The sequence below is a fragment of the Cryptomeria japonica genome, chromosome 1, assembly GCF_030272615.1.
Source record: "Cryptomeria japonica chromosome 1, Sugi_1.0, whole genome shotgun sequence".
In the NCBI taxonomy this organism is placed as follows: Eukaryota; Viridiplantae; Streptophyta; class Pinopsida; order Cupressales; family Cupressaceae; genus Cryptomeria; species Cryptomeria japonica.
Window position 1 is genome coordinate 151,884,560 of NC_081405.1, and position 144,179 is coordinate 152,028,738.

The 144,179-nt window shown below is 37.3% G+C and overlaps 1 protein-coding gene across 2 annotated transcripts; it reads right to left on the reverse strand.

Moving 5' to 3' along the window:
• Positions 1–3,390: 3,390 nt before the first annotated feature.
• Positions 3,391–96,438, reverse strand: LOC131079719 (uncharacterized). 2 transcript variants are annotated; one of them, XM_058017742.2, is made up of 2 exons: positions 96,048–96,438; positions 3,391–5,061 (listed from the first exon to the last, which is right to left on the reverse strand). In XM_058017742.2, exon 2 carries the CDS (start codon positions 5,032–5,034, stop codon positions 3,922–3,924), a length of 1,113 nt encoding a protein of 370 aa, XP_057873725.2. In that variant the 5' UTR covers positions 5,035–5,061; positions 96,048–96,438; the 3' UTR covers positions 3,391–3,921. The 2 variants fall into 2 exon arrangements, with proteins under 2 accessions (XP_057873725.2, XP_057873724.2); XM_058017741.2 differs by lacking the exon at positions 96,048–96,438 and adding an exon at positions 95,398–95,524.
• Between the last annotated feature and the right edge of the window lie 47,741 nt (positions 96,439–144,179).

Below are 144,179 nucleotides of genomic sequence, written 5' to 3' on the forward strand. Positions count from 1 at the left end.
ATATGATCATCAAAGCTCATCACAAATTGAAATTCGTATTTCTATTGATTGCATATCATTCACATCCAATTTACAACAATCCATACTCCAATTCACACATGCACACTTCCATTTATACAAGATTATACATTGAAACCCTCAACTAGGTCGGCCACAAACAAAATATACATGAATTACATACAGTCAGCCACCTAGACCAAAATATACAAAGCAGTCCACTCTACAAGATAAACGGGAACCCAAATACATCATAACACCTCTTTCTAAGACGGTTCCAACAAACTGTACACACTAACACTTCCTCCAAAATCAACATAAAATGTAATATGTAGGAAAGCAATGAAACATGTTAACCAGTCGGCCCAAAAACATTGCTCAATGCAAAATACTCAATGCAGATCTACATATGCCACAATGAGACCCATATCAACATTCTAACTCAACCTCCAAAGCAAACCTGGACCAAAATGGCATGATCCAAATAAGATAAATCAACTTAGTCAGCTATACACCAATACAATTGACAACATTGAACACATAACAATATAACTTCACTTGCCGATCAAACCAACACTAGAATTTTGAACAAGAACATTGTATGAACCTTATGAACATGTCCACCAAGCTGCAACACTTGAATCAACACAATAGAGCAATGCAAAGCATTCTCCCAACTAGTCCTAACAAACAACCTCACTGTCAACAAACCACCACAACCAACTACACCATCTGAGCAACTAAAGATAACATGATAGTGCAACACCCACAGGACATAGACATTATATCCAAAATCATAGGCCAACGTCATCAAGAACTAGAGGAATGCAAAGCATTCCATAAAGACATTAAATACTCTTTCCTACATATTGTGACTTCCACTACTGTAGCCTTCTAGAAACACTTCATACCTACTTAATATCAACACCAGACATCATAACAACATTTGAATGCTCATTTCCAGACCATCTGCAACATCAACACAACAAAACAACTGCAACTTCCACACATTGTGACATCAATGGCAACACCAAACAGGTTGACATCAATGACTACATAAGCAACAACTCAAGTTTCCAACAGGGTCTAATACCAATTGTAAAAGAATAACATGCATGCACATTCAATACCATATGATTTATTTAAAAAAAAACTTGATACAAGTGCAAAAAAAATATGTTTTATTAAACAAAAATTGGACACTTCGATTTCTTGCATTAACCTGTCACCAACAAACCCAAAAACCCTTAGCAAAAACTTGACCTCCAAAGCCTCAAACTAATGTATCATTTGGTAACAAATAGTCAAAGTACAATATTAGGTTCAAAACTTTAACATGGAGACTAATATCCTAATCCTCTAGAAGTACTTAATAACATAACTTTATAAACTGCATTCATCATGCATCCATGTCAAGGCCTCAATATATAAGATTCAAGGAGGCTCATAAACCCACCACAAGGATTACTGTAGACCCAAATGAGGTCTCAAAATACTATGGTAAGAATATTTATGACCAAAAATCCATTTTAAATTCTTAGCTTTTTTAGAAAAATTATTCTATAGCACGCCATTAAATGAGGCACGAGTGGGTCAAGATTCCTAATCAACTTTTTAACTCTTCAATCATATTCTTCACATGCCTCATAAAATCTTACACATTGACAATGTCATGAATATTCTTATACTTCTTATATAACATTATGTTCATATGCATTTCTACACAAAATTGTCATTAAAAACATAACATATGCTATAAAGGCCAAGTCATAATTGAAATGCTCTTTTTATATATCAACATAGTAAAATAATTAGATAATTCAAACACTAAGACTTGGAATATGTATGACATCTAATCCCAATAATTTAGATAAAAAATTTTGAACCCTAACAACTCTTTGAGAAAAATGTCTTTTTATAAAAACTACTAAAATGAATAATCTATCAATTATTAATCTAAAACTTATTTTGAAAACATATCATGCCCTAATTATAATTACTTCTCATTTTGCTTTATAGAGCATATAATGAAAGATATTTCATAACTTTTTTCTACTTTTTCTCCTTCTCATAGCCTTAATCACATATAACAATTTTTGTTATTAATTATATATAACTTTTTTCCTTCTTAATTATTATATATAACAATTTTTGCTATTAACAAATATACTTGTACACTTCATAACTTTAAAAATCTAAAAACAACTATACGCAAAGACAAATGCAACTTATAGAAAACCCTTTTAATAACACTAAGTAAATGATAAGACTTCCCTCAGACACACTTGACTAACTTAACATGATGGTAAGACCTAGGAGACATGACAATACATGAAGATCAACCAATAAAATCCCTTATTAGAATGTCATTCGAATGCCTTACCAATTGGATAATGAAATCATCACATTGTATACCATGAAGTCCAACTGCTATTGGCTCAAAAAATTGAACCACCACTAATATCACATATCCCTTCTTTGAACCATGACAATATATTAAATGGCGATTCTATCTAGAAAGCTCATAAATGGTGAAACTTTATACCCCAATATCACTAGAAACCCAAATTAAAAAAAAAATACGTGAAAAATATAACCTTCAATTGCCCTTCAATAGAGCAATTAGGTGCTAACCTTATTCTAACAACACTTCTATTTCCGTCAAGGATTTAGTACTAGCTCCTTCAAGTATACGCTAACTCTTGAGGATAAAATGACATGTTTTAGATAAGTTAATCTTAACCTCTTTGTCCTGGAAGCTCTGCAAAATTATTTTAGCTGATATAGGCAAATTAAAATCTAATATATAAATAGACGTTAGATGTTGTGAAAAAGAACAAAATAGAAAATCATGTGAAACAAAAACTAATGATTAGTATAATTTTAGCCATTACAACTAAATTGCAACAGGAATGGAACAAAAAAAAGAAAAAAATTGAAAGGCTGCTAGTATTAGTAATAACATTGACCTCTATACAATATTTTTTCCTGATTACTATAATTGTGTCTTTCAAAAAAATGGCCAAATGTTTTTGCTAATGGGTTATGGTTGTTGAATATTGGGTAGAATCGAAGATACAGATTTTGTTATATCAGATCAAATCCAGCATTGCACAGAGGCAGCTATTAATAATCTATGGTCCAACATTATTTGCAGGAAGATCAGAATCCCAGTTTTCTGCTATCAATCATTTGATATCATGAGATAGGTAATTTCATTTTAGATAAACGTAAGTAGATCTTGAAGCAAGTAGGAGAAATGAGGCAGAAAATGTACCTAAAACACTGTAAACAGGATAACAGAGAATCCCGAAAGGAGTAATATGGATAAAAAACTAAAGATACATTAACTACATTATAATCAGATTAAGTCTGAAGAGAAACAACATACCATACAAAAACCAAGAGCTTTAATTTCTTAGCAATTTGACGTTATGCTCCCATGCAGTATACCTTCCTGAGCTCAAGGAGACTTCTGGATACAATGCTTTGATACAACCAGGGAATACCTGACTCGAATGAATTTTATACTATTAAATGTCATCTAACTCCGAACCTACCCTCAAAATTGGGGTGATGCACAAGTGCATACAAAATTCATCAACCATAGAAAAATCACAACAGTAATTAGGACAGATCATAATAAGCTCCATCACTGATTGTCATTGCATGATTCATCTGTGATAGGCAAAATCATTCTGTATCATCGATGCTGTTGCACAGAAGGATGAGAATCCCATTGGCAGGATAACTATTTGAATTTCTCTTAAAGCCCCAAAATAGCATGCACGAGGAGCAAAACAGATGCAGTACAAAAGCATAGATAATTCTCTAACAGATCATGTCTACAGTTGACGAAGTCTGCATTATGTCAACAAATCCTTCATCGATAACCATGTCAACTTTCCATTTCCTGTCCACTAGTTAGCCAGGCCATCGCAGGCAGCTCCCAGGAAGAAAGAACCTGAACTTGTCAGCATTCTTGATCAAATAAGATGGCAGGTGCACCGCAGAAAATGAGCGAGGTATATTTCCCATCTTGTTGAATATTTCTCGAAAGGAATATCCTTCTGGTAACATATCAAATAGATCTTCTCCATGACAAATGACACGCTGAATTCTTGAAGATTTTAGGAAGTAAGAAGACTTCACCCGATCTACATGGCTGTAGGCTTTCATTTTAAATATGAATTCACTTATGTGCCGAAAGCAGAAGCTGCAATGCCAGCCTGCATCTGTGAAGAGCTCATCAGTTCGACGGGAATGAGCATAGCGTGTATAATACTGATAAAGGTGGATTGATGCACGCCAACTGTTATAGTCAACAGGAAACTCAAAGGAGTACAAATAATTTCGCAACTGCAGATGCATGACTGGTGGTATATTATCACACCACCTTAGAAGATTTATTGTGTGTGAACTTGGAATTTCATCTACATCTGACATGATAAGCATGTCATCATAACGGATGCCTGACTCTCTTATAAGTCGGTCCATTGCCGCTCTGTTTTCTGTTTCTTGTACAAAGGGATTCTCCCCATCTAAAAGGGACCGACCTGGAAACATGCCATACACAACATTGGGTTCAGCAAATTCAAACCTTTCCCTGTTATTTGCGAAATACAATGGTTTTCCATATCCAGTAAAAGTTGTATTGGATTCAAGGATTATAAACTTTGTTACTAGAGGAAGCAATTCCTGCCATCTGATCTCCAGTAGGTCCAGCTCATTGCTAAACAATACAGCATCATAAACACGACGAGGTATCTCCCGGACTCGCCAACCATGAAGGTAACAAAGATGCTCCATTGAAACATTTTCAGCATAATAATGAAAAATATGATGAAATGGCTTTGGTGGAGTGTCCCATATGGGACGCAACATGTAGGATATCTTCTGCCCGTTCATGTATATGCTTAGAATACAAATAGGAACAGTTACAAACAAAAGAAGCAGTGCCTTGATACATGATCTCCTTAAAGTGCAGCACTGGACAGACTTCTTCGGCATATTTTTCCTGCCTACTTTTGTCACCATCAGATTCAGTAAGATTCTCTGGCACTTCTGCATGGAGAAATATACAACTTGTCAAATTGAGAAATCTAAGGATGTTAAATATTTCATGATGTGCTTAAGACTTTGAGAAAATGCATGTTTCTCCATTCGTGCTTCATTAATATTGGCATAAAAATAATGATTTGGACTTGCTAAACATAAAACTTTATATATCCATCTGTGTACTAAGTGTATGCTATTTAGGATCGGAGAGATCTTGTTTAGCCAAAAATAATTTCAATTTGCATTAACTGGTTTTGCCAAAGGAAAGAGCGGTCTCATCTCTTTCCTTTGGTAAAACACTTAAAGAATATGTTAAATAAACAATTATGTACACGAGTGAAATATGTAGAATGAAGTCTGAAGGTCCAATTCCAATGAGAGTGTAAACTGCTATGGATTGGAGTTCAGGGATGATCAGGAGAGTGTACTTAGGGAGGGGATATTCTAACAGACTGACTGATATAAGGAAAAATTGGAGTGAAGGTGGGATGGCATGATGGGAGAGGAAAGTTCGAAATTCCAAGAAAGAATAAAGGGAAGCGGGGGTGAGTGGAAAGGTATGCTTGGTATGAAAACTCCAGCAACTCTGACAATCTGCACAAACTTAAACATTTTTACCAACAACCTAAATACTTAAATCACTTTTTGAAAATTTGACAACTGCAACACATTATAGGCACATGGGGGATAGGATAAGACCACACTCAAGTGAATTCAAGTTTTAACTACTCAGGACCCACACAATTTCTCAAACCAGTTATAAGTATTGAGCTAGAAATAAGATTAGACACACAAAAGGGAAAAATTGACATTACAAGTTTGAGTCCCAACAAAAGGGGCATACTTCAAACAATGTTGATCACTTTGATGTGGTGAAGACTTTGGCACATTTGCAAAGGTATTTGTTTTTGTCAGACATGCAAAATGATATTGCAAAGTTCATGAGGGGTTGTACATTGTTGAATAACAAGGCTGGCAATAAAATTTGAGATCATATACACTATAACTGATTCCTTCTACACCATAGGAGAGCATTTCCATGGATTTTGTAAGAGATTTTTTATTTTTCTAATCAAAGAAAAGGTAGAATTATATGTTTGTTGTTGTAATCTGGTATAGCAGAATACATGCTTTCATTCAATGCAGGAAAACTCTTCAAGAAAATGATATAGCAGATGTATTTTTCAGTAATGTTTGGTTTAACTTTGACTGTAGAGTGCCTACTATCATTTCAAGACATAATCAGCATAGACTTCAGCCAAAGATTTCCAAGATGGGGACAAGGTGTGGCTTTGCAAAAACAAAGGAAGACTGCAAGATAAAGCTAAGAACCGAAAACCACTTAAGTATGGCCCAGCTAAATTATTGAACACGTGGGCAATAATATGTTTATATTAAACCTACTTCTATAAAAACTTTTGTCTATTTGAGCCTTCTATGCTAAATGAATGACATTTGCTACCTTCTATTGAATAAGGTGTAACTAATGCTTAAGAAGAATTGAATGAGGAAGTTGTTTAACAAAAGAAGATGAGAACATCAAGAAGAGGAGAGCATGAGAGCTAGCAAGGAGAAATGAAAGGGCAATTTCTGACAAAGTGTTGTGAGGTATTCACACATCGCCCTATTGTAAATGGGGACCCCCACTTTTTCGCTTTCCAGGTTAGTTGTCTTAGCTTAGTTAGTTCTTGTCAAGTCTTTGCTATTAACCTTTTGTTTGTAGTTGCTCAAGAGCTGACCAAGTCTTTCTCTTTGAGATGAAGTGAGGTTTAACATTCTCTTTGCCCAGCCAAAACATAATCCCTTCCACTTCTTCCAATCCTGTCAATGGGTGCCCAAACCCAATCACTCCCATTTCCATTTCCTTCCATTTCCACCTCCCCTAACACTCTTCACTTCCATTTACCATACCTTCTAACTCACCTACCTTCCTATCCTCTATCCTCCATCCACCTTTCATACTTTCATACCTTAACCTCCTTCACATCTCTACATAACCTACCACTTCCATGTCCCTTACCTTACATCCCATCTTCTAACCTATACCTTTACCTACCTAACCGTCTCCCATCCTAATATACTCATCCACTACCCTTCATCTACATTTTACACCTACCTTTGCCCCCCCATCCTAACTATTCACATTTCCCACCTTTATCTCTAATTACCATTTCCCTACCCTTCCATCTTACACCCTCACCTCCCTTCACTAACTTCCTTTCCACCTTACCCCTACCCCTACCCCTACCCCTATTCTATCCTAACATCTCCCTTCCCCTCATACCTTCTATCTCACACTCCCTTTAACCTACCATCCACACTACCTACCCCTTTACCCCTTTATTCCCCTAAAATCACCTATTCTAACCCACATCCCATAAGTCTTACTTCCTTTATTTCCTTAAGCTTACCTCTACCACACACCTATTAACCTACCCTTTCCACCCTACCATCTACCCTCATCCTAGCCTACCCCTATCCTATCCCTATCCCAACCCCCTTAAATCTCACACCCCTTACCCTTTTCACTACCGCTTATACCTCCCGTTCCACTTTACTCCCCATATCCTAACTCCTACCTCCCACCGCAGCACTTCTTATAACCCCGTATCCACTTTCAATTACCCCTTCCTCACGTGGCATTTCCCTTACCATTCTTCCCCACAACACTTCACATTTCTTCATCAATCCCTGCCTCATCACATCTTGGGCTCCACACACTCTAAAATGGAGAATTAAATAAATTCTTTGGGCCCCATATAATCTAAAATGGAGAATTAAATAAATTCTTTCAAGGACTCTCCTGCTGGGCCCCACAGGATCTGAAATGGAGATTTGGAAAGCTTGTTTCAAGACATAATATTTCCTTTGATTTCCTTTACCACGTAGCTTTGATTTGGCCCCACCAAAATTTTGAAATAAAAGAAAAGTTTTTAAAAGAATCCTCAAAAAAAAAAGTATCCACCTCATCAGTCTTTGCAAGGTGTGGTAACACAAAATAAGGAGCTGGCTCTTAATGAAGATGTGTCACTTTAGTGAAGATAGAAGAAAACAGACCCTTTAACATCCACCGGCTATATAAGAAGACACTCATCCTCATTCTAAGGCATCGATCAAAGCAATTTATACAATCTGCTCTGGATAAAATGATTGATCATTTCATTGATAACATACGTTGACAAGGAGAATTGGAACAAATTTGAGTTTAAGACAAGTTGCAGCAGACAGAGAGGCAGAGCTACAAATTTGAGGATCAAAATTCAGATCAGAACTGATTGTTATTTCCCAGATTTGAATTAATGATGCATTAAGGGTGTGAAGAATTGTTTTGTTTGCATGTTTCTTGATTCATTATATGTCTTTCAGGTTTTGATAGGAGGATCGGAAGCTGATAAAGAGATGGTTTCAGACTACACTCAGGCAAATTGAATTCAAGGACTCACACATCAATATCCACATTTGAAAAGGGACAATATCAAAATTCGATCACATGAAGAAGATGGATCAGACCATTACTATGCACTTACAGAGCTGAATGCAGGATATTCAACACCTTAAACAGAATTGGAGTTTGATACAAAGGCAAAGGGGCAGATTTCAAAGGAATTCCAGATCATTTTCCAAGGTTCTGATTTGATGTTTGATATCAGGATAGAAGAAAAGAGAAAAATGAGCACCCAAAGAAGCATGGAGGACAAGTCACGACAACATCAATCTGGAAGATAATTATTCAGAAATAACTTCCTCCACCATTCAAGAGATCTGATTACACTTACATTGAGAAGCAGGTTGAAAGGAAGTGCTCCCTGGTTGGAGTAAAATCTGCTTCCATTGCTCATAGTTGGGGGCGATGTAGGCACTTGAATGGATGAAATGAAAGGAGTGGGCAAAGGATGTATTAAATTGTAAGTTTAAATTTCAACTTCACTTGAACACGAGTGAATTTCCTAATTCGCTCCTGTACCTTCTAAAGGGACAGGAGCGAAGTTATTCAAGCTCATGTACCTTGCTAAGATCAAGAAGACAGGATTGGAGAAAGAATGGACAAAGAGAAGGAATTGGCTTATACATGCCCTTGGGAATGAATTCAAACCAAGTTGAATGACACAAAGTGAGGAATTTGTGCAAGTTTGCCTAATTCGCTCCTGTCCCTTCCAAAGGTACAGGAGCGAATTTCCCAGTGGATCCCGTACCTCTCTAAGGTACATAAGCGAAATTGTTAAGATTTGCCTTTGATCCAACATTTTGAACAAGGGGACCCCTTAAGGTGATTCGCTAGCATGTTCTAAGGCCAAGGCAACGTGGATGGAGGTGAGAAGAGAACGTTTAATAGACATCCCAGCCTAATACCTCTAATTCGCTCCTGACCCTTAGGGTACAGGAGCGAAATTCTTGAAAAGACCTCCTGTCTCACCCAAACCATTAAATGGATCCCATCTGTAGCAAAATTGAAGGCAAATCAACTTGATTGTGGTGAAGGAAGGATTTAAAAGTTGAGTCTAAGGCAAGAGAAAAGAAAAGAAGTACGAATTGAGAAAATTCGCTCATGTACCTCTCTAAGGTACAAGAGCGAAATTTTCTTGAAGAGGAGCGATTTGCTAATAAGGAAACTTTGAAGGTTTTGGTGAAGATGATTCTAATGCTCAAACATTCTAAACCTCCCTAAGATCACAAGGACAAAGCATGCCTTCCTCAAATAGTGATAAAACTTCAGCATCTCCTAGTTCGCTCATGTCCCTCTCTACGGTACGGGAGCGACCTTGTGATAGAGGCATGCACCTCTTGAAGGTACAAGAGCGAAATCATGACGAGCGAAAAGAATTGGAGAGAAGGCTAAATGCAAGTCGGCATTGATGCATTAACACAACTAATTGCACTTTTGGCACCAAAACAAATTTCAAATTTCAATGACTAAGTCGGCCAACCTAAAGGGAAATGCAATTAATTTTATTCATTAGAACAAGTCGGCTTTGTAATCAAAAGGTGCAAACCCCTATGCGGGCGCCTATATAAAGGATGATCCTTAAAGCATTCATCATTCATTCAAACAAATCCTTCTCCAAAGTAAACTTAAGAGCAAATTTGAGAAGCGAATTCCAGCAATTAGAAGGCGAATTTCAGGATTGACAAGTCCAAAACCAGAATCTCCAAAGGGCGAAATCAAAAAGGAGAGCGAACAGCAGCAGCTGAACTCATCAAGACGAATTTCAAAGGCAGATTTCATTGGGCGGATTGGTGATTGAGAAGGCGAAAGACCGATCATATAAAGGTAGGTCAAGGCAGATTCAACACTTTAATCTCAGGCTTGATTCTCTTAAGGACAAACTTGAAGATTAGCGATCCTCCAAAGGTGAATTTGGTATACTTAAGATCAACAAGACCAAGTTGAAAGAAGATCACGCGAGGACAAGAATGATTTCTTCAAGCTTCATCATCATCAAGGACACTTCAAATGCATGGAAGAAAGACTTAGACTTCCCAACACCACTACTTTGAGCGAGCTAGATAATGTTAAGTATCAAGAGATATCCCTCGACATCACAATGGTGACAAGTCAATTCTACAAGTACAAGTTGAAGCAACGTCCTAGTCATCATCCTAGTCACCACTCACCAATCAGGGAAGGTCTACCTCTGCATGTCTTGATTCAATGTACCTAACTCATTGGGGATGGCACAAACTCCGAAGTACCTACCCTTGGCATCTATTGGTTCACAAATATTGAATGTAATTATTTCATTGGCTAGAGGAGTTTGTTGTAACAAACCTTGATTAGGGTTTTCATCTTGAAATCCTAGCCATTGATTGTAAATTAATCAGAGCCATTGAATTGTAAAGAGCTATCTATATAAAGTCGTGGCTCTTCATTTGTAAGGGTTAATAGTTGGTCAATAGTGGTTAGAATAGTGAATAGTTTGTGAATAGAAGCTTAGATAGCAATTAGAATAGAGTAGGAAGAGAAGACAAGAAATTGTTGCCTTGGTTGTAAAAGACTCCATTTTCATTGAAGATATGGTGAAATGTGTTGTTTTCTTGCAATATGCATGGTTTTCTTGTTGAATCTTCATATTAGACGGTAGATAATTAGATTGAATGGAGAAAATTGTTGAATGCACTCATGTGGAATCCGCCTAGTCCATACCACTAGCCTCTTGCTGATTGTAAGTGTGCCCTGTGTGGTCAACTGGCATTAGAGAGCTTAATTTCAAATTGTTATACGTCCATTGTTCATGCATTAACTTGGATGGTGATCAGTGTTTGATGGAAATGATTTGAACATCTTCAAAATTCCCTTAGAAGATTGCACTGAGCTGGTGTTGAATTGTTCAGTTTGATGGTGAGACCTAGCCTAGTAGGACTCCACCTAGTCGTTCATCCATCTTCTTACATTCTAGGTCTTAGAGTGGACTTTCTGAACCCTTTACCGTTTGCTATTTCTTTATTATCCTTGTTAGTAGGTAGGACTTAAGTTCTAGCATATCAAAGCGTTCAGGCAATCAAACGTAAGTCCCCTTGTGATTCCAGCATAATCACATCACACCAACAGAGCTTATCCACACGTAGAGAACCTACATATAAGAACCTTGGAGTTATTTCGATTGATCCTTAGGCAAATCTTCAGCATTCGAATAACTTTGTTCAAGAGAGGATAAGAAACTTAAGGTATTTTATTATGTGTTTGCATGTGCATGAAAAACACATCAACACAAAGCAAAGACATTTTCTAAAGAGAAAATGTGGGAATTCTTCCATCTTCCCAAATCCTTATGCCTTTGGGGACTAAAAGCCCGAATGGGGAGGTGTTATCCAAATTGGCTCATGAAAGTAATTTGATTTTAGTTCAGCTAGAACAATAATCTCATTTACTTAATAAAATTACTAAGTAATGCAACTGGAAAGATTTCCAACTCCTAGCAAGACAGTTCAACAAATATATACAGTTAGCAAAAGACTTGGGAGCATAAAGGTTCAAAGGTCATCTGGACACCCATCGGCCAATTAAATTGTGGTTTCAAGTTTCAACATCCCTAATAGGTTAAACTTGTCAGATACGTTATTCAGCCAAACTGTTAGCTATATAAATGCGTTGTTTGGCTGCTATTCTCCTACAGCCGGGCACAAGAAAGCAGCTTTTTTTTAAGCTGAGCACTAGACTCTTCTAGCTTTTCATATGATTAGAGGGATTTCAAATTCACAAGGATAAGTTTTTTTGTTTCTAGAACAAAGCATGTTATCTTATGTTTTATTTAGCATTTTTGGTTTTAGTTTTTGTGAAGCCCAAAAGATTATCTTAGTCAATAAAAGAGATCTTGGGCACATAACTTAGCAGAAGCGAAAAATAAATAAAGAATACAAAAGAAAAACATTTCAGTGTCATTAAATTTCGGTTTACTAAATGAAAATCTTTTTAAGTGTTTGTTGGTTGAAGTTTCAGCAATGTGTATTTTCAGGTTATTTCATACCTAAGTCTATTGTTTTGAGTCCAAAATCTACTAGTACTTACCATGCACTGAAATTTAACATGGTATTAGACCACAGTAATTCAAAACTTTGAAGTTCGTGAATGAAATGTGTTACTACCTGTGAGAGTGAGTAGATGGAAGATTTCAATGATTTATTAATTAAGTAATTTTGACCTTTGTGAGGCTGTAGAGTGTGAAACTTTAATTGTTCTAGTGATCGGAGTGTCGATTTGCACCTATGATAGGCTGCTGACTAATCTATTTTCAGCTAATTTGTTTAGCTTCAGCATGTTCCAGCAGCTTTAAACATGACTAATCTTTGTCTCAAAGAGTGTGACCCTCTAGAGTGCGCTTCCAAATTCACACATTCAAAGGGCATATTGCAAATGCAACTAGAAGAAGTTGATCTTTGGGTCTATGGGGACACCGTGGTTCCACCTCCTGCTAATCCTATTCAGCTAGATGAACATAACAAAAAGTTAGCCAAGGCAAAGTAAATCATCTTAGATTCAGAGAAGGCTCATTTTATCATTTACAATGCAAAGAAGAGGACAATGAATGAGATGTACGATGCCTTAATAACTCTATATAAGAGTGTGAATATCTCTCATAAGATAATGTTGAAGAACAAACTCAATGCCACATGTATGAGTTGCAAAAACACTAACTTTGTAATCAACTTGTTGCAATCAACTATCAAGGTAAAGGTGGAGGATGAAGAGTTGGTGCCCATAGCTCTAAATGGGTTCTCTTCATATTGGGATTCTCTTGTTCGAGGTGTCTATGCTCATGAGAAGCTTCCCACTTTTAAGAAGCATTGGGATGATTTCATCTAGGAAAAAACAAAAATTGAATCTAATTCAGTCAGAATGGAAGATGGTAAGAATCATAGTTCGCAAACCCAGTGAGTACTCACCGAGTTACTGAGTACTCACAGGTTTTCCCCTGAGCAAGTTTTCATTGTGTTAACTCGTCAATTCTCTAAGTCAGTTTTTGGACGAAAACTTAATAAGTTTTTTGGCAAGTATTCATCAAAACATGGTGAGTTCAACCTATTCACTCGTCGCCATAAGATAAGAAGGCACCAAAATGGGTAAAACATGCCAATCTCACCATTTTGAGGCTGCAAAACCTTATTTTTGGCCCTGCATTACATGCACATCAGAAAGCACGAATTGAAGAGCATATTGGGAAGATTTTTTAGGTGATTTGAAGGAGAAATTTCCAAAATTTTGGATTTGCAAAAAGTTAGATCCATTTTTTTTTTCTTTTTTTCTAAGCATTTAAATTTGTAAATGTTTTCTAATATGCTAGAGGAGTCAGTGGATTGGATGACATTAATATGGTAGAGGAGTCATTGCCATCTAGAAGCAGTGTAAAGACACAAGCACAGTCTTTTAGGCCAAGTAGGGAGCCGCAATCTAGTGCAAGGACCTCTAGCTCCCAATTTTTCACTAGATTCGGGAAGAGGAAATTATAAAAACTTGTAATTTTTTACTTGCTTATATATGAAATATATGATGATGGAGCCACAATCTAGTGCAAGGACATCTAGCTCCCAATTTTTCACTAGATTGGGGAAGAGGAAATTATAAAAACTTGTAATTTTTACATAACAATGAAAATCATCATAAGTTCACAGTAGTTATCAGTTAGCGGCCAGCTATTTTATCCACTATCCGGCTGCTCATGATGATGCAATTTTATAATCCATATATATTCAAGAATCAAATTTAAAAGAAAACACTTCCTAGTGGTTTTTTAGACTTGTTTGTTACATTTTGTAATTCAGTGTTGCAAAAAAATTGTGTTTTTTAATATAGTATTTTTTAAGTTGTTGAGTTTTTGGTGAGTTGAAAATTTGGCTTTGCTGAGTATTGTTTGAGCTTGAGTTTGTGAACTACGGTCAGTGTAAATGTTATTCGATTTTCAATTTCCAAAATGCAATTTATATTCAAGATCAGTTATCTTCTTCGATGCATATGTTATTTCTTAAATAATGGATCTGATTATTATCTGGTATGATGCAGATAGAGGAGGAACATTTATCGATTTCAATGTCCTTCTCACAAATGCTGATTGATATATATATGTATGCAAGGGAGATCAAGCAATACCTTGACCGGTCATGTCTATTAGACATGACCGATCAAGATATTACTTGATCGCACCTTTCAATTATCATTGTATTTACCGATCGGTGTATTTAACAAGTCACCCGATACTAATCGGCGTGTATACCATAAGCAAATCACCCGATACTAATTGGCGTGTATACCATAAGTAAGTCGCCCGATACTAATCGGTGCGTATACTATAAGCAAGTCAACCGATAACAATCGGTGTATATAGTTATAAACTAAACCAATAACAATCGGTGTTAATACGATTCAATGTGAACCGATACCAATCGGTATTCTGTGTTATGATATTTATAACTGATAATTATCGGCAGTTTAAGTATTGATTAAGAAACCAATATCGATCGGAATTTGCAAGTAGGATTGAATGTATATAAATTGAAGAAGAATCATCAAATGAAGGAACGATAGCTTGAAGTCTTCATCATAGTCTATCGATAGGATAGATGATTGAATGAGAGACTTCATTTATCTCTCATTCAATCATTTATCTTACCGAGGCTATCATGCATTAACACTCCCTCTTAGCTAGGTAAGATAAATGAAAAACAACATATCAAGCATCACAATTCAAATGATGGTCAGTATTCCTTACATAATCTGACTCCTCAAAAAATCATATCACCTAATCACATGGCATGAAATATCACCTAAACACGTGATACAAACGTTCAACACATCAACTTGTGATGACAAGATATCACCTAAGCACGTGATATCAGTATTGCCTAAACATGCAATACTTAAGGATAAACATATGAGGATGATTAAATTCTCATCTTATCCAAGTTGTGGTATGTGCACTAACATCTTATACAAATGTTTTACCACAACACAGTCATGGCACATCCATGACATACCAGAGATCCGACATGATAACTGGTTTGAACATCATAAAATCGTCACCTTATAATGTCTACATACAAGTGTTCATTATCTTGAGAGATCGTCACCTCTTAGATATGAACCCAGGGGATAAAATCCAAAATGTCCTAACATGACAAAGAAGTTTACACATTAAACATCTTATTGATATGTAAATACAGATTTCAAAGAAAATTACCTTTCTATCATACCTAAACCTTTTCTGAAGTGATCAACCTTCACTCACTCTGGAAAGTGGTTTGGTCAGAATATCTGCAGTCTGATCTCCTGTACAAACATATTCTAATTGGATCACATTCCTGTCTACCATATCTCACACATAGTGGTATGGAATCTCAATATGCTTGTCATGGAACATTGGATTTACTGAAAGTTTTATGCAGCTTTGATTGTCACAATGTATGATAGTAGGTTTCATAGGCTCTCCAAACAATCCTACAAGCAACTTCCTAAGCCATACTGCCTCTCGGGCAGCCATGTAAGCTGCAATGTATTTGGCTTGGGTGGAACTCTGAGCTACAGAAGACTGCTTTCTTTTGATCCAGGATATCATGGTTGAACCTAAACTGAAGCAACACCCTGAAATGCTTTTCCTGTTAGTCACACTTCCAACCCAATCTGAGTCTGTAAATCCATGTAGGTCTAGATCAACTTTCTCATATTTGAGACCAAGGTTTAGAGTACCTTGTAAGTATCTCATAATGTGTTTTACTGCAATCAGGTGGATCTCCTTAGGCTCACACATAAACTGACTTAAGGCATTAACTGCATAACATATATCTGGTCTCGTATTTACAAGATACATCAGGGACCCAATCATTTGCCTATATAGAGTAGGATCTGAGGGTTGTGATTCTGTTGCTGCTTCCTTAAGTTTATGAAGGTTTGTTTCCATTGGAGAGGTCATGGGTGTGCAGTTTAGCATTCCAAATCTCTTCAAAATGTCCAAAGTATATTTACCCTGGTTTAGTATAATACCATCAGCATTCTAACATACTTCCAAACCTAGGAAGTAATGAAGGAGTCCCAAGTCCTTCATATCAATTTCTTTAGCAAGGTCTTTCTTACACTGATCTATGAGGTGATCTTTTCCTGCGATTAACAAATCATCAACATATAAAATCAATATTAGCATATCGCCTTTGTTTTGCTTATAGTAGAGATTAGGATATGCATCATTCTTGGAGAAGCCTAGTTTTGAGAAATAGGTATCAATTCTTTCATACCAGGCCCTGGGACACTGTTTAAGCCCATAGAGAGCTTTCTTGAGTCTACACACATGAGACTCTGCATCATGAATCTCAAACCCTTCAAGTTGCTCTAGATATACTTCTTCTGAGATCTCACCATTAAGGAATGTTGTCTTAACATCCATCTAATGAACTTTCCATCCCTTTGATGCTGCAATGGCTAAGACTGCTCTTACTGAAGTGTATCTGGCTACAGGTGCAAATGTTTCCTCATAATCAATTCCTTCCTTTTGAGAGAACCCTCTAGCTACAAATCTAGCCTTGTGTTTCTCAATGCTGCCATCTGCAACGTGTTTGATTTTGAAGAGCCATTGGAGGTGACAACAGATTTCCTAGCTGGCCTAGGGACAATTTCCCAAACATCATTTTTCATAATGGATTGGTATTCTTCAGACATGGCATTCTTCCATACTTGATATTTAAGTGCATCTAATACATTAGTAGGTTCTGCTTTTGAGAGATCATTCGGGAGAGCGACGTAGTTGGTAAGTTTGTTAGGCCTTTTGCTTTCTCTGAAAGTTCCTGAAGGGGCAGCATACTTCTGAGCTTCGTCTATAGTTTTGGTGGCCCATAGTGGTCTTTTCTTGAAATTTTCTCTAGGTGGGTTTTGAATTTCACTTTCATTTTCCTCAAGACTCTCCCTCTGAAGCTTAGGAGCAAGGTCTTCATCTATGCTAGGGGTAGGGATATAGACTTCAGGTTCTATTGAGCTTTGGGCTCTTTTGAAGGCCAAGTCTTCTTCAAAGATTACATCCCTACTTAGTTCAATATTCCTCTGGCCAGGTATATAGATTCTGTAGGCCTTGGAGGTTTCACTATATCCTACAAGTATTCCCCTTTTTCCAGAAGGCTCTAATTTTAATCTTTTCTCCTTAGGTACATGAATATAGATAGGGCACCCAAATATCCTAAAGTGGCTGATATCTAGTTTTGATTTGGTAAAGACTTCCTCAGGGGTTTTATCTTCAAGATGGGAGCGAGGACATCTGTTTTGTATATATACAACAGTGCTAGTTGCTTCTGCCCAAAGATTGATATTTAGATTCTGATCAAGAATCATAACTTTGGCAACTTCTACAATTGTCCTATTTTTCCTCTCAGGTACCCTATTTTGTTGAGGATTATAAGGTATTGTTAACTCCCTCTTAATCCCTGAATTTTTACAAAAATCTTTAAATAATTTTGATGTGTATTCCCCCCCATTATCAGTTCTTAGGGTTTTAATTTTATTTCCTGAGTAGTTCTTTGTTAGTGATTTAAACTCTTTAAACCTATTGAGGATCTCTTCTGATTCTTTGCACTTCAGAAAGTAGATCCAAGTTTTCCTAGAGTAGTCATCAACAAATATTACATAATACAAAAATCCCCCTAAAGAAGGTACGAACATAGGTCCACATACATCAGAATGAATTAACTCTAAAATTTTACTTGTTTTCCTAGTACTATTTTGAAAAGCACCCTTAGCATTTTTACCTAGGGCACATCTTTTGCATGCCCCTGAATGATATTGCTTTAACTTAGGTAGGCTCGTGACAAGGTTTTCCATTGATGATAAAGCTCTAAAATTCAGGTGACCTAGTCTTCTATGCCAAACTTCATTAGCATCTGTAGTTTCATGGATTAGGGCTCGGTTGGGCTCTGTGCACAGCTCATACAAGTAGCCTTGTCTTTGACCAATGGTTTTAGCTTTCTTGATGGATAAATTCTTTGGCCAAGCCAACACTCTATTGTCCATGAAGGTCACTCTGTATCCATTATCCTCTAGTGCTGATATGGAGACTAGGTTTCTCTTGATGCCTGGGACATATAGTACTCCTTTAAGTTGTAATGATACGTCTGACTTTAGTTTGAGTTATCTCTGACTGGATGTGTGGAGTCATCTTTGATAGTCACTTCCTCATCATTCTCCTCTATCGTGTTGTCTAGCACTTCTCTAAACCTTGTAATGTGTCTGGATGAGCCACTATCGATCACCTAGGAGTTAACCTTGTTTGATGCTTGGTTTGTAAGTGTTGAATAGAGTACATACTTCTCAGAGTCATCTTCCCTTTTAGATTTTCCTGTTTTGGCAAATGTGGCTTGTTGTTTTGCTCTTTCTGGACATTTGGCAACATAGTGCCCAAATTTGTCACATCTGTAACATTGAATCTGTGAAAGGTCCTTCTTGAAGGTGTTCTTGCCGTGACGACCTTTTCTCTTCCTAAATTGTTTCTGCTTTCTTTTCTTGTTTGAGTTTGTATTTGGGACTTGAAGACCTTCATCTATATTCGTTTGCTTGATCCCTTTCTTATTTAACCTTGATTTTTCTTGGAGACAATCTGCCTTTAGCCTATCAAACTTTGGAAATTCATCCCTTGCACTGATGCCTCAGACGAATGTTTCCCATATACTAGTCAACCCATCTAGAGCAATGAGTGTTAATTCTTTGCTTTGGATCTCATATCCAAGAGTTGCTAGTTCATCCCTTAGGGTTGATATTCGCATGAAGTAGGCATTGACTAATTCTCCTTTGATCATGGCTATATGATTTATTTCTCTTTTTAAGGCCAAGTATCTACTAACATTGGATATCTCAAATGCATCTTCAAGTGCTTTGAACATGTTGTAGGCCGTTTCATGTTTCCTTATGATGGGCATAATATTATTTCTCACCCCATCAACTATGATTTTGATGGCCTTTTCATTTCCCTCTCTCCAAGTTGTTTTGTCAGGTTCAGTCTCAAGTTCTGCAGTTTTAGTTTTTACAAACGATTAGACTTTATTTTCTTTTAGAATCATCTGAATTCTGAGCTTCCATGTTGAAAAGTCATCACCTCCTCCGAATCTATCTTCGAATTTGATAGTGCTAGCCATTAGAAGAAATGTGATGTTGAATATATGCTTGTTTTGAATTTCCACAAAATTGAATAGCCTCAGGTTCGATTTAACTATAGCTCTGATACCATGTAAATGTTATTTGATTTTCAATTTCCAAAATGCAAGTTATATTCAAGATCAGTTATCTTCTTCGATGTATATGTTATTTCTTAAATAATGGATCTGATTATTATCTGGTATGATGCAGATAGAGGAGGAACATTTATCGATTTCAATGTCCTCCTCACAAATGCCGATTGATATATATATGTATGCAAGGGAGATCAAGCAATACCTTGACCGGTCATGTCTATTAGACATGACCGATCAAGATATTACTTGATCGCACCTTTCAATTATCATTGTACTTACTGATCAATGTATTTAACAAGTCACCCAATACTAATCGGCGTGTATACCATAAGCAAATCACCTGATACTAATCGGCGTGTATACCATAAGCAAGTCACCCGATACTAATCGATGTGTATACTATAAGCAAGTCAACCGATAACAATCGGTGTTCACAATCGGTGTATATAGTTATAAACTAAACCGATAACAATCGCTGTTAATACGATTCAATGTGAACCGATACCAATCAGTATTTTGTGCTATGATATTTATAACCGATAATTATCGGCAGTTTAAGTATTGATTAAGAAACCAATATTGATCGGAATTTGCAAGTAGAATTGAATGTATATAAATTGAAGAATAATCATCAAATGAAGGAACGATAGCTTGAAGTCTTCATCATAGTCTATCGATAGGATAGATGATTGAATGAGAGAGTTCATTTATCTCTCATTGAATCATTTATCTTACCGAGGCTATCATGCATTAACAGTCACAACCAAGTGCTTGTCAAAAAGTTGAGAAAAGGTAGCAAAAAAAGACCTGGCAAGGCTCAAAAAATAAAGTAATCAATTTTTTCTTGGAAATGAAAGAAAGACCTGAGTCATATCGAGTGTTTCAAATGCAACAAGAATGGTCATTGTGCTTCTCAATGTCCTAAGAAGTTGTTCGCAAATAAATAGGTACAATACCAAAGATTGTGAAGATCAATTTCTATCCAATAAACCAATCAAAGGATGAGATACAATACTTGGACAATTGCAACATGAAAATATGAAACTTATATGCAAATCTGAAAATTAAGTTGCATTAATGTGGAAAACCATGCTTGATCCTCCTTATTGATAATGCCAAAAAGTAGCCTACATATCATGTTTAATAATCCTATCTTATGTGAACTTAAAACAGCAATAAATGAAGAATATCATCACCATAAGATAGAAACAACGAGGCACAAATCGGCAACATAAGAATACCCCATAACATAGGATTTATGTGGAGAAACCCTTGTGGGAAAGAACTCCACCAAGAAGAGAAGCCGAGTATGCAATATCAACAATAAATATGATTACAATACATTCACTTTCATTCTCCTCTTTGCCTCCAACATAGCAGCACCTATGTACCTGTGAACAACCTCCTTATGCTTCCCACCTATCCTCTACATTCAATTGCTCCTCATTATGCACTCTACATCCAAAGAGCTGAATTTATAAAATGGCAAGAGCTCCAAAATCACCAATAAAGGTGTACAAAGAAGCCGAAAGGACATTACCTCAACCCTTGGATTACCTCCACGGAAGCCGAAAGGACACCAATTTTGACTCCAATACTTTCCCTCCAACTTGGGCGCCCAATATTGCAAGATAAACATTACATTAAATGTAATAAATGACGAAATACCAAGAGACACCTATTGCCTCTTCCAAGCCCCAACTTGGAGAATCCCAAAGGTCACTCATTTGTCCACTTCCTAAGTCATTAATTATCCCATTCTAGTCGTCCACATGTAGGGAAAACAATATTAAATAATTGTATTCACAACCCACCTTTACCACTGCTAATGGAACCCATTATCCCTTAAGAATATATTGCAAACAATAATAAGAATAAATATTACAAAATATTTTTCCACTACAATCTAAGTGCCTTAGGACACTTTCCAAGGATGTTGGAACCATGTCATAGGATTTACAAGGTAGATGGCACCTTAATCCTCACAAAAGTAAATGGAAAGGGCAAACAACACAATGAGAGAAGCAGTGTTTCAAAGTGAAGCTTTCCGATAGATTTCAAGAGCAAAAGGTGGGTATACTGAAAACTATTTCTTGAACTTCATGATGTCCTATATGTCCCTATATTAATAATGAACCTACATTCAATTTCAGTTGTAACAGATTTGATGTGCATGGCTAAGTTTGATGATCATCAAGTTATCATAAAAACTCGTAGTGAAGAACCTAATCAAGTATTGGCCAAAAGTATGCAAGAAAGTGTTCTTTTCAAGTTGATTGCTAATTTGATCAAACAAGAATCCTTGATACATAACAATGACAAATTGTGTAGGGATTACCAAACTTCAAGATAGGGAAGACTAGAGTGTGCAAGGGTTGTTGTAGCAAAGAACCTAGTCAAGTATTGGCCAAAAGTATGCAAGAAAATGTTCTTTACAAGTTGATTGCTAATTTGATCAAACAAGAAGCCTTGATACATAACAATGACAAATTGTGCAGGGTTTACCGAACTTCAACGTAGGGAAGACTAGAGTGTGCAAGGGTTGCACATTTGACAAGCACACCAAGACTTCTTTTCCTAGCAATGAGCACAAGTCAAGAAGGATTGTTGATCTGATTCATTCATATGTATGTGGACCCATGTTAGCAGCTTTATTGCCAAGAAACATTTACTATATTTTATTCAAGAGTTCAGATAAATAGGAAGATTAAGGTGTTGAGGTCTAACAATGGACGTATGTATATCTCCATGAACTTTGATGCCTTTTGTAAAGATACAGGGATCGAGAGGGAATCGATTGTTCCTTGCAACCTTCAATGGAATGGGATCACTAAGCAAAAGAACAAGTTCATAATAGAGACAACAAAGGCCATGATTCATGACCTAGATTTAACCATGTTTCTTTGGGCAAAGGCATGTATTGTGTATTGTACATATTAAATAGGTGTCCTCCCAAGGTGTTAAAGGACAACACTCCAAAGGAAGTTTTCGTAGGAGAGAAACCTAAAGTTTCTTATTTTTGAGTGTTTGAGAATCCCGTTTACATTCATGTGTTGAAGGAGAAAAGAATTACGTTTGAACCCTCCAACTTGAAGGGTGTTTTTGTGGGACATTTGAGTCTTCCAAGGCTTTTAAATCTATATTTTGTCACAACAAAAGTAAATAGTTAGTTGGGATGTGAAATTTAATGAAGATGCTTGGTCCTCTAAGTCTCAACAACTTCCCATGGAGGTTGACAAAAGTAAACAAGTTGTCATTCCAACTTCTCGGAAACAAAATACAACAATATTAGCTACAAATCAATCAACTTATAATACAACAATAGATACCTTAGCACGCCCTTAAAAACCATGAAACCTGAAGGGCTTTCTTAGAAATTGCAAGAGGCACAAAAAAAGTAGGAGCACTGAAAACTTCTCTCAATTTGAGTCATCCACCTAACAAGTTTCTAAGTTACGTTGCTTTGATAGCTTCCATCATTAATGCAAAGCTTTCCAGTTTTCAAGAGGCAAATTTAAAGTGTGGCAAGATGCAATAGAGTATAACTCCATTATACTAAATGATGTTTGGGAGATTGTGCCAAGGCCGGATGGAAATTCAGTGATTGATTCCAAGTAATTGTACAATGTAAAGAATGCAACACATGGGAGTAAAGAAAAGTATAGGACCAGATTTGTTGCACATGATATCTCTCAAAGTGAGGGAGTTGACTACTATGTAACTTTTGTTCCTGTTGCAAGATACACTTCTATTAGGCTTAAAATATCTCCTACACCTCATTTTGGTTGATCTTTATATGAAATGGATGTAAAGATAGCTATTATGAATGGCAATATAGAGGATGAATTGTATATAAATCGCCCTAGAGGGTTTGAGGTGCATGAGACACCCATGTATGCAAGTTGAAGAAGGCCTTGTATGAACTGAAACAAGCACCCAATGCTTGATGCTCACAAATTGATAAATACTTGTTGAAGTTGGGCTTCACCAAAACTACTGCAGATCATATTTTTATTATTTATTTGATAGATTTGATCTTCTAAATTTAGTCATGAATGTGGATGACCTAGTTCTATAGGAAGCATTTAGAAACTCATAACATAGTGAGTTGAATTGGCATCCAAGTTTGTAATGAAGAAAATCAACCTTATGCAATATTTTTTTGGTTTTGAGGTGTGGCAAAAGTACAAGAGAAATCTTTCTTATCCAGGTAAAGCACACAATAGAGATTCTAAAGAAATTTCAAATGATGGACTATAAGCCACTTACTACTCCAATGGTTCCAAATGTAAAGGTGTGGTGAGTTGGCACTTAATGCCATGTGTAGCACAAAATGTAGAGAAGTCAATGGAACAAAACTCTCCCCCATTATCTGACCTTAGAGTGACAATCTGAGAACCGGATTGTTTCTCAACTAAGGCATTAAACTGCTGAAATGTATTGAACACATCTGATTTATTCTTGAGAAAATACACCCACATTTTCTGACTGAAATCATCAACAAATAATAAAAAGTACCTGGACCTAGTAATAGATACAATGATCATTGGCCCACATACATCAGCGTGAACCAATTGAAGGACCTTGGAGGCTCGCCAAGAATCACCATCTGAGAATGGTGTCTGATGCTGCTTCCCAGCTTAACAGGGTCCACAAACTCCATGATTTTGAGTTTGGATCTCAGGTAGACTAGCAACCAAACCCTCCTGAGACAGTTGAGAGAGATAGTGCACGTTTAAGTGCCCATAACGTTGATGCCACAGTGTTCTGATGGATGTACTCTTAGCAGCCAGAGCGTGCTCCTGAGAATCGCCAAAATCAGCAAGTCTATACAAACCATGATCCTCAAGTCCCATAGCAATTGTAGTACGAGTCTCCCTATCAAGAATTGCAGGACTTTGTCCATGTAGTTGTTCTCATTTGTAGTAATTCAGAAGTACACCATATCAACAAACTTTGTGCTGCTATATGCTGTAAATTGTTCTTATTTCAATCATTTTGAAAAGGTAGATAGGATAGTGGAAAGTAAAGATTTTGAACTTTGTTTCTATTTTCTCGTCCCAGGTAAGTGACGGAAGACTTTGAGCTTTCACGGAAACTTCACTTCCTTTTCGTATAAACATTCTTATAATTGATAAAGTTCCTTAAGTTGTATTTGTTTTCTTAACTGCTGTTTCTTTTCTAAAAAGATAAAAGAATATCATCTTTTCTGAAGAAAGAGAAAAGGATATTGTCCCACCCAAGTTAGATTAGTGTTTAGTTAATTAGTAATAGTAGAAAAGGGGGAGCCTTCCCTTAAATTAGGAGAGTTTTTAACTCACATGTTGTGGCTGAAACCACAATTTTGCACATCTTCCCAGGTGTACAAACTTTTCAACCAACAAGCAAGAATTTTATATCAAAGTTACAGGAAACTGTGATTCCAGAGGTTGGTCGACCCTACGAAGTCCAGAGGACCCTGGACTCGAACTCGGTCAAGTTTGGTCAGGTCTGCTCAAACTCGGTAGACTCGCTGAGTCCCGAGCCTGAGACTTTGCCACGCCTAGCCACAAATAAAAAGCAAAAAAAAAAGGTTTGTTTTAACTTGCACAAAAGGCTAATATGTTTGCCTTCTTACCCTAAAAAGTCATTTTTATTGTTTGCAAACACAAGGAGAGAAAAAGAGGCATTTGAGTAAAAATATCAAGGCATTGAAGAAGAGTAGACCAATAGATAGATTGAAGAGGAGATTGTGATTGTTGATTGTTTGTGCTAGTAGCTTGCATTCAAGCATTTAAAGGAGTTAAAGAAGAATTTGGAAGAGGTCTCTACAAATTTGAAGGTGCATTTCTTCAATTTTGGAGCAAATTTAAAGAGGTAAGTACATTTTTTTTTTTGTTGTTTTTTTTTTTTACTTCATATTTCTATTTTATTGTACATTTGTTTTGTTTTTGTTTCATTTTATGTTGATGGAAAAAATATGAAACCCTAGTTTTGTTTTTTCTTTCAATTATTTATTTTTAAGTTTTAACTTAATTAGAATAAGAGACAATATGCTGATTTTTTTCATTTATAATATATTGCAGAATAATGTCTCGGCCTACTAGTAATAGAAGTGGTGCCCCAAAGGCAGCCCTAGTTAGAAAGGATAAGGCTTGGAAACATGACATCCCCGAACCAAAAAAAGAAATAACATGTATTCACTGCAAAACAAAATATAATGGGGGAGGTATTAACCGACTAAAATATCAAATTGCACAAATAGAATGCTATGATGCCAAACCATGCAAACTAGCACCCCCTGAGGCTATACATGAAGTGCAAGCTCAAATAGAGGAATTTGAAGAGAAAAAAGAATTAAAAAAGAAGCAAATGGAAGAAATGGCAAACAGTAGTGGAGAGGCTTCTTCAAATCCTCGGCCACCATTTCCTGCATCTGGAAGTAGTGGTAGTGTGAGTGTGAGCATTGGGCCTCAGATTCGTAAAAATAAATCCACATTAGATTCACTTTTTGTTTCATGCACGACTTCGGGTGCCCAACCATCGCTTGAGAGCATGGGTTGGAATAAGGAGGAGCATGATGTTGCGGAAATTGCAATTGGAGATTTTTGGTTCTACAACAACGTTCCATTTTATGCAGCGAGGTATTCATTATTATTTTGATTTCTATGTCTTAATTTTTTTGCTTTTAAGAAATTAAGAATTTAAGATTATGCCACATTGATTATTTTATTTTTTAAGTTACAAGTAAAACTTAACAGTTAATAGTAAATACTTATTCCGTTTATTTAATTTGTTTTAGGTCTCCATATTGGCAAATTATGGTACATGTCATTATTGTTTGTGGTCAGGGGTTCAAAGCCCCTAATGATGAGAAAATAAAAGGCCCTATTTTGAGTCAAAAGGTGGCTGATGTTAAAGCCAAAATTGCCAAGCAGCATGAGATATGGAGGAAGGGTTGCACCATCATGACTGATGGTTGGACCGACAAAAGAAATAGAATACTGCTGAATTTTCTTGTCTCCTCATCAGGTAATTGTACTTTGTATTTTGTAAAGTATTTTTATTATTAATTTAGTGATTAAGATTTTTAATTTTTATTTTACTAAATCGCTTTTTTTTCTTAGGTAGCACAATGTTTTTGAAGTCAATTAATGTGTTAGGGAATATAAAAAATGTTGAGTATCTTTGTGGGGTGTTGGAGCAAGTGTTGGAGGAGGTGGGTGAGGAGAATGTGGTGCAAATAGTGACAGATAATGCAACAAATTATGTTGCTGCAGGTAAACTTCTTATGGAGAGGCACCCCACCTTGTTTTGGACCCCTTGTGCTACTCATTGTATTGACCTCATATTGGAGGATCTTGACAAAATTTCATGGATCAAAACATGTGTAGAGACTAGAAGGAATATTTGTAAATACACATATAATCATGTCTGGGTCCTCAACATTATGAGAAATTCCACAAATAAGAAAGAGTTGGCTCATCCAGGAATTACCCAATTTGCAATAAATTTTATCACGTTGCAATCCTTGCTTCAGTCCAAGGCTGGATTGAAACGCATGTTTGTAAGTGAGGAGTGGACCGCATCATCATATGCAAAGACCATTGCAGGGACTGAAACAGCTAATCGGGTTTTTTATGAGCATAGCTTTGGCAACCGGCCAAGGAGATTGTGCGGGTAATTATCTATTATATTCACACTTGTTTATGTAAAACTTAAACTTAAAGCTTAATGTTTCAACTTGTGATCATAGTTCATAGAGCCTCTTGTTGTTCTCCTACGAGTTGCTGATGGAGAGAAGCTCGCGATGGGCTAGATTTATGAGGGTATGGACAGGGTGAAGGAGGCCATTAGAGCCATTTATTCAGGGAATCAAGCTAAGTATGGTCCCATATGGGAGGTCATTGATCGACGATGGCACAATCTGCTTCACAAGCCTATACATGCAGTTGCCTACTACCTTAATCTGGTGTTCCAATTACGCCCAAATTTCAAGGCCAATGATGAGGTGTGGAGTGGGCTCTATGAAGTTGTAGAGCGAATGTCACTTGATTCATCAATTGGAGCACACATAGTCCGTGAGATAGAGATGTTTAGGGATGCACAAGGAGACTTCTTCTCACGAGACATATGCAAGCATAACTGAACACAAATGATGCTAGGTAAAAATCTATTCAAGGCAAATTTTAAAATTTAAATCTTAAACTTTTCTCTCTATGATTCTATTACCATTATCGTAAACTCAAAGTTATAGAATAGAAATTATTTTTATTATTTTTTGTTTCAGATGCATGGTGGGAGATGTTTGGTAATAAGGTACCAACTCTACAAAAGATTGCAGTTCGTATCTTGAGCCAGCCATGTAGTGCTTCAGGATGTGAGCGCAATTGGAGCATGTTCGAGCATATTCACTCCAAAAAGCGCAATACGTTAGTGGTGCAAAGGTTGAATGATCTTGTGTATGTTCATTACAACCTTCGCCTCCATCACAGACAGATCTTGAGCACTAACACATCTCCTATCACTCTAGAGGAGGTTGATCCACAAGCAGAGTGGAACAATGAGTTTCATGATCCTGTCTTCAACGATGAAGACTTGGAATGGGTTGATCGGGTGGATCGAGAGGTAGAGGTAGTAGCAATGGCAGAGGAGGAGGCTAAAGCACGAGGAGACCCATTGGAGGACCCCGAGTCCGAGGATGACGTGGATGAGGATGTTGATGTCACTTAGGCTGAGCCTGAGACACAGGCAAATATCATGGCTGCAAAACGTTCCAGGACCTATCTTAGGCGCACACGTAGGACCATAGATGAAAAAATCTGCAAAAAATCTTTTAACTCCCAATTTTTTGTGAGTCATTTATGGCAACGATTTAATCTGCAAAAAAATCTTGAGTGATTTTTTTGAAAAAATCCAGGCGATTTATTGAAAAAAATTGCAAAAAACTAGGAGAAAAACTCAAATAAATTTGGAGTAATGATTTGTCGGTTATTCTTTTACTGATTACTATAATGCAATTGATTGCATAACTTTGCACCTCGCCATTTGTGAATCAATTAGTGTAACTGTGTACCTATCCACAACAAGTTAAAAATAGGTGCCCTTCAAGGGATATGGCATCTTCGAGGGAAGAATGTGAATCCTTTGGGTGTATGTGTGAGGAAAACTTCAATATGGTGTTTTTGCATGATATGGTAGTTCTATGTGGAAGTCTCGTGCTTCTTGAACCATGTCCTTGACGCTGAAGGTGTGTTGTGAAGGCTGACAATGTTCATCAATGTGTATGAGATGAGCTGAAAATTGGAAAGGCTTTGTGTGCACATGCCAATGCCAGCTATTGAACAAAGTATTTATTTTATGGAAGATGAGAAGTAGAGGTGTTTTAATTCTACAAAAAGGAGATTAAATGAATGCAAATCCTTTATAATATGTATTGAACTCAAATTCATTTAGAGGTTGCACTTACGTTTTGGTATATGATACGTATTTAACTTATATATTTTCAAATGTTCGATAAATTTGCCGAGTTTTTGCCGATTTTTGGCCGAGTCCCAAGTTTTCAAAAATTTTGGGCCAAAAGAGTTATTGTCGAGTAAGAGTTTTTCATCTTTGTGTAGGACAGTTGCGGGGTCGAGTGATCACTAATATTGGCTCCTCTGAGCCTTAGACTTCTAGGCTCTAGCTATTATGTTGATATATGTTTTGAACTTTTGATGCCATGGATTTCATATTCCATGAATTTTGTAGACATTTGACACTATTTAATATGTTATTTAGTTTAGCTTATTTCCTTCAGCTCAAGCCTAAAATTTGCATTTATACTTATGTGATCAATGTAAACTTGTGTATGTGTTCAAAGTAGCTTTTATTTGATGAGATTATTGTCTTTAAGGTTTATTTATTAAAGGATGCATGAAGCAGGTTTTAAATCTTTTAAAATCTTTGAATTTCTTGGGTTTTTCAATTTGTCGAGTCTTGGCCGAGTTTTTGTCGAGTCCGGTCGCCGAGTCCAACTCCGAGTAAAAAATCAGCTTGCCGAGTCTGAGTCTTGTAACTATGGTTTATATATATACATCCTAGAAGATCATTAGACTTTAGTGAAGAAAGTATAAGATAGCTTGGCATGGCATTGTATTGCAATATTTTTTAGATTCTGTGATTTGCCTATTTGTAATCAAATGACTAAGGCATAGCATGTTGGAAGCCCTTTGTGATACATTGTAATTCTTTTGTGACTGTGAATGAATAGAGAATTTGTTGATGTTTTGTTGTGTCATTAGTTTACTTGTGTGTCCATTCATTTGGCTACATAGTTGGATAGTCCTTTATTGGACCCTCCAGCCATGATTGCATCATATATGAGGGGTAAAAAGAATATAGTTGTTGATGCCTACTCTTTGTTCTATTTGTACCATTTCCAATGATTTGGAGGTTTTTATCATCGTCGAATATGCTAAAAACATGTTTGCTACTAACATCTTAGAGGAAAGTGTGAAACATGACAAGTATGTTAAAGTATGAAACATGACAAGTATGTTATAGTAAATGGTCTCATTTTGTATAAGCACGCAATCTTTTTAGTAGATAAATCTAAGATGATAGAGAACATTTTAAAAGCATTATATGATGCACCCATGGCTAGTCACCTTCAATTATACAAGACATTAAAGACAGATAAAAAACAGATTAGGGAAAGGTTCTCTTCAAAGGGCCTCAAGGATGATGTACTTTGATACATCAACAAGTGCACAACCTATCAATAGAACAAGGCAACAATGTCTTTCCTATAGGATTGTTGCAGCCATTACCTACACCTAATAAGAAGTGGAAGAGTATATCCATGGACTTCAACACAAGCCTTTCAAAGGTAAATGGTAGGGATTGTACTTATGTGATTGTGGATAGATTAATCAAGTATGCAAACTTCTTGGTTGATCCTACAAAGTTCAAAAGACACCAAGTAGCTGATTTATTTTTCAAATAAGTGTTTACATTACATGGTTTACCTAAGAACATTGTTAGTGATAGGGATAGTAGATTCCTTAGCTCCTTTTGGTAGAAAATATTCATTTTATTGGTTCCAAACTCACTCCTAGCAGTAAGTAATAATTTATTCTACAAATGAACAAGCAACATGGGTCAAGTGGTTACACCTTGGTGTAAAAGTCCCTTATTGGGATATTCTTGGTTTTACACCTGCAAACAATATTAATCACTAAAAACTAATATTAGTAATATTTTAAGTATCAAGAATTTATGATAGTATTAAAATCAACACATCAAAGCATCATTAATATTCAGATCATAGCATATTCCTCATAGCAAATCACGTTGTGAATTCCTTGGAAATGCTTGCAAATGGCTATATCAAGGCTTCTCATCCTTGAATTGCCAAGAGCATGGAAGGTGGCCTCCCTTCCACTTCTCAATCCACCTTGGAGGCTTTTCGTCCTCGATCAAACCCAAGAGCATGGAAGGTTGGCCGTCTATTCCATCTCTTGTTCAACTTGATAAGAGCATGAAGATGGGCCATCCTTCATCTCTCGTGAACTTGGAAGGCTACCCATCCTTCCTATTTGCAAGAAACTTCCACAAATTCAAGACTGATTTCTCAAGGAATTTGCTAGATGATTGCCAACTAAGTACCTCTTGATGAATTAATAAATTTATCCTCAAATGACTGCAACAAAATATTTTATAAATATTATTTGATGTTTGAATGATTGAAATGATTGATGAATTGACTAATTTAATAGATTGATTCATTCCTTAAAACACATCTGATGATTGATTTCTGATTCCAAGATGAATTGATGATTGATGATGATTTGATTTCTTGTTTGTCCACTTTGTTGATTTGATCTTTGCTGATTGATAGATTGCTTGATTTCTTGATGCATTGATGAGTGATGATGTATTGATATTTGATTGGAATCATCTACCCTTTATGCTTTAACGGTGAAACTGAAAGAGTCATCACCTTTCACAAGAATTGAGTCACCACCCATCATAAGAGTCGAGTCACCATTCCTTCATTCCCCACTTATGATCTATTAATTTCTGGTTGATGATCTCCCTTTTATATCTTATTCTTGAGGGAATCACAACCTTTGATCCATAATTGTTGTCTTTTGACCTTTCATTAAAATTAATTAAAATTTCATTATATCATTTTTTTATATTTTAATTTATTAATATTTATTATTAAACACCATTTCAAAAAGGGGTCCTTACACTTGGAGATCATTGCTATAACACCACCCATCACATGTCCATCAGTGTAACTCCATTTGTGGCATTGTATGGATATGGTGCACTGACTTAAACAAATTTGGTGTTCATTGACAATAGGATGCCAACAGCTAAGAACTTCGTGGAGCATAGCCAAGACATTTTAAAGTCACTTAAAGATCATTTGCATTATACGCAAAATCATCAAAAGCTCTACACAAGCTGACACTGTATCAAGAGATCATTTGAGGTTAGAGATATGGTTTTTCTGTAGCTATAGCCCTATAGGCATAACTTCATTATTGAGTAGAGGCTACAAAGTTCAAACCTGACTCCTATGGATTCATGGACCATACAGAGTTTCAAGGAGAGGAGGTGAAGTAGCCTATGAGCTGGAGTTTCCAACGTTGGATTCACAATGTTTTCCACGTATATTACATCAAAAGGGCATATACTAGCATTTGCACCATCAGTTCATCTACCACCCCTAGATGATGAAGAGAAACTTATATTGGTGCCAGATGCTATCACTAACATATGAGAGAAGAAACTAAGGGATAGGATTGTCATAAGAGTACTTGGTCCATTGGAAGGGCCTACCTGTAGAGGATGCTATTTGGAAGGACCAGAAATATTTGAACATCTAGTTCTGCATTGCTTGTAAGCAAGCAATCTCATGAAGGGCATACTTGTAATGCCTCTTTCCATTAACTTGTCCTGCAGCATCCCATAAGCCCATTACTTTATTTTTCTTATGGTTTGGAGGAAAATTCTCTTTAAAGTGGGGGTTATGGTTTGGGAAAATTGACAGAACAAATAAATAATATTTAATGGTATTTCCTATTTAATTTTGTCAATTTCTAACAGTACATTATGGGATTTACAAATTGATTTTTCAAGGAAGACAGTTCTGCTCTCAGAATCGGGGTGTTAAGTTATGGTGGCATTTTGACTTAAATAGCATTTGCAATTCTCAGAATGAAGTCAATTTAAGGGAGCATTGAGCTATGGGCCCTCCCTTGTTATTAAAAGTCTCCCCCTTTCTTCCTGTTATATTTTTGCATTAATGTACTTTAGTTGAATTCAGGATGAAATCCCTCAAATAACAAAACTAGAGGATGAAACCCATTTGTTCTCTTCAGCAATCTCATTCATGGGCTGCAATTGTCATGTTCTTTCTCTTCATTTTTGGCAAGTGTCAGTGGTATGTGTTGAAGATTAGCGTCGGTAAGCAATCTTCCAATGTGACTGAGTCAACTAAGTTGCCTAATCGGAATTAGACAACTTAGTTAACCAATTAATTAATATTTAGTTATGATAAAAATGGTATTAATAATTATTAATATGTGAATCGACTAATACATGAATCAATTCTTTGTTTAAATGTATTAACATTTCTGTAGTTAGTCGCATTAATACATACTCGCTTCTAGGAGGAGAGACATGATGATTGTATAAGAGATGTGTTGTTTAGCACAGGCATCACGTTAGGTATTTAATATCAATCTCTCCCTCCATATGAAGATCGATCAGTAGCATAAGAAAAGATAGTCCTCTTTCAGTATATAAAATTCATATGGTATTATTAGCAGATTGAACTCCTTGTTCTGCATATTCTCTATCACCGATGTGCTCTATCTATTCAGCAGATCACCATTAATAAAGCATATTGAACCTAGGGTTTAAACTAAGTTGATTCTTCTTTGAGAGGTGATTCTAGACAATTATCAGATAATTCTGAAATTATAAATATGATCACCAAATTTAACATGGTATCAAAGCAGATCGGTCTTAGGGATCTTACTAGTGCTATTTATTAATGGAGCAATCTGAGAGAATGATAAAAGACAGTGACTGCATCTGCCAATACATTGATGAAACAAGTTGAGGATAGCATCGACTTAGTTCCAAACTCAACGATTAAATTAATGATGGAGAGTTGTATCGAGGTAGACATTCTATGTTCGTGGCTTGCATCCACGACCCAAACAAGTCTATAAGGTGACAATACTGATCAAGTCAGAAGTAATATTCTTCTACGTAATTGCTATCAAGAGAATACTTCCGATAGAATTCATAGACACCAAGCATCGTGTTCTGTAGGTGTCGTTAAACCATGGAAGACCAAAACAACGATGAATAACATGGAGGGATCGATTTACAAAAGGACATGTGGAACAATGATAAGGTGATATTGTTATAATCGAGAAATGACCAAAACACAATGCAGCGATCTCTTCATACTTTTCGAATGGTCTTAGTATTGTATGTATAGAGGAGCAACCAATTTGGAGAAGGTTGATGGTCAAACAATGGACCACTGATGCATCTATGAGGTAGTAGTACCATCAACAACAAGAAATGCAATACATATATTCAAAATTATGATATACGTATTCAGATGAGGGGAAATAAATGAAGAGACGATGCTAATCACATGATTAGTCAGCGATAATTGAGAAAGAAAAGAATCGTTAAGGCATAGCACATTGAGCATTACAGAGTATGTTATGATAAGACACGTATTATAGGGGAGTGATCACAAGAACTAGTAGTAACAACGATTACAATGTTGGCATATGTGCAGAATATGTTGACATGATGATATTGTGTTGTCATTGATGTCAATATGCTGAAAGAGAACCGGTAATATGCTGAAGAGTGAACCGGCATATGTGATGAAGAGTGAACAAGATTATTGAAGTTAAGCAACTGACAAAGAGAACCAGTATGATGTTGTGAACCGGCATATGTGAAAAAGTGAAGCGGTATGCTTGTCCAAGTGAACTGGAACCGGTATGTCGGAACGAGAACCGGTATATGGAATGTTTTGTATCAAGGGTTCATATGGCATGACTACCGGTTGGTAGTCTCAGCTTCAGGGTTTCCGGTTGAAGTGTTTTGAACCTATGTGTTTCAACCGATGGCATTGTGTGATGAGTTAGCATTGTAATAGAGATCAGATCGTGTTGCCACGTCAACCTCGTGCACGTGAAGGATCTTGCATGAAGGAGATTGATCCTATCTACCTCGAGAATGTGCGAAGTCTCTGCAAACGGTGGAGAACGTGTGATGGGTTATCACCTCCAAGAAGCGGTGGAGAACGAACGATGGAGAATGTCTTGAGATCTGTTCAAGACCGTTGTATTCAAATGCAAAGTGTTCAATGGTCAGGATTGAACCGACTGAATCGCTCAACCTAAATGTTTAGGGTTTAGGGTTTATGTTACCGACCTATCTGTTTCCTATAAGGTCGATGTTGTGTTTCATGTTGAAGTTGTTGGTAAATGTTGTGTGTGTATCTATGTGCAGAGATACGTGATTCTTGCCAAACCAGTTGAGAGGATTGATACCTGCATAAGTGTGTGTGCAGAAGGAAGGAACTAAAGCGGATCTACATTGGCATTGAGTGCTATTACCAGATCATTGTGATACCTGTTGATCTCTAACCACTTCAACAGTTGGAAAATCCCTTAACAGGGTAGCTTTAACCAGCTTGCTGTAAATCCTTTAACAGGGTGACTCAAAGCCATTGAGTTCATAAAGTCCTCTAACAAGGTAACCTTTAACAGGGTTTAACCCTTAACCAGGTATTCTAGCCATCCCCTAACCGGGTGATCCCTAACAGGATCGGTTCCTAACAGAACCTGTTGTAACAGTCTTTAACCGGACTAGGCTCCTAACAGAGCGGACTTCTAAAGAGTTCAAAAAACAGCTTGTGGGTATTTATCCCCACCGTGGTTTTTCCCAGTTGGGTTTCCACGTGAAAAATATGTGTGTCATGTGTGATGCCTCTTTCATGTGATGTTTTGTTATTTTCTGTCAAGCGGTGAATCATGTTGATCTAGCAAGTTATTATATTTCTGATGATAGATTATCTGTTTATGCATAAGGACAAAGTGGAAATGAGGGAGTAGGTTGCATGGAAAGCTAAGGTTGTATGGAAAGCTAAGAAGATTGACCGGTTCATGTCTTTTATAGTTGCACTCTGTTTAACCGGTAGTAACTGGTTTGGACCAGTATTAGGGATTGCTAGTAGTTTACAGTCTGCAATCAAACCGGTTCAGGAAAAGTTTTTGTGCCTGTACTAATTCACCCCCCTTCTCAGTATCGGTTTGGTACTCACTGTTCATCATTGTGTTATCAATTGGTATCAGAGCGCCCTCCAAGTCCTCTGTGTTGTAAGCTTAACCGCTTGAGGGAAAGATCCTATTGTAATGATGAAGAGGGAAGGTCCAAAATTCAACAGAGATAACTTTAAAATATGGAAGAACAGAATGAAGATATACATCAGAAGCATGGGTGCTCAACATTGGAGCTATGTTGAGAATGTTTATGTTATCCCTACGGGTACTCTCACCGATGACCAAAAGAGAGAGATTCAGGAGAATAGGCAAGTCATGGAAGCCCTAATCAGTAATTTATCTGACATTGAGTTTATTGATGTCTAGGATAAAGAAAAACCCAAAGAAGTATGGGATACTCTTGAGAATATCTATGGCGGTGATGAGCATGTGAAACAAGCTAAGGAAGAAAGCCTTACAGGAAAGTTTGAAGATATGCGGATGGTTGAAGGAGAGACCATTCAACAATATGGAATAAGAATCAAAACTATTGTTGGAGATATCAAGAGTGCAGGTGGTAAAATGGAAGATTCCACCATTGTTAGCAAAGTTTTGAGATCCTTATTACCGGTCTATGCAATAAGGGTTGCTTCTATTCAGGAGTTGAGATCAATAGATAAAACTAAGGTATCCCTAGACTCCATCATTGCAAAATTAACAGCCTATGAGCTAAATAGTTTTGATGGCAGTGTTCAGAAGACTAAATCAGCTTTTAGAGCATCTGCTGCACCATCCTAAAAAGGAAAAGAAGCAAGCACCAGCGGTGAACCAAGACAGAGCAGAGAAATGGATGATGAGGAGATCCTGATGGAATTTGAAGCTCTTCTTGCCAAGAGACTTCCTAAGGGAACCCGCAAATACAGAGGTAAGCTTCCTTTGAAATGCTTCTCTTGTAACAGGATAGGACACATTGCTATAAACTGTCCTAATGGTGATAGCAAGGACAAACCGGAAAGGTTCAAGAAATTCAAAGGAGGAAACCGGAGAAACTGTTTTGTAGCAGTTGATGAAGGTGTCACAGATGAGGAATCGGAAGATGAAGAAAATGAAGATATTGTGTTTGTTGCAGTCAAGGAGGATGTGTCAGACAAAAAGGCTCTTGTCTCCCGCTTTGATAATTCCAATGAGTGGATTATTGACAGTGGTTGTTCTCACCCTATGACTGGTGACCGAAGCAAGTTTATATCTCTGGAAGAGTATGATGGTGGTGTGGTTCGTTTTGATAATGATGCTCCATGTATGGTCAAAGGCAGAGGGTCCATCTCTCTAAATGGAAAGAGCAGTGCTGACAATGTGTATTGGGTGGAAGGTCTCAAACACAATCTATTGAGTGTTGCCCAGCTGAATGACAATGGACTCACTCTGGAATTCAAAAATGGAGTGTGCAAAATCAAAGGAAAGAATGGTGAACTAATGGCCACCGGTATGTAGACCAAAGGTAACTTATTTCAGCTGAATGCAAATATAAGTACATGTCTTATGGCTAAGTTTGATGATAGCTGGATATGGCATAGGAGACTCTACCATATAAACTTTGATAACATAGTAAAGGCCAGTAAGATCAAGGCAGTTAGAGGACTGTCGATGCTGAGCAAACCGGAAAATCATTTGTGCAGAGAATGTTAACTGGGGAAAATGTCTTCCTCAACCTTCAAAGGTAAATCTTTCACTGCTGACAACTTACTTGATCTTGTGCATACTAATTTGTGTAGTCCTATGAAAACTAAGAGTGTGCAGGGAGATAGGTATTTTATGATTCTTACAGATGATTGCTCAAGAATGATGTTGGTCACATTCTTGAAGGACAAGTTTGAAGCCTTTGGAAAGTTGAAAGCTTTCAGAGCACTGGTAGAAAAAGAAAGTGGTAGAAGAATCAAATGCCTTAGAACTGATCAAGGAGGAGAATTCACTTCCGGTGAATTCAACAAATATTGTGAAGAGAATGGCATCAAGAGGCAACTGTTTGCCCCCCGGACTCCACAGCAGAATGGCTTAGCAGAGAGAAACAACCGGACGGTGGTTGAAATAGTTAGAACCATGCTAATCCAAGGAAAGGTTGCTCACACCTTTTGGAGAGAAGCGGTGAGCACTGCAGTCTACACAATGAATCGGGTACTCATCAAGAAAGGAAAGGATAAGACTCCTTATGAGTACTGGACTAGTAAGACACCAGTGGTAAGCTACTTCAGAGTGTTTGGTAGTAAATGTTATATCAAGAGGAGTGAACATCAGAGCAAGTTTGATGCTAAATGTGATGAGGGAATATTCCTAGGGTATTCCACTAAGAGCAAAGCTCTCAAATGTTTCAACAATAGGACTCAGAGAATTGTTGAAAGCATCGATGTTAGGGTTGATGAAAACTCTGAGAAATCAGAGGAAACTAGCAGAGAGCATGTAGGAGATGAACCGGTAGTAACCTTCTGGGAACCGGTTGCAAATCAGCCCAGTACCAACAATTCTGCTCTTACACCGGTAGATGCTGATGAAGATGAGGATGATGAAGAAAAGCAAGAGAAAGTTGTTAAGAACATACCTAGGTATGTCAAACTCAATCATGATCCAAAGCAAATCATAGGAGACAAAGATGCAGGAATTCTTACAAGAAGAAAGGTCAGAGAAAGCTCATGTATGATCTCTGAATTTGAGCCTAAATCATTCAAAGAGGCACATAAAGATGAAGACTGGATCAAGGCAATGGAGGAGGAACTTGACTAGATAGAGAAGAATGGTACATGGTCTTTGGTACCCACACCGGAGCATAAAAATGTCATTGGAACCAAATGGGTCTTCAGAAATAAGCTGAATGAGGATGGCACAGTGGTAAGGAACAAGGCCAGACTAGTATGTAAAGGATATGCCCAAGAAGAAGGAGAAGACTATGGAGAAACCTTTGCTCCAGTAGCAAGATTGGAAGGAGTTCGTATGCTTCTTGCATATGCAACTTTTAAAGGATTCAAGGTATACCAAATGGATGTAAAATCTACATTTTTAAATGGAATACTTGAAGAAGAGGTGTATATAGAGCAACCAGATGGGTTTGCCCTATCAGAAGACAGTGACATGGTGTGTAGGCTACATAAAGCCTTATATGGACTAAAGCAGGCACCAAGAGCATGGTATGAATGCTTGCATTTCCATCTTGTGAAGATTGGATTTGAAAGAACAAGTGAAGATAGCAATATCTACTTGAAATCAGAAGGAAATCAGATTCTGATCTGCAAAGTATTTGTTGATAACATAATCTTTGGTGGAGATGACAAGATGAGTCATGACTTTCCAGATGAGATGAAAAAGGAGTTTGAAATGTCACTCATAGGGGAGATTAAGTTCTTCATCGGACTGCAAATTCAGCAAATGAATAATGGAATCTTTATTACTCAGTCCAAGTATGTAAAAGAGGTGTTGAAGACCTTTGGCATGGAAGACAGTAAACCGGTTGGTACACCAATGGTGACCGGTTGTAAACTATCAAAAGAGGATGACTCAGCATTTGTAAATGAGAAGGAATACCGATCAATGATTGGTAAGTTGCATTATGTAGTGCATACCAGACTGGACATTGCACATGCAGTGGGTATTACCGCTCGGTTTCAGCAAAGCCCAAGAGAATCTCACTTGGTAGCAGTCAAGCGGATTCTTAGATATCTGAAGGGAACTATTGACTATGGACTATGGTATCCATACAATAATGATTTCAACCTGAAAGTGTTCACAGATGCTGATTGGGCTGGTAATGTAGATGATCGGAAGAGCACAACCGGTGGTGCATTCTTTCTCAGTGGTAGACTAGTCTCATGGATGAGTAAAAAGCAGAGTTTTATCTCTCAGTCTACAGCAAAAGCGGAGTATGTTGCAGCTTTTATGAATTGCACCCAAACTATTTGGATGAAGCATGTATTGAATGGTTTCAAAGTTCCTGTATCTGAACCGGTAAGTATATTCTGTGACAATACAAGTGCAATTAACATTTCCAAGAATCCGGTTCTACATGCTAGAACCAAGCACTTTGACCTCAAGTATCATTTCTTGAGGGAAAAGGTTTAGAACAAAGAGGTGGTATTGGAACATGTTTCCAGTAAGGAGCAGTTAGCAGACATATTCACCAAGCCTCTACTGAAGGCTACTTTTACCTATCTAAGAGGTGAGTTAGGGGTGTTGCCCCTTCAAGAGGTAATCTAAAGGTTTGTGCTCCACATCAGTCAGATCTTACTTTGCTATATCTTTTCAGGATTCATGTGTTGAAGGATGCTACTCCTCAAGGGGAGCAGCATAGTGGAACAGGGAAGCTTGTGCCTCCACTTTGGCATTGTTGTCAAAGGGGGAGAAGATGTGAAGTGGAAAAGATATCTGCAGTATTAAGGAGAAGATGTGATGCAGAAAGAGAGATATTTTTGTATATTGCCATCAATGCCAAATGGGGAGATTGTTGGCATATGTACAGAATATGTTGACATGATGATATTGTGTTGTCATTGATGTCAATATGCTGAAAGAGAACCGGTAATATGCTGAAGAGTGAACCGGCATATGTGATGAAGAGTGAACAGGATTATTGAAGTTAAGCAACTGACAAAGAATGATGTTGTGAACCGGCATATGTGAAAAAGTGAAGCGGTATGCTTGTCGAAGTGAACCGGAACCGGTATGTCGGAACGAGAACCGGTATGATGTTGTGAACAGGCATATGTGAAAAAGTGAAGCGGTATGCTTGTCCAAGTGAACCGGAACCGGTATGTCGGAACGAGAACCAGTATATGGAATGTTTTGTATCAAGGGTTCATATGGCATGACTACCGGTTGGTAGTCTCAGCTTCAGAGTTTCCGGTTGAAGTGTTTTGAACCTGTGTGTTTCAACCGATGGCATTGTGTGATGAGTTAGCATTGTAATAGAAATCAGATCGTGTTGCCACGTCAGCCTCGTGCACGTGAAGGATCTTGCATGAAGGAGATTGATCCTATCTACCTCGGGAATGTGTGAAGTCTCTGCAAACGGTGGAGAACGCATGATGGGTTATCACCTCCAAGAAGCGGTGGAGAATGAACGATGGAGAATGTCTTGAGATCTGTTCAAGACCGTTGTATTCAAATGCAAAGTGTTCAATGGTCAGGATTGAACCGACTGAATCGCTCGACCTAAATGTTTAGGGTTTAGGGTTTATGTTACCGACCTATCTGTTTCCTATAAGGTCAATGTTGTGTTTCATGTTGAAGTTGTTGGTAAATGTTGTGTGTGTATCTATGTGCAGAGATACGTGATTCTTGCCAGACCAGTTGAGAGAATTGATACCTGCATAAGTGTGTGTGTAGAAGGAAGGAACTAAAGCGGATCTACATTGGCATTGAGTGCTATTACCAGATCATTGTGATACCTGTTGATCTCTAACCACTTCAACAGTTGGAAAATCCCTTAACAGGGTAGCTTTAACCAGCTTGCTGTAAATCCTTTAACAGGGTGACTCAAAGCCATTGAGTTCATAAAGTCCTCTAACAAGGTAACCTTTAACAGGGTTTAACTCTTAATCGGGTATTCTAGCCATCCCGTAACTGGGTGATCCCTAACAGGATCGGTTCCTAACAGAACCTGTTGTAACAGTCTTTAACCGGACTAGGCTCCTAACAGAGCGGACTTCTAAAGAGTTCAAAAAACAGCTTGTGGGTATCCATCCCCACTGTGGTTTTTCCACGGTTGGGTTTCCACGTGAAAAATATGTGTGTCATGTGTGATACCTCTTTCATGTGATGTTTTGTTATTTTCTGTCAAGCGGTGAATCATGTTGATCTAGCAAGTTATTATATTTCTGATGATAGATTATCTGTTTATGCATAAGGACAAAGTGGAAATGAGGGAGTAGGTTGTATGGAAAGCTAAGAAGATTGACCGGTTCATGTCTTTTACAGTTGCACTGTGTTTAACCGGTAGTAATCTGGTTTGGACCGGCATTAGGGATTGCCAGTAGTTTACAGTCTGCAATCAAACCGGTTCAGAAAAAGTTTTTTGTGCCTGTACTGATTCAGCCCCCCTCTCAGTACCGGTTTGGTCCTCACTGTTCATCATTGTGTTATCATACAAGTCCTTGGTTAAGTTAATCGATAATTATGTAAAAGTCGGTTATGAATCGGGCTGACTCATCGAATCTAAAGGATGCCACCTTTCAGATTGAAGGGGTATAAGATGCAGGTTCAACACCTTTATTTGCATACTTTAAAGGAACGACCAGAATATATAACTCCAATCAGTGAAATAAAGAGGATTCAAAGCATCAAGGAAGATAACCATCGATTAGATCAAATCAAATTAGATCAAAACTGTTATTAAATTACAAGCAGTAGCATCTTGTCCTTAGTGGAATGCAAGGGGTACATTCATTCCCATTATCAAATGAGAGAAAGATATGATAAAATAATTGTATATCCCATATGGGGATGTTACAAGTGGATTCATATTTTATCATTAGAAGAGTGCGATCAGGCAAAGTTTAGTTAATAATTATTAAAGAATAACAAAAGCTTCTCTCAAAGGGATGTCACTCTTAAATGAAACATCACTCTTTGGAGCAGCAGACAATTCAGACCTTAGTGCATCCTTGGAATGGATTTCCTTTGCATTTTCAAGAAAAGTAAAGTGGCTGCATCAGAATCAATAAAGAGATAAGTAGTTCATGGTTGAATAATGTTCATGAATTTAATATGTAGTCTTTTTGTTAATTCATGCAATTACATTATGTGTGTTATTTGTGAAACAACTTTGTCAGTAGATGTTCACTTACCACAGTTGCATTTGGATATCTTGTGTTTTAAATTTCTTCAATTTACTATGAGAAATTTGTCCCTTGCATTTAGGACATCTTTAGAATCACAGTCTGTTGCTTTTCAGGCTATAGAGTTTTTAAGTTCTATTTGTGATGAAGAGATTAAAATTCAGGAGGAATATGCAGAGGACTTTAGTGGAGATTCTGAGATTTTGCATTTCTATTTTTTTATAAAACAAATATCTACCTGCAGAGGTGCAACAGTTCACTTGTGAAAGCCATAGATTGAAACAAGAGGGCTCTCTTAGTGAGAGAGAGCATACTGAAAGGGGATTTTGTTCTAAATCTCAAGATGATCGTATTCTTGCCTAGGGCTTGATCTTATGATAGTAGATCCATGGTGGTCTTGGATCTAGCACTTCCAACCATATGAGGATCATACCAGATGATGAGAGTCTCCTAAAGAAAGATATCTTCCATGATTTGGACCATGTGAGCAGGGGATGCTTCCATGACAGAGGGAGCAGCTAAGAGGATGTGCTTCTATTGATATCCGAAGATATCAATATATTGGTTCAGAGGGAGTGGACCATGTCAAGATGGTTTCTCTAGTGATCACTCAAAGGACTATGATTCATGAGATGGAGTCCCATTTATGTAGGCTGGAAGGCCTTTATGCTGACTTCTAGATCATGATATTCTTGGATAGATGAATACTTGGTGAGCTTGGAATACACCAAGAGTGATGCAGACTCCAACCTTGTATTTCATGAAAGGTCAAAGCATGTGGAGATCAAGTATCACTATGTTAGAGACATGGTGAAAAGGTATGCTATTCACTAATGTATTCTTCTTTTCAAAAGATGTTTTAAAGTGTAAACTCTTGTGATTGCATTTCTCTTTGAGAGAGACTTAAGGAGAAAGCCCTTATCTACAGCCTCTGATATGGTTCATGGTCGATGTCATGTGTGTGACTCCATGACAATTTTGGTTTAGTGCTTGATGAGGCCCTGTGAACATTATTGTGAGGTGATGATCTCTCAATAGTGAACACTTGTACATTTGATCATTATTGTAAGGTGACGATCTTACAATATTGATTGATCATACCATTATGATGGATATCATGGGACGTGATATCTATGGATATGTCATAATGGTTTATATCTCTAGTAGTAATATCTATGGATATGCCATAATGGTGGATATCATGAGACGTGATATCCATGGATAAGCCATAATGGTGGATATTAGATAAAGAGATATTCATGGTGGATTTCATGTGACGTAAAATCCGTGGACATGCCATGTAGTGATATCTATGGATATGCCATAATGGTGGGTATCACGTGAAGTGATATCTATGGATAAGCCATAATGGTGGATATTACTTGAAGAGACCTCTATGGTGGGTATCATGTGAGGTGATATCCGTGGATAAGCCATAATGGTAGATATCACATGAAGTGATGTCTATGGATTTGCCATGCTATTTGCTATCACAGTGAGGTGATACCTATGTGAGTCAGACCTTAAAGTAAGATTCCTCCCTAGCTAAGAGGGAGTGTTGAAGATTAGCGTCGGTAAGCAATCTTTCAATCTGACTAAGTCAACTAAGTTGTCTGATCGGAATTAGACAACTTAGTTAACCAATTAATTAATATTTAGTTATGATAAAAATGGTATTAATAATTATTAATATGTGAATCGACTAATGCATGAATCAATTCTTTGTTTAAATGTATTAACATTTCTGTAGTTAGTCGCATTAATACATGCTTCTAGGAAGAGAGACATGATGATTGGATAAGAGATGTGTTGTTTAGCACAGGCATCACATTAGGTATTTAATATCAATCTCTCCCTCCATATGAAGATCGATCAGTAGCATAAGAAAAGATAGTCCTCTTTCAGTATATAAAATTCATACGGTATTATTAGCAGATTGAACTCCTTGTTCTGCATATTCTCTATCACCGATGTGATCTATCTATCCAGCAGATCACCATTAATAAAGCATATTGAACCTAGGGTTTAAACCAAGTTGATTCTTCTTCGAGAGGTGATTCTAGACAACTATCAGATAATTTTGAAATTATAAATCTGATCACCAAATTTAACAGTATATCACAGCTGTATACAGTACCAGTGAATCAGTTTGGAGAACTGTATGCAGATCATCATGTGTTGCAGGGTTTGACACAGTCGCATGCTGTTATCTGTCTGTGTAATCGATGTTTATGATGTCAATAAAATATTAAAATACAGTATTTCAGTGAAGTCTTTTGTTTATAATTGAGGGTGTAGTAAGTTAGTTATACAATGTTGTACATGTTATCATAGATGAGATCACAAGTTTTCTTTCCATTCAAGAGACCCCCGATACTCATTAATAGCTGTGTTTTATATAATTTATTTTACTGCTCACTAAGGATGCCATCATGTCTTTATTCTTCCATTTATATAGCAAAATGGGCACCAAAGTGTTAAAGTTTATCATTTTGTTCATGAATGTATTTGGTTGAAATTAAATTTGCCAGAGGAACAAGTATTTCCAATTACTGTGCAAATGGATTGGGATCACCTGACAAATTCCAGCAGGTAAGCACTATCAATTTAGCTGAGCTGTGTTAATCTTAAAGACTACCAAGATTCCTCACTCTCCTCTCTACTCTGCCTGAGAAAGCTCAATCTCAGTCACGACAAGCTGACAGGAAGCTTTCCATGGTTTTTTCTGTTTAAGAGGTGCATGTGTAGAGGATGCCTTGATGAAGGCATCCCCAATTTTAGGGAGAAACATGCACATGTCCCAGTTTCATTTTTTTAAAAGAGGGACAGGCGGGGAGGATTCTGTCCTTGTCCCTAGAATGTCCTAGATGTCTGAGACAAGTATCTAGGTCATTGGGGCGTGTCTCAACACAACACAGGGCTAGACTAATATTTGTCTAATCAGAAGTAGGATAGCTGGAACTGTTTGAATATATCTTCTTTTATTTAAAATTCATAAGGGGAGCAAAAGGGCTTTCTTAAGATCGTACAACATGCAAATCAACAGTTGAAAATATGAAATAAAATTAAAAATTTATTATGCTTTAGCAATAAGTGTTATCTAGGCTTGAAGGCGTGATCCTTCCGTACCTCTGAAAATTTGAAAAAGCTCAAGGCATGCATATGCTCAGCAAGAGGAACCATATCAATACAATCCCTTTTTCCCCTAAAAATTGATCAGAATCGTACAGTTATCAATATTCCATACTTGCTAAAACCATATACTTTAAGGAATCATTATGACCAACCACTTTTACATTCATACCTGACTTCAGTTCTTGTGTTTGCAATTCAAATTTATGGTTTACAAGTGTAGGCTTGGACATAAACTTTCCAAGTCTTCAAAATTACTTGTGTAAGACTTCTGGGCAAAGAATGACTGATGGAGTATTAGAGGAAATTTTCAAATGTTGCAAAAGAGCATTAAATAGTAAATATGATCGGCAATTTTGCAGGAAATTGACAGCATATTTCAAGAAGCCATAGAAGATTCAAGCTTCCCAGTGTCATATGAGCACAAATTGAACAGTGTTGATGAAAAAGTACCTTGATAGTCTATGTTTTCTTTGAAGGAAAACAACTCTATGGGCCAATAAACCATAACAGACAGAGATGATTTCCCTTGACCATGACTCCCACAAACATGTATACTGGAGAGGTGCAAGTATGAGTATTGTCCAATAGGAGGACAGGGACACCATTAGCATACATGAATAAATGAATAAGGGTATGGCTATATTTTATATAAATGTAATCACCAAAACTTTTTGGTAAAGCTATATTGCATATAAATGTAGTCACCGAGCTATTTTTGCTTCTATTCTTGCCAATCACCCTTGTTGTTCTTTGGAGTATCCAAATATCATTTCTTGGGGTTATGACACAAAAGGAGTCTATTCTATTAGTCTTGGATATCATTCCTTACAACAATGGATAAGAGGGAATTGTGCTTCTCCTTGGTGGAGGAGGATTGATGCAGGAGCATCCTTGGTATAACGATAATTGGCATCAACCATAATGGAAGTATTTTAATTTTGATTTTCTAAGGGCATGAGCATCCATCGATTTAAGAATTTTGTCAGATGTTGTAGTTGCAACTGCCCCGGTGGACAAGTATGCAAATGTGGAACCATAACCAGCACGTAGACTGTTTGACAAAATGTTTCATGGATTGCAAGGATAGCAAGATATGCATAAATGGATTGGTGAAAAGGCTTAATAAATTTTCAAGCAAATCAATTGGCTGGCGACCTTTGCCACATCAGCCCATGCCAAAATGGGAGCATTGAAATAGGGTATGGAAATTATCGAATGGTTGAGTAGATTCTCTGGCAGTTAGAAGACATAGTCTTATTTCTAATTAATGACTATAATTATACTTACGTTATAACTGAAGGAAGGGAACACAAATTGAATGAAAACTAGGTGTGCATGGGAGTAGTGGTGAAAAAATTAAAAGTGCAGGTGGCTACACATGGAGGAGAAACCTAAGATGAAGGAGAGTTGATTAGGGCGGTTGAAGGAGGAGAGGAGAAGGTTTGATGGGATGGAAAGAAAGTGCAGGTGGCTACATATGGAGGAGAAACCTAAGATGAAGGACAGTTGATTAGGGTGGCTGAAGCAAGAGAGGAGAAGATTTGATGGGAAGGAAAGAGAAGGATGCTGCGTAGCATTAGCAGGGGAAGGTGCGTAGCACAAGAGTAGCAAGGAAAGAAGGTGACCAAGAGGAGATAACAAGGGGTTGCGTAGGCATAAGAGGAATTTTTTGCAGATTTTAGAGGGAATTTTTTGCAGATTTTAGAGGTGCCAAACCTGCAAAGAATGAATGGGAATGAGGAGATGGACTTTGGGAGAGGGTGCGTAGAGGTTAAAAGGGGACATTTGGAAGGAGTTCTGCATGTGAACAGAGGAAGGGTGCAAAGATTATTTGAATAAGGCATTGAAGATATTGAAAGTTGCAGGTTGTGGTTTGTGGGAGAGAGCAGAGGTCAGTATGAATGGCATTGTTTTTGTAAAGTTATTATAATATAACTGTTGTGTTGAAATTTATTTGAATAAAATTGTTTCATTTTGTAATGTAAGTTTTGTAATAAAAACAGAGTGTTAGGATTCCCAAAGATACTGAGAGGGGGGGGTGAATCAGTATCTAACCGGTAATAATATTTTCTTAACTTATAACATGAAAAGCATATTAAAACTGTGTACCAGTAAACTAGAAATAATGCAGCAAATAAGAATAACAACCACAAAATGAAAAACACGCCATAACACAATATTTTAACGAGGAAACCCAGTGTGGGAAAAACCTTGGTGGGATTTGTGACCCACAATATTCACTTAATGGCCAATAAGAGAATATTACTGCTACAATAGGAGCCTGCACATGCAGGAAGGCCAAGTGCCTAGAGCTCACTACTCAATTACAAAAGAAGTCACACTGACTTACAAAAATGGATTATACTAATCCAATGTCTTGTACTGCTTCAGATTAGCATCTGCTATGCCAGATTCAGTACCGGTTTAAGCTCTGCTACATACATAAACCATTATCCAATAATTCGCATATTAGGTCTGCTACCTTCTATTCATATTTCGCGTATTCTACTTACAAAATGATCTACAATGATCTCATACATATGTCATGTTACAATCCGCCATGTCGGCTTTACAAAAGATTTTACAAATAATTACAAAATACATTAATACAAAATTGTTGTCGGCCAGGGTGCCGGTATTCTTCTTTTTGGTGCTAGTGATCTGTGTGTTGTTGTGACCTTTTCACACATCGCCCCATTGCTAACGGGGACACCCTCTTTTTCAGCCTTCCTGTGTTGTTAGGTTAGGGTTTTGGCTACTTAGTGGGCAATTTTGCGTTTCCCGTGCCTGAGTCTCGGAGTTTTGATCATGCCTAGTGCCATCTAGGGTTTTTGAAGTGTTAGGATCAAGTTGCAAAAGATGATATTTTTAATGATCCTAAGTTTTGCTAAGTGTTTGACCTTTTGAACGTTAATGTGTTTTTAAACATGCGCATCAAGTGATTTTAAAGTGCCAAGGTATTCGCAAACCTTTTGGAGTTGTTTTCTCGCTCCTAAGGTAATATTTAAGTTGGTTTCGCACTTTATTCCAATATTTTCCTAGCATTTTGCTCATATTTTTGGAAAATTAGTCTAAGTCCAGTTAAATTTAAAGTTGCTAAGTGATTTTGAGTGGTTAAAATGATAAAATCCTAAGGGAAATTCATATTCCAAGGGTTAAAGGGTCAAATTCCATGCTAGAGGTGCTTTTCCCCTCACATTCCAGACTACCCACCCCATTCCCCCACTCAAAATCCATACTACACATGGGTTTCCCCTGAAATCCATACTGGCTACTATTTTCCCCCACTGTTTATCCAAACTGCCATCGAATTTCCCCTGGAAGTGTTAAATTTGGCTAAGTGTCAGGATTTATCCAAACTGCCATCGTTTTTCCACCAAGAGTGCGGACTAGAGTGCAAGGATAATTCCATGCCTGGGTCGATTTTCCACCAGGATTTTTGTGACAACTAAGTGAGGATTTTTGTTCGGATTTTCATCCAAACGGATCGATTTTCCCCTCAGCATTTTTGTAAGGATTTTTGTCTGGATTTTCATCCAAACACGGATCAATTTTCCACTAGGAATATTTTGAAGAGTTTTGAGTCCGGATTTTCATCCAGACTGAGGTCGAAATTCCACCAGGGAGGTTTTTTCCAAGTTAAGTGAGTTTTGAGTGTGGACTTTTGTCCAAACTCATATCAATTTTCCCCTGGGAGGTTTTTGTGTGCATTTTGATGAATTTATGCATGGATTTTTATCCAAGCATGGGTCGAATTTCCCTTATAAGGCAAATTTTGACACTTATGTGATTTTTAAAGGGATTTTTCAATCCCAACTGATAGCGATTTTCCCCTGGAGGCTTTATTTTGGATTTAAATTGTAATATTTTAATAAATAAGCCCCATTTAATTGTTTTTAAATAGTTATTAATGATTATTTAAAATTTAAAAGCAAAATTTAATAACTTGCAATAATTATTAAATGTTTGAACCTTCTAGAAGCAAGTTAGGGTTTCACCAAGCAACTATTTATACAAGTGTTTTATCCCACATTGCTTGTGTGGTGAAAGTGAAAGATGAAAGCAAGTATATGAGAGGAACTTCAGCATTATTTTATTATTATTTATGCCAGGTGTCTCCATGAAAGCGATTTTTTCTCCAAGTTGGGCGAATTTTTAGCAAGGCGTTTTTGTGAAGTGTGGGATTGAGGATTTATTTTCCTCCATTTTTTCCAACTTGCTGATTTATTCCTCTTGGCTGCCATTAAAAACCAGTTTCAGATTTTCGATTTTGCTAAGTTTGGCGATTTTTTTCCAAATTTAGCATTTTTTGGTGAAAGTTGGCAATTTCATGTTTGGAGACTTGGGCGATTTTTCCTCCACCATTTCTGCTTGTTGTTCAGACCTTCATTGCTGCAGATTGCTACCATTAACAACATTTTTCAGAATTCTGAAAATTTTGATTTTTGCAAAGGAAGGCAATTTTTTGTGTTTGGGGTATTGTTGACATGTATTTTGTACATTATCAAACACAGAATAGAATACCCAAGGGTACCTTATCCTCTCTTGAATAAAGCCTCTGATTGCTGAAGATATCGCGAAAAAGGATCAATCAGGATGACTTCAAGGTTCTTGTATGTAGGGTCTCTACGTGTGGATAAGCTCTCTGTGGTATGATGTGATTTGCTGGAATCACAAGGGGACTTACATTTGATGCCTGAACTTCTGATCTGCTTTGAATATTGTTGGAACACAGGCTCTTACTAGCTTAGATTTGAAAAAAGGAAAAAAGATGAGGGCGAGGAAAGAATCTAATCCTAACACTAAGAATGTAAGAGCAATGAATGATCTTTGATTGAATTCTAACTAGGTCTTGTTTTGACATCGCAGGACCATCTCCACAAGGCTAGTGCGATCTTCGAAGGAAAACTTTATGATGTTCAAATCATCACTGCAGGCATAGACACCATCAGGTTGATGCATATCAATGAAGAAGCGACAATTGAAGTTAAGCTTAAGCTGAACGATTCCAGTTGACTACGCAAGGCAAGTCTGCAATCAACAAACTGCTAGTAGTATGGATATACGAATTTCACCATCAATCAAGCACATTTCTTCCACTCATCTAATAACATGAAATCAAACATGAGAAGTATAAAGACCATGCAAATTGTCGAATCGACCCATAAATTTCACCATTTCTTCAATGAAGTTTTACAAGTCTCTTACAACAACATCTTGGCAACAACCTTTGCCTTCTCTCTCCACTCTACTCTAATTGCTATTCTATCTTATTACTTATCTATTTCTAATTACTTCCAACTATTTACTATCTCCTAATTGCCTCTCATTCCCCCTTTACAAAATGAAATTGCCAGGGCTTATATAGTGCCCTCAATACAATTCGATGGCTTAGATCAATTCGAGATCGATGGCCAAGATTTTACAATGAAAACCCTAATTAGGGTTTGTTACAACCATTACATAACATTTAATGCTTGACCAATGAAACAATTGTATTGCTTGGACACATGTCCTCTCTGGAAAAATCGACCAATGGATAGTCGGGGTAGGTACATCGGAGTTTGTGCCACCTTCCATGAGTTAGGTACATTGAATCTGGACATGTTGAGGTGGACCACACTGACTGGAGAAGTGATGACTAGGATGCCACCTCGTCTGACACTTGTAACTTGGTAAATATTCAACTTGATGTTGTTGAGAAGCTAGCTTTAATTAATTCATCTGGAACTATCTGCTTCTTCAACGAACCCTTGTTCTAACTTCTTGTGTCCTTGATGTGCAAGATGATTGATGTACCTCGCCTTGGAATGCTGGATTGGAAGAGGTCGCCCTTGTTGATGTTAGTCCAAAGAAGGCCGTCCTTGTCGATGCTAGGCTGGATCGAAGAAGGTCGTCCTTGTCCTTGTTTGATCATCCTTGGAGGAGACCGTCCTTGATCTGGCTTGATTTCCCTTGAGGAGAGCCTTCCGACTTGTAGATCCTTCAAGCTTGGGAGTCGCCATCTTGATACCTACACAACATTTCAAAATTAGTAACATGATTTGCAACGTGGAAATATAGACTAGAAAGAGGATTTAAGTTTTAAATTAGGAAACCTCATGATAAATCTTAGAATTATCATTTCCTAAATAACCATGCAATACTTAGACTTTTCTAAAAAATGTCTAAAAAATCAAACCTTGAATAAGGGTGTCAAGATGATTTTGCCATACCTCCTCTTGAGAATTAACTCTAAGAAATGATGTAAAAATAGATGAATTTTGCTAGGCAAAGTGTAGATCAAAGCTCTCCCTTGGATAAAATTGCGCCTCCATTAGCTTGGAAAAGAACTCCATCTTCCACTAGCTTCTTCAAAAATCTGGAAATTCGCCTTCAAATACCTTCAAAACATTGGAAATTATCCTCCAATCTAGCAAGAAATTCTCCTCTCCAATAGCCTTCAAGATGAATTTCGCCTTCCTTAGTCTCCACACTTGGTAGAAATTCGCTCCACACAAGCTAGATTTCGCACCTCCTTCCTTGCTTCTCCAAATCACACTTGAAACAATGAGTGAATGATTTGAATAATAAAAAAAACACACCCCAAATATATAGAGCGCTCACCTTCTACTTACCCATGGGCCGACTTGAAAAAATAGGCCAAAAGATAAATAAAAATTAATAAAAGAAGAGGCCGACTTGATAAAAACATTAAATAATACCCCAAGCGCTCCAATTTTATTTTTAATTTAATAATAATTAATTTTAAATGCCTTTATAATTAGAAAAATTCGATTTTTTAAAGGCTAAATTAATCAATTAAATGCCTTGTGCGCACCCATTAAATGGCAATTTTAATTAAAAATATCAAGGCTCATCGAAATTTAGCACTTAATGCAATTTGAAAATGAGGTTGGCGCCTAGACATGGGAAGAATAATGAATATTAACCTCGTCGCTCTGGTCCCTGGGAGAGGGACAGGAGCGCTTTAGCATTTTGGTCTTGTATTTCTCGCTTCTTACGTTCAAAGTCACTTCCTTTACGTCCAAATTGGCATTTTAATTGGGAACCTTGAGCTTGGACTATTTGATCTTTTGAATGAATGCCTCTTGAACCACTTTCGCCCTGGTCCTTGATTGAAGGACAGGAGCGATTTTTGCTTTTCTTCCTTAGTCTTTGTCTTCTAAACCATCAAATCAATTTGCGAAGTAAGGAATGATCATCCTTGTTTGTCTTGCGCATGCTTAACTCGTCCTTTGCAAGGCAAATTTGATATTCAAGTGATTTTCGCACTGGTCCCTTGGAGAGGGATAGGAGCGAACTTTGTGTTTGAGCTCAAAATTGTCAACTTTTGTCGTTAACTCTTTGTTCACCATCCTCTTAAAGACATCTTCGATCTTGTGTAACCTTGCCTTGACGTAGTTTTGAAGGAAATGACTGTTTTAATGAATATCGCCCTGGTCCTTGACTGAAGGACAGGAGCGAACTTGCATTTATAAGCTCATTTGCGTTTTGCCAATTTTCAAATTTGTCTTCAACGTATTCATTATGCTCCCCTTTACTCATCTTTGACATGAAACTCACTTTAACTTCGTGGGAAATTTGTCTTAGGAGAAAATCGCTCTGGTCCCTTGGAGAGGGACAGGAGCGCCTAGGACAAAATAGGCTTCACTGGCTTTTTGCAATCTTCAAAATTATCTTCAATAGAGTGGTTACGCCTCCTTTTACTTGCCTCAAACTTAAAAACTTTCTTCACCTTCGCCAAAACTTGTCCTTTAAGCAAATCGCTCTGGTCCCTGGGAGAGGGACAGGAGCTATCATTGAAATTCACCCTGGTCCCTGGCAGAGGGACAGGAGCGATTTTGACTTTTGAGTAGATTTTCTCCATCGAGGTGCACTCAAATTATATTCAACTGATAAAACACACTTTCTTTGTTCTCCTCAAATCGCGAAATCATCAAAATCTTGCAAGGATAAAGCAATCTTGGATTTGAAGCTCCGGTCCTTCAGTGAGGGACAAGAGCGATTTTTGCTCTCAGGGCCAAATCTTTTTACTTTCCACTTCAAATTTCCTTTGCTGAAGAAAATATCATCTCTTTACATGCCATGAATAAAAGTTCGAGTCCAAACAAGGTCTAAAAATGTGTATATGAATAAAATCGCTCTGGTCCCTTGGTGAGGGACAGGAGCGAATTTACCTTTCTAGACAAATACTCCATCATTTCATCGTCCTTAATCAAGTCTAGATGCTCTATCACGTTCATTTTGTCCTCCATCATGCCTTTGATGTCTCAATTTGTCCAAACAAGGTCAGGAATGACTCCACTAAGCCTTTTCGCTCTGGACCCTTGGTGAGGGACAGGAGCGATTCGCCTTGGACCCTTGGAGAGGGACATGAGCGCTTTTCGCTCTGGACCCTCAGTGAAGGTCAGGAGCGAAATTTGACTTTTCGAACTCTCTATCAGGACAATTTGACTTTTCGAACTCTCTATAAGTGACATTTCCTTCTATGTTTCTTCTTTCTTATACTTTAAGTTATATTCCATATATACTTTCAGGATGTTTGAGAGTGGTTTCAGGCCTCCAGGAGTTATATTGCAAAATCTAGTTTTTGGAGGTTTTTCAGTTTCCAGACTTAGTCAAATTCCAGGATCAGGACTTTCAGACTTAGCCAAATTTCAAGATCAGGACATCACTCAAACCGGACTTGCTTATGCATGTGATCACCTGGGCGACATTCAAAATGCAAAGGCTAACTAACAAAACCCTAAAAAACCAAAAAAACAAACCCTAAAAGCAAAAAAGCAAGGGTCCCCATTTGCAATGGGGCGATGTGTGAAAACATCACAACAGGTATCCAATCCCAACTAGGGCGATTTTTTTCCAAATTGCTGCCATCCTTGCTACTGCAGATCTAGGCTGCCATTGACATCAATTTTCAGATTTCCATTTTGGCGCCATAGTTGGGAAAATTCGATTTTTGCTAAGGAGGTGATTTGGTGCCACATTTTGATGATTTTTGTGCATTCTTGTTGGCTGCCATCATTTCCAGCCTGCTGATTCGCTTCAGATCTAAGGTTTGCTTCAGATTTTGATCTCCATTAATGGCTGCCATTAATTTTCAGACTTAAGTTTTTATTGCCTAGCCAATTCCAACTTAAAACATATAGCATTTGGAGGTGTTTTATGGAGTTTTCTGTGCATTTTTTAGACCATTTTATCGTTGTCGCAGGTCTGAAACTCCATTGTTAGGCGGTTGTCCTCAGAAATTTTCATTTCCAGCCACCTAACCAATTTTGGCGAATTTGCTTGGGGCTGTTTCTTTAGCAATTTTTCATCATTTTCAGGGATTTAAACCACTTTGCAAGGTTCTGGTAAGTCTGAAGTATCCGATTTTCAGACTTGTCCTCAGAAAACTAAATTTTACCAGCCATACTTACATTCCAGAAAATGATTGTTTTCATCAATAAAACTGATTTTTATTGATTTTATGCACATTTTTTAAGATTACAACATGTTTTGAAAGTCTGATTTTCTGGTTGTCTTCAGAATTTTGACCTCCATTGTTGACTGCGGAAGGTGTCTTCATACATTCATTGTGTGAAAACACAACCTTTCACACCTTTCCTTAGTCATCATCAATCTAGTATACTCCTTTGCATTTTAGCTTGCATATTTTCTAAGCGTAAGGAGGTATTAAATGAATTTTATGGAAGGCTTCCATGCCTTAGTGTTGTCACACTTTGAACTTAATTGCTAATATTTACCAAGTGTATGGATTATTTTCCTGACTCCATGCTCTAAATTAGCTAAATCTTTAGAAAGTTGGGAATTTTATTACGAATATTTTCCTAAGTCTAACTTCGAGCTTCATACAGGTGTGATGTCAAAGTCAAGATACAAGGAAAGGAAAGAACTGCTGAAGACGCTGGAGACTGGATTTTATCCAGAGTTTAAGATTTCATCCAGATGGAAGGAGATCGTTGATACAAACATGCATTTCCTAGACTTCGACCAGATGCAGTGTCGGATGTTCAGAGTCAGAGATCAGGTTCCTTCCCCAGCATATGCAAATATTCTGAAGAGTGGCATTTTCCATGCCGCTGGATTTCCACAGTCCATACAATGCAGTGAGCTGATCCTGGAATGTGCACGATGTTACGATCTGCTCACGAGAATGATCAAGAGTCCTAAGGGTGTTGTCATCGCCTACCTTGCTGAGGATGCCATTGCTGAGGTGTTCGGAATTCCACGCGGAACAGACATGAAGGATGTGACCAAGGAGGATTATGCAGAAAGATACACGAAGAAGATGGGTGTATGCAAGAATTTAATTAACAAAGAGTGGATGATTGAGCCTAGGTCTCATCATTCCAAGGCTCCCAAGACACTCATGTGCATAGATTTTAAGGAGGAATATAGTGATTTGATATTCCTACTCAACAAAGTGATGGGGATGCCGCAGGGAGCGATATTTAATGGATGGATGTTCTACTTCATCCAAGATTGTCTTAGAGAAACACTAGTGAATTGGTCCAAGATTATAAGTGACAATCTGGATTTTCAGCTGAGGAATGTAGAGTGATCCAAGTCATTCGCCATGACTTCCTACCTGGTGTACTTGCTTGCACAATTTATTTCATGCAGAGGATTAATATGCAAAGGTGAAGTCAGGAATGGGCAAGGACAATTTAAGAGTTATGAATGCTACCCCCAGCTGAGCATGTATAGAATTGAAGACTACAAGAGAGTGAATGATGCATTCACTATGTACATCACACGGATGCTGCAGGGCGGAATCCACAGAAGATTGTCCAAGGAGGCAACGGAGTTAATAGAAAAGTATGGATCATGGTATATACCATAGTTTTAACACTCGGCGACTCGCCTCGGACTCGCCACGGACTCGCGAGTCCTTTGGCACCGCGAGTTGACTCGCCTAGGACTCGCGAGGACCCTGCGAAAGACTCGCGAGTCTTTGCAAAAGACTCGCGGGCCCAGAAAAAGACGCCTGTGAAGGGTTAAAAATGCTTTTTTTTTTCATTTTTCACTTCATTTTCAGTTTTGTTTGGTTTTAGCAGATTTGTAGGGTTTGAAGGAGTAGAGGGAAGAAGAAAAAAACAGCAAGAGAGATCTAGGTAAGGATTTTTTCTCTTTCTTTTTTTTTTTCATTTGAATCATTTCATTGTTTTGAAACTGAAAAAAATCTTGAAAAACAAGGGGATATGCTGCCAAATTTTTTTCTATTTTCTTTCGTTTATTTCCTCTTTTTTTTTTCTTGTTTTTGAATGCTATTTTTCCCAAATGATTCATTGTCATTTTTTTTGTTGATTTTCCATAAAACCCTGCTGATTTTTTTTTTCTTGTTAAATCAGCAATGGCAAGTTCAACTCCAAGGGCAACCCCAAGGTTAGGAAGACAGAGATAAAGCTTGGAAATATGGGATTGCAGGAAGCAAAAAGGGGGAGGTCACTTGCACTGAATGCACAAAATGGATGACTGGTGGAATCAATAGATGAATGCACTGATCAATAGTTTGAGTGAGTCTAGCACAGTAAGGTCAAATGTTCAGGACTCGACCAACAAAGCTCAAGCTACCATCAATGTGACCCAAGAGGAAGCCGATAACAAAGGGCAATCTGAACAAGACGAATGCATGGTTCAGACCATAACCTTCCCAGCCAAAAAGGAAGACATGTTAGAAGGAAAGGTGTTACTCAAAAGGGGCGAGACTAAGAAAACTCTACCTACTATCAAAGAAGGCCTCCCCACTAGTCAGATCCTTCCAAAAAAAGAAGTGGCCATTAAGAAAGATGTGGTCAAGAAAGGAAAATCTCCAAACAAGATCGATCACTCAAAAGAAGAGGGTCTAGTAAAGGACAACAATCCGAAAGTTAATGAAGTGAAACATCAAGAACACAGTGGGAGTTCTTCAGCCCTTTCCCATGGAAAAGATGAACCGGCCCCGTTCCTGTTATCAGTCAGAATTTTTGGGAAATTATTACACAATTGCCTCTATGATTCAGGAGCTTCCAGCAACGTGATGCCCCTGGCCATCTGTCAAAGGCTAGGAATAACTTCCGCCCCTACCAAAAGAAAGGTCACCCAGCTAGACAAGACAGAAGTTCCAGTCATGGGCGAGTTGAACAACATTCACATGCAATTGGCCGCGGACCCAAGAGTTCAAAACTTCATAGACATATCAGTAGTGGATATTCCAGATTCATATGGGGTGCTACTGAGTAGAGATTGGTCGCGAAAATTGAATGGGTATGTGTCAACTGATTTTGCACACATGTGGCTACCATGGAGAGGAGTCCCGAATCAAATCAAGATTGATAGCACTCCGAGATTGAGACTTATGATAACTGAGTATGGGGAAGACAATGAAGTCCTGTTCTTAGAATCCGATCTAGGGACATACAAACCTAAAATAGGTGAGGTCTTGATGATGCAAAACATACAAGATAAAGACGACCAGCAAGAAGTGATAGAATCTACAGAAATTGTCGTCGAAAGTGATCAAGGGTCCGACCAAGAAGATGATGGAATGTTTGAAAATTTCAGAAGGTTCGTACATAGAAACATCCAACAAAATGTGCAACTAGGTAACTTAACATCCGTCCGAGATCTGCTTCTTCCAAATTGGTGTAGAATACATAATGCCGTCCATTCAGAACTATCTTGTGCTTTATGTCAGACCGCATTAGAGCAAGTATACAAAAGAGCCCCATAGACGTTGATTATGGAAGAGGTTCAAGATTCAGAAGCGGAAAGCTCTTCAGGAGATGAGATTTTATCTGACACATCCACCGAAAGTCAAGGAGACCAAGAGACGGAAGATCGAGGAAGTGCAATATGGACATTAAGGTTCAATGGGTCTAAGTCTAAACAAGGATCTGGAGCCGGTTATGAATTGATTAGCCCAATGGGAGAAACCTACCTTGCCGCTCATAGACTACAATTTCCCTGCACCAACAACGTAGCCGAATATGAATCCTTGATTCACGGGTTATTGCTAGCCATCAGGAAGAAGGCAAAAATACTACAAGTATATGGAGACTCAGAAATAGCTATAAGGCAAATCAGGAAGCAGTATGTTTGCCATGACAAAAGATTGACCAGATACAGAAACCGAGTCTGGGACCTCATTGAAAGTTTTGAGGCCTTCAACATCAATTCTATATTTAGACATCAAAATCAAGTGGCTAATTCCCTTGCACAAGCCGCCAGCTCTTTGATACCATTAGCGATGGACGGATTGAAGAAGTTCACAGTAGAATTAACATCAGTCCCTTCGGTCCCAGATAACGTCACCAATTTTCAAGTTTTCGAAGACGACAAGCACATACTAGATTTCTTAACCAACACAGACGTCTTCCTAGCCCAGATCATTGATGAAGAAGAAGTGGGAGAAGCAGAGTTTGATGCCGAAGGAGTTTTGAACTTAAAGACAAACACTATTCCAAAGGGAATGGTAGAATTAGAAAGAATTTTTGATCCTGACAAATTGAAAGAGATGAAGAACCACAGCATGGAAGGAAACATGTGCGACTCCGTCAACGTAGGTGACGACATACAAACTAAGAATGTGTTTATTGGTAAGTCCTGTACAGCAGCCGAAAGAAATGGGATCCTGAAAAACATGAGAGATTTTCCAGATGTCATAGCATGGAGTTATGAAGATCTCAAGACTTATGACACTGCAATTATTACTCACACAATCCCTTTGAAGCCAGGAAGTAAGCCATTTAGGCAGAGGCAGAGACCAGTTAATCCTTTGTTGGAACCCCTAATATATCAAGAAGTTAAGAAACTGCTCTCAGCCAAGATCATCTTCCCGGTAAGACATTCGACGTGGGTCGCCAACTTGGTTCCTGTCAGAAAGAAAAATGGAGAGATTAGATTGTGTGTTGATTTCAGAAATCTCAACCAAGCTTCAGAAAAGGACAATTATCCGCTACCGTCTCTAGATGAAGTGTTACAAATTGTCAATGGGTCACAGATGATGTCTTTTCTAGATGGATACTCAGGTTATAACCAAGTTCTGGTCGAGCCCGAAGATTGACTAAAGACTGCTTTTACTACCAAGTGGGGAACATTTGTGTACAAGAGAATGCCTTTTGGACTCATCAATGCCGGGGCCACATTTCAGAGAGCCATGGATATCGCTTTCAGGGACTTAATTGGAAAATGCATTATTATATATATGGATGATATCACAGTTTTCTCCAGGCAAAGAGAAGATCATGTGGATGACTTAAGAAGAGTCTTCCAAAGATGCAGAAGATATGGTGTATCTCTTAATCCGAAAAAATGCATGTTCGGGGTAACAGAAGGAAAACTTTTAGGACATGTCATTTCAGAAAGAGGAATCTCAATCGATCCTGAAAGAGTAAAAGCTATATCCACTATCAATTTACCCGCTAGCAAGAAGGAGCTTAAATCGTTCTTTGGCAAGATCAACTTTGTCAGAAAATTTATTACCGGATTTGCTGAAATAATCAGACCTTTGAATGAGATGCTAAAGAAGGACGCAAAGATTGAATGGTCACCACAGGCCAAAAGGGCATTCGAGGAGATAAAGACAGCAATCGCAGAAGCGCCAGTATTGATCAGTCCTGATTACCTCAAGCCCTTCTATCTATATTCCTTTGCTTCTGACTACACTTGTGCTGCTATTCTCACCCAGAGAAGTGAAGAAAGGGACGAGAATCCAATTGCATTCATGAGCACCCCGCTGAAAGATGCAGAACTCAGGTATCCCAATATTGAGAAACAAGCATACGCACTGGTAAAGGCCGTTAAGAAATTCAGACATTACCTCCTAAGAGCCAAAATTTATGCAATAGTGCCAGATGCAGCGGTCAAGACTCTTCTCATGCAGAACGAACTAGGAGAAAGAAGAGGAAAGTGGGTCGCCATTATCCAAGAATTTGATATTGAAATCCAGCCCATGAAACTTGTTCGAGGACAAGCTCTGGCACAGACATTGGCGATTGATGGACCAGGTTTAGTCCAGCAAATTTATGAGTTAGAGGATGTCACTCCCGATGAATGGTATGAGGATATCGTGACATACCTGCTTAACAACAAATGTCCTACTCACATGACACCCACGCAGAAAAAAGCACTAAGAATAAAGTGTCAACATTATATGCTTCAAGGATCTGTTCTATATCGCAAGAATCATGAAGGGATATATCTGAGGTGTGTTGGCAAAGAGGAGGCCAAACAAATAATTGAACATTTTCATTCCAAATTTGGGACCGGACATGGAGCCAACCTCGCAACAGCTCATCAGATCCTGAGAGCAGGATACTACTGGCCTACACTTTTCAAAGATACGTTTAATCATGTCAGGACTTGCCACACATGCCAAGTCGCAGCCTTCAGAGAAAGAAATCCTACTATGCCACTGAATCCAGTGATTGAAGCTAGACCATTTGCTAAATGGGGAATGGATTTCATTGGTGTTATCAACCCCGCATCTTCGGCACAACACAAGTATATCATCACAGCTACTGATTATTGTACCAGATGGTCGGAGGCACAAGCTCTCAAAGTATGCACTACTAAAGCTGTAATCAAATTCCTAGAGGAAAACATCATCACAAGGTTTGGATGTCCTTATGCGTTAGTTTGCGACAATGGCTCGGCATTCACATCATTGAGATTTTCGAATTGGGCTTTTGAATATGGAATAACCCTCAAATTTTCATCAAATTATTATCCTCAGGGTAATGGGTTAGCTGAGTCAACTAACAAGAACCTACTCAGCGTTATCAAGAAGCTGCTAGAAAGAAGTCCGAGAGAATGGCATACTCAGTTGAGATTTGCCCTATGGGCAGACAGAATCAGGACCAAGAACACATTAGGAATTTCACCTTATTTTTTGGTTTATGGCCAAGACCCAGTCTTCCCCATGCAACTCAGGATCCCGACCCTGAAGTTTATTCAGGAGTACATGGAAGACACTGATGCTGTTCAAGCCCGATTGACACAGTTAATGAATCTGGAAGAGAAGAGAGACCAAGCATTGGAGAATTTCGCAAAACACCAAGGACTGGTGAAAAGATGGTTTGATCGGCAAGCTAGAGTTAAGGCATTCCCGATCTCAGATCTCGTCTTGTACTGGGACAAAGCACACGAGAAAAGGGGAGAACATGACAAGTTTGATAAGCTTTGGAAAGGCCCTTATCAAATTTCAGAGATTTTAGGAGAAAATGCATTTAGGTTGAAGACTTTAACTGGAGAAGACATCCCATTGCCTGTCAATGGGAGGTATCTCAAACATTATTTCCAGTCCTAGGATGCCCAAGGCCTTCCTTTGTACATAGTTAGTTTAGTTTGCTTTCGTGGTTTGTTTGCTTTTCTTTCGCTTTGGTTTGCCTTTCGCTTTGTTTTCGTTCTTAGTTTAGATGTTTTGTCTTAGGTTAGTTGTTTTGTCCTGAGGGGTATCCATTTGAAATTGGGTGATTTTGTTATGTAACGCTCTGACTTCTCACTAGATTGTTGGTTGCACTTGGACAATCATGAGGTCTTTTGGAATTACAAAGGGAGTTTCTTTTAGTAAAGCTTTGAGTCAGGACGTATTTGCAATGAAGCAAGATTAGTTTATTGAACTCACGTATTTTTGTCCTCCAGTTATTATATCTTTTCACACTTATAATCTCCGAGTCATTGTGTTCTCCAGGCAAAGCTGTGATCGGTGAAAAATCTAAAATCTGACTTCAGCGCCACCGCAGTCCTCAAACCCTAGTGAGCTTCGCTGCTCAAAAGCCAAAAGAATTGACGGAACTGAAAAGCAATATCAAAAGAAAAAATGAGAAAATGAAAAATGGGAAAAATCAAAAGAAAAGAAAATGAGCTGACAAAGAAATATCAAATTGGCTAAAGGGAATATACGAGTAACTCCATTGGGGCTATAGACGCCTGGCTGGCAATGGAGCAATGTTCTTGAGCTTGCGGCGATAAGCTCGTCGGGACTATGGACGTCTGACTGGCAACGAGGCTCTATCCAGGATGCTTTTGGAGTACAGATAAACTACGTAGCTTATCACAGGGGAACCTGGAGATCATGATTGTCTTGTCGAGGGGAATTAACTCATTTGCACACACATGGGTAACTGTGGACTTGATACTTTGTCTCAATATGATGGTCTCTTCTTGTAAGTGTTTCTTAACTCCTAGTTTTGTTAAGGGAGGTCTTCCGAGTTTTCTTCAAGAAAGATTGATTCCCAAATGTTTTTTCAACATTTCTCAGTGGTGTCGCCAGATGTTGTGACCATTTCACACATCGCCCCATTAAAATGGGGACCCCCTCTTTTTGCTTGGTTTTGCCTGTTTCTCTCTCTGCTTTTAGGGTTTTGAGTCGTCTGGATTAGGGTTAGGCCTTAGGGTTTCCGTTTTGATGATTTTAAGCCAGAGTCCAATCCAATTTTGAGACTTGTTGAGCATCCTCGCGTAGATGCAATTTTTGAAATAAGGTAAATTGTCAGGGGTCAAGTGAGTTGGTCTAAGTTCAGTCAGATTTTGAATGCAAATCCGAAATTTTGCCTAAGTGTTGATCATGGAATTGTGAATTTTTTGTGATTTTGACCAAATTTTTGAAATTTTGATAATTGATCCCAGGCATTGGAAATAGCTTAATTTTGCCTTGTCAAGTGGTTAAAACTCTAAAATCTTGATATTTTGGCCTAGGGAAGCAAAATCGCTCCTGTCCCTCAGCCAGGGACCAGGGCGAAAGTGGTATTTTATGCATCTTGGTTATTAATTTGTTTTATTTGTCTTATGCAGGGTCGCCAGGAGATGCAGTTGAACGTAAATTGGAACCTTTGAAGATTTTGAGATTTGAAAATGGCGAATTTTTGAAGTTTTAGGACAATTCGCTCCTGTCCCTCAGTCAGGGACCAGGGCGAAATGTTTTGTCTGGACCATTTTGACTTCATTTTGATCAAGCTAAAACGTCAAGGACGTGATGAAAGATGGAATAAACGTGATGTAACGCCAGGACTTAGTCATTTGCAACAAAAGTTGAACATTTGCCCTCAAGGACAAAAATCGCTCGTGTCCCTCACTGAAGGACCGGAGCTTGTTTCTCAAAATTTTACTGTCCTTGCAGGATCAAGACGATTTTTGGATTGGAAGAGATAAAGGGAGGCATGTTCTGTCCATTGAATATAATTTGAAGAAATTTGCAAACAAGGAAATGTGCCAGGAACAAAAATCGCTCCTGTCCCTCACTGAAGGACCGGAGCTTGAAATCCAAAATTGCCTTGTCCTTGAAAGATTTGAATGATTTCGCGATTTGAGAAGAACAAAGGAGGTACGTCCCATCAATTGAATATAACTTGAAAGTGCCATCATGAGGAAAATTGGCCCTAGAAGCAAGTTCGCTCCTGTCCCTCAGCCAGGGACCAGGGCGAACTTTAATAGTAGCTCCCGTCCCTCTTCCAGGGACCAGAGCGAATTTCCTTATAAGGCAAGTTTTGGGCAAAGATCAAGTGAAGATTAAGTTTGAGGAAAGCAAAGAAGGTGTAACGAATCCATTAAAGACAAATTGAAGATTGCAAGACACCGAAGTGAGGCCCATATTTGCCTAGGCGCTCCTGTCCCTCAGCCATGGACCAGAGCGATTTCTTCCTTAAATCAATTTCTCACCAAGTTTAAACAAATTCCATGCCAAGGATGAATGAAAGGACACATGACGAGTCCGTTGAAGATTGTTTTAAACATTGGCAAAGTGTGATTGAGCTTACAAATGCAAATTCGCTCCTGTCCCTCAGCCAGGGACCAGGGCGAAATATTAGTTATGTTGCCTTCCTTCCAAGTTTAAAGTCATTCCAAGTCAGGGTACAAGGAAGCAATGATGTTTGGAATGCCTTGACAAAGAATGAAGTTACAAAGACCGCCAAAGATGAAGGATTTGCACTATATGCCCAAGTTCGCTCCTGTCCCTCAGTCAGGGACCAGAGCGAAATCTCTAGGTGTGCTTAAGTTTTGAATGTCAATCTCGTTTCATACGTTCAAGAAGGATCAAAGGACATCGTTTTACACTGTGAAGGCAATTGCGAGTTGATAGGAACAAGAATGAGCCCAAGACACCAAAGATCGCTCCTGTCCTTCAGGCAAGGACCAGGGCGATATTCACTAAGTTGGCCATTTCTCTCAAAAACCACGTCAAGGCAAGGTCAAATCAAAGTCACGCAAGGTCGAAGATGTCTTTGGGAAGATGATAAGCAAGGAAATTAACGTCAAAAGGTGATCAACTTGAGCAAAGAAGCAAGTTCGCTCCTGTCCCTCATCAAGGGACCAAGGCGAAAATCACTCAAACATCAAATTTGCCTTGTAAAAAAACAATTAAAGTATGCGGGGAATGAATGGATAAAATCGTTATTTGCCTTGAGATATAGATTGGTGATCAAAGAAACAAGGATCAAGGAGAACACAAAGTTCGCTCCTGTCCCTCATCAAGGGACCAGGGCGATATTGACCTTAAGAGGCATTCATCCACAAAATTGAATCAATCAAGCTCGAGATTCATAACAAAGATGCCAGTTTCAACGTAGAGATGGTGGTTTTGAACGTAGAAGGCAAGAGAATCAAGGCTAAAATGCTAATGCGCTCCTGTCCCTCTCCCAGGGACCAGAGCGATATGGTTTGTATTTTTACATCTCCCAAATTTTGGCGCCAATGAATTTTTGAATTTTATTAAATGCTAAAAATCGATGAAATTTGAAATATTTAATTAAGTTAGCATTTAAAAAAAAAAATAGCGCATGAACATTTATTAATTAATTTTGCCTTTTGGAAAATCGAAAAATTAATTATGAAGGCATTAAATTAATTAATTATTAATTTAATAATAAACTAGGGCGCTTGGGTTTTATTTTCTATATTTTGCAAAGTCGGCCCTTGATTTTTATTGAAAAAATTGTTTTAAATTGCTTTAATTTCCAAAGTCGGCCTAGAGGGGATTGAGAGGGTGAGCACCTATAAAGGAAGGGTAAGCTATTACATTTCAAATCATCATTTAACATCCATTTGCATGCGATTTGGAGAAGACAAGGGAGTGCGAAATTATCATTAATGAGGTGTGTGAATTGTGTTTAAGAGTGCGAATTTCATCAAGGATACAAGGTGCGAACATCATTAAAAGGGAGTGCGAACTTGGATTGGAGTTGAGCGAACTTGCCATCATCACGTTGAAGACCCCAAAGGTGGCCAAATTGCTAAGGAAGACGTTCGCTTGAAGAGGATCGCGTTGAAGTCATCAAACATCGATTTTTTTTGCCTAGGCGAATTTCTTAATTTTGCATTTTAGAGTTAGCTCTCAAGAGAGGTATGGCGAAGTCTTCCCTTGTCTTGAATTTTTGATATTGATCTTAAATTTTGAATTTTGAAATTTTGAAATTCCATTAGCTTAATCGTTTTTAGGAAATGATAACTCAAAGACTTATCATGAAGTTTCCTAAATATAATCTCTAATCTATATTTTTATATTGCAAAATCTATTTCTTATTATGAAATGTTGTGTAGGTATTACGATGGCAACCCCGAAGGCGAGAGCATCCACCAGTCGTCCAGCCCTCATGAAGGAGGATCGAAGTTGAGACAGATGTGGATTTGCAAGAATTGGAGGAAAGAGTTAAGGTCATCTTTTGCAAAGATGAAAATGTTATTACAGATGAGCAACGGGACCAGATGTTTGCTACCATGCTCCTGATTGAGAAGACCAAAGAACTTGAACCTGAATGGGACGCTGCTCTCCTCAAGGCTTTCGATCAGATCATCCACTTGGAGGAACGAATGAGGAATCTTCCCGAGATTCCAATTGCTGAGATCGAAGGAATCGTATCAAGATTCATTGCATATGCTAAAAAGGAGCATTGGAAAGGGAATAAGATTCTAGAAGAAAGGTTGTTATAGATGACATGGCACCTTAATTCTCATTGGTCTATGTCTCCTAGATTTTTGTGCCAAAATTTAATATTTGGCTATGCATTTAATATTGTTCAGTAAAAAGGGGACTATTTGTAATAAACCCTAATTAGGGTTTAGGTGTTATAATCTTGGCCATTGATCTTCTTTTGATCTGGACCGTTCATTGTAATTGAGGATGCTATTTATACCCTCATTTCTTTTCATTTTAATATACATAGATAGATAGAGAGAGAGAAGAAATTAGTGATTAGAGATTAGCAATTTGATAGAAGCAAGTATTTTGTAGCAAGATTGAGCTTTGAAGAAGGAATTTCAAACAATTGTTGTTCATGATGGCTTTGAGATCAATAAAATATTGAAGTTATGGTGTTTTATTGCAATTCTTGTGGTTATCTTCATGGTTGTTCGTTTTCTTGAATCATTCTCAATCAAAGTAGTGTTTTAATTTGAAGGACAAAGTGTTGGACTTGATCGTCGGTGAGGTTCACTTTCCAAACCACTAGCTTCTTGCTGATTGTAGGAACGCCTTGCGTGGTCAACTGGATCAACTTGAATCACTTAAACTTTTCAATCATTGTTGTATCTTGGACATGTGCCTTTGTGGTAGTGTTTATGATCCTTGATGAATTGAAAAATCATTTGTTACCTTAGAAGATCGCATCAATTTCAATTGAGTTGTTACTTTATGGCAATATTGAAGTTGGTAGAAACTTGCCAAGTCTCGTCCACATTGAGTCATTCTTAGGATTAGATTAGACTTTATCTCTTGCAAGCCCTACTCTTTTGATCTTTTTGAGAACTTGTTAGTATTAGGAGATCCTATTCCTGCAGTTCGGATTTGACGTAAGACCCCTTGATGAAACAGCAATCACAACGACCACTGGTGCTTATCCACACGTAGAGACCCTACTTAAAAGAACATTGAAGTCACCCTAACTGATCCTTCTTGCGATATCTTCAGCAGTTAGAGATTTTATTCAAGAGAGGATAAGGTACCCTTGGGTATTTTATTCTGTGTATGATTGTGTACAAAATACACGTCAACAAGGCCCCATCAGGTCATGACTTCAGTGGGCCATTGCTAGAGAAAGCTGTGCAAAATACACAAGGTGTGGTTGATGATTAGAAAAGGTATTGGAAGAGAAAAGGATGCAGCATTTTATCTAATGGATGGACAGATGGACGGAATAGGACTTTTCTCAACTTCTTGGTGGCTTCAAATGATGCAATGGTATTCATAAAGTTTGTTGATGCCTCAAATGAAATAAAAAATGCAGAGACTTTGTGTAATCTGTTGGATGGTGTGGTTCGGGAAGTTGGAGTTGAGAATGTTGTCCAAATTATCATGGACAACGCAGCTGCATATGTATCTGCAGGTAGAATGCTTATGGAGAGGCATCCTTCGATTAAATGTAGTCCTTGTGCTGCACATTGCTTGGACTTGGTGCTAGAGGACATTGGGAAGATTGGATGGGTGAAGAAGGTGGTTGAAGATGCAAAAAGTGTCACAAATTCATCTACAACCATACTTGGGTGCTTGCTTTGATGAGAAAACACACAAATGGCAAGGACCTTGTGCAACCTGGAGTGACACGATTTGCTAGCCACTTCATCACTTTGCAGAGCATTCTTAGTGCCATTCCTCATCTTAAGCAGATGTTTGTGTCAGATGCTTGGTTGGGGTCTACATACTCCAAAAGACCTGTAGCAGAGAAGATTGTGAGCATTGGTTTTGATGAAGGGTCAATAAAAGTGGAGAGGAGTTGACTGCGGTAAGTAACAAACACAAAAGTAAAGTTTATACAATCTTGTCTATTTGCTGATTTTATTTTTTAGGGGTTGACTTTGTACTAATTTAAAATTTGTTTTCATTTTTTTAGGTGACAGAACCTTTGGTAAGGGTTCTTCGTATGGTGGATGGAGAGGGCATGCCAATGGGTTTCATTTATGAGGCCATGGATAGGGCCAAAGAGGCCGTTTCACATTACTATCGTGGAAATACAAGAATATGTGAAATCCTTTGGCGCATCATTGATCGTAGGTGGACAAACCAACTCCACCAACCGATACATGCCTTTGCCTACTTTTTGAACCCGAAATTCTACTTCTCTAATTCATTTAGGGCTGATGAGGAGGTCATGGCAGGTGTTATTACATGCATTGATAAGATGACACCTGATCCTGAGTTGAGAGACAAGGTTCTTGATGAGTTGGAGGTGAGATTTGACATTTGCAATTGCTCTATCTTTATTTATGAATTCGGAAATGTTCATTATTGAATTTGAGTTTGACACTTTGACTATCTAGTATCTATTTCTGAATTTGGAAATGTTCATTGTTCAAGATCTACAAAAGTGCAGAGGGGAGACTCTTCTCATCACAACTAGCAATTGATAGGAGAGGAAAACAACAACCAGGTAAAAAATTTAGTAACTTAGTTCAATAGTGCAAGAAAAAACCTACAAACTTGATTGTTACATTTTTTTCTCAATTCTAATATTTCTAAATGTTTTTTGTAGATTTATGGTGGGAGAATTATGGTGCCAGCACGCCTAATCTTCAAAAGATAGCTATCCGTGTTTTGTCTCAGCCATGCAGTGCTTCTGGGTGTGAACGAAATCGGAGTGTCTTTGAGAGCATTCACACAAAGAAGAGAAATAGATTGTCACAAAAGCGGCTCAATGATCTAGTATTTGTTTGGTACAACCTTGGCCTTCGAGTTAGACAGGTGGAGGGTGTTTCACATGAGGCCATTGACTTGGATGAAATTGATCCATATGGTGATTGGACCATGAATGAACAAAATGATGGTGATGATGTCCTCCTTACCGAAGAAGAAATTGCAGAAATAGAGAGAGGAGCAGCACAAGATGCAGAAGGAGCAAGATTGGATGAAGATGAGGACGAAGATGAGGATGATGATGAGGACTTTGACTTTGAAGAAGAATCATCTCACCATTTAGATACCACAGCACCCACTGCTACTACTTCTAGCTCAAGGCCTGAAAAATTGAGCTATATTAGGAAAAATACAAAGAGGAAGATGTAGTCTTCTCTTTGGTTTGTTCATTCACATTGTTGTTTTTCACATTTGGAGTTGGACTTGGACATATCATTATATGTAATTTTGTGAACATTTATATACTTATGCTGCCATTATACATTTTAGAGTTGAAAGTTGAAACTTGAATATGCTGCAAATTGCAAAACTTGAATATGCTGCCATGAATGATGAAATTTCAAATATTGCGTGTTTGTAGATCATATGACATGTGTAATGTTTCAATTATGGCACTTATGTTCTCTAAATGCATTAATTTCTTTATGTTTTTTTTGTAAAACTATGGTTTTTTTTTTGTCGAGTCTTTCGCAAGTCTTTCACGAATCCGAGTCCGAGGCGAGTCCGAGATTTTCAACTATGGTATATACAATTCCCCACTTTCACATACCTCGGGATTCATGGGTTTCAATCTGAACCCTACAAACTTCCTAGGTATCCAACCGACAAAATGATATTGTTGGAAGTGGTGAGACAGCTTCTAGAGTTCAATGTTATCCAAAGAGAGAAGCACAGGACAGGAATGACATTCCCTATTTCAGTTGGGAAGACGTTAGAGGTTTGCCAGTCCGCCATAGCCGCTGCCACTGCGAGTGAGGAGCTTGCATTCTATTGATTTGCTACATATAAGAAGAGAGAAAGATTTGATCCAGACAAGAAGGTCAAAAGGATCAGAGGAGAGAAGTTCACTCATAAGATTGACATAGAAGATTATTGGGCTAACCTGATGGATGAGCAAGCAGTGAAGAGAAGAATGTGGTCCAGAATGTCAGTGGATTTCATGAGGAAGTGTGGACTTTTCCTCATTCCTGATCAGGTATTAGATAATAGAGATCATACACATCCACAGCATGAGAGTGAAATGAAGAAGGCAATCCTATTGCCTAATTGGTCAGAGTCGGAAGAGATCGACCTGAATGTATTGATGAGAGAGGTCTTGAATTTCTCCTGCCTATGAGTGGATATACAGATGAATAAGTTAGTTGACATGGGTGTTCCCTTCACTTATGAAAGGATGAAGCCGAAAGAGTCTACTTCCGAGGATGATCAGAGGACTGTCAGTGATGTCGGGATTCATGCAGACGAGGAGAGTCAAGCTCCCAAGAGAAGGAAGAACACGCCAGGAGAAGTCAAGGCCAGAGGGAAGAAGATTGAGGATGTGAAGAAGAAACAGAAAACTATCACTCCACTTATCATTCCTTCACCCCCTCCCAGTGTCTCATCAATCGAAGTGATTGAAGTAACAGAACAGAATAAGGAGACTTAGCAATGTTCCAACATAGTGATACTACCAGAGAATATTTAGGAATTCCATGCCACGGCAACATCTGCACCTCCTGATGAGAATAATGATCAGCCGGACTCCCCTACTGTCCTTTTGGAAGTTAGTTTGGAAAATGAGGTATATGATTGGACCAGGGATAATCCTAATGACAATGAGGATGTTATCTCGGCATTGAAAGGACTTGATCAAGAAGTATGTCTTGATGATGGTATGGAAATGGCCGCTATTCCTGAATGGCTAAGGAGAAGTATGGAGAAAAGTAAACAAATGATAGAGGTACAACCTATTGATGATATTGATGACTACCTAGCTAGGAGTGCTAAGAAGGAGGAGCCCAAGAGAGCGGAGATTTTGTCGCACATAGCTAGAGATGAGACAGGAATGCGGATTGCGCAGATTGCTATTCCTATTGCAGGCGTGACAGCGAACATTGCTACTCCTATGGATTTCCAGATCACTTTAGTCGCCCTTGGTCATACATCCACAAAGCAGGAATTCCAGGAGATTGGTGACAACCTCCAGGCAATCAATGCAAGGTTAGACAGAGCGGTTGCGGAGAATGAAAGGTACAGAGAAGAAAATATTAGACTCGGAGAGTATATTGCAGGGACAAGGCGTGGAGATCCCACCCTTATTTCCCCTATTACAGTTGACCATGGAATACATTCACACTGCGAGGTAGCGAGAGGTACACACTCAGAGGTGGAAAAGTGGATTGAAAGCACAAAAAAGCAGGCAGATGATTTCCTTACTCAGTTTGTCCATGCATATGATAAGACAACAACGCTCGTATTCAGAATCCAGTACTTGGAGGGAGTTTGGGAAGAATTCCGGCCTATTTAGGACAAGACTATTCCATGCCTCCAGGCATTGAAGAAGATTCCTAATTCCACCTTGGTCAGCGAGAACATTGTGCACAGTGGAGACACATATGATTTCCATGGCTGGTATTGTGCATTAGCCTTGAAGAAATCAGCTTATGAGAATGCCCAATCGACTTGTATGGAGATGGAAGGATTAATTCAGGACATTTAGATGAAGATCCTTGCCTCGATTGAGGAATTATTGGGTGTTGATGTTAGTGATGCTAGTGGTTTACACTTAGCCGAATTAAGAGACAAGATGAAATTTATGTATTTTTGCTAGTTGGAATCTTTGAAGAAGAGTCAAATAGATGACTTGGTCTCTTTGTTGATTCATGTTCATAATTCGCAGAAGCTCATGCCAGAATGGGAGAACACTTTGAATGCTTGCTCGGATTCATTGGATGTGATTGATTTACAGCAGGATACCTTGCCTAGCATTTCCATGGAGGAGTTAGATTCAGTATTGGCTAGATTCTTGGAGTATGCTAGGAGAGAGAGAGATGCAGGGAGGAATCTTCTAGAAGATTCCCTATATGATAACTAGGTATCTTTTCATTGGGCCATATGTTGGTGGCGCCATTTTTGATGTAACCCTAATTAGGGCAATTCTAGGGTTTTGTTGGCATGATCTCGGCTATTGATCTTAGATCAATCTGGGCCATCCATTTTTGTAAAAGACTCTATATATGCCTCCTTGTCTCTCATTTGTAAGAGAGAGTTTTTGTAGAATTGTTGGTATATGCTACAGCTATTTGAATCCTAATCATTGTTCAATTGTTGGTGATTTTGCTCTTCAAGTGTTGTATTTGCATTCATGGTTCTCAATTCCTCCAAGTTAGATTAGAATTTATTTTCATGTATGTTAGATTGAGTGGAAGATTTGTTGAATTTATTTGTGTGGAATCCTTAAACCATACCACTAGCCTCTTGTCGTTGGTAAGTGCGCCTTGTGTGGTCAACTGGAATTTGAGTAAGCATAACTTCAACTATTATGCGTCCGTTGACAAGCATCAACTTGGATGGTGTCTACGTTTGATGGTAATAGTCTGAAAATCATTAAGTATACCTTAGATGATTGCACTAAGCTTGTGTCAATACCTGATTGTGAGACCTTGCCTGGTTTGATTCCACTAAATCTATTCATCATTTCCTACATTCCTAGTTTTAGAATAGATTTCCTGAACCCTATTCTTTTTCCCCCTTTTTTAGTAAGAAGTAAATCCAGAGCCATATTGATAAATCTTAAGTTGTCAGCACACCTATTCCGCATCATTCATGATAATCCAAACATTTGCGTAAGTCCCCAAGTGAAACACAACAATTCACATCAACCACTGAACTTACCCACTCGTCAAGACCTAGCATGTAGAAACCTTGGAATCATTTTAGTTGATCTCATTCTTAGCATCTGAGGTGATTTTGTTCAAGCGAGGGTAAATTACTTTGGTAATTTATTTTGTGTTGTTATGTGCATAAAAAACACATCAACATGCCGGTGTAGAGTCTGTCGGTGCTGGTGTTTGTGTCTACCTACCGGTATCACATGATTGTAAGGTTGCCATCAATGACAATACCTTCAATCACCTACAATTTCTCAGTGGAGCGTGCATTTGCCAACAATCTCCCCCTTTGGCATTGATGGCAACACTCATGAGAAAAATTCAAGAATGTATCCAAAAATCTTGCCAAAAACTGTACCAAAAATTGTACCAGATGCGTGCTCCCCCTGAGCAGATGATCTCTATTTATGGATTTTTCTCATCTCTACTACTCCCCCTTTGACATCAATGACAAAGGTTGTCATTCGCTGTTAGTGGAGTCCTGCCTGGATTCTTGTAACCGGTGGGTTACAATTTGAAAAATATCTGTCAAAATCAGATTTAAACCATTACTGAATGATTTGTTGTCTTTTAGTGCCTCTTGAGTTCTCTGCACTGTACCGGTGAGTATGTGCATTTGCTCTTCCAGTGTCTTAAGTCCGGGAACCAAAGCCAATTTCTTTTCTCAAAGAAATGAGGTAGTCTAGTTTGGGACTAATTCTACATTTCAAGTCCTTTGCTTTATCCTTTATTCTTTCTTTGTCCTTCTCTAACTGCTTGATTTTCTCTTCTTGCTCTACAATCTTCTTCTCTATCTCCAAAAATGAATCCGATGTACCTATCAAATTGTCAGCAATACTGTTTATCTCATCTTGTGCTTTGCTGATTTCCTTGTCTAGATCCTCTGTTAGAATGTTTGTTTTACAAGTGTCTCTGTACAGTTTCTTGAAGTCAAAAATTATCTCTCCAAGTTCCGGTAATAGGGTATCCATTTTCTCCTTATTCTTCTTCACAATTTCCTCAAAGAATTTCTCTTTTTCTTTAATCATTCTTTCCTTGAATGTGTCCTCATTTATTTGATCAATAGTCAATATGTTGCAGGTGATGAACTTAGACAATGTGTCTAGTTGACCTAAAGAATCTTTGTTATCTACAATACACTTTGGTGCTATCAGTTTAAGAATGGGAATTGTGACATCAATAGCCTTATAGGCTTGTGCATTGCACTCTGTGATCTTCTTTATCGAATCCAATAAGACTTTTGTTACATTCGTAGGTCTGAATTCTGCCATAGAAGTACCAGATGTTTGTCCAACTGTCTTCACAATAGCCATACTACCGGTTGTAGTAATCACCTTGCTTGGTTCGACCTCTGGTAGGTCAGACTGTGTTTGCATTTCTACAAACAAAGGTTTAGGCTTTTCAGTTTTGGCCGGTGGCACTGTCTCTATCTAAACTTGTGTCTCAACCTGTACCTGTTCCGGTTTTTCCATCTGTGTCTCAGAAGGTTTCTCTGAGCTTTCAACTATCGGTTTCTCAGATGTAGTCTCAGTTTATACCTCTGTACTTTCCTTTGCGGGTTCTTTTGATGGTTTTTCAGTTGTATCTACCGATTTCTCAGTGGTATCCTCTGTCGATTGCTCTGTCTGTGTAGGTTTTTCTATGCTTATCTCAACTTCTACAGCCGGTGACTCAGTAGTCACATCACTCCTCTTGTCCTCAGTGGTTTCTTTGTCAACCACAACATTTACTTCTTGAGTATCTATATTCAGAGTGTACAAAACTTCAGACTCAAGATTTGTATCCTCTAATGGAGTCTCCATATTCTCAGTAGCCGGTTGACTGTCTGTAGTATCTACCAATGGAGTATCCGAAGGAGGTGGGGTTAAGTTATCAGTTATTTTCAGGCTTGGAGGACCACCTAACTTACCTTTCCCCTTATCCTTGTCCTTTTGATATACTTTAATAGTCTTTGGTCTAAGTAATTCTTCCTGTTTTTCTTTTTCCACAAAGAATATATCCCATGCATCTGTTGTTTCCTCAGAGACTTCATTTACTCTACCTGCCATTAGTGCTACATGCCGGTGAGCAGTGGAGAATACTGTCCGGTTTGCTTCACTGATAAGTTTATCTATTTCATCATTTGAGTTGACTGGATGTACTGCAAGTAATTTTTCAAGCTTAATTTTCTTGTCTAGCTCAACGATTGCTAAACTTCTAGCTTCTAATCTCCTATATAGATCATTTGGTATTTCATCAACAACTTCCATCAAAAATTTCTTATAAATATCTAAGTGTAAAATTACATTGTTCTCTATGCTTTCCTTGTCATCTGCTGATAGTGTGTTGTATATTTTGTTGATGTTCTTCAGGTTACCATCCTCTGTAATTTCACTAAGAAGTTTGTCTATTGGAGCGATATCTTGTTTCATCTTCTTCTTCTTAGGAGTCATTTTCTTTACTGGAGGCCTTACTGCCTGTTGTTTTTGCCTTGTTTTCCTGGATGTAGGTGAGGGTTTTCTTTTCCTTTCTACCCTTTTAAATACTGTTGGCATATCACTCTCAGAGGAGGTTCCACCCGGTGAAAGATGAGCTTCCAGTTTAAGTCCTTCCAACTCACTTTCCTTTATACCAGTGTGCTTCAAAACATCTTCCTTAATTGCTTTGGCCTGCCGGGTTCCCTTTCTTACTGTTTCTTCGACCTTCTTAACTCTTTTTCTAGACTGAATTCCACTCTCAATTGTTTCAACATTTCCAAAAACTTTCTCAGTGGGTTCCTTTGGTGCTTCAAGGAGGGCTTTTGCATAAGTTTCAATAATATTGTCATATGTTTCATAGCCCATTTCAGTTACCCAGATAGTTCTAGGGACAACTGCCTCCATCCAGATTTCATCCTTTTTTATTACAAAACAAATTTCTTTCTGATATTTGTCCACAATAGCTTGTGACAGTCTTATTTTGGTTTTCATTCGAGCCTTTAATGCTTGAAAGTATTCATTTAAGTTTTTCTCCCAGTTTTCTCCCATGTTGTTTAGTAGATTCAATAGTTGTTTTCCTACCAGTATATCAAAGCCAAAATCTCTTGCACCAATACCGGGTACTTGTTTAGTTATGTACAACATTAGACAAACAAGCAAATTTCCAAATCTTAATGTTCCTTTCTTATCTCCTTTAATCTTCCCCAGATTGTCTATCAATTCATCTTTGAGCCATTCACATACATCTATTCTTGCATTATCATTAACCATGTCATAAGCACTTTTAATACATAGGCTAGAAACTGAGTTCAACCTATTTGCATGTGTAGCTTTGTAGTCTAAGATCATACTGATAAATCTCACATTTATGTCCTTTACATCATTAACTCTTAGAGACCTTTTGTCGAATGTTGCACCGGTTAGGTTTATCACTATGTCATTTGAGACCTTCTTTGTTCTGTCAGGTCTGCTACCGGTGGAAGGTAACCCTGTTACTGCCTTAACGGCTTCCTTTGTGATTTTATGAATTGTATCCAACCAGAAAAATTCACCATGAGCTCTGCTTAGCACAATCCTTATAATATCCTTGGGAAAATCCGGGACACTATCTTATGTTCTGGCTTGATATTTCCAGATTCATCACAAATCACAATGCTATACATGTTTTTGATCTCATCATCACCTAATTCCTCTATATGACAATGTATATACATCCTAGGGTCTTCAGCATATACTACTCCCTTAGGAATTTGAGAAAATGCACCTATGCTATCATCTTTCTTCACTATTTTAGGAACTAGTTTGAAAATGGGTCTAGGGCGCTTAATTACTTCAACAACAGTAGGGTTTGCAATAAATTCAGGAGTGGATGAAGATGCCATGATTATAAATACCTCAATCTGCCTTTAGGAAGAATGCTTTGATGAACTGCTTCACTTTTTCACTAAGGATGCCTTCGCTCAGGAATTTTTGTTCTCTCGAAGGTTTGAATGCTCGGTGAATGAAAAAGGAGCCAAAACACTTGCTTTATAATGTTATTTTCTCCAACTACCACATTTAATGCTCGTCGGTTAAGTCACAACTTAACTCATCTGCCGGTATAGAAGTAATTTCAACTTCTCACCATCAACCGAGGGAATAATAGCATGTTTTTCATTTTGTTGCTAAACCCCCAAAAGATTTTCCTTCAGTTAGATGAAGAGTCTCCTGTCGGTGGAGTGATACTCTGTTCTACCGGTGGAGGGGTATTCCCTTCAACATTCTGATCTGACTTTCTGATCCATTGTTTTGAGAATTCTTGCTTTACCTCTTCAACCTTTTCTTTACCTTTCAAACTAGGACCATTGTTATTTGCCGGTGAGGACTTGCTTCTACAAAATTTTGCAATATGTCCAATCTTGTTACAGGCATAACAAGTCACATTGTTCTTTTGAATAGCTTTCCCATATCCTATGCCGGTATGTGTTCTGCATTGATTAGATAAGTGTCCAAATCTTCCACAAACATAACATCTTACATTCATTCTGCAATTTTCTGAGTTATGACCAACTTAGTTGCATTTAGAACATTGACCGGTGGGTGTGTTAATATTCTGATAATTTCTAGATCTACACTGATTTGCTCTATGACCATACTTGTTACAGTTAAAGCATTTCCCATTGAATTTGTAAGCATTAGGTTGTCTTACCGGTTTGCTATGATCATGATTGTTTGCAGTACTGGAGCTTTCACCAGTTTCAAAGCCAAGGCCATTTGTATCACCATTAGGTTTCTGATTCTTCAGCATGTCAACAAGTTCTTCTGAACTTTTCTTGAATTTCTCCTTGTGTTGATTTGGAGCAATTAGTTCATTCTCCAAGATTCTTTTTGTCTTACGAGTTCAGTTCTGTCATTTTGTGTGTGCATTAAATCTGTCCTCAACATATCATTTTCATGACTGAGTCTTGTGTTTTCATTTCCAGCATCGTTTAGTCTTCTAACCAAGTCTTCTTCACTCTTCTTTCTGTCTTCAATTTCTTTACAAAATTTCATAGTCATATCTTGCATCTCATTCTTTGTTGTACTGATTTCTTGTCTTAGCTTGTTTACCAAATCATTAAGAGTTTCCTTTTCATCTTCCTCTTTCTTCATCTTCTCACAAAGTTATCTTCTTTTATTCCTTGCTATAGTGTAATTTTCTTGAAGTGCTTGAATGATATCCTGAGCAGCCTTCAGATCATCCTCAAGTTTGATATTCTTCACCTTTTCTGCATCATAGTCTGAAAGAGTTGTTTCTAATTGCTTTCTCAAGTTTTCCATCTCTACTGGTGACAAGATCTTCCTCAAGCTGTTAGGCTTTTGAAAATAGAGGACCAGGCTCTGATACCAATTGTTAGGATTCCCAAAGATACTGAGAGGGGGGGGTGAATCAGTATCTGACCGGTAATAATATTTTCTTAACTTATAACATGAAAAGCATATTAAAATTGTGTACCGGTAAACCAGAAATAATGCAGCAAATAAGAATAACAACCACAACATGAAAAACACACCATAACACAATATTTTAACGAGGAAACCTGGTGTGGGAAAAACCTCGGTGGGATTTGTGACCCACAATATTCACTTACTGGCCAATAAGAGAATATTACTGCTACAGTAGGGGTCTGCACATGCAAGAAGGCCAAGTGCCTAGAGCTCACTACTCAATTACAAAAGAAGTCACACTGACTTACAAAAATGGATTATACTAATCCAATGTCTTGTACTGCTTCAGATTAGCATCTGCTATGCCAGATTCAGTACCGGTTTAAGCTCTGCTACATACATAAACCCTTATCCAATAATTTGCATATTAGGTCTGCTACCTTCTATTCATATTTCGCATATTCTACTTACAAAATGATCTACAATGATCTCATACATATATGAGTCATGTTACAATCTGCCATGTCGGCTTTACAAAAGATTTTACAAATAATTACAAAATACATTAATACAAAATTGTTGTCGGCCAGGGTGCCAGTATTCTTCTTTTCGGTGTCGGTGTTTTGTGTGCCGGTGTAGAGTTTGTCGGTGTCGGTGTTTGTGTCTGCCTGCCGGTATCACATGATTGTAAGGTTGCCATCAATGACAATACCTTCAATCACTTACAATTTCTCATTGGAGTGTGCATTTGCCAACACAGAGAGTCTCTGTTCTATTCATGTGTGTTGAGTTGTGTGAGTTTGTAGCTCATGAGGAGATTTGTTCGTCATTGCATCAGTGGTATCAGAAGCTAGAAAATTCTAAGTGCACAGGCAGATTCGCTGGAAAGAGGCAGTTCGCACCAGGATTGAGCTTGTGGATATTGTGAAAAATGTATGCAAGAGGAGCCCTGCATGGTTGGAGTAGAGGAAGAGTTAGAAGTGGAGGTAGAAATCCTCCCGATGTTCGTGGTGAAGATTTTAGAGGCTTAAGAAGGCAAGTTGAAGCTTTACAAGAGGAAATTAGAAGAGGTTTTGCTCAAAGGAGAGAAGCTGAGAATGAAAAGGATGAAGCTAAAAAAAATGGTAATGATACAAGTGGTGAAGAAGATGAAGCAGCAGCAGTTGTGAATGATCCTTTGTTGAAGGCATTGTCAAGAATGGGAAAGAGACCAAAATTGTTGTTCCTACATTAAGTGGGCACCTAAATCTAGAAAAATTGATTAACTAGATAAACAACATGGAAGACAACTGTAATGTCCCCACTTTGAAATAAAATTTAATAATAAAGGATAATAATAAATGATAATAATAAAATTAAAATATTTAAAAATAAATTAAAATATAAAATAATATAATTAAATATGATTAATTAAAAATTAATTAAGTTAATGAAAAGTCAAAAGACATGAAAGGAAAAGTTGTGACTCGCTCAACAATGAGATATAAAAGGGAGAAGAGAACCTCATTTGAGAGGGGGAATAATTTGAAAATGAGAGGTGCAGATCTAATTTAAATAATAAGTGCAGATCTGATTATGAGAGGTTGTGTCCCTTTCAAAGGGCAGAAAAAATGAAGAGTTGCACTCTTTCAAAGGGTGCTAATGGTGAAAGGGCGTGTCTCTTGCCAAAGGGTATACATGATGAAATGGTGTGATCTCTCCCTCACATTGAGAGATATAAAGGAAAAGAATCAAAGCATCCAATAAGATCACCATGGATTGATAAGATCAGAACTGTTATTATGTTACAAGCAGTAACATCTTTGTTCTTAGTGGTATGCATGGGGATGAGCTGAGTTGTTCATTCACATTTTGGCATAAAGTGGTTATATATACTTATGGATAGAAAACCGGAAGAACACCACCATCATTGCCCAGTTGGGTGGTTCTATATGCACAGAGTCAGTAAACCAGATCGCATGAATACATGGACTGGTGTCAGAGATGACAGTATATACGTAGCATACTGACAAAGAACTACAACACAAACTACAACAGTACAGTTGCCATTGCAAAATCAGTCATAGACACAAATTGCATACTCATATCAATGAATGACACCTTCAAAACTGCTGGTATCATTAACTCTATCAGTCATAACATATCCTCAATTGTCAAAATCTAGAAAGCTGATCAAGATAAGTTCCATTATTCGAATTAATCTCAAAATTTTATAGTAAAATATATCTAATTCTGATAAAATTGTATTTATTAATATATTACTATTCTAATTTGTGGTTAGAATGGATGTCTCAGGTTTAAATCAAGGGAAATCCCAAGTGGGGACATTACAAGTTGAAGCTTTACAAGAGGAAATTAGAAGAGGTTTTGCTCAAAGGAGAGAAGCTGAGAGTGAAGAGGATGAAGCTAAAAAAAATGGTAATGATACAAGTGGTGAAGAAGATGAAGCAGCAGCAGTTGTGAATGATCCTTTTTTGAAGGCATTGTCAAGAATGGGAAAGAGACCAAAATTGTTGTTCCTACATTAAGTGGGCACCTAAACTAGAAAAATTGATTAACTAGATAAACAACATGGAGGAGTACTTTGAATTTGAGGAAGTTGAAGACACCAACAGAGTGAGAATTGCAAAGACAAGGTTAAAAGGACATGCCTCTATTTGGTGGAGAGAGGTGTACCTAAAAAGAGAAAGAAGTAAAGACAAAATTACAAAATGGGAATGGATGATGGAGAAAATGAAAAGGCAAAAAGACGAAATTACAAAACGGGAATGGATGATTGAGAAAATGAAAAGGCAATTCATTCCAGTCGACTATTAATTAGACATGTTAAATAAGATGCAAAGTCTCAGACAAGGAGGAAGAACGGTGAAAGAATATACATAAGAGTTTCATAGGATTTTGATCTGAACTGGTCATTCAAAGGCCAGCAAAGAGAAGGTAGCCCATTACATTAATAGGTTAAAACCAAGTATACAAGAAGAGATGGCTTTGGTGAGAGTTTACACAATGGAAGATGCATACCAATTTGCCTTGAAGATTGAAGAAAGATTGAACAAGAAATTTGAGAACAAGCAAAGAGGAAGAGGCTGAGATGAAAAGAAAGAGGGAAGATCATATGGAGATTGAGATGAGGATTCAAATATGAGCAATTAGAACAATGAAGAGCATTACAGCAATAAAAATCAGAGGAAAGATGATTCATACCCCCATGACCAAGATTCTAGAGGAAGAGGAAGATTGGATAGAGGGTTTGGAAGAGGAAACTACAAGATAACTTGTTTTGAATGTGGAGAAGAAGAACACAAAGCATATGAATGTCAAAAACATGGAAACACAAGAAGAAGAAATGAAGGCAAAGTAAGAGTTGCAAATGTTAATGAGGAAGCTGAATCTTCACAATCAGAGGATGCTGAAAATGGAGAAGTGCTAGTCACCAAGAGAGTCTTGTTGAATGCACAAGTTCAAAGAAAGAACCTACTTAGAACAAGATGCAAGTGCCAAGAAAAGGTGCGTAATGTTATCATAGATGGTAAGAGCACTGATAATCTCGTTTCCAAAGATGTCACGTCCCCAATTTGATACACCATAATCACTGACACTCATTCCTAAATCAGCAGATCCCAAATGATGAAACTACCTCATGAAGTAAGACTTCACAGTTTCAGAAATTGAACATGCTACAGCAATCAGGCTATGACAGCATAGAGATAATGAAGCTTACCAAATGATCGACCATCTCTCCCTCTAGCAATAGCGATCTCCTCTAAACAGAATGAAAGATTAGTTTAGAAATAAACAACAAAGCATTAAGAGAGCGAGTTAAGCATGAATAATAAAACGGTTGAAAAGAGACACCCCCCCCATTCAACGGTCACCACTTAAGGGAAAGACATAACCCTCCACCCAATGGAAGCGCATAAGAGATTATTCCAACATTCAAGGGAAGGGATGGAATGAATTGCACTTGGTATTTTATAAGACATTAAACATTCAGTAGTTCGACTGAATAACACAGTTTGGTATATGCATAACAGAATAAATGCTACATTCATATAAATATATCTTTGCATGCCAATAGTTACAGTACATTGTTGTTATGATTATACCACAATAACCATTAATTGCATCTGATTTATGAATTTCTGTAATTTATTTTTTATATGTAAAGGATATGCATCTTTCCTATTTTCTGAGTACTTCCAGCCATGGTAGAAGGAAAATAGGCCTGCAAGAGGGCTACGGTGATGGGGCACTCCTCTAGGTACGTCACCTCTATGAGGAGACTAGATGGTTCCATGAGGCCAAGGAAGTATCGAGAGTACTGCCCTTGGGCCTAGAGGAGATGGCTTCCAAGGCACCCTGTTGTAACCTCTTTCCATTGTCATGGTGCATCAATACAAGGAGACCAATCATAGAGAGAAGGAAAAGGTTGGCAAAATGAGGGGATAACGGAAAGTGGACACCTCACTGTGTAGACCACCTCATATGGATGGCATAGGCCACATGAGGCCAAGAGGGATGGTATATCCACTCTTGGGCCTAGGATAGAGGGTCTGAGACACCCCATCAAAGTCACTCTTTCCCATGCTCTCTTATGGTTGAGCCTCCCAAATGTGTTTAATGCTTTATGATTGAATTGATAATTCTACCATGGATTTACTAATGTCAATTATTATAATCAGCTTATTGAAATTATTGTTGTTGTAAATGATTTCTAATCTGTTTGCAGGGTATCAATCAGGTGAAGGTACACTCTAAACACACCTACCTACTTAGATATTGAGAATTAGGGCAAATTTAGGGCATTCCCAAATAGGGGACATTACAAAAGAGATGGTGAGTAAATTGAAGCTAGAAAGGAGGAAGCACCTGCATCCATATAGGATAGATTGGTTACAAGATGACAAGAAGGTTTTGGTAAGGAAACAAAGCTTGGTAAAATTAAATATTGGAAAGTATTATAATGAAATAATGTATGATATTATGCCTATGAATATTTGTCACGTTTTGTTAGGGAGGCCTTAGCAATTTGACAAGAGAGCAGTGCTCGATGGGTATGTTAATACATACTCATTGATGAAGGATGGAGTGAGACATAAGTTGAAGCCATTGCAAGGAGTGATGAAAAAGGTATACAGCAATGCAAGGGTTTGTTTAGTAGATGACATAGGTGGTATGAAGCAAGAACTTGTTGGTTTTGCTAAAACTAACCAAGAAGAAGTTGAGAAGGATGATCTATTGATACATATCGAAGCAGTTGATAAAGAATGGGAAGAGTTGATTTCAGGCGAGACAAAGGTTGTAGCAGAAGGTGAGGTAAAATCAAATTTTAGTAGTTTCTTTGATGAGAATGAAAGTGAAGAGATAGAGAAAATTATTGCAGCGGTATATAGCTTTGATAAAACTGAATTCGAGGAACATAATGTGGAGGTTGCAGCTATAGTATGTCTTTCAGAAAGCATTGAAACAATAAAAATTCATGAAGGAGACAAGGTGGAGGGAGAGAGAAAAGTTAAAACAACAAAAGGGGTAAAGGAAGACATTTGTTTTGTTGCAGGAGAAGTTATGAATTCAGTTGTTCATTCTGATTTTGATAGACTATGTTGGTGAGAAGTCAAATTTGATGCTTTGAATGGAAGAAGTGGAAGAAGGATGAAAGGGGATAATATTGGGAGATTGTAGAAAGTAAAGAACATGAAATTTTGGTCGACAAAGAAGAGAGATGGATCTAAGACAAGCATAGGTCTACAAATGTTTCTGAGTTTGACTCGGGAAGCATTTCTTTCTACCATGGGTGTTTGATGCAGGAGCATCCTTGGTATAACAATAACTAGCATCAACCATAATGGGAGTATTTTAATTTTGATTTTCTAAGGGCATGAGCATCCATCAATTTAAGAATTTTGTTAGATGTTGTAGTTGCAACTACCCTGGTTGACGTATATGCAAATGTGGAAGCATAACCGACACGTAGACTATTTGACAAAATATTTCATGGATCCCAAGAATAGCAAGATATGCATAAATGGATTGGAGAAAAGGATTAATAAATTTTCAAGCAAATTAATTGGCCGGCGACCTTTGCCACATCAGCCCATGCCAAAATGGGAGCATCAAAACAGGGTAAGGACATCTATCGAATGGTAAGTAGATTCTCTGGCAGTTAGAAAACGTAGTCTTATTTCTAATTAATGACTATAATTATACTTACATTATAACTGAAGGAAGGGAACGCAAGTTGAATGAAGACTAGGTGCGTATGGGAGTTGTGGTGAAAAATTAATGAGTAAGTGCAGATGGCTACACAGAAGGAGAAACCTAAGATGAAGGGGAGTTGATTGGGGGGGCTGAAGGAGGAGAGTAGAAGGTTCAATGGGAAGGAAAGAAAATGGTGTTGTGCAGCATTAGCAAGGGAAGGTGCATAGCACAGGAGGAGATAACAGGGGGTTGCATAGGAATGAGAGAAAATGTTTGTAGATTTTAGAGGTGCCGGACCTGCAAAGAATGAATGGGAATGGGGAGATGGACTTTGGTAGAGGGTGTATAGAGGTTAAAAGAGGAAATTTGGAAGGAGGTTTGCATGTGAACAAAGGAAGGTGTTGATGTGTATTTTGTACACAACCAAACACAGAATAAAATACCCAAAGGTATCTTACCCTCTCTTGAATAAAGTCTCTGAATGCTGAAAATGTCGCGAAAAGGATCAATCGGGATGACTTCAAGATTCTTTGTTGTAGGATCTCTACGTGTGGATAAGCACCAGTGGTCGTTGTATATGCTGTTTCTTCAAGGGGCCTTACGTACTTTCAGAGAAAGCTTGTCCGTGTTACTCTCTTTTCGACTGCAAGAACAGGATTTTCCTAACACTAACAAATTTTCAAAAATGTCAAAAGGATAAGGGTTTCAAGGAAGGAATGCTAATCTAATCCTAAGAATGACTCAATGAAGGCTAGATTTGGTAAGATTCTACCAATTTCAGTATCGCCAAGAAATTACAACTCTACTGGAATTGATGCGATCTTCTAAGGTGATTCAGTAACTTACAAATCATCAAGGATATAGATACTATCATAGGGATACATATCAATACTTCCAAAAATGATTGAATTTTTAAGCAATCTCAATATTTCCAGTTGACCACACAAGGCGTCCTTACAATCAGTAAGAAGCTAGTGGTTTGGAACGTGAATCTCACCAAAGATCAAGCACAACACTTAGTCCTTCAAACTTAAACTTAAATACTACTTCAACTGAGAGTGATTCAAGAAAATAAACAATCATGAAGATAGCCACAAGTATTGCAATAAAACACCATAACTTCAATATTTTATTGATCTCGAAGCCAAATGGACAACAATTGTTCAAAATTCTTTCTTCACTACTCAAGCTTGCTACACAATTACTTTCTTCTCTCTAAGCTCTCTCTCCCTTTTTTTTCTAACTTCTAACTATCAAAAAGAAAATGAGTGAGGGTATATATAGCATCCTCAAATACAATGAATAGCCCAGATTGAAAGAAGATCAACGGCTGAGATTTTGACACCTAAACCCTAATTAGGGTTTGTTACAAAAAGGTCCCCATTTAGATAAACATCATTAAATGCATAGCCAATAATTAACTGGCACAAATATCGAGGAAACATAGACCAATAGGAATTAAGCTGCCACATCATCCTATAACAACTTTTCATCTAGAATTTTCTTCCCTTTCCTATGCTCTTTCTTAGCATATTCAATGAATCTGAACACAATTCCCTCAATCTCAACAATGGGAATCTCAGAAAGATTCTTCATTCATTCTTCCAAGTGAAGGACTTGATCAAAAGCACTGAGAAGAGTTGTCTCCCATCCAGGTTCAAGCTCTTTGGTCTTCTCAATCAGGAACATAGTAGTGTACATCTGATCTCGTTGCTTATCTTTGATGACGTTCTCTTCTTTGCAAAAGATGACCTTGAGTCTCTCCTCCAACTCTTGGATGTCCACATCTGTCTCAATCTCGATCCGCCTGTCAAGAATGGTACACAACACCTCAAACACCTTATCTTGAATTGGATGAATGATACCTTCAACTTGACTGCATCTGGTGTTGATGTCTTCAAAAAGGACCTCTTTCATCTGGAGCAGAGCTGACCACTGTGGGAGGTTGTGGGTTCCTCCATCCATTATCTTTTCTTGTGCCAGAATCCGTCTTGGTGTTTGTCTTATCACTTGTAGGACAGGAATGATAACATCTCTAGTGTGAGTGAATGCAGCTACAGTTATCATTAGATTATGGATAATCTCAAGGACCTAGATAGCTCGATGAACTGTCTTCATCATTCTTGTTGCAAATTCAACAGCTACCGTGTGGGATTTATCAATCCAGGAGCTCATAAGCTGAACCAAGCTCTTTACTCTTTCTGCCTCACCCACTGATTCAAGAGGGAGTGCTTGTAAAGGGGATATTGCTAGATCCTGACGTCTCAAGGGCTGATTGAAATGACTAAAATAGCTTCTCCAAGCACTAACCTCCCTCTCAAGCTTCTTATTTTTTTCCATTTCTTCTTTAAGTTTGTCTTTAAGTGCTTCAAATGAGTCGGTTGCTTCTTCCATTGCTTGTTCGGAGGTAAGTGGACCAAGCTCAAATGTTTCTAGGTCATACACATCTGCAAGAATCTCACCCTCATATTTGTCCACTACTGGTGTAGCTACTTGCAATTTCCTGGATCCTGTCTCATCTCTAATTACCTTGGACATCTTTGTGGCCTCCTTCTTTTCTATTACCTCTTGAGAATTTCCTATAAGGCTTTCTAAATCAAATACATCTTCTTCCTCTTCAACCACAACTACCCTTGTCAGTCTCTCTTTTAACCAATCTGGAATGGCGGATCTTGTTTCCCTTACTTGTATTTCTTTAAGCAGTGGTCTATCCTCTCGGAAAGGAGATGTCGCTTCATCATCATTCTTCTCTTCATGTAGCTCATTAGCATCAACTTGGGGAGATTGACTCGACGACTGCTGAGGTGTCTATCCCTTTTCTTGCTTGTCATTTTGTACCATGGATTCCATAGATTCATCAATTTCATATACCATCTTCTCCTGATCTTCTCCTTGACTTGCCTTCTTTTCATGTCGAGAAGATGTGCTTGGTGGGTGATCAGGATTGGTTTTTTGTTTCTTCTTGGAAGGTTCCTTTTTTTCAAGTCTTTCTTTTCTCTTTGAACCTTTGGAATGAGAAGTATTCTCACTCACGCTTGCTTCTCCTTCTTCTAGTCTTGCCTCCAAAGTAAATGTCATTGATACATTCTGCTCCTTCAACTTCTGATGCTATACATCCACCCATCTAAGAGTGCAGGATAAAACAGGGGGGGCCATCAAGGCTCTCAAGTCTAAAACCTCGGGCTCATTCCAATCTATTTTCACTTCCTTGTCCTCTTTCTCATAAGATGACTGGAGGTATCTACCATTATCTTGGGCTTGATCGGCTACTCTATAAACTTTGCATTTCCTGATGAGATCTAAGGGTAGCTGGGAATGCATCTTTCTCTTAACCTCTAAATCACCTGGGAGATTCATCCAAAAGTCCTCCACCTGAAACTCATGCTTGTATTTCCTGCCGACTGTCTCTTCCATGTAACTGTTAGAGGATTCGGGTATTTACATGATTAATTAAACATTCTTTGTTTAATTATTTAAGTTCCCTTTATCTCTTTTACACTTAAGCTAACTTTAGGTGCATATAATTAATTATTTTAATTAATTATTATGTGCAAACCTAGGTTTTCCCTTTTTAGGGTTTCTTGACCTATTAAAGGTTGAGTTCTTTCTTTTCATTGTAAGAATCACATTACATATTTTTGTGAATATTGAGCTCTCTCTTTTTGAGCATGTTCTCTGTGTTTTGTATGTTCTTCAGATTTTGCTTCATTGCTTCTCCTTGTAACAGGTTATTCGGCTTGCAGAAGATCTTCAGGCTCCTATGGTGTTGTATTTTCTCAACTCCTATAGTAACCATGAGGAGCAAAATTCTCCCGCGAGGCAAAGAATGAGAATGAGTATAAAGATAATTCCTTCTTTGCATCCTCCGAGGCTTGAGTGTTAGGACACACCTCAACTGAATTCCCTAGTATGATGGGCACGGGAATTCCATTTCCATGCTTGTGTCTGGATGCCTTCGCATAAGCTGCCAACTGTCTAGTCACCTCAAGTAGTACTATCCTGTCTATTGGATATCTTGGCAACATGTAAGGTGGTGAAGGACACCCGTGAACTCTGATGTATGTGAACTTTTGAAACTGGATGAACCATGCGCCATACTTCTTCACAAGCTCCTGTGCATCCAGAGATAGTCGATTGTGAATCCCACCTTGCAATATCCTGGTAATGTTCATCGTGAAGGTCTCATTGACTAACTTGTAGTCACTTCTAGGCGGATGATGCAGATGAACATAAGAATCACAAACTCTCATTTCTCTGGGTCCTCTTCCGATCACTCCTCTGTGAGGTAGCCCTGCATACTCGAAACTCCTGATTAAGGCATATATAACATATGAGCTCATGTGGAATGATTTGGTGGGTCTTAGCCTTCTCAACTGCACATCCAGACAATTGCTAATGATTCTGGCCCAATGAAGCATTCCCTTTCCTTGGACTATCATTTGAATGAAGAAGAACATCCGCTTTTCGAAGAAGAAGGCTTGAGGAGCCCCTGTAACTCGATTGAGCAAAGTTATCAAATCTCTGTATTCCTCCTGGAAGTCGATCCTATGTGGTGTATTGGGAATCTTGTTCAGGCAAGGCCAACTTTTGAGCAACCAATTCTTATTGATGAGATTCAGACAAGTCTCAGGATCATCTTCATAGATCGACCTTGCTCCTTCTAAGCTTTTGTAAATCATATCTTTATGGTTTGGAAGATGACGAGCTTCGCTTATAGCTTCCTCTAAAAGGTAAGCTAAGATGTTCCCGTCTTTGGTTACGATCGTCCTCGATTGTGAGTCATAGTGGCGGGCACACTCGATCATCAGCTCATGACACTTGACGACGGGAGGGAAACCTGCAGCCTTGATGATGCCACTTTCAATTATCCTCCTCGCAACAGGTGATGGCTTGCCAATGTAGGGGACCTCTCGAAACTTCTTCAAATTGAAGTTTCCTAAGTTGGTGTCTCCGATATTACTCCACTTGGACACGATCCTGGTCTCCAATTCGTCGCTCCTCTGATCTTCCTTGATGAGAGCCTGCCGACTAGTAGCTCCTCCGACTTTGGGGGTCGCCATTTGATGCCTACACAAAAATTTCAAAATTAGTCTTTAAGCATCATAACTTAAAGTGTAGAAATTAAGACTCTTCAAAGGGAAGATTCAAGATATTAATGATAAATCTAAAATTACTCATTTCTCAATTAATTATGAATGGAATCAAACTTTCAAGACTCGGACCCTTTTCTAAAAAATTGCTATGAAATTAAAACAAACCTCGAATAAGAACATCAAAATGATTCCCCATACCTTCCCTTGAGTGCTTAACTATAAAACCTTTGGAAAATGATGAAAGAAGACCGGATTTTGCTGGACAAGGGTTAAATTATAGTCTTCCTTTGGATGAATTATGCCTCCATTAGCCTTCAAAAGAGCTTCACCTTCTTTAGCCTCCAACACTTAGCAAAAATTTGCCTCCAATCTACTAGATTTCGCTCCTCAATTTGCTCCTCAAAATCGCACCTAGAAGGAATGAATGAATGATTTGAAATTTGAAACAACACTCCCCCTTTATATAGGGCACTCACCCTAATCCCTTCAAGGCCGACCTGGCAAATAAGGGGCAAAGATAAATAATTTTTTTTTGAAAAGGTGGCTGACTTGCCTATAAAGGCATAATAATGATTTTGAGAGCTCATTTTGTTATTTTTAATTTTTAAAATTAATTTCAATGCCTCCAAGGTGGATTTTTTAATTATTTTAAGGCCTAAAAATTAATTTATTAAATTGCCCATGCCTTAATTAATGTGAATTTAATTCAACCTCCCAAATGTCTTGAATTTAGGTAATTTAGTACAAATTGGACAATATCAAGGTTGGATTGAGGCTTAATGAAGCTTCCTGATGATTTCGCCCTGGACCCTCTGGAAGGGTCAGGAGCGATTTTTTATTCTAGGCCATAATCCACCTTAGTTTGATCATTGAACTGTTCTAAGGCAATCTCCAGGATCCATTTCCTTCCATCACTAGGTTAGTTCATCAAAATTTTGAAGGAAATAGTGCATTCTAGGGAATTTCGCTCTGGACCCTCTGGAAGGGGCAGGAGCGAAATTCATAATTGGGCTCAAAATTTTCATTTTCAAAAGTTCAAAACCTCTTCAAGGCATTCCAAATAGGCTTTTCACTGAATTCCGGGCTTTGTTTCATTCAAATTAGGAGGAAAAAGGTGATTTTAGGGTTTTTCGCCCTGGACCCTCTGGAAGGGTCAGGAGCGATTTTTCCTCCTTAGGCTTACTCCTTCATCAACTTTTGTCAAATCTTTCACTCATAGCTACGCAATGTTCTTCCTCATTTAATCCACCCAAGTTTGACTTGATCCTACAAGGTAAAATAGGGGTTTTTCAAATTTTTGCCCTAGACCCTCTGGAAGGGTCGGGAGCGATTTTCCCTCTCTGGCCTAGAATCATCAAGTTTTGAAGCAAACAATTACTCATTAATGGTCTTAAAGGTCATTTCTACCTTAATGCATCCTTGCCTTAGCAAAAACTTAGAAGGAATATGTTGATTTTATGATTTTCGCCCTCGGCCCTCTGGAAGGGTCAGGAGCGAATTTTGAGTTTTAAGCATATTCCTTCATGCTTTTAACTTCAAATCACTTCTAAGGCAAAGAACATCATGCCTCTCTCCCATCTAAATCATGAATAGCAAGATTTTGTCTTAAATTTGCACTAAAGAGGGAGAGTTTAGAAATTTCGCCCTGGACCCTCTGGAAGGGTCAAGAGCGAATTTCTTCCTTGGCTTCAAAACTTGCATTCATGGCAATCCATTTCCACTCTAGGGCAATCCAAATGTCGTTTTAAACCCATGCCTAGGCTTAGTTTCGCTCAAACTTTGGAGGAAAAGATAGGCTTTAGGATTTTTGCCCTGGACCCTCTGGAAGGGTCAGGAGCGAATTTCCTTTTCTAGGCTTGGTTGCTTCTTCTTGACTATCCCAATTATCTTCAAAGGACAAAAGATACTTCCTCAGATTCATTCAAACCATAAAAAACCAAAAATTGTTTTAACCTTGCAAGAAAAAGGTGATTTTTAGAAATTTCGCTCTGGACCCTCTGGAAGGGTCAGGAGCGAAATTCACAGTTGGGCTCAATTCTTCCACCTCTTGATAATTTCCTCCAACCTTAACATATTCTTAGGGGCAATTCCTTCTGAGTTTCATCTTATCCCCCACTTGGTTTAGCCAAGTTTGATAGCAAAAAGGTGTTTTTGAGAAAATTCGCTCTGGGCCCTCTGGAAGGGTCAGGAGCGATTTTCACTATTTTGACCAAAATCCTTCATTTTTTCACCTTGAAGCTTCTTTGCTAAGTATGATTTCACCTTTTATTGCCTAGGAATAAAGTCTCATGTCCAAGGAAGGCCAAAAAAAGTGATTATGAGGAATTTCGCTCTGGACCCTCTGGAAGGGTCAGGAGCGAAATTGCCTTTCCTGGGCAGAATCCTTAATTTTCTTCATCTCCAAACATACCTAAAGGTTTCAACATGCTCTTTCCACCTTTCATCATGCCTTTAATATCTCAATTCGACCAAACTGAGCAAGTAATGCCTCCCATAAAGATTTTCGCCCTGGACCCTCTGGAAGGGTCAAGAGCGAAAATTAGGTTTTAGGCAAAATCCTTCATTCTTTCAAGTTGAAACTTCCTTAGGAGGCAAAAGGGAGTCGTCCTTGTTTCATTCATGCCCAAAACTTGACCTTTTTCATTGCAAGATGAGGGTTATTCAAAATTTCGCTCAAGACCCTCTCTGGAAGGGTTAGGAGCGAATTTGCCTTCCTTGTCCAAAACTCATCATTTTGCATGCTTCCAAATCTTCAAATGTATCAAATGATCCAATCTTTCCTCCAAGATGCCCTGCACATCACAATTTAGCCAAAGTCAGTGAAAAATAAGCTCAAATAAAATTTTTGCCCTGGAACCTCTGGAAGGGTCAGGAGCGAATTCCCTCATTCCAAGCTAAATTGCTCAGTTTTTAAGTTTCAAACCATTCCCAAGGCAAGGTCAGATCATTTTCAAGGCTAGGAAAAGGATTATCAGTTGACTCCAAGTAAGAAATGGTTTTTAGAATGAACTTCGCTCTGGACCCTCTGGAGAGGTCAGGAGCGAAAATCCTCTTTCAGGCATCATCTTGCTCTCCAAAATCGATCAAATCCCTCTGTAGGAAAGAATACATAAATTCATCTTCAAACATGTCAAAACTTAGCCAAAATTGTGAAGGAAATCCAGTCTACAAAGAATTTCGCCCTGGACCCTCTGGAAGGGTAAAGGCGAAGTTGACATTTTCAAGCCCTTGATTCATTTCATTCTCCATTTAACCAAATCAACTCCCTTTCTTCACTAACCACGCTTAGCTGACTCAGACTCAGAAACAAACAGGACCTTACCTAAAAAACCTCCTTCAATCTAGACCTGACCTGAGACCTATTCATCCTGCCCCTGACCTAACCAATTTGACTCTCCTGAAAGGCACGTTTCAATCTGGCAATCTTGAATCTTCAGGTAGACGAATAACAATCTTCCAAAATTTGACTAGACTTAGCTTGAAAGAAACCCAAAACGAGCTTCCAAGGTTTAGCCCTAATCCAGCCAGCCCATACAGACCACTCACTCACTCAAAAAAACCTAAAAGCAGAGAGAAAGCAAAACCAAAAGCAAAAGAGGGGGTCCCCATTCTAATGGGGCGATGTGTGAAATGGTCACAACAGAAGGGCACAAAGATATTTGAATAAGGCGTTGAAGATATTGAAAGTTGCAGGTTGTGGTTTGTGGGAGAGAGCAGAGGTCAATATGAATGGCATTATTTTTGTAAAGTTATTATAATGTAACTGTTGTTTTGAAATTTGTTTAAGTAAAATTGTTTCATGTTGCAATCTAAGTTTGTAATAAGAACAGAGAGTCTATGTTCTGTTCATGTGTGTTGAGTTGTGTGAGTTTGTAGCTCGTGCGGAGGTTTGTTTGTCATTGCATCAAGGATTTGGAATAAAATCGGTTGAACTGCAACATGCTTGTGTGGCTGCTAAACCAAAACAAATGCATAATTTTGGAGAACATTAAAAAAAGAGGATGTCGGGGACCTTCCATTTGTGCCCTTCGCAGGAACAATGAAGAATCTTCTAATCACCTCTTTTTCAATGTCCCCTCTCTGCAATGATATGGAGCTTATGGTGGAATATCTCGAATAGAACTAGAATTATAGCTCCCTCCTTGTCGGAGTTTTGGGATAATATGGACAACCCCCAGCTGCAGCATCTGTCCTTGTGGCATGGGATATTGGACCTAAATTTATCCTTTAGCAGATTTAGCTAAAGCAAAACCGAGGCATCTTTCAAGAGTGTCGAAGTATACTTATGCAAGTTTGGTATAAGATTAGGAATATGCTCATAGAAACTATTGAGGCCAAGATTAGCATTGATGAACCTTTGTCTTACTGAGATGGTCGTATTCCTAAACTCCTAGAGTTAGTTCCCTCTTAGCCATACAAACTAGCTTGGTCATAGAATGCAACCTTTTCGGAAGGTGGACAGGTCTAGTAAGTGGAGGATGGCTCTGCTTGTGGTAATCCAAGTGTAGCAGGGATTGGTGGAATTGCTCGAGATTCTAAAGGCTCTATCCACTTTCTCTCTCTTCCTATATGGGATCGCATACAAATAACCAGATGGAGGCCTGGGCCATTCTTAAGGCATTGGAAAAGACTAGAGTGCTAGGATGGAAGAAGGTTGTATATGAGATGGATTTTTTGATCCTAGTTTCCTTGTTAAATAAAAAGAATTTGCAAGACTCCTCATGGAGATCGGCTCAAGTGGTTATGCAAATTCTTTTTGTGGCCACAAATTTTGAATCAATATCATTTGTCCATATCCCTAGAGAGTGGAATAAGGTGGCAGATTGCTTAAGCTAAATGGGCCTCGGAAGAGGTGTGTATTTAAAATGTTTCTAATTAGGGAGGGTTGGCCCAGAATAAAGTCCAGTAGATACTTAAAACTATCCAAAATGACCAGTTAGAATAATTGTTTGGTGTTGGTCAAGGGTAAGCCCAGTAATGATGGAAGATTTAATATCATTCGATATAATGTAGAGTGGTATTGTAGGAATCCTCGGTGGGTTCCTCTTCTTTGGTTTGTATAGATGGCTATAACTATCTGGAAATCTATTTGGTGTGTTTAACACGCTTTTGTTAAATAAATTATATTTTTACCCTTCAAAAATTAAAAATTAAAATGAAGACACCAAAAATTGAGGGTATGGAGACAAGGCCTTGGCCCCCATTCCTATACTGGATTTCCCGTTGACTATAATGTGTATCTATGTCTGCGTACATCTTTTTCTCCGCTAAGTCTAACTGATCTGTTACTTACCTTGGAGAAGACTGCTCTTCCATCAGACATTACAGTCTTTGTCATAGAGCAGCATTTCTGTTTTAGCTGAAAAGCCGACCAGCTCTTCATATCCCCTGGATATGGATCCATTGTAAGTTAACTCCTCTGCCACTGCATTAACACGAGACCATTTTGTTTAAGGGGAAGAAGGGCTGGGTTTTGAAACCGGGTCAATGATTAAATAAGTTCTCCCTCTTACTTCTAGACCACAGCTAAAGGGAAATGTGTAAATATAACATAGAGCACATTCAAGATTGACACGTTTCATCAAAATATGGATTAATGATCTTCCATTCCATTCATTTGCATTTCACAAATACAGCTGGACCAGCTGGCAGAATCCTCTTTTTCTCTTCTACTGATGAAAGGACCTTGTATTGTGAGTGCAATTTTTGACAACAGAATATGGAAAATGCTATCCAGAGAACAATCGATCATCCCCGTTACTCACAATCCAATTATAGATTGATTACATCATCATACATACATTACACACAGAGCGAAAGGTATTAGAAACAGCTAGTCTTCTGCAAATGTAACTGTAGCCGATACAGATGGAGATTTGAAAATTTCCCAATGGAAACACAAGTCAACAACAAATTACAGATTGCAATAGAAATGGGTATTACCTGATATTCAATATCTTTTTCTGTAAAAATGTAACGGAATCCCCACTTCACAGAATGCAACAAGAACCCAACGCCTGAACTTCATCACGACAGTAGATGAGTCCAAGCGAGTCAGCAACTTTCCTTTTAGCCCCTAAAGCAAATGGGCCGGGCTCCACCCAGTGGGAAGGAAAGAACATTGTAATTTTTGAATATATAATAACCCAAGTTAATGAACAACTAGGGTGTATGGTCAAATAGGGTATCTGAAAAAGTCTGTCTGTCTCCCGAAGCATCTGAATTAATTATTAAGTTTTTGGTTGGGTACATATGATAAGTCATGTGATTGAACTGCATACCAGGCGATAGACCTGCAATCATTTTCGCCGATTGCCTTCAAAAGAAGGTGTTCATTGGTATTTACATGTAATTAGTGTCTGGAACGAAGAGACTTGATAATATGGCGCTTTTAAATATGTCCAAAAATATTTTGTTTTTCATTTAATTTTTAAAAAAAAACTGAGTTATTTAAAAATTAGCATATCTATCTTTGGTGAAATATATGTAAAGCATGAGGGAAATCTTTAAATGAATAAAAGAAAGATTTTAAATTTACCTGTTTAAAGCACAATTTTACATTTAAATCATTTTCTTTAATAAGAAACATAATAACTTTTATTTAATTTATTTAAAATATAGAAACATCTTTAATCTCATTAATTAATTATTCATATAATTTATTCTTTCTTGATATTTTATTTTAATTTATGTATTTATATTTGATACAAATTTAATTATTCAAAAGTTATTTAATATATAGACAATTACATATATTTATATAATTAAACTATTGAAACATAAAAGAATCTTTTGAGATATACAAACATAATATGTCTTTATTTAATTTATTTAAAATATAGAGACATTAGCTGACCAAAGAGCCCAGTGAATGGGTTTTTGGTTTTTTCGTTGGCTAGTCTATAGGGATCATTTCAAGTAATTTTTTTTTTTTTTGGTTAATATTTGAGTGATTGAATAATAACAATAATGTTATGGGTTAATAGGTATATGGATATCCAACTACAATGTGAGTAGTGTCATGTTTCACCCAAAATAAAACTAGCATACCTATTTTTAGAGGAATATAGGTAAAGTGTGTCAGAATATATCAATTGTTCATTATTTCACTTAAAAAATTAAAATTATATTATAATATTATAATTAATATTAAATTATTATTATAATATGATATTGTGATTAATATTAAATTATTAATAAGATATGATTATATTATTTTTATATTAAAAGCAGTGAAACTAGGGTGCTAATACTTTCGACAAAACAACCCATAGGTAGCTTAAGCAAGCTATTAACATCACATTAACAACATATTAATAGTAACCCACTCATTAATATTAGAAATAGTCTGAAGAGTTATAAATTAAAAATAATAAAGTCTTAAAGATTTTGAAACAAAAAAACCAAAAGACCCCAAAAATAGCCAACATGGGGCTAAGAAAAGAGATCACCCTAGTCCTCAATGAGGAACTTTAAAAAATCCTTGTACTTTTTGTCCTTATCTCCATCTTTACCTAGCTCCTTCTCCTGCAACAGACAAAGCATGGTGGCAAACCTATGAATCACCTTCAAGTTGAATCTTGAGACACTCACTAGCTTCTTTTCAAACTTCAAAACATTAACCTTCAACTCAGAGAGTTCAACAACAGCTACATCACATTTGGTGCAAATGTGGGAATTACCAACTTGGTGGGCATCTTCAATCAAGTCCATCGAGGCCATCTTTGTGTTTTCAAAGTGATGAGATTTATTTGATTGGCTACTAGTAGTATACTCCAAGCTTTCCCCTTCCTTCTTACTTTCTTCATAGTCTTCCTCTATATCAAGCTCCTCCTCATTAGCATCCACATTCAACATCTCCTTACCTTTAGCCATGGGCCGACCTGCAAGTGTATTAGATCTCCTAGGGTCGAAATCACCAAACATCTTTAGTCTCTTCATCATTGTTATCCTGAGTTGTATCCTCCTATGTGTCAACCTCCTCAATTCGAAATTGAGTCAATTTTTTCTTCTTTTTTAGTCAAGGGAATGGTTTGTTTCAATTTTCCTCTTTTACTGATGTATGAGCATCCATAATATGGGCTTAAGGAATATTTAAAGAGCTTCAAGTAGTTGATGCAAATAGAGGGAAGATTTAAACAACTTCAAGAATCTATTGCAAAGAAATCAAAACATAGATTAAGAATATCAGGTGAGGGTAGACTTTTGGTCTCCTTCTCCAAGCAAAACAATCATAATTAAAGTAATAAATTGCAAATTGAAAAAATATACAATACGCCACAATTAAAGTCAGAGGAGGGCATCGAATGAAAGTAAAGATACTCTTTTTGAAAGTTTATGCGATAGAAGTCTCTTTTTGAAAGTTTATGCGATAGAAGTAGAAATGACGGGAAAAGAAATAATAAATAATGAAAACATAGGGGATTTGACTTAGATGAACAGACACAGGGAAAATACAAAGACTCGCTATTTTAAAAATTATAATTTAGAGGAGCTCAGGGAGTTCGCATTAAGATTGTTAGGGGAATGAGTGGCTTAATTAAAAAGTATCACTCTCCACATACGCAAGTAAAGAGAGCAATGAGAGAAAAATATTGTGCAAGAGAAGAAGAAAGAAGACTTTAAATTATAGAGGCAAGAGCTAAAAGGAGAGATAAGAGGTGAAAGTATAGGCACATCTATTAGTGGATCAGATAGAAGGCATTAAAGAAAATGAATAGACATCAAAATTGTAGTCTTCAACAATCCAAAAATTCAGTGTGGACGATTGTGAGGAAGAGTCAATGTGGAAGGTGAAGCCACACTAAGAAGAGATGAACAGGGGGTACAATGGAGGAGATAAGAAAATAAATCACGCAATAGACAAGGTATAGAGAAGTGTAGAAAGAGGAGAGGGTGAATGGGGAGATTGAAGACAAAGAAAAAACTTAAAGAGCGTGTGACAAATTAAGTAGAAATAAGTGCAATAAAAGAAGTGAGTAGGAGTGAATGAAGAGGGGGGGTAGTGAAAAAATCCAAGAAGGGGCATAAACATTGAGTAATGAGTCTAATCCACCTAGGTGCAAGTGGATGAAGTCAAATTATGTTGCAATTTGTTGATGCCTTAAGCAACATGGAAGATAATAGGATAGGGGTGTAGACACCTAAAATTAATATTTGATTAATTTAAGCCTATCAACATAATTAATTAATTTAATTGTGTTATCCTTATTCCTCTCAGAATCAATTAAATCTAATTTAATTAATCCTGTCACTATTGTCCAATAATTAATTTATCAAATAAATTAATTATTCCCCTGTTCCTCTAAAGTCCCCTCCAATAATCATTTTCTCTAAACCCATTCAGTTAATTAATTCTAGTTAATTAACCTGGTCATGTGATTCCTACAAATCACTTTTCCTAATCTCATAAACCTAATTAATCCTTCTAGAATCTCTCATAATCATGCTTATCATTATCCCTCAATTTTTAATTCCCACTCATGTCACATCAACATTGAGTCTCTCAAAGAAATTCAAATTTCTTTGAATCCCTCAATGCATCCTTATTTTGGAATTTTTAATTCCTCATATTTGAAATTCAAATTTCTCCCCCCTTTTTCCCAAGGAATTTTATATTCCTGTTTATTTTCCCAAGGCACCCTTGATCCATGCCTTCTATCTAAAATCAATCTCAACCCTTCATAATCAAATCAATCTTGGCCCTCCATTGGCCTTCTCCAATCTATAAATTGGAGCCTATTCTCCTCACAAATGATCCACTTCTCATGCATTGTTATGCTGCCTATTTCTTCTCTCATCCTATTCATAATCCTTTATCAAATTCATGCATCCTTGATCTTTCAATCCAAATCCAATCCAACAATCCACTTACCTTGTTGAGCATTTGGAGAGCATTCCACATTCGTCAAGAAGGAGCCCATCTAATCAACTTGAAGAGAGGCGCTAATCAACTTCATCGAAGGCTCAATCCGAGGAAGAGGTAAAATAGCAAAGGTATAAAATAATCTTTTGATGTTTTATGGTTTTCTTGTTTATTTCATTGTCATTTTGATCATTTTACCCTTTTAATTTGTTTTCCCCTCTTCATTATGGCACGCCCGATGGGACCCATGTCCCGAATTTAACAAAAATTTGAGTTTTTTTTTAAGGTTTCTCGCAAGTTCACACTTCAGCGCGAGCATAAGCGCATCGGCGCGACCGTTTTTTAGATCAGCGCGACCGCCTGCTAATCAGTGCGACCGCATCAAATTTCAAAAAAATTATGGCGCCTCACTATTCTTCAGCGCGACCGCCACGCAAATTCATCTATCTCCTCTTCTTCATTCTTCTATCTTCTCACTTCTATCTCTTTTCAGGTTTTTGCTTTAGCGCGACCCCTCTGCGATTAGCGCAAGTGTTTTGTGAAAAAAATTAAATTTGAATTTTTGGGCGCTAACTCTAGTTGTTTTGACGCGAGCACCCGCGCATCAGCGCAAGCGCCTACTAATCAGCGCGACTGTAATTTTTTCTGTTTCTGTTATCTGCTATGTTTAATACTAATATTCTGTCTGTTAGCGCGACCGCTTGTGCATTAGCGCAAGTGTCTGCTAATTAGCGCGACCGTAGGAATAAATCAAAAAAAAATAAAATTAAAGAGTAAAATTTATTCTGTTTTTTCGTCATATCTTCTTTATCTTCACTCTATTTTCCTCCAAACTTCACTATATCCCCCACAAATTCATTTTGTGCATTTCCTTCCTTGAGGGCCTTATCCCAAATTCCACTTTTTGAAGCATGAAATCCCACATTTCTCTATTTTTAGGGTTTGCCATAACTTCTTCCAGTTTTATCCAATCACCTCCAAATTTTTTCATATTGTCTATCTCCAATTTTAGCAAATTCATGCTGCTAGTTTGTGCCTAGGAAACCATCTTTGCATCCTTACCATGTCAAAGCTACTTCTCATCCATACTTAGCCATATCATCCTCCAATCCTTAATCCATCACATCCCTTTGTGCACAATGTTGGAGAGACAACCACATCAAGCAATCTAGGAGCAAATCAACATCATGTTGGAGGCATTTGGGCACACTTCGACTTCATCCAAGCTCCATCTAAGGGAGAAGGTAAAGGTTGTCAAGGTATAAGCATATATTTTCATGTGGTTTGATTCATGTTTCATGTTTTACTATGTTTTAGTATTTTGTTTGCATCCTAACCATCTGGATTCACCTTGCTGCATTTTTACCATCTTCAAGGGGCATGAGAGAAGAGGAATGTGCAGAGAGATGAATAATGGTAAGTGGATAATAAGCAAATTTTAAAGATTTCAAAATTACAAGAGTTTGTGGAGAAAGAATGATGAAGAATATAGAGAGAGATTAAGAACATAATAGTTTAGAAATTGATAGGTGGAGAAATAAAGAAAAACAACAATTATAATGTACATTTAAAAAGACAGAAATAAAAAAATCAAGAAGAATGTACACAATAACAACACACAAAATTATGTGATTCACCCAATATGGGTTGTGTCCATGGAGAAACAAGTCATCCATTATTTTTATTATCGAATGACATGAGTTACAAACTAGTAGCAATATCCATTATTTTTATTATCCAACAACATGAGTTACAAACTAGTAGCAATATCCATTATTTTATTGCAAACCAATCACCAACACAATCTGTTGTATGAGTTTCTATCAAAAATTCTTATTGCTGCCTCAAGATAACTTTTAACCTTTCATCACTCAAAAAAATTTGGTTTCATACATTTTATTGTTTACAACTTAAAAGATAACTAATAATAAAATGATAACCAATTTATAACATCATTCTTGTAACACAATTAACATATTAACATCCTTCCTACATCGCAAACTTACTGCATCCTTCCTGCAATCGTGAACTTCCAGTAGCACGATTGTTGGAAACTTGAGGTGTGTTGTCATTGATGTCAAACTTATATGGTGTTATCTTTGATGACATACTCTGTGTTGTTTGTAATTGTGTTAAGGTAACATAAGTGAAGAGGAAGTTAGAGTTATTCAGTGGTACGAATGTAGTATATGGTCTAGAAATAAGTTTTTAGATGTTGTTATGTTTTTTGATGGTGATGTTGAGTAAGTATGAGGTATTTTTGGAAGGCTACAGTACTTGAAGTTACAATATGCAAGAAAGAGTATTTATTGCCCCTATGGAAGAATGCTTTGCATTCCTTTGGTTCTTGATGATGATGGCTAGCGATTTTGAATATAATGTCTACATTTTGTGGGCGTTGTACTATCATGTTTTCAAGTCCTTAGTTGCTCAGATGATAAAGTTGGTTGTTGTGGTTTGTTGATAGTGAGATTGGTTCGGGGAATGCTCTGCATTGCTCCACTGTGTTGATTCAAGTGTTGCGACTTGGAGGACATGTTCATATGGTTTGTGTAGTGTTCCAAATCAAATTTCTAGTGCTGGTTTGATTGACAAGTGAATTTATGTTGTTATGTGTTATGTGTTAGGTGTTGTTAGTAGTGTTGGTATCTGACTAACTTAGTTGATTTATCTTATTTGGATCATACTCTTTTGGATATGCTTTGGAGGTTTAATTAAAATGTTTATATGGGTCTCACTATGGCATGTGTAGATCCACATTAAGTAATTTGCACTTGTTAATGTTTTTGGGTGAACTGGTTAATGTGCTACATTATTTATCTACACGTTACATTAGATGTCAACTTTGGAGGATGTGCTAGTATGTGCGGTTCATTGGGATTGACTTAGGAAGATGTATTTGGGTCCTCTTTATCTCCTATAGTGGACCACATTATGGGATTTTAGTTCGAGTGGTCGACTTTATGTAATTCATGTATATTTTGTTAGTCTCAACCGATGCTGAGAGGGGAGGGGTGAATCAACACTTTACCTATTTTACTCAATTAAAACTTTTAACTCAAGTTTGCACTAACTTAACATTCATCAATATAAATAATTACTGTAGATGAATATGCATGCATGAAAAGATACACAGTGACACCAAGATTTATCTCATGGAAACCCAAATGGGAGAAAACCATGGTGTGAGTAGGAACTCACAAAATTTGTACTCTTCTAGAGTACGCCCGATGAGGAGCCATCCCTGTTAGGAGATTACAAAGACACTGTTAGGTGTCACCCGGTTAAAGGATTTTGATTAAGGTCTATTAGTGCCTTTACTCTGTTAAACGTAGCCTTGTTAAAGGTCTTAGGATCATCAATTAAGATGACACCCGATTAAGGGATTTTATAATAGGACCTGTTAAAGTCCACCTGGTTAAGGGATTTGAGTTGCAATGGTTAGAAAGCAATAGAAAGATGATTTGCTAGATTAATTATTGATAGCTTGATCAGATCACAATGAAAATCATATTCTATCTGCACCGGTTGTGTCTGCTCTGCACAACACCGGTTTCCTTCTTAAACCTTTGGCTCTACACTCTGTCGGTTCACTGATCCTCGGATCTTCACTCTGCTAGTCCTCTATCCCTTGGCTCTACACTATCGATTTATTGATCCTCAGCTCTTCACTTTGTTCTGCTCCCCCTGTGTTCACTTTTACATATCTCTTTTCACATGAACAACAACTTCATCCCAATGAATTAAGTGAATTTATTAACCTTTGATTATGTCGCCAAATTTCCCTCCAAAACATCAGATTCAAAATTTTGTTACCGTGCCATAAATCACTCTCCAAAAATCGTTCCAGGAATCTCTGTCAAAATAGTTGTTCATGCCAATAAGTTCGCTAGTTGATTGGAGAAGATTGCCAGTTTAACTGGATGCTAACTGAACGTTACCAAGTTTATCGGTTATAGACTCTACCGATGTACCGATCAAAATCTACCTATCTGATTACCTCATGTATGACGATCTGTTCATTGCTTAGCCGGTTGACCTCTTATGTGTCGGTCTCTCATTGCTTTTCTATTGACCTCCTATGTGTCGGTCTACTCACTACTTGCCAGTTGTCCTCCTGTGTGTCAGTCTACTCACTGCTTACCATGTCTACACACTGCTTAGTCGGTTAGCCTCTGTATACCAGTCTACTTACTATCGATAGACTGTGAAGACTTGGAAGATGATGTTTCCAACAATGACAACCATATCATTCACCGGTCATCCAAAATGCACCAAAATACTAACAAACTCCCCCTTTGGCATTGGTGGCAAATACTACAAAAATGTTTCGATTCTGGCCCCTGTTTCTGACCCCTGTAACTCACAATGTAAAAATCTCCAAAACTCCCCCTTTTATCATCAATGGAAAAGACTATACAAAATAATTTGTCAAAGTAAAGCAAAAAGCTCCTTGAAATTTTCTTGACCTACTTTCAAAGAGGATTCCCATGAAGATTTTACTTGTTTCATGGTTGTGAAGTGTCCATGCATAACTGCAATAAAAACCTCCATATCATCAATTGTCTTGCAGTCAGGTTCACTTATGAGGTGTTATGCTTCTTTAATATTCATTTGCATGAAGTCAATAATTGGTGCCAGATAGAACTGTAGCTCTAACAAACTAAGACCTTGTTTGTCCTCTTCTTCTTTCAACCTTTTGATTTCATGATTAAGTTGTTTGACCTTGCCAGTAAAAGTTGATGCTGAACTGGTAAGAGGATCAAAAGAACTTATCAAATCTTGAATTTATTTTTGAGTCTAATTTCTTTTGTCTTCTAAATCTCTGATTAAATCGGTAAAACTTGAAGATTTGACCAATAATTGACCAACTTCCTGAAGTATATTTTTGACTTCTTATGTTTGAGTGGAGAGGGCAACTTTTCCAACTGATATTTGTTCCATTAAATTTTCTCCTCTCTTTGATTCATATTGCCTTACTGCAACCTTCTCTAGATCGGTTGCCTTTGAACCGATTGTTGTAACAAGAGTACTCAACTGATCAATGATGGGGGCAGTATCATCAACAACAATGTCAGGAATTAGGTCAGAGAGAATTGTCTTGGCAGAATTGAGAATTATTGCCTTCTTTTTCTTTGCTCTTAATTTAGCCTTTTCAACTTGAATTTTCAGTTTTTCTGAGACTTTCATCAACTGTTTGGGAGTCATTTTCTTTATATCAATGAATGATTCTCCCTCTTCTTCCTCCTCTATTTCATCTTCCTTTTCTATAGGCTCAACCTCTGAACTAGTTGCGGTGATGATTTTTACCTTCTTCTTTTCACTTTCATTTTTTAAGTCTAACTTCCTCGTTGTCAGAGGAGTATCCATCATTTCTTTCTTATCCTCTACTTTCGTCTCTTCCTCTTTGCCTTCTTCTAACAAAATAGGATTTGGTGTCAATGAAGTTTTGTGAGGTGTATCCTCATAAGGAATATCTTCAATTGTCACTTCATCTTGATCAGGAAGTTTAGTTTGATTAGCTTCCTTCACTGGTGTAGTGTGAATCGGTTGCTCAACATCCTTTGTCAGATTGGGAATGTCTGACACAAAATTTCCTATGATCTCATTAACTAAGAAAACATCAAAACCTTCAGTAGAGTCTTTTTCCTTACCTTTTTCTTTGTCAAGGGTAGTTGCACCTTGATCCTGTTTTGTTTCCTTTGCTATTTCTTCTTTAGCTTCCTTTTGATGATTCATGATTTTCTTCCACAAGGCAACACCTTCTTCATGCACTGATTCAACTTCACCTACTGCCACTCTCCCATTTCTATTTCTTATCTTGAAATGTTGAATGCATGATTTAGCCACTAGTGAAGCTTGATCAAGGTCTAAATCATGTTGCACTTCCATGAGTGATTTTATTCTATGTTCTTTCTCAATAGCCATAGTTGTTTTCCACCTCCCTTCAATTTGATCTTGCAAATTTGATTGGATTAATCTATAAAATTTGCTGGGAGTCCTACAAAACTTGTGCAAGTTCTAGATCAGGGCTTCTTCAATTTTCCTTTTGTCTTCTTCATTACCGAGGGAATATGTTTTCCCAACACCAGACATGCCTCCAAATTATTTGATCACATAGACCAAATCATCAACTGTTGGGGCTTTGTTTCTTCCACTTCTTCTAACCTCTTTAATTTCCACATCTGATTGGGTGTCAGTGATATCACCCTCTTTTTCATCCTTTTTGAGCTTTGTATCAACTTTTCTTTCACTCTTCTTCTTTCTGGTATAAGTCACTCCTACCGGTCTATCTTTACTTGGGGAAGATACAGGTGTACCTAAATCCTTTTCTTTTATGTATATTGCAGGCTTGGTTGTTGCAGTCCCCTTTGGTTTTGTGTTTGACACTTTCTTCTTTTCACCTATTAATTATTCATCTTTATTAGGGTTGACCCCTGATTGCTCACTAGAATCGATGGAGGTAGTGGCACTGGATGCTTTACCTCCATATTTTTTGTCAAGAGTATCAATCATTCTTCTTACTTTTATTTTCATGATTGGCACCTGAAGTTCCTATTTTATTTTGGAGCTTGCCTCCTCACAAGTTCTAAATCTCTTTGCCTTCAAGTCTATCGGTTTGGATAGTAGCATATTGACATGTATTTTAACAATGTTTGTTGCAACCTCATAGCCCATAGGTGGAACCCAAAAGGTTCTGGGTTGAACTGCTTGAATGATACAACAATATGTGTCTACAAGAAAACAAATGTTATCTTTGTACTTCTGCACTATTCTGGTTGGAATTCTTTCCCTTCCGTGCATCCTAAATTGAAATACCTTAAAAAAACCCCACATTGTTTCACCAAACCTATCTCCTAGATCCCTAATAATTTCACCATACTATATTACCCTTACCGGGAAAGAAGTTTTTCACATAGAAAAATATACATACCAGCAGTGACCCATATTTGAAAGACTGCTTCTTGTCCTTCTTTATTCTCTCCATGTTTACCAGAAATTGGCTTTTGATCATCTCACATATATCATATGAAGCATATTCCTTGATGATTTGATAGGCAACATGTATGGCACCGCTCGATACACTATTTATCCGGCTTGATTGATAAACCCTATAACCTAGCACTGCAGAAGCAAATCTTACTTTAGCATCCTCAATATGAGTGATTGTCATTTCTCTGCTGTCATATTTGGATTTGGTTAACCTAGTAACTTCAGTTGATGAAATTGTTCTTAAGGTTAATGCTTCACCGTTTGCACTAAACCTTGTAACTCTATGAATCACATCCTTTGTGATCTTGATCGGTGCTTGAGTTTCCAGCGACAAGAATTGATCATGAACTCTTCTCAATACATACCTAACCCAGTCGGCATGAAACTGATCGGAAAAATTGAACAACATTAGACAAACCCTTGGTCTTCAGAGGTAGATATTTTGTCTTCAACTGATCATTAACACAAAATCCTTTAAATTCATTTCAAATGAATTTGTCTCCAAGTTCTTCGAGCTTGCAATTGATGAAGGAGCGAATGTCTTCAACCAATAATACACTGGAGGGCACAGATGATAAGGCATTGGTCATGTCAATATCACCGGCTTTCATTGGATGCAGCTTGAACTCGAGTTGGGGGTTCTTTGATAGCTTCAACCAACACAAGAGTTGATATAGGGACTGTCATGATGACCTTCAAACAAACTTTTCTCAAATGGGGTTTGAATACCTTCTCCTCAGAAATACCAAACACCACTATCACTTTGCTTGAACTTTCTGCACAAATATTACTAGCAAGATTTCAATCGCCTTTGATCGCACAAGAGCTAGATAAAGTTCACAAGAAATCAGGGTAAATGAAATGTGTTGACATTTCCTTATTTATCCATTGAGATTTATCGGTGTTATGATACAACGGTTAGATTAGAAACTTACAACTTAAAGTACACCGATTTTCTTTTTACCGGTTGTTTGTTACCGATGTCGATATACAAACAATTAACTCACAAGACATTTCTCAAACAAGAACTCTAGGCTAACTTTTATGCATCTCAACTATAGAGATATACATAACCTTATATTGGTAAAGGGGATACAAAAATAATCTTACCATATGTGCTCCCCCTGAGCATCGGTATGCCTATTTTGAAGAGGAATTGTCATCACCAGTGGATGATGACTTAGTTTCTGGAGGACTTTCTCCTTCTTTGCTTTCTTCTCTCTTAATCCATTTATTTTTCATTTCATTCTTCACCTTTTCAATTGTCTTCTTTCCTTTCAATTCATTTTGTCCTTTCTTCTTGCCAAACCGGTTCTTGTCTCCAGACTGGTTATAGGATTGGTTCCTACACTCTCTGGTTAAGTGACCAATCTTATGACAATTGAAACATGCTATACCAGTTGTCCTCCATGGTCCTAAATTATTTCTCTGGCCCATTCTCATTCTATAATTTTTTGCAACATGACCAAAATTACCACACGTGGAATAGGTGGCATTAAACTGATTACTCCTTTTATTAGGACTAACCGGTTTGAATGGTGATCTTGATATATATGACTTGAACCTGCATTCTTCAGATTTGTGTCCAAACTTATTGCATGTAAAGCAATGTCCATTGAATATTCTTCTATTTGACATACTGCTAGATTGAGATCTACACTTATAAGCAGTGTGGCCATACTTACGACAATTATGGCAGTAACCATCAAAGGTGAAAATCTTCTTTTGACTAACTAGTTTATTTCTACTGTCATTAGTCTTATGACTTGGTTTACCACAATGATTACAAGAGGATTTAGAAAACTACATACCTTTTACTTCTGAATGGTTCCTTTTATCATCCTTCATCCTTTTGGATTTAGATGATTCTCTAGTTTCCATAGGACCTGTACCGAAGTAACCAAGACTAGTTGTTTCCTTCGTTCTTATCTAAGCCTTCAACTGTTTATCTATCTTCTTAGAGCTTTCGTTGAATTTCCTCAACTTCTCATTTCTCTCATTTTCAGCTTTCAACTCACTCTTAAGTTGTTCAATCTCTTTCATCATCTTTTCCTTTTCTTTTATGTTTTCATGCAGATGCTTATGTATGTATTCATTCTCCTAAGTGAGAATTTAGATTTCTTCATCTTTCTCAATCATGATTGCATCATTTTCTCTCAGGGCATCTTCATCAAGCCTCCTGGCTCTTTTAGCTTTTGACAGAGCTTCTTTTGCCTCCCTTTTTCTTTCATTAGCACTTTTGTTGGCTTCTAGCATCTCAGTCATTCTCAGGGCCTAACCTTCATGTTCTCTTTTGAGATGTGTGATTTCTTCAATCAGCTTCATGTTCTTTTCCATGAGTTTCGAGATGACTTCTTCTGCTTCTTCAGATCCACTCTATTCAGAGAGTTGATCTATAATATCCTAACTCTCATTTAGTTGTTGAGCTAGTTCCTTTCTTTTTGCAAGAGATTTTCTCAGTCTCTCTTTCAACTGAACAATAATTTCATTTGCTTCTGATACTGGTATTCTTCCATGATCTTTTTCCTCAAGTTGTCAAGCTTCACTTCAGAGGACCGAAGGCTCTGATACCAATTGTTAGTCCCAACCGGTGTTGAGAGGGGAGGGGTGAATCAGTACTTTACCGGTTTTACTAAATTAAAACTTTTAACTCAAGTTTGCACTAACTTAGCATTCATCAATATAAATAATTACTACAGAAGAATATGCATGCATGAAAAGATACAAAATGACACCAAGATTTATCTCGTGGAAACCCAAATGGGAGAAAACCACGGTGTGAGTAGGAACTCACAAAATTTTTACTCTTCTAGAGTACGCCCGGTGAGGAGTCATCCATGTTAGGAGATTACAAAGACACTATTAGGTGTCACCTAGTTAAGGGATTTTGATTAAGGCATGTTAGTGCCTTTACCCTGTTAAAGGTAGCCTTGTTAAATGTCTTAGGATCATCAATTAAGATGACACCTAGTTAAGGGATTTTACAATGGGACCTGTTAAAGTCCACCCGATTAAGGGATTTGAGTTGCAATGGTTAGAAAGCAATAGATAGATGATTTGCTAGATTAGCTACTAATAGCTTGATCAGATCACAATGAAAATCATATTCTATCTACACCAATTGTTTCTGCTTTGCACAACACCGGTTTCCTGCTTAAACCTTTGACTCTGCACTCTGCTGGTTCACTGATCCTCGGGTCTTCACTCTGTCGGTCCTCTGTCCCTTGGCTTTACACTCTGCCAATTTACTGATCCTTGGCTCTTCACTCTATTCTCCTCCCCTTATGTTCACTTTTACATAACTCTTTTCACATGAACAACAACTTCATCCCAATGAATTAAGTGAACTTATTAACCTTTGATTTTGTCACCAAATTTCCCTCCAAAACATTAGATTCAAATTTTTTTCACTGTGCCATAAATCACTCTCCAGAAATTGTTCCAGGAATCTCTGTCAAAACAATTGTTCATGTTGATAAGTCTGCCAGTTGACTGGAGAAGACTGTCAGTTTAACTGGATGTTAACTGAACGTTACCAAGTCTATCGGTTACGGACTCTGTCGATGTACCGATCAAAATCTACCTAGTCGATTACCTCATGTATATTGATTTGTTCACTGCTTAGTTGGTTGACCTCTTTTGTGTCGGTCTACTCACTACTTGTTGGTTGACCTCCTTTGTGTCGGTCTACTCGCTGCTTGTTAGTTGTTCTCTTGTGTGTCGGTCTACTCACTACTTACCTTGTCTTCACATTCCTTAGCCGATTAACCTCTGTATACCAATCTACTTACTGTCGATAGACTATGAAGACTTGGAAGATGATGTTGCCAACAATGAAAACCATATCATTCACCGGTCATACAAAATGCACCAAAATACCAACATATTTTGTCTATGTGTAACCTAGTTGAGGGTTTTAATTTATAATATAGTATAAATTAAAGTGTGGATGTGTGAATTTGTGTGTGGGTTGTCGTGAATTGTATGTGAATGATATACAAGTTTATGTGAAGAGGCGAAAGTGTTAATTTTAGTTTGTGATGAGCTTTGATGATCATATCTTCAATATGACAATATTTTGAGATAATAAATAAAGTGTGATATGTTAGCCATGATATTGCTTGATTGGCACAATGGTTCAAGGATAGTTTCATAATTAGGATATCTTGTTCATCTCAATTCATCATTTCTTTGTACCTACTAGAAGGCAGTGAGTCCTTTTGGTAGCTTGTATAGTCTTTGTATCTTGCCCTGAGATTGTGTGTCACAGTAATGCAAGTCCCGTGTATCTTGCCCTAAGTTTGTGCACCTTATTTTTGCAAGTTCAATCAAGTGCAGTGAGATTCCTTAGCCTTGAGCCTAAAACATTGTAATTAGTTATTTCTATTGTGAGTGTGATTCTCACTGTGGTTTTTCCCTTCTTGGGTTTTCCATGTAAATTTGGTGTTCTTGTGTGTGTTCTACTTTATGGTTTCATGTTTCATAATTGTTGAAGTAAGTTAATTGTGATTTTAAGTTTAAAGGATCATGAATAAATGGTTTTAAGGTTTGAACTGATTCACCCTCCTCCTGGGCCTCTCAGTCTCATGGTGTGTTCAACAATGATTAGTCACCACATATCAACAATCTACCACTTGGAGACTGATTAGGATCCACACCAAAACAATCTCCCACTTGGATATTGATCTAAGAGCAACATTGTTGCACTTGTAACTCCCACTGGACTTGGTTGGTTCTCATTCCATCATTATCATTCTTGAAGGGGAAGGAGATTAATGAGGAAATCCACTTCTCCCATGTTACCACCTTCATAAACATATCAACAGGATTTTCATTTGTATGAATTTTATGTAGCTTCAACTGATCATCCTCTAACACTTACTAGATGAAGTGGTACCTAAGCTATATGTATTTTGTTTTGGAATGAAGTGCAAAATTATTGGCAAGATGAATGATACTTTGGTTGTATGTATATAAAAAATTATCATCGTGTTGCTCAACCCTAATTCTTCTAAAAAATATTACAACCAAATCATCTCTTTCCTAACTTCAGTAGCATCAACATATTCAACCTCTATGGTTGATAGTGCAACAACCTTTTGCAACCTTGAAATCCAACTAACAGTTGTCCCTCCTACAATACACACATAACCTATAGTACTACATCTAGTATCAATATCACCTGTTAAATCAGAGTCAACATAGCCTTGAAAAGAGTATTGTTTGATCCCCCAAAACATAAATGTTTTGTAGTTGTACCTCTCAAATATTTGAGAAACCATTTGACAACATTCTAATGCTTAATTCTAGGATTTATCATAAATGCACTCACAACTCCAACAATATATGCAATATTGGGTCTTGTGCATAGCATGGCATACATTAAACTACCAACAACTAAAGCATATAGAATTTTAGACATTTTTTCTACCTCCTCATGTATCTTTGGACACATCTCCTTAATCAATTTAAAATGACTAGGGAAAGGTGTGCTCATAGCTTTTGCATTTTGCATATTAAATTGTTTCAACACCTTCTCTACATATTCACCTTGAGACAAAGTTGATTTTCTATTTTTCTTGTCCTTTGTAATCCTCATACCAAGGATATGTTTGGTTGCACCCAAATCCCTCATAGCAAATGACTTTGCTAATTGTTTTTTCAATATACTAACATGTTGCATATTAGAAATAACAACATGCATATCATCAACACATAAACATAAGATAATATAGCTACTATCATGCATCCTCTTAAAATAAACACATGAATTAGAATTACATCTACTATAACCTTGTGCGGTCATCAAACTATTTAATTTATTATACCATTGTTGGGGTGCTTGTTTTAGGCCATATAGACTCTTATTCAATCTTCACACTAAATCCTCCTTACTTATGACTTCATACCCTTGTGGTTGTTGCATCTATATATTTCTTCTTCCAAATCCCAATGGAGAAATGTTTTTTTGACATCTAGCTGTTCAAGATGAAAATTTTCTATAGCCACAATACTTAGAACAATTATAATAGAAGTCATTTTGACAATTGGAGAAAATATTTCATCAAAACACCATTGCTTTGTGTAAATACTTTTACCACAAGTCTATCCTTATACCTTTCTTGCCTCCTTTCAACCTATAAACCCATTTATTTGGCAAATCTCTTTTTCCTGCAGGCAGCTTGACTAAGTCCCAATTTTGATTTTCCAATAAGGAATCCATTTATTCTTGCATTCCTTGCTCCCATTATTCTTTAGTATCAACCTATAACGCTTGTGATTCACAAGCATTTGTTAATAAAATAGAATATATAAAAGTATTAAATCTTTTTGAAGATCTACTTAATCTTGTAGAATGTCTAAGAGTTGCAAGAGTTTTTGGTACTTGTTGTTTTTGAGAATTAGGTACCAACAGAGTGTTACTTTCTAGAATATCATCTAGCACTACATATTCTTTATGTTGTTGTTCCTACAATTGATCCTTATACAAAACCTTCTCATTGAATTTAACATCTCGGCTTCTAATAATTTTCTGAATTTTAAAATTTCATAACCTATAACCAAAGTCATCTATATTATATCCAATAGAGGTATTTTTTTTAGATTTAGCTTCTAACTTGGTTCTATTTGCAATATCAACATGAATAAAAGCATCACAACCAAAGGTTTTTAGAAAATAATAACTTGATAGTTTACCTGTCCACACCTCCGGTAGAATATCAAAACCCAAAGGAACTAAAGGCCCTTTTTAAATTAAATATACAACAATATGTACAACCTCTGCCTAGAAATGTAAAGGCAACCCAACATGCGATCTCATATGTTGTGCATGCTCCATTATTGTCCTATTCATTCTCTCAGCCACACCATTTTTATGTGGAGTTCCTGAAACTATCTTTTGCCTACAATTTCCATTAAATAAATAGTGATCTTCAAATTATTTGCTGCAATACTCACCTCCATTATCAACCTCGAGACACTTTAACCTTTTCCATGTCTCATTTTCAAGTAATATTTTCCATTTTTTAAAAGTTTCAAATACATATTATTTCTATTTTAGGAAATACACCCATGTTTCCCTAGTTGCATAATTTATAAAAGTTACACAATAATGAGAGCCTTTGAGAGAAGATACCTAGGTTGGTCCCCATACATCTATATGCACAAGCTCCAATTTCTCAATCTTCTTTTGATTTAAACATTTAATAAATCTCTCTCTCTCTCTCTTTTGCTTCCCATTAACACAACTTTCACATAAATCTATGTTAACTTATTTTAGATATGGAAACAACCTCTTAGAGTGAAGAAATTTCATACCTTTCTTACTCATATTCTTGAGTCTATGGTGCCACAACACTTTTTTTGATTCTATTGCAATTGTTGTAGTAGTTTCTATTGTCTCTATCTCTGCTCCTACAACAACGAGTATAACTATCCCTGTTGTTTTTGTCTATGTTCCTACAACAACAATTATAGTTGTCTCTGCAATTTTGTTTGCAACCGTTTTTGTAATAGTTAAGGTAGGAAAAATAATATTACTTGTGTATATGTTGGCATATGATGAAGCGGTGACAATGTATGTTGTCATTGATGTCAATATATGCTCAAGAAGGTGAACCAGTATGCACCAGTATGAAGATTGGAAGCGGTTATGGTCAACTGGGATGGAGTGGACCAGTGTCGGGGTTCACTAAGTGTGACTATCGGTTGGTAGTCTCTATTCAGCTCTAGGGTTTCCGGTTTGGCTTATGCGGTGCAAGTGATGGTGTTTTGTGAACAATAAGGATAAGGATCAGGATACCATGCCAGTTATGTGCATGTGAAGGATTTCCTTGAGGATATTGCACGTGAAGATCAAATGCATTGAATGCCTACCTCGGGAATGTGCGATGTTCTGAGCGGTGTGTGAAGTGCACATGATGGGTTACTAATTTCGAGATGCGATGAAGATTGGAGGATGCAAAATGACTTGAGATCTATTTTAGATCGTTTCACTCTATGCAAATGTTTGGACGACCAGGATTGGACCGCTTGTAATTGGAAACCTAAAATGATTAGGGTTCAGGGTTTATGCTACCGACCTAATTGTTGTTTATAAGGTCGATGATGTTTGTTATTGTTTGTGTTGGCAAATGTTGTGTTTGTGTCCGCATGTTGAGATACTTGCCAAACCATAGTGTGGAATCTGTAGAGTGTGATTGCAAAGGAGAGGAGCTAAAAAGGATCTGCCTTAGCAAGTAGTGTTGTTATCAGATCAGAGCTTTACTTGTTGACTTCTAACCATTTCAACAGAAGGAAAATCCCTTGACCAGGTAGCTTTAACAGGCTTCTTGCAAATCCTCTAACCAAGTGACTCAAGTTCATTGAGGTTCTTTAAATCCTCTAGCGAGGTAACCTTTAACAGGGTTTATAGCCATCCCTTAACTGGGTGATCCCTAACAGGATCGGTTCCTAACAGAACCTTATTGTAAAGTCTTTAACCAGACTAGGCTCCTAACAAAGCGGACTTCAAAAGAGTTCAAAACAAGCTTGTGGGTATTCATCCCCACCGTGGTTTTTCCCATTTGGGTTTCCACATGAAAAAATCTGTGTGTTATGGGTTGTGAGTTTTCATGTGATGATTGAGTAGTTTTTTATTAAAGTTGAATATGCTTGTAGTGCTAAATGATTGTGGTATTATTGATGCAACTCATGCATGACTAAACTGGTAAAGTAGCTATCAAGATTTGAGATCTGTTAAAGTACTTTTGGTTAACCGGTTTAGATGTCTGAAACATTTCTATTTAACCGGTATTGCTATGGTTAAGTACAGTGGTATAGACAGTCGGTTATCTGTGTTAAGAGAGTGTCAAAATATTGAAGCAAGTTTTTGTTTGTACTGATTCACCCCCCCCTCTCAATACTGATTAGGATATTAGTTTTTCATCATTATTCATCAATTGGTATCAGAGAAACTCCAGGTCCTCGGTGATATAAGCTTAACCGTTGAGGCAAAAGATCCTGCTTTAATGATGAAGAAGGAAGGTCTTAAGTTCAATAGGGATAACTTCAAAATATGGAAGGACATAGTGAAGATTTATATCAAGAGTTTGGGCGCTCAACACTGGAACTATGTTGAGAATGTCTATGTAATCCCCACTGGCACTCTGACCGATGATTAGAAAAGAGAGATTCAATAAAATGGGCAAGTCATGGAAGCCCTTATTAGCAGCCTGTCTGATATTGAGTTTATTGATGTACAAGATAAGGACAATCCTAAGGATGTATGGGACACACTAGAAACCATTTATGGCGGTGATGAGCATGTTAAGAAGGCTAAGGAAGAAAGCCTTAGAGGAAAATTTGAAGACATGAGGATGGTTGAAGGTGAGACCATTCAGCAATATGGCACAAGGATCAAGATTGTGGTTGGATATATCAAGAGTACTGGTGGAATAATTGATGATGCCACCATTGTCAGTAAAGTTCTGAGATCATTATTATCGGTCTATGCAATCTGGGTTGCCGCTATTCAGGAGTTAAGGTCTATCAACAAGACAAAGGTATCTCTAGACTCTATCATTGCAAAGTTGATTGCATGTGAATTGAATAGCTATGATGGTAGTGTTCAGAAGACAGAGTCAACCTTTAGAGCGTCTATTTCCTCTGCACCAACCAGAAAAGGAAAAGAAGTCAACACCAATTATGAATCCAGACCAAGCAGAGACATGGATGATGAGGACATTTTGATGGAGTTTGAAGCTCTTCTTGCCAAGAGACTTCCAAAAGGCACCGGAAAATATAGAGGTAAGCTTCCTCTAAAATGTTTTTCTTGCAATAAGATAGGACATATAGCTGTTAACTATCCTAACATTGACAATAAGGATAAATTCGAAAGGTTTAGAAAGTATAAAGGAGGAGGTAGGAGAAATTGTCTTGTTGCAGTGGATGAAGGTGTTACTGATGAAGAATCTGAGGATGAAGAGAATGAGGAAATAGTGTTTGTAGATGTAAAGGAAGAGGTGTCTGATCAGAAAGCTCTTGTCTCTTGCATTGACAACTCTAATGAGTGGATCATTGATAGCGGGTGTTCTCACCACATGACCGGTGACCAAAGAAAGTTTTTGTCTCTGGAAGAATATGATGGAGGTGTTGTCCGGTTTGGCAACGATGCACCGTGTATGGTGAAAGGAAAAGGATCCATCTCACTGAATGGAAAGAGCAGTGTGGATGATGTCTACTGGGTGGAAGCCTTAAGCATAACCTTTTGAGTATTGCTTAGCTGAATGACAAAAGACTCATTCTGGAGTTCAAAGGTGGAGTCTGCAGAATAATTGGAAAGAGTGGTGAACTTATTGCCACTGGTAAGCAGACCAGAGGAAACTTATTTTAGCTGAATGCCAAGATTAGTTAGTGCCTGATAGAGAAGTTTGATGATAGTTGGATATGGTATAAGAGACTTTGTCATATGAATTTTGATAATATTGTAAAGGCTAGTAAGATCAAGGCAGTAAGAGGATTGCCTTTGCTAAACAAACCGGAGAATGCTTTATGGAGAGAATGTCAACTTGGGAAGATGTCTTCCTCAACATTCAAAGGTAAGTCTTTTTCAGAAGAGAACTTACTTGATCTTGTGCACACCGATCTGTGTGGTCCAATGAAAACTAGAAGCATTCAGGGAGATCGGTATTTCATAATTCTTACCAATGAATTCTCAAGAATGATGTGGGTCACATTCTTGAAAGACAAGTCTGAGGCGTTTGGAAAGTTCAAATCCTTTAGAGCATTGGTGGAGAAGGAGAGTGGTAGAAGAATAAAATGCCTAAGAACCGATCAGGGAGGTGAATTCACTTCTGATGAATTCAACAAGTACTGTGAAGACAACAACATCAAGAGGTAGTTGTCTTCCCAAAGGACACCACAACAGAATGGCATAGCAGAAAGGAATAACAGGACTATAGTTGAAGTGACCAAAACTATGTTGATCCAAGGAAAGGTTGCTCACACTTTTTGGAGAGAAGTGGTAAGCACTATAGTCTATACTATGAACAGGAGAACTCCTAATGTGAGTTATTTTAAAGTGTTTGGCAGTAAATGCTATATCAGGAGAGGTGAGCATCTAAGCAAATTTGATGCTAAATGTGATGAAGGAATATTGCTGGGATATTCCACTAAAAGTAAAGCTCTCAAATGCTACAACAACAGGACTCAGAAAATTGTTGAGAGTATCAATGTCAAGGTTGACGAATCCCCTAAGGAGCCTGAGGAAACCTGCAGCAAGCAAGCGAAAGATGAACTGAGTGTAGCCTTCTGGGAACTGGTTAAGAAGGAAACAAGTTGCAAACACTAGAAAGACCTCAGTGTTCCTATACCGGTAGAAGCCGCAGTAGGTGAAGAAGAAGATGAAGTGGAAGAAGAAGAGGAAAAGAAAGCAGAACCAACTAGGGTCATTCTTATGTATGTGAAACTACATCATGATCCGAAGCAGATCATAGGAGACAAAGATGCAAGGATACTCACAAGGAGAAAGGTGAAAGAAAACTCTTGCATGATTTCAGAATTTGAGCCTAAGACCACTAGAGAGGCACTTATCGATGAAGATTAGATAAAGGCAATGGAAGAGGAGCTGGACCTGATAGAAAATAATGCAACATGGTCCTTGGTACCCAGACTGGAACATAAGAATGTAATTGGTACCAAATAGGTATTCAGAAATAAGCTGAATGAAAAAGGCATAGTGGTAAGGAACAAGGCAAGACTTGTATGCAAGGGATATGCTTAGGAAGAGGGAGAAGACTATGGAGAAACCTTTGCCCTAGTGGCTAGACTGGAAGGTGTCTGAATGCTACTTGCATTTGCAACATTCAAGGGATTTAAGGTATACCAGATGGATGTGAAGTCTGCATTCTTGAATGGAATCCTACAAGAAGAAGTGTATATTGAGCAACCAGATGGGTTTGCTTTGTCAGAAGATAGTAACATGGCGTGCAGATTACACAAGACCTTGTATGGATTGAAATAAGCACCAAGGGCATGGTATGAATGGTTACACTCTCATCTTGTAAAGATAGGATTTCAAAGAACAAGTGAGGACAACAACATCTACCTAAAATCTGAAGGTGATCAGATTCTGATTTGTGAAGTATTTGTAGACGATATAATCTTTGGAGTAGATGATGAAATGAGCCATGCATTCACAGATGAAATGAAGAAAGAGTTTGAGATGTCTCTGATTGGAAAGATAAAGTTCTTCATTGGTCTATAGATTCAGCAGATGAAGGAGGGTATCTTTATTACCTAGTCCAAGTATATCAAAGAGGTATTGAAGACCTTTGGCATGGAGGAGAGCAAATTGGTTGGAACACCAATGGTGACCGACTACAAACTGACAAAGGAGGATGATACAACATTGGTGGATGAGAAGGAGTACCGGTTAATGATTGGTAAGCTACACTATGTGGTCCACAGCAGACCAGATATTGCTCATGCAGTGGGCATAGTAGCTCATTTTCAGAAGAGTCCAAGAGAATCCCACTTGGTAGCGGTAAAGAGGATTCTTAGATACCTAAAAGGTGTTAAGTCCTACTTGGAAGGCTAATGTACTGAGAGGGGAGGGGTGAATTAGTACTAAAAAACTTTTCTTGAACAACAATTTTGCTGATAAACACAACCTATGTATTGTTGATCTCAAAGATATAAAACACTGAAACATAATCATAAAGATAACATGCATCAAAATATCACTCCATAACACAATTATTTTTGGTCACACAAAAACTCTTGCTTATAGAGAAAAACTGCGGTGGGGATGGCACCCACAACTTCACTACTGCAGTAATCAAGATTGCTCGGTTAGAGCTACATGTTTAGCCATTTCTGATAGCTTACCCTGTTAGGAGTATAAAGATATTTAGATCTACCTTGCTAAAGGATTTTACAAACACTTCTACAAAATGTTGTACTTGGTTAAAGGCTTTACAATTTATAGACTTTATTAGAGTCTTTTACCCTGTTAAAGGTTTCTATTACAACTTAATATTTCAATCAAAATCTTTACAAAAATATCTGCAACTTCACATTTGAAATGTTATAGCAGACTCTATGTGCTCAATATGAAATTACCTTGCTCATAACATTCCTCGGTAATTGATAAATCAACTCAGTAACCACTTCTGTATTCTCTGTTCCTTAAACTGTTCTCTGAAACCTTCTCGGTAACCTATGATTATCTCTGTCAATCTTATTCCTTCATGCTTGACTTAATCATTCCTTTGTCTCTCTGCTCTTGATTGACCTTACATGTCACCTTATATTCATGTACTCAAATCATTCTATTTATATGGATCTCTGAGATGATGATCTGTTCATCCTTCGATCATACAAACATGTTTTATTGAATGAATAAACATAAATGATTTCATTGGATATTCTTCCTCAAAATCATACAAAATCTTTAAATGCAATTTCCAATGTAGTAATAGTTTCATCTTCTTGAATTATGTAACACATTTCACATGAGTGTCCAGGTTCATTGAATCTGGTAACACATTTTCACTCAGTTCAAATTAACTCGGTATACCTTCTTTGCTACTCGGTAAACATATAAACTTTACTCAGTAGACATTCTGCATATATCTCGGTTCACAGCGCGGTGTGTATCAACTCGGTGACTTGTCTTTCTTCTGTAACCGACACCGGTGACCTTGGTATTTATCGACTGGACTATTTGATAGTATTAACCGACTAGAGTATATAGAATGACTTTGGGCATAAAACTAATGACAACTTAGTAAATAGCAACAAAAGGGACAATTGATTATGGATTGTGGTATCCATACAATGGTGACTTTGGTCTCAGTGTTTACTGATGCAAATTGGGAAGGTAATGTGGACGACCGAAAGAGCACAACCGGTGGAGCGTTCTTCCTTGGTGGAAGACTAGTCTCATGGATGAGAAAGAAGAAGAGTTGTGTTTCCCAGTCTATAGTTGAAGCAGAGTATGTGGCAGCATTTATGAACTGCACTCAGGCAATCTAGATGAAGCATGTATTGAATGGCTTCAAAGTGCCTATATCTGAACCGATGAGTATTTTCTGTGATAATACTAGTGCAATCAATATTTCCAAAAATCCGGTATTGCATGCTAGGACAAAGCACATTGAGCTCAAGTATCATTTCTTGAGAGAAAAGGTTCAGAATAAAGAGGTTGTATTAGAACATGTTTCTAGTAAGGAGCAGCTAGCAGACATATTCACTAAGCCCTTACCGAAGACTACATTTACCTATTTGAGAGGTGAATTAGGGGTTTTGCCCCTTCATGATGTAAATTAAAAATGTGTGCTCCACATCAGTCAGGTCCTACAGTGACAAATATTACAGGATTGATGTGTTGAAGGATGCTACTCCACAGGGGGAGCAACATAGTGGATCTTGGAAGCTTGTGCCTCCACTTTAGCATTGCTTTCAAAGGGGGAGAAGATATCTGATTATGTATGGGGGAGAAGATATCTGATGATGAAGATATATGGCAAAATGCACATTGACCAGTCCAGACGGTGGTGGTTGTGATCTTTGAACTAGTATATGTTATTGAGCATGCTGCATATATTGAGCAATGATACACTGAGTATTGCCATCAATGCCAAAGGGGGAGATTGTTGGCATATGATGAAGCGGTGACAATGTATGTTGTCATTGATGTCAATATATGCTCAAGCAGGTGAACCAGTATGCACCAATATGAAGATTGGAAGCGGTTATGGTCAACTAGGAAGGAGTGGACCGGTGTCGGGGTTCACTAAGTGTGACCACCGGTTGGTAGTCTATGTTCAGCTCTAGGGTTTCCGGTTTGGCTTATGCGGTGCAACTGATGGTGTTTTGTGAACAATAAGGATAAGGATCAAGATACCATGTCAGTTATGTGCATATGAAGGATTTCCTTGAGGATCTTGCGTGTGAAGATCGAATGCATTGAATGCCTACCTTGAGAATGTGCGATGTTCTGAGCGGTGTGTGAAGTGTGCGTGATGGGTTACTGATTTCCAGATGTGGTGAAGATTGGACGATGCAGAATGACTTGAGATCTGTTTTAGATCATTTCACTCTATGCAAATGTTTGGACGGTCAATATTGGACCGCTTGTAATTGTAAACCTAAAATGTTTAGGGTTTAGGGTTTATGCTACCGACCTAATTGTTGTCTATAAGGTCGATGATGTTTGTTATTGTTTGTGTTGGCAAATGTTGTGTTTGTGTCCGCATGTTGAGATACTTGCCAAACCATAATGTGGAAACTGTAGAGTGTGATTGCAGAGGAGAGGAGCTGAAAAGGATTTGCCTTAGCAAGTAGTGTTGTTATCATATCAGAGCTTTACCTGTTAAATTTTAACCATTTCAACAGAAGGAAAATCCCTTGACCAGGTAGCTTTAACAGGCTTGTTGCAAATCCTCTAACCAGGTGACTCAAGTTCATTTAGTTCTTTAAATCCTCTAGCGAGTTAACCTTTAACAGGGTTTATAGCCATCCCTTAACCAGGTGATCCCTAACAGGATCGATTCTTAACAAAACCTTATTGTAAAGTCTTTAACCGGAGTAGGCTCCTAATAGAGCAAACTTCAAAAGAGTTCAAAACAAGCTTGTGGGTATTCATCCCCACCATGGTTTTTCCCATTTGGGTTTCCACGTGAAAAATCTGTGTGTTATGGGTTGTGAGTTTTCATGTGATGATTGAGTAGTTTTTTATTAAAGTTGAATATGCATGCAATGCTAAATGATTGTGGTATTATTGATGCAACTCATGCATGAATAAACTAGTAAAGTAGCTATCAAGATCTGAGATTTGTTAAAGTACTTTTGGTTAACCGGTTTAGATGTCTGAAGCATTTCTGTTTAACTGGTATTGCTATGGTTAAGTATAGTGGTATAGACAGTCGGTTATCTGTGTTAAGAGAGTGTCAAAATATTGAAGCAAGTTTTTGTCTGTACTGATTCATCCCCCCCTCTCAGTACCGATTAGGATATTAGTTGTTGATCATTATTCATCAGTATAAATATAAAGTTACCACCTTTAAACCTTTTTCTACTACCAATGCACCTTTAGTAACCTTCCAAATTTTATCTATAAATGTAACTACACAACCTTCATTTCCAAGTTGCCCTGTTGAAATCAAAATTTGACTCAATTTTGGAACATGCCTTACCTCTTGTAGCAGCCATTGATTTCCATTTTGTAATTTTAACTTTATTCTTTCGTTTCCAATAATTTGATGAGGTTCATTATTACCTAGATATACTTGTCCAAAATCTCCTTGGACATAATCTATAAAATAATTTCTATGGGGTTGTTGTCCCATATTTGACATACCCAAAATTTGAATTTCAAATTGGTCCCAATGTTGAATGAAGGCCCAAATAGGTGTTTATGTGTAAGCAGTGAGCATGTGATCCAAGGTCATTGCCAGTCAGAATATGAAAAATGGATGAGTTTTGAAAATTACCAATAATTGAGGGAAATCATTTTATAGACAGGTTCTAAGCATCATTTTGTGTCATGTGGCTAATTTTCACCTGAACCCAGTTTATAGTTTATCATATATTAAACTTTCAAATTTTGATGTCCCTTTCCCAAAAATGATTAAAATCTCTCATCATAGGTACCGTGATGAGGAATAAATAATGATGTTTGCTCATTTTCCTACAATCAACGCATGTTTCAAATTTCAAAACCTAACTCCTTACCGTTTGGAAGATATGGTCGTCTTTCCTAAATTTGGGCATTAAATTTAAAATATTTAAATTATTTTTCAAAAGATAATTTAATATTTGTGGTAATTTGAGGGAATTTTTTTTTCTAAAAACGTCATTTTCATTTCTCCTTTATTCTCCTTCATGGTCTATGGTTTCTGAGGTCGAGATCATAGTCTTTGAAAGAAGTGGTTAAAGATGCTCCATTTTCGAGCATTTTTAATCCATATTCTTAACCTCAAAAGGAAAAAAAAGAAAAAAAAGGTTACGAATGCTCCAAAATGGACTCTAACCTTATTTCCTAACCTTGTGTGGACCCACTTTGTATAAAAGGTTAGAAATGCTCCATTTTGGAGCATTCTTAACCTTCTTCATAAGAGTTAAAAATTAAATGTAGTCTCATGGCTTTTTGTAAGCGAAGACAATATGATCAATAATGCAAATCGACAATGCAATTTTTCTACCTACCATCCATGCAAAGTCGAGAGCTTATGAACAGGTTATGGACATTCATCAAAGCTTAAAAAGATAGAGGGATCTCATCAGATATTGGAGCTGCAATTGCTCTGGAAGAGGTGACTACTAAACCTGAGAATATCGCCTATCGTGAAATTAGCTTACAGGATGTATACGCTGCAATTGGCGGATGTAAAGCCAAACTCTGCGTTGTTAATACTTTTTAAGGTTGATATGCATGTAATGTATCACAGACATGGGTGGTAGAATAAGGAGCATCAACATTGCACATGGTACTTGACAAAATGCTTAGGTTTATCATGGAGGTATAGACAGTGCATTCAACTTGTTTGACATAATGTTTCAAAGAGATGTCATCTCATGTAATGCAACGATTTTAGGATAAGCACACGGTTTTTTGTTGGAAAATATTTCAAAGATTTTTAGCAAATGCAAATGGTGGGTATAAAGTAAAATTCCACAAACTTTGCTAGCATCCTTCCTGCCGTACAAAATGGAAGCTTTCAATCAACAAATGGACATTCATCAAAGCATAAGAGGATAGAGGAATTTAGTCAGATGTTGAATTTGCAACTTCTCTGGTAGACATGATTGCAAATCGAGGGGGCTTGGGGCACTTAGTCGTTACCAATCTCTTATAGATTTGTTTCATCGACCGAACAGGCAAGCCTGTAGGTGATGCCTTGTGAAACATTAACCTCAACCTTCCTCTCACACCACTCTAGAACCTTAGAGACGACAAGTGAACCGTTTGACAAATGCCTCAAAGAAATGTCATCTTGCGGCATGCCATGATTGAAGAAATGAAAGCAAATTGTGAACAATTTGCAGCTGCAAAATTGTGGAAGCATCGACATTGCATATTATTTGTTTGAACAAAATGCTTCGTAGATGTTTGAATCCAGAATGATGCAAATCATGGGGCCGTTGTTAGCTTGCCATAGAATTGATAGGGGGGCCGCTTGATTAGCGGTTGCTGGCTGGCAATTGTTCATCGAGATTAGTATGTAACATCTGTGCTCAGACCTAAGATACTTCACACCTTCTTCTTTGCAGCACGATGGTTCACACTTCCTGAAACTATCCCCTGCATGCATGCAAAATTGGGTTGGGAGGATGGATGTTGGTTCTTGATGAATTCCGTGTATATGAACTGTTTGACAAAACACCTCAAATCATTGTCATCTCATGACATGTGATAATTGCAAGTTGTTTGTTAAATGCTTCAAATAGATATCATCACACCGAAGGATAGATTCATTAAAAAATCTTTAGAAATATACAAAGAAATGCCATTCGCCGGTGTAAGGATAGATTCATCAACATCCTCATTGCACATTTGAAAGCAAGAAATGGAGGCATAGACAACATGCAGACCATGTCATAGATGCTTTTAGATAATACCATCTCACATCCTACAATGAAATAAAGGTATGCACTTAATAGATCTTCCCATAGGTGTAATGAAATGATTGTAGAATGATTTTGCGAGGAAAATCTAAAAAGATAGAATTAATGAGGCATTCTCGAAGCCAACATCATGGTTATATGGTAGGTTATTACTTATAAGGAGGCATCGACACAAATGAAAGATGTTGGAAAATAGAGGCTGATATCAAACGAGTGAAACCAACCATGACAAAAATAGAGAAAGAAACACATGAGAATGATAATAGGTTATAGTTCGAGATGTTGAAAGGGATGAAGGGACCTTATTAAGCTTGGTGGACTTAAATTTTCTATTCAAAGCATGAGTGTGGAAAAATTTGTGATAGCCAAACAATATCTTTACAACAGAATCATGTCATGATGCAATTTCCAATGTGATAGCTTTCAATCCTATAGTGTATGGTACTTTCAAAGAAGGAAGACAAATAATTCAAGGTTATCGGCCTAAATGTTTCAATATGTGTAGACGTGCTCTCTTGGTGCATGCTGATTTCACATGAATATCAATTGAAATATTGAAAAAGCTTCAAAAACCTTCATGGAAGCAAAATTGGTAAGCATAAAGCTCATTCTACAACCTATGTCAACATCCTTGGAGCTTGTGCTAAAGTGAAGTATTGTTATCCATCAAAACATGAAAGGATGACTACAAAATTCGATGAAAGGAGGTCCAAAAGATTTCATTCAAATGTGTAGATAATGAGTGTAAAGCTATGATTGTCTAACATTTTCTAGCATGTAGCTACACTCCGCAGTGTAAGCAAAGAGTTGATGATGAAATAGTTACAAAGATAAAGATGCAGATTAAGACATGGAGGCCACCTCGACAAAATCGACAATGAGTTATTTCTTCCATGTACTGGTTTTGAAATTCTTTTTGTAAAAAGTGACTTATGCCACTTATTGTAACCAAAGGTTGGAAAGTTGACTCCTTTTGCGCATAAAAGTGTAAGTTATTAACTCATTGAAATTTACGCAAAAAAGAGTTAGTTATTAACCCAAGATTGAAGTTGGTTATAAGGTAGTTATCCTGCAAGCCTATAAATACAAGGCTTTTGCATTGTAACAGGGGATAGACTTTTACGGGAGGGGGAAACTCTGCAGAATTTTGTGGAGGAACTAAATGAGAACTTTTGATGTTCATACCTTTGTACTAAGGGGTTTTTGAACTTGTATATTTTCAAAAAGAATAATGAAGAATGCATTGATTTTGTGTGTCTTGAATGTATTCATGAGTTATCGTTACTAATTTATCGTATGTTGAATTAGTAATCCCTTTATGTATTAGTGAAATCTATTGATGAAACACATCATTTCATGGTATCTTGACTTGCATGTGTTAGTACAACCTATCTCTTTGTGTGTCGAGGTTTATTGTACTTCTTTCATCATCATTGCATGACTAACCTATTTGGTGATAACCCCTTTTGTAATTGTTATCATTTATGGAATCCTGCTTGGTATTCATATGTCTTCTAGTAGGGTTTTTGTTATTAATCTTGTTTAAGTTTTATGTTTTCTCCTTTATGCACTTTCAGGTTAAAAGTACACAAAAATCCTAAATAACCTTATCATACGAGGGAGCTGCCCCTCTCAAACGTAGAGGAAGATTGTAGTTTTACTACAGTCTCTCCAACTGTTGGAACGTTTGCCACTGCTCTTCGGGCAAACAAGGTCAGTTTCAAATAAATGACCGTAGTGACAAATATGTTTACCAACAAGGGTGTAGCATTAAATAAAGCCCCTAAATCTATTACCCAAGAATAATCAACACTATCTAGGGAAAGAAGTAAGGCATCATCTTCTGATTTACCAAGAACATTTTTTTTCTTTGTTTCCATCTTGTTGTTTATCTCATTATTTTATCTTTCTTCAAGTGGTCTATTTTTTCAGTTGTATCACCAATCCTTTCATCCTTTGGATTGATACCTTTGATTCTTCGATCTCCCTTATGACTTGCCATTACTTTTTGGGTTTTTCTCTCTCTCATTTAATCTTCCACTATCTTCTAGTACATTCAAAACATTACTCAATATTGAATTCTCACCTATGCTTTACGTATGCATTTCCTCCTCTGAACCACACCAACAACATCATCAAATTTTATTGTATTTGAATGTGAATTAGAGTTGCAGCCATAACCAAGTTGTTCCAGCTTTATAGCAAAAAACATAAAACTAAGAGAGCCCTAACCTCTTCATCAAAACTTACTTTTATATAATATAATTAATTCGTAACTATATTAAATTCATTTAAATGGTCTGTTGTAAAACCACCTTCAAACATTTTCATATGAAATAACCTTTTCATTAAAAATACCTCATTCGAAGCCAAGAGTTTTTCATACAATTTATTTAGTGTTGTCATCAAATCAACCATTGTTGCTACTTTGGATTGTTGGAATTAGTGAACATTGAGAGTGGGGGGGGGGGGTGTGAATCGGTGTTCTATAATTCACAAATTTATTAAGCTGATTCTTTAACCACCAAATGCAAAGAACATAAACTATAATGCAAAAACACAAAGCAAATAACCACACAACCATAACACTGGAATTTTTATGTGGAAACCCAAAAGGGAAAAACCATGGTGGGATTGAGTACCCACAATATTATTATACTATAGCCAGTAGTAAAACAATATTACAAAAGTGGAATGCACTTGCATTCAGGCACGCTACCTAGAGCTCACTGCTCAATTACAAAATAGGGTTGCAACCCCGAAGGACTCATTGTCCTATAATTGAGAGATATAGAAGAAAATACAATGTCTGAACTAGAATATAGCATCTACAAATGCCAGGAATTAGTTCTGGTTAAGCTAGAATGATCCGCTGCCACTAATCTGAAAAACTACTCTGTTCTGCTCTACTGCCAAATACCAGATCACCAAAACTCAATATGCCCACGTGAAACTACACTCACTCGCACCCAAAATGATTTTTCTCACACCTTCTATATATAAAATCATCATCCAAGTTGATCTTATATATCCACACCACCAAAATAGATCTCCATTAAGTCAGCTTCTCAAAACTGGAAAATATGAAACGTATAGTCTCATGTCGGCTCAAACCATCACAAATCCATAGACCAGACCTAAAACATGTGATCACAAGCTTCCCATAAGTCGGCCCAATCACTTCAAACTCATCAAAATCTACTAGAATCACCTCAAGGAATTCAGACCACACACTACGCCATCAAACATGAAGATAATCTTGTTCTTCCTTCAATACCGGATATCGGACCAAGAAACTTGCACTAGAATCAACACCGGAGGCTACAATTGCATGATAAGTTGCCTCACACATCCAATCAACTATTCCAATCACTGCAAAAAGAACTTAGTCACTATAAATGAATAATGTTTACCGAATCTATACACTATGTTCCACCGACCAGACTTATGATTCATGAATAACCAAACTTTACTTAAGACTTCTGGTAATTCCAATATCCATATATTGGATAGGTTTACTAGGCTGAGTTGCCATCAATGACAACCCCTAAGTAATCTCCATGTATCTAACATCATCAATCTTGATCGGAGCATCACCAGAACAGTGTCTCTTACCAACATTGATATATCAAACGCTACAGACGGTACTAGGCACAACCAAATGGTTCATAGTGCCTTTTTATCCAAAATATCTCATTCTTCATATGCCATTGTGGTGGCTTTCTTCACTTTTCCTTGTAATGGACGCCACAAATCTTTTTGTTACAAGTAATTTTCCACTTGCAATTTTCATAATTTATAATTTTGACCATTAAACTTTTTGACCTTGAATTTTTCTTCTTCAGACATTTCTTCCACTTAAATCTGGAAACCCCTATCAAAAGATTTAATATACATGACTCTGATACTAATTGTTAGGAATTGATAGGTGAAGAAATAAAGAAAAAACAACAATTATAATGTATATTTAAAAGTGCAAAAAATAAAAAATAAGAAGAATGCACACAACAACAAAACAAAAAATTACGTGGTTCATCCAATAGGGATACATCCATGGAGAAACCAATCATTTGATATTTAATTATTTGACAACATGAGTTACAAACTTCTAGATATATCTATCGTTGTCTTGCAAACCAATCACCAACACAATCTATTGTTATGAGTTTCTATCAAAATCCTATTTGCTACCTCAACAAATTTTATAACCTTTCCTCACTAAAAAAACTTTAGTTTCATACATTTTATTGTTTATAACTTAAAAGAAAAATAACAATAAAAATGATAACTAATTTCTAATTCCTTCCTATAGCATGATTAACATATTAACATCCTTCTCACAGTGCGAACTTCCTTTGTCCTTTGTGCAACTACTAACTTCCATGTTGTCATCGATTTCAGCAAGGCCGAAATCATGAGGCAACCCTACGAAACTTGTTCGTTTCGTACCTCACGTGCTCCGAGAAAGGCTAGCCTACCTCGTCGATTAGTCACTTTTTTGCGTCTTGTCATTTCATTTTGTCATTTTTAAGTTATCTTTGTTTTTGCGAGCTTTCTATAGATCGGACTTTAAAGTCCAACCTACAGGCCCTTGTCTTCAAGTGCAGAGTGGACTTTAAAGTCCGAACTGTAGGGTTGGTTTTGCATTCTAATTTGCAGATTGGACTTTAAAGTTCGACCTATGGGTCTTTGTTTCTGCATATCGGGTTTTAAAGTCTGATGTGCAGGCGTCATCGATATGCAAGTTGAATTTTTTTCTCTGACATGCATTTTTGTTGTTGCATGGTTTATCTACAAGTCGGACTTTGAAGCCTGACCTGGAGATTATATCTAGTGCAGGTTGGAGTTTTTTCCCTAACCTGCACGAAGCACTTAGTGCATTAATTGCACTCTTAAACTTTATTTAATGCTTTTTAAGGTTTTATTTTTCATTTTTAATTGGTTCTTTTGTTTGCTCGAGCTCTGTGACTGCAGTTTTTTCTCATTCAAGGCGCGTTCAAAGTTTCGAAGATGATTTCCTCCATCTTTTCTTGATTTGAGGTTAGTTTTGTTTTATTTTTGGTTTTGCATTTGTTTTTCTTTCAATCTAGGGTTTTGTTTTATTTTAATTTATGGCAGGTCAGGGTTTTGAAATCTGACCTGCCTTGCCATTTTCTTTCCTCTTTATCCGAAGGGTGTTGTAGGGAGAAATTTTTGTTTTTGTTTTACCTATTCTTTCTTGCATGTAAGCCGGACATTAAAATCCAACTTACATGTTACATTTCTCATCTCCTTCACATGTCGTGATTTAAAACCTGACTTGGGGATAAGGCAGGTTTATGCCTTCACATATCATGTTTTAAAGTCTGATATGTGAAGGGTGTTGTATCCATTGAGGTCTACAAGTTGGGCTTTAAAATCTGGCTTGAAGATGACCTATCAAACAACCTACATGTTGGGTTTTAAAACTTGATATGTAGGGATCCTTTATCACACCTTGGATGCATATCGGACTTCAAAGTCCGATGTGCATCACCCTTTGCACTTTGCTCAAGTGCAGGTCAGAGTTTTTTCTTCGACCTGCAAAGTTGTTTTTTCCTACTTCCATATCGAACTTTAAAGTCCAACATGCAGCTGCCTTGTCAAGTTTTTCTCTTGTAGATCGGACTTTAAAGTTTGACATGCATATGATGTTTCTATAAATTTGCAGATTGGACTTTAAAGTTCGACCTACAAGTTTTTGTCCGGATTTTTTCCAAGTCATTTTTGACTCATGAAACTTGTTCTACTCAATGAAATTGCTCGTCTGATGGTGATGATTTTCAAAACACTAATCCTTAGTGTTGAATACAAAACTTCATAAATGTCTAAGCCTGTTCAAGGCAAGTCAAAGACTTCTTCAAGTTAGTTAGAGCCTTCACCAAGCAAGCAGCCTGCAAAGAAAATGAAGTACAAGTATGATAAATATTTGAATATGTTCCTAGAAAGCTTAGTTGAATCAAATGTCAAGGAAATCAGGGACACAGAGATTGGCCATGTAGACATGCAAGAATTTATTGACCAAGTTAAAAAGGCTCCATCTCATATGACGCACTTGATCAATTCAGAGTTGCATAAGTATGCTTCCTTCCCGACAGTATCTCATGATCCAAACTTTGTACTTGCAATGGTAGATCATTTTGATCCTAATACAAGATAGGTGAAGGACACAAATAACAATGTTGTTATGATATTAGATAGTGTTTTCTTTAACAACGTGTTTAAGGGTTCTCTAGTAGAAGAGGTAGCAGACATAACCGAAGATAGTGCTCAAGAGTATTATGAGAAGAATGAAGAAAATGTAAGAAGATGATTAATACTATTTTCTTATCTTCAACCAGGGTTTCCACTACTTCAAGATGGCCTAAATACTTTCATAGAAGTGATTTTAATGAAGAATATAATGATATGGTCACTATGCTTTCACGGGTAAAAGGTTCGAGAGATTCTCATTACTTACAAAATTGGATGTGTTATTATATGAACATAATCAGAAAAAGGGACTACCAAAATTGATTGGGGAGAGAAAATTAGTGATGCATTATGTGCACAACTGAAGGAGGTCAAAACAACACTGAAATTATATATGACCTCATACCTTATGTATGCAGCCGCCTCCATGAGGCAATATCAAGGTTTGTCTACCAAGGGTGATAGAAGACTAGTGCCAGTATGGGATTATTATTATCAGCTTACAATTGATAATCAAAGAAGTCACTTCAGAAGGGTTAATGATGCCTTCTTTGTTGTTTGGAAATGTATGTTTGATAAAGGCTTAGAGAAGAAAATACTTTCAAAAGCGTCATACAACAAAGTTTCTTTCTTTGGTTGTGTATTTCTTCAATTTTGTACTTTCACATATATCCGCATAGGATGTTTTTCAGGTGAACCATTCATGTTGCCAAGGTATCCTTTAGATAAAATTGTCCTCATGGAATTATGTTGAAAGTTGATTCATGTGCATGAGAGGCAGTCATAGGCTCATAAAACTAGCCTCAAATTCATAGAATCTATTGGCCAATATTCGGTGTTGACTAACCCAAAGGCCAAAAATATGGAAGATGAAATGCAATGGGTCACTATGAGGAGGTTCAAAGCCTGTGATAATTTTGATTTTCATGGGATGAAGAACAAAATCAAAAGGATCTATACACATGTATATCGACTTGAAGATGCCTGGGCAGATTGTGAAGATGAGGAAGATGTGAGGAGGATGGATTTCAGTCTATCTCACTTTAGAACAAATTGAGAACCTAAATTTGGCTAAGATCCTAGATACAAGGGAAGATATTGATGACATAGTGGACCTAGTCTACTTTGAATGAAAGGTTGTTGTTTCTCTCTTGCCACTCATTCAATGGCCCAAGAAGGAAAGTAAGTCTATTACCCAAAGAATTGCTCCTATTTTGGCTAATACTAATGCATGGTTATTGAAAAAGGGGATTAGAATGAAGCATATTCCTTCCAGTTTTGGTGATGATGATGATAGTGATGGTCCAGCTGGCAAAACATCTGAATTAATGACCAAGAACAAAGAATATGTGCAGGTCCCACTGCCATTCCCTTCACCAAAATCTAAGGGAAAAGGGCCGAAGTTCAAATTTATGGTCAAAGGTTCAAAGAAAGGTGAACCTTCATCAACCCCACAAGCAACATCTAAGGATCCTGAACAGCCAGTTGCAAATGAACTAGAAAAAGAACAAGAAGAAGGAGAGATTCTTGATGAAGAGGAAATGCAAGAAGTAGAAGAATCGACTCAACAAGGAGAAAGTACTACCCCCACTGCTTCACAGGTATCAAATCCTACACAAGTTGTCATTCATTCTATTGAATCATATTCAGACCAAGAGGTAGAAGAATATGATGATGAGGGGTTGAATATAGAATTACCACAAGGGGAGGGCGATCAAGAATATGTTACATTGTCTAGTCTCCCGAGTTTTGATGATGTTCTTGCATCCATTATTGAATCTTCAATTCTGGATTTCACTGAATCTTTGGAGAAAATAGCTGTAGAGAAGCAGTCAATGGACTTACCTTCTATAACTATCATGGCTGAAGCTCCACCTATTGTAAGTACCATTGTTACTACTGAAACACCATCAATGGTTGTAACCACAATTATTTCAAGGGAGGCACCAATAATGACTATTGTTGCTTCATCAGAACAACCATCTGTTACCACAGTCGTAGTGCAGGTCTTCTACTACTGCATCATCAAGTCATAATGTGTCTCATATTATGGTGATTACTCAAAAGGAGGCCATAACTCCAACCACCAAAGCAAATCTTCCACCATGGATGGATATTGTGGCACCTAAAAGGAAGAAACAAGTGATTTCACCAGATGACTTTGGTTTTGAGTAGTTAGTTCCATCCAAGGCAAAAGGGACTAAAAATCCAAAGACTATTTCTCCGGTGTTGGTGGATCCTGATAGAAAAAGAAAATATGCTGAGGTCATGGTGCCATCTTAAAATAAAGACAAGGACAATATCCAACCTATAGATTATACTATGAAGACTATAGAACTTAGTGTGGAAACTCATGAGAGTGTCAAGCTAGACTCTCAAACTGCTTTCAATTCTCTCGTGCATAGGTTTGGTCAAAAAAGGGATGAGAAGAATGAATGGAAGCAAAAATGTGAGCAAACGACCAGTGTGCTTCTCAAAGTCACATAATTTTCCCAGGAGGTTGAGCTAATTGTTTCCTCAATTGATATTGAGGCTCTCAAAAAGGTAGAACAGGTGGGTGTCAAGCATTGATTAGTGGACAAATGGATTGATCATTTGAAATTAGAGGGCTCTCTTCTTCTGGATTCAACAATTAAGTTATTAATGGATTTTGAAATTGTTCAGAGTCAGATGCAAGGTATCAAAACTTCTTTGACCAAAGAAATGAAAGACATTGAAAAGAGTATTGACTCTTTGGGGCAAAATGGAAGATTTCAGGATTGATGTTCTTGTAGAAAATAAGGTAATAACGACACGAGAGAAATACATCCAAATTCTATCATTATTATCTCATAAAGGTAAAATAATAAGGTCAATAATCAAAGAAATAGATCAAGAAAAGAAAGAATGTGATAATGAGATTGACCAGATTTCGGCAAGGATAGCTAAGATTTCTTGTTGCTTGTATGATGAGGGTCAGAAATTAATATCTAGTGAGAACATCATACAAGAATTTCTTTCCCTAATTTCTCACTGTGCAGAATGAGACTTCTCATTGAATGCATTTGATAAACTACTTGAGATACAGGTTATTTTTGAAGTTCTCGCCTCAATGTTGAAAGATGGAAGAAAGAAGTATGTGAAAGCTGGAGATGTAGTTTCCAAGATTCACGCTATTATTAGCTTTACCACAATGCTAGACAAAGTCAAGATGGAATTTGTTTTAGATTAGTTCAAGGAATTCAAGAAGATCAATGAGGATGAAAAAGAAGAATAAAGTGTCCCCATTGACACTATTTTTTTATTTAGTTGCATTCTTAGTTACTGCAAATTTTCTTGCAGTTGCATTTTCATTTTATGCAGTAGTTGTAGTCAAGTGGGACTGTGTAGTTTAATTAGTCAACGATGCCCACCTTTTTCTCAACTTCTTTTTCTATATAAGTGATGGGGTTCACCTAGTTTGCTCAACACTTCACCTAGTTGGTGTTGCTCAATTGCACCAACTCACCAGGCCTAGTTGCTCTCTAGACCTTCAAGTCCTTCTCAATCTCTTTTAGCAATTGATTCTTGATCTCTCTAAGGTGTTTTTATTCAAGTGTTTTGCCTAGGAACCCTACCAATTCACAGTGCTTCCCATGTACTCAATTATGGCTTCTTGGCTTCAAGTTGTCAAAATGACCTCCTACCATTGTGAGATGATGCAGAGGTGTGGAGGTGTCTTCTTTCATGTTTTTAATGCATTTAGGGTCCATTTGAGGTTTGCAACCAATAGGTTTCTTACCGATTCCAAAATCTTGCCTAGAAAAGGGCTACAAGGAATTAGCTCAATTAGGCCTCCTAAAATTGGTTTTTTAGGGCTTGAGTGAAAACAGTCCAAAAGACCCCCAAATAATCTTGGATTTACTTCAATGGTTTTTCTAACCTCAAGTGATTTTTTTGGTTTTATCTTCTTGTTCCACCATTCAATGTGCTAACCCCAAAATGAGGGTTTTGGAGGGTTTCTAGGCCTTCTAGGTGGTAGTGACAGGTCAAGTTGGGGTTTGTGCGACAAATGAAATTCTCAACACTTCACCTAGTTTACTCAACACTTCACCTAGACGGTGTTGCTCAATTGCACCAACCCACTAGGCCTAGTTGCTCTCTAGACCTTCAAGTCCTTCTCAATCTCTTCTAGGGATTGATTCTTTATCTCTCTAAGGTGTTTTGCTTCAAGTGTTTTAGCTAGGAACCCTACCAATTCACAGTGCTTCCCATGTACTCAATTATGGCTTCTTGGCTTCAAGTTGTCAAAATGACCTCCTACCATTGTGAGATGATGAAAAGGTGTGGAGGTGTCTTCTTTCATGTTTTTAATGCATTTAGGGTCCATTTGAGGTTTGCAACCAATAGGTTTTTTACCGATTCCAAAATCTTGCCTAGAAAAGGGCTACAAGGAATTAGCCCAATTAGGCCTCCTAAAACCAGTTTTTTAGGGCTTGAGTGAAAACGGTCCAAAAGACCCCCAAACAATCTTGGATTTAATTCAATGGTTCTTCTAACCTCAAGTTATTTTTGTGGTTTTAGCTTCTTGTTACACCATTCAATGTGCTAACCCCAAATGAGGGTTTTGGAGGGTTTCTAGGCCTTCTAGGTGGTAGTGACAGTTCAAGTTGGGGTTTAATAAACAAATGAACTTCTCAAGGATCCTCCTTGCACTGGAAACTCTGTCCCAACTCCTTGGATCCCTTACAAAACTTAGGAAGTGATTTGACATCCACCCCTGCACTTGGCACTCCATTTTCACCTTACTTCCTCTAGTCGCGTTGCTCCTGGTCTCACCTAGAATAAGGTGACAATCATATCAAAGCTCTTCTCCAGAACTTGCACCTACATATATACACTATAAATATTGTTTCCCTCCATTTCCCAACAAGTCGTGATGGTAGCATGTGTCGAACTCATGGGGCAACCATATTTACAAGAAAACTGCTATATACAAGCCAAAATTGGCTGCTTGCAAACTAAAGCAAGAAAACACTAATGAATAGTATCTACAAATCTCTAAATTGAACCAACAAAACAAAAACACACAAGAGAAACTCAATCCATTTCTGGATCAATGGATTCAATCCATCTTTAATTATAAAATGAGTAAAATCAAGCCAAAACGCTGCCAAGTAGTCTGAAAATGAGTAGTTTCAGATTGTTAAGCTTGCAAAACACATTCACCAACCTTGGTAACCATGAAAGAGAGGGTTATTATATATTTCCCATGTGTGGAGTTATCCTAGGGCATTGAACAATCCCTAACTCCATCGCTAACCATTTCGGGATAAAAGTTGTCATGACAACTTTTTGCAACTTTGCAATTTTTGCTCTTTTGGTCTTTCCAACCTATAAGACCTATTCCAAGTCATCACAAATGAATTTTAAAACTTTCCTAATACTAATTTAACCCTCCCTAATGCTTGTACCAATTTTTGACAATTTTGACCATCAAAAAGGTCAATTACCTACTCAAACTCACTATTTACACAAAAATGCAAACCTAAGTATGAACACAACCTAGGCCTATATTGACTCAAAACTCTAACTCTTGGACCCTCCTAGAGTCCTTATTCACCACTGACTTGGCTAGGGTCAGTACAAGCCAAAATTGAAAAAAGCTAAACAATCTAAGTCCTAGGTGCTCCTGCACCAATAAGGAGGACCTCATTTGTAAATATTTATCTTTTATTATGCTAAACAAGACTCTCCCAAATTTTTGCCTCAACAACGACTTTGAGATTTTGATGTAAAAATTGAATCAAGGAAATAAAGATAGCAATCCGCTAGTTTTCAAACTTTGTGTTGGGTCGAAGATTGTGTTTATGATTGAATTGTTCTTATGTCTAGTTCTCATAATCATTTCCTAAATACTTGAATCTTATTGGTGATATTGTTTATGTGAGTAAGAGAACTTTCCAATTGTGATAAGTAGACTTTGTGATATTTGTGTATACACCTAAAAATGGTCCAAAGATAGTTAATTAAATATGCAGTTATTTGATTAATTCTCCTTCCCAATTAATTGGATTCACAAGCAATTTAATCAATTTCTCTATTCATCTACTAGTAAATAAATCTAAATGATTTATTTATATAGTTCATCTCATATCCCCCTTTGATTAATTAATTCTCAATTAATTAATGTCTCCCCATACTAATTAATTCTTCTAATCCCTAATTAAGATTAACAAACTCAAGTTTGTTGAGATTAATTACCATTTTTCAATTATTTGAATTTCTAAATTCAAATGAGCACATGGCTCCTAACTTTAACCACCCAACCTAACCATCCCCTAACTTAACCCATTCAATCTAATCTTGGGTCTAACTAACCCTATCCTATCTTGCACATTCTAACCTCCTTATCCTAACCTCCCATGGTGTGGATATTCTCTCCTTGAGACACATGGCACTTTTGCCATGTCTCCTCCCTTGGACACTTGCCCTCTCATGAGCAAGGCTCCTTGACACTTGTCACCATAGAGATGACAAGTGTCCCTTCCTCCAACCTCTTCTCCAACTTCCTCAATCTTGGCCCTTGATATCTTCAGATCAAATCCAGATTGTCGATTCCTGCCACCTCAGCTTTGGCCTTGGAAATCCTATAAATACCCCTCATTTTGGAGCAATATGGATCCCATCTCATATCAATTTAGGCATTGTTACTATAGGCATTTACATTTCAATTATCTAGTAATTAGCATTTGGATTAATCATAGCATGTTAATCTAGTTTCTTGAATCATGCATTTCATATCATTTTCATAGTCAATCATGATCAAATAGCTACTCAACTCTTGAGTTGTCACTTTGGAGGTCATTGCTCCGCTGAGAGCCCATCAATCCAACACCTTCAAGGTCCTCAAGAATAGAGGAAAATGGGACATTTCAAGGAAGGCTTATGGTTTGCATTTCTAATCTAGTTTTCAATTATGTTTTTATTGTCTCATTATATGTGTATGCCTCTTATACTAACAACATTTTTAGCATCACATAAATGAGACAATAAAAACATAATTGAAAAGCTTAATTGAAAACTAGATTAGAAATGCAAACCATTAGCCTTCCTTGAAATGTCCCATTTTCCTCTATTCTTGAGGACCTTGAAGGTGTTGGATTGATGGGCTCTTAGCGGAGCAATGACCTCCAAAGTGACAACTCAAGAGTTGAGTAGCTATTTGATCATGATTGACTATGAAAATGATATGAAATGCACGATTCAAGAAACTAGATTAACATGCTATGATTAATCCAAATGCTAATTACTAGATAATTAAAATGTAAATGCCTATATTAACAATGCCTAAATTGATATAGATGGGATCCATATTGCTCCAAAATGAGGGGTATTTATAAGATTTCCAAGGCCAAAGCTGAGGTGGCAGGAATCGACGGTCCGGATTTGATCTAAAGATATCAAGGGCTAAGATTGAGGAAGTTGGAGAAGAGGTTGGAGGAAGGGACACTTGTCATCTCTGTGGTGACAAGTGTCAAGGAGCCTTGCTCATGAGAGGGCAAGTGTCCAAGGGAGGAGACATGTGGCAAAAGTGCCATGTGTCTCAAGGAGAGAATATCCACACCATGGAAGGTTAGGATAAGGAGGTTAGAATGTGCAAGATAGGATAGGGTTAGTTAGACCCAAGATTAGATTGAAGGGGTTAAGTTAGGGGATGGTTAGGTTGGGTGGTTAAAGTTAGGAGCCATGTGCTCATTTGAATTTAGAAATTCAAATAATTGAAAAATGGTAATTAATCTCAACAAACTTGAGTTTGTTAATCTTAATTAGGGATTAGAAGAATTGATTAGTATGGGGAGACATTAATTAATTAAGAATTAATTAATCAAAGGGGGATATGAGATGAACTATATAAATAAATCATTTAGATTTATTTACTAGTATATGAATAGAGAAATTAATTAAATTGCTTGTGAATCCAATTAATTGGGAAGGGGAATTAATCAAATAACTGCATATTTAATTAACTATCTTCAGACCATTTTTAGGTGTATACATTTTGCATATTTGGTAAATCTTCTAATAGTTAAGTGATTACATAGTAAGATTTATATTGCTATTAGTTGCTCTTAGTTTTTAGGAAAATTGATCACATCTTGGAGACTTTACAAGTTGTGATTCAAGTTGAAATAGTGGTGAATAAAGTAGTTGCACTCATGTAAGACTTTGATCTTACAGGATTGTCTAGATATTAAGAATCTTTGTCAAGAAGTTTTATTTAGTTGTTAAGTTTATTGAGTTATAAGAAATATCACCAAGTGAAGGGAATTAATTCTGAAAAAAGAGAATTACATGCCCAATTTAATTTCAATGTTGTTGAAATACCCAAATTCTTCCAGGGAACCTCCCCTTGATGAGAGGAAAGACTTTATATTAACATAGCTGTGTGTGAAATACATATTTTGTCATTGGTACGTTGGTGACAAAATATTCACCCAACATTCCCAAAGTCACAAACTTCCTACAACATGATCAATCACAACATGTCAACAAATAAAATGTGAGAGGAGTAAAATGCATAGGAAATCATGTGAATACACGAAGTAGAGAAGTGGCAAATGAGAGAAATCCTATGAGTACATTGAGTAGAGAAGTGGCAAATGTGAGAAAGCCTATGAGTACATTAAGCAGAGAAGTGGAAAATGAGAGCCTTTGAGAGGTTCTAGTGTGGGATTGCTAGGGTGGAGTGTAGATTATAAATAAAAAACAAAGGATTCATGTTTGAAGAAAAAAGTTACCTTTGGATGTAGATTGAATTCAAATTTGGAAATTGAATATAATTGAGTAGTTTTGTTGCAATCTTTGTGTCATTGATAATTGTTTGTGGATAGTGAATTTTGGATTTTGTGAATGTGTGTTTTGGAAGTAAGAAGACTATTCTTGCATCAATTGGTATCAAATCCAGAGGTCTTGATCATGTAGAGTCTACACCAGGACTTGTGGGTGAAGAGTGGAGAAGTGTGAAGCAGTTGTGCAAAGCTCAAAAGAATCATTGAAAGTGTGCAAAATCTCGAGCAATTGAGAGCTAGGAAGTTGTGAAGGAAAATGTTTTACAGAATGCAAAGAGTGTAATGTGAGTGAAATATTACAGTAGATTAGAAGATGATAAGTTCAAAGAAGAGTATGAGGTGATTCATGAAGAGAGTTGTGATGATACCATTTTTGGAGCGATATTGGGAAGAAGAAAAAAAAAAAGAAGCTATGTAAATTAGAAAGGGAGATTGAAGCAAGATTGGAAGAGAGTTATGGGATGAGGAAAATCACATTGAAAAAGGATAGTTGTAGCTAGGAGGAGAAATATGTGAGAGTATCCCCCACAAATGAAAAGGATAAAAGACATGAGGTAAGAATAGAAGAGATGAGAGGATAAAATGGCCATGGTGGACCATCAGTTGGTGAGTGAAAGTAGAGAATGTGATGGAGGTGAGAATACCTCATAGGTTGAGGTAGTAGAAGAGGAATAAAATTAGAAGGTAGATTAAGGTTCTAATGAAGATAGCTTGTTGCTTGAAGAAGAGATAAAAAATATAGAAGAGTTGAATGAGAAAGAAGATGTAGTAGAGGTTAAAGAGGATGATGCAACAACTGAAATTAGAGGTAATTACTATTTTTTCTTAATTTTGTGAAGTAGAGATGAATAGAAATGAGTTAGTGCAAGTAGATGCAGTTGCAAATGTTGCATATGTGCATGTAGAAGCTATAGAGAGAATGTAAGTAGATTTTGCATATTGGTGTCAAAAGGTGGCATGTTTACATGTGGGAGTAGTAGAAGATGGCACACATGGATTTTGGTGGAGGTGGTCGGGTTGTGGTGGGTCGAAACCCATGAAAGAGGATAGAAAGATTATTTGGTGGAGGAGGTTGGATAATGGTGGGTTGGATCACACAAAGGAGGATAGTAGAGGATAAATAATTTGATGGAAGGAGATAACAAATGGTGGATACAAATCCACAAGAGGAGAGAAGAGTAGTGAGTAGAGTTAAAAAGGGAGGATAAGAGTGATTCCAACAAGATGTTGGAAGAAGAGAAAAAAGAAATGACTTCACGAGTACTTTTCATAGTGATAGGGTTTGTTGTAGATTGTTCACAATCTCAAAGGGTAATTTTGTCACTTAGCTCCACATTTTTGTGAACCTATGCTCATAAAAGTTTTACCAAGTGTGTTTAATGTAGGAGCATCCACAATATGGATTTAAGGAAGAATTAAAGGGTTTCAGATAGTTGATACAAACAGAGGGAAGATGTAAACAACTCTAAGAAGCCATTGCAAAGAAATTAAAATAAAAATTAAGAATGTCAGGTGAGGGTAGACTTTTGGTCTCCTTCTCTAAGCAAAGCAATCATAATAAAAGTAATAAATTATAGATTAAAAGAATAGATGATATGCCACAATGGAATTGAGAGAAGAGGGCATCGAAATGAAAGTAAAAAATTATTTTTGAAAGTTTATGTGATGGAAGTAGAAACAATGGGGGTATGTGTAGGATCGTGAGGGGCCAAATTAGGCCCTTAAGTGGCAACAAAAATTTAGAAAAATACAATTAGGCAACTTGACATGAAAATATGAATAGGTTATCAACATAATTTCAAAACTATGTAAGAACATAATTTGTAGAAATTTGAATGTAGTTTATAAGCTACTAGTTTTTTTCTAAAAAAATAAATCTATTTGGTGAAAATTTGAAATTTCAATGCACAACAGTTCTAAATTTTCAGGAAAAAGATAAAAAGCAGGTGTATGTCTGACCAACCTAAGTACAAGCAAAACATAATATTATTTTTTTTTTAATTAAAAGTTTTAATTATAAGTAGCTCGAACACATGCCTAGATGTGTCACATATTTTTTGTAATTTTCTTCCAACTAAATAATTAGTTATGAAACTATTACTAGAACTTTTTAAAAATATAAATCTTGTATGTTTGACCACCATATCTTGGTCAAAAATTTATGATATTTGTTTTTTGTAAATCCTATAGTATGCAAACTATAGAATGTGGTGCATCTTTCGGATTTGAAAAATGTGAAATTGTTTGAAAGTTACAAATGTTTTTCAATCAACTTATCAATTAGGACTTTAGTCAAAATGCATGTAGAAAAACAATAATAATCATTTGTTAAATTTAAAATAAGGCATAATTTATATTGGTGGAAAACTGACAATTTTCCTAATAAACTCTTTTTGTTTCATCAATTTTGGGTAGAAAAAGTCGTAAGCCACATGGGTGAAGTCTAGAAAACCAAGGAAACCAATAAAAACATTTTTTGTGTTGACTTTTCAGGTTTGGCATGTCCAAGCCAAATCCCAAAGCAATCTTGAGGCAAATCCCAAGGCTGCAGGTTTTTGTCAAAGAAAATGGATATCAGTTGCTAATGGACATATGTTAGTAATGGATATTAGTTAGTAACGAATATCAGGTAGTATCAAATATTTGATGCTAATTGATATCAGTTAGTAACAGATATCAATTAGTATCAGATATATGATGCTAATTGATATTCATTACCTTTGTGTGTTTTTTAATTGTTTGGTAATTTATTTATTATAAAATAATTTGATATTTTAACTATATATTTTGATAGTTAATTTTTTAGTCTATAATGTATAATATATTATAATTTGTTATATAATTATATTTAATATTTAATATTTAATATTTAATATTAATATACATTATGTATATTATTATATATATATATATATTTTAAGGTAAGTACTATCTTTATGGGGATAGTGCCCTATATTTAAATTAAAAGGAAAATTACATAAAGTTTTCGAGCATCCAACTAAACACCATTGTGCAAGCAAGACACGACTGTCATATGACCATACATTCCATACAAAAGAAAGCAAAAGTCCCCAGGCCCCTGAGACAAACATATTTCCACTTAATGCTTGGTAAATCACAACCGCATATTCTCCAATACTGATGACATTGTTGGTGGACCACTTAGGAAGCCACCACTCCGTAGCTTTAGTCAAGTTTCTAAAGGGCACCATGTTTCCATTGAACGCCACACACCAAAATACTTCCCATGCGTTCTCCCCAAACACCTTCAGACGCTCACGCTCCTCCAGCCACACTTCCCGCCAGAACATCTCCCATCTGGTATCGCTATCCATTGAACCACCATTGTCCTCATCTGATTCCTCAGGGGCATCCTTTGGTTTTGAGGATAGGTAATCCTCAACTTGGAAATACACCTTTAATATGCTCACTTTAGTTCCCTCATCGCGGCTTAGGATGTCATTAGCCACATTGTCTATGATGAATGGTTTCACAAAGCCATCAACAGTTCCACCACATGCTCCCCTGATTCTATGACATCGATCAAGGGCATAAGAACTGCCTCCAGAATAGTAGCATCACACCAGT

Excerpts from the sequence above, each read along its gene's own strand:
- LOC131079719 (XM_058017741.2), bottom strand. The coding sequence starts at position 95,508 with ATGGATCCATATCCAGGGGATATGAAGAGCTGGTCGGCTTTTCAGCTA. Across the intron at positions 5,062-95,397 it reads GAAGAGCAGTCTTCTCCAAG|AAGTGCCAGAGAATCTTACT; the intron begins GTAAGTAACAGA and ends TTCTCCATGCAG.